This window comes from Mustela lutreola, chromosome 12 (genome assembly GCF_030435805.1).
Source record: "Mustela lutreola isolate mMusLut2 chromosome 12, mMusLut2.pri, whole genome shotgun sequence".
Taxonomy (NCBI): domain Eukaryota; kingdom Metazoa; phylum Chordata; class Mammalia; order Carnivora; family Mustelidae; genus Mustela; species Mustela lutreola.
Genome location: NC_081301.1, coordinates 1,747,985 through 1,867,334, shown reverse-complemented (window position 1 = coordinate 1,867,334; position 119,350 = coordinate 1,747,985). Strand labels below are relative to the sequence as shown.

General features: G+C 65.2%; 3 protein-coding genes and 1 long non-coding RNA gene across 11 annotated transcripts; 3 read left to right on the top strand and 1 right to left on the bottom strand.

Moving 5' to 3' along the window:
• The first annotated feature begins 6,679 nt into the window (after positions 1-6,679).
• Positions 6,680-13,495, top strand: LOC131812970 (uncharacterized). The gene is made up of 6 exons (XM_059143021.1): positions 6,680-6,790; positions 7,426-7,559; positions 8,361-8,434; positions 8,609-8,722; positions 9,452-9,547; positions 13,371-13,495. The coding sequence occupies exons 1-6, from the start codon at positions 6,680-6,682 to the stop codon at positions 13,493-13,495; spliced, it is 654 nt and encodes a 217-aa protein (XP_058999004.1).
• A 5,969-nt stretch (positions 13,496-19,464) lies between these two features.
• LOC131812896 (uncharacterized) lies at positions 19,465-21,573 on the top strand. Its single transcript, XR_009346538.1, has 3 exons — positions 19,465-19,692; positions 20,135-20,365; positions 21,501-21,573. It is a non-coding gene; the product is annotated as an uncharacterized LOC131812896 (long non-coding RNA).
• Positions 21,574-50,202: 28,629 nt separating this feature from the next.
• SOHLH1 (spermatogenesis and oogenesis specific basic helix-loop-helix 1) lies at positions 50,203-54,687 on the bottom strand. Its single transcript, XM_059142614.1, has 8 exons — positions 54,607-54,687; positions 54,190-54,330; positions 53,583-53,730; positions 53,083-53,204; positions 52,901-52,998; positions 51,639-51,825; positions 51,099-51,169; positions 50,203-50,552 (listed from the first exon to the last, which is right to left on the bottom strand). Exons 1-8 carry the CDS (start codon positions 54,645-54,647, stop codon positions 50,329-50,331), a joined length of 1,032 nt encoding a protein of 343 aa, XP_058998597.1. The 5' UTR covers positions 54,648-54,687; the 3' UTR covers positions 50,203-50,328.
• Positions 54,688-55,917: 1,230 nt separating this feature from the next.
• KCNT1 (potassium sodium-activated channel subfamily T member 1) lies at positions 55,918-117,965 on the top strand. 8 transcript variants are annotated; one of them, XM_059142253.1, is made up of 32 exons: positions 80,717-80,897; positions 85,808-85,849; positions 91,982-92,061; positions 92,676-92,775; positions 94,851-94,907; positions 95,570-95,618; positions 95,687-95,746; positions 95,879-95,953; positions 96,020-96,103; positions 96,743-96,837; positions 97,743-97,923; positions 99,569-99,733; positions 99,834-99,970; positions 101,200-101,263; positions 101,373-101,481; positions 101,842-101,950; positions 102,102-102,251; positions 102,566-102,801; positions 103,016-103,247; positions 104,092-104,197; positions 106,156-106,328; positions 106,703-106,774; positions 106,975-107,109; positions 107,368-107,479; positions 110,596-110,697; positions 110,979-111,062; positions 111,147-111,275; positions 111,605-111,625; positions 112,231-112,552; positions 113,788-113,850; positions 116,744-116,828; positions 116,921-117,965. In XM_059142253.1, exons 1-32 carry the CDS (start codon positions 80,743-80,745, stop codon positions 117,039-117,041), a joined length of 3,705 nt encoding a protein of 1,234 aa, XP_058998236.1. In that variant the 5' UTR covers positions 80,717-80,742; the 3' UTR covers positions 117,042-117,965. The 8 variants fall into 8 exon arrangements, with proteins under 8 accessions (XP_058998243.1, XP_058998241.1, XP_058998240.1 ...); XM_059142252.1 differs by having other exon boundaries at positions 103,010-103,247; positions 116,921-117,964; XM_059142260.1 differs by lacking the exons at positions 80,717-80,897; positions 85,808-85,849; positions 113,788-113,850 and adding exons at positions 55,918-56,054; positions 66,967-67,110 and having other exon boundaries at positions 103,010-103,247.
• Positions 117,966-119,350: the final 1,385 nt, after the last annotated feature.

Below are 119,350 nucleotides of genomic sequence, written 5' to 3'. Positions count from 1 at the left end.
TAACCCGCTGAGCCACCCAGGCACCCCCATATAAGCAGCTTTAACTTAGTTTTTAGAATATGTTCCAAAAGCGTCATATCCCTTTCATGAGGCAAACTTTGCACATACCGAAGGTGTCGTCCAACATCAGCTGGTTGATGCTGCGTCACCAAACAGCCTTAAGATCTCAGGGTCTTAAAACGTCCGATTTATGTCGTGATTCGTGATTATTGCGACTTCCTCCACAGATTACAGGGCACACTGGACCTCACGGTCATGCAGGAATCCAGATGATCGAACAGGCACCCCAGGAGGTCCCCGGTCACCATACCAGAGGGAAAACCTAGACACCGAGAGGGCGCAGGCCGTCCGCTCCGGGCTCCGTCCTGAGAGGCGCGCCAACACCGTTCCCCGCTTCTGGGCCGACGCCGTCACTCAGCTAGAAGGAAGCGGAATGAAATACAGTCCTACCTAGGCCTGGAAAGGAGCTCCCTTAAACCGATCATTAAAAACAAAAACAAAACAACAACCAAAACACACAACCAGCGAACGTCATTCTTAGTCGTAAGAAACTGCTTGCTTTCCCCGGGAGACTGACGGCCCAGCGTAGTCCTGCTGAGCCTCGGGCCGACGTTCTCGGCGCAGAGAGATCAGGAGAAGAAAGGAAAGGCGTGGGCACTGGGAAGGGGACGCCCAGCGTGACGGAGCCGGCACGAGACAGAAGACACCGATTATTAACTCGGGAACGGAAGTGGGATCTCGCCACGGCCCCTGCCGGCGTCAAAGGACAAGAAGCGAAGGTCACGACCGCCTCTACACACCCGTGCGACGCTTTAGATGAAACGGGCCAACTCCTCGGAAACTACAGGCTGCCACAACTAATCCCGCAGGAACCAGACGATCTGAATAGCCCTCCACTTGCCAGAAAATCGAATTCCTGATTTTAAAACTCCACACAAAGACTTTTTCCGGCCCAGATGACTTCACAGGAGAATCGCAGCACATCTTCGAAGAATCGGTCTGAATGCCGCACAGCCTCCTGCAGAACATGAAAGAGAAAAGAGCATTTCCTTATTTGCTTTATGAAGCTAATACTGCGCGGGTGCCAAAACCACATGAAGAGCTTTTTTTTTAAAAAGGAGAAAATTGTAGGCTAATGTTTCTCATCAATACGGATGCAACAATCCTTAACAAAATATTAACAAATAGAATTCGGCAACATATGAAAATAATTATACACCGGGGATGCCTGGGTGGCTCAGTGGGTTAAAGCCTCTGCCTTCGGCTCAGGTCATGATCCCAGGGTCCTGGGATCGAGTCCCACATCGGGCTCCTTGCTCAACCGGAGCCTGCTTCTCGGTCTGCCTCTGCCTGCCACTCTGTCTGCCTGTGCTCACTCTGACAAATAAATAAATAAAATCTTTTTTAAAATTTTTTAAAAAATAATTACACGCCGTGACAAGGTGGGATGTACACCAGGGATGCGGGGGCCATTCAGCACTTGAAAACCAGTTAGTGTAACACGTCGTGTTACTAGGATCCCAAAGAATCACATGAGCATCGCAGTCAATGTAGAAAAAGCCCTTGACAAAATTCAGCATCTACTTGTGATTTTTTCAAAAATCCTCAGACAATGGGAATAGAGGGGCTCCCTCAACTTGATAAAGGCATCTGCAAACACCGTAGGATTGACACCGCACTCGGGGCGCCCGGATGGCTCCGTCGGGTGAGCACCCAACGCTTGGTTTCCGCTCGGGCTGCGCTCTCGGGGTCGTGGGATCGAGCCCCAAGTGTCCGGCTCTGCCCTCAACGGGAAGCCTGCCGAGATCCTCTCTCCCTGTCCCTCTGCCCCTCCCACTCGTATGCTCTCTCTCTCTCTCTCTCAAATAAATGATTATGTCTTAAAGAAAACAAGAGAATTAACGCTGTCCCTCGTGGGGCACGAGGAATGCCGTCATCCACGATGGACGGACGGTGAGCGACGGAGAAGGCGGTGAGGACGCCCGTCCCCCCGACCCACTGATCACGGTGCAGGAGCTGCCAACCAGGGCAACAGGGCACGCAAAGGTAATAAAAGGCACACAAACCCGAAAGGAAGAAAGAAAAGTACCCGTGTTTGCAGAGGACACGATGATCCAGGTGGGACGTCCTCGGGAATCTAGAGAAACAAACAGAAGGAAACTCCTGGAAGTGCCGAGCTCATCGAGGTTTCAGATCAGATAAACCCAGAAAACCGATGACGTTTCTGCATCCTAGCGAGGATGTGTGGACACTGACATTCAAGATGCCAGTGTTAGTCACCCCCAAGATGGTGGAAGACTGGGGTGCAAAGCTCGTGAAACACGCGCAGGTCCGCACGCCGGGGGAATGCGCCGTTGCTGAGGGAAATCAAGGCTCTTCTCAATAAACAGGCCAACGGCGCTCGCGAGCGGAGGCTCGGCGGAGAGAAAGACGTCCGTCCTCAGGCTGGCGCGCAGCGTTCGCGCGGTTCCTACCGAAACCCCAGCAGGGCTTTTTGTAGACATACGTGAGATTTTTCTAAGTTTATATGGAAGCACGAAGGTATTAGAATAGCGAACGTAATTCTGAAAAAAATAATTGAATCGGAGGAATCGGCCTATTAAATTTCACATCTTACTATACAGCCCGAGGAATCAGGACTGCGGTGTTTGTAGGGGCAAAGACACACCAGTCAGTGGGACGGGGTGAAGAGCCCAGAAACGGACCCACACACACCCGACTGGCATGCAGTTCCCGGGAGTGGGGTGTCCCCCAAACCGTGCCCAACCCTCCCTAATGTGCGTACAAGCCCGGACAAGGCTCCCGGCACACAGCAGCCTCTGCTTCCCTCGTCCTCCACGGGTCCTTCCTAGGAAGGAGCCTCGTTTCTCCAAACCACAGCCCGGCCCTGCTCGGCTCACTGGCCCCTGGCTCCCGTCCACTTCCCACCTAATTACCAAAACTTCTCCGAAGAAATCCCGCGGCTGAGCCGCCTGGTCTGGGTTGGGTGGGGAGCCCGGACGGCAGAGCCCCACTCCGCTCCAGGACACTGGTCCCCACGCCCTGACATGGGGCTTTCCGTGGCTCGTGCCTATCTCTAGAAGGTAGAAGTCTGTTCCGTGCCTTGGGCGCTACACATTCTGAACAGCCTGGGCCAGGGGCGGCCTCGGAGCCGGGCGCAGCCTTGGTGGTCACAAGCGAGCAAGAAGCTCTCCTGTCCTCACCTGGAACCCTAACTGTGGAGCCACGGCAGGACAAGAAGCAGTTGGCGGGTCCCGCCCAGCGTGGAGCGCTGCAATCCCCAGGGAGGCCGCTGGGTGGCACCCGAGCCCCCCCGAAAAACACCGGCCCAACCGGCAACGCAGAAATGCGGGGGGACATTTGCCCCAGAGGCTCACAGTCCCGCTCCTGCCCGTCTCCCTCTTCACTCAGGCCAGGCCCAGCCCCTCCTGGAGAGCCATTTCGGACGTCCACAAGTGGGTCTTGCTAGAGTGCTTTGGTGACGTCCATGGCATGGGCTGGACCTCGGGTCTGCAAGGACGTGTGAGCCAGAGCCTTCTGAGCTCCCCTCTGACGTGGCCGTGACTGTCCCAGGCCCCCCGAGGCCAGGCGTGAAGTGACCAGCGTGTGCGAGCTGCCAGGTGGAGCCCGGGCCCATGTCCCTGGCATCCTGCCCAGCGCACCGGCCCTCTCCCCCAGGCCCGCCCCAAGTCAGACGCTAGACCCCTCCCGGGGCAGAGGGAGGCCCGGAAGAGCCGTGGGCTGTCATCTGAAGTCCCACCCTGGATGCCCGCGGAGACACCTCCTTGGTGAAGGTGCTGGTGACCTCTCGGAGGCCTGGAGCTGCTCTCACTGTGTCTGGGGTGATGGGGGACCCCGGAAAGGCCGGGCGGGACAGCACCCCAGCCCCAGGCGCGGGTGGGCATGATGACGGTAAGAGCAGCTCGCCTATCCATGGGGGCAGCTCTCAGTCCCGGGGCTCCCGGCGCAGGAGGGGGGCGCAGGACAGAGCTCGGTCAGGGCAGGGTCCAGGACCCAGAGCGCACAGCAGACACTCTGGTGCTGACCTCTGATGTCCATGGCTTGTACACCGGGGCAGAGGGGCCAGGGGAGATGGCAGGAGGGAGGGGAAAGATTCGGGAGCACCAGGACGAAAACCCCTACCCCGGGCTCCGCTCCAGCCCCCAAACACACCGCGCCCCCACCCTGCCATGCCGCTCCCGCTGCCCAGCAGAAGTCTTTTCATTTCCAGCGTGTGTACATTTTTTAACATTTGTGGTAAAGGATCTGAGGTGTGGGAGCCGCTGTCCGGGACATTCCCGACACCCCCCGCCCCCACCCCCGCACCGCCCGGAGCAGTTTCCACAACTCCACATCCGGGCACTGCCGGCCCCGGCTCTCTCTGGCCTCGGCCCTCCTGGCTGACTGGCTGCCCCGCGGCTGGGGGGCTGGTCTCCCGCATGGCCTCCAGGCCCCCTCCCCGCCAGCCCCGCCTCCGCGAGGAGGTGTGACCCTGATGGCCTCGCGGCTCAGGAATCTTGCCAGAACATCACTACCAGCTGCCGTCCCACTGATGAAATCCACACTCTACACGTGACCCAGGAGCTCCCGTGCCCTGGCCTTGGTGACCTCCGGGAGCGCCCTCACCTCCCCCACACCCCCATGTTCCCACGGCCCTCAGACCTGGGCTCCCTCCGTTGGCCGTCCCCCAGGTCCCCCACGTGCCTCAGGGCTCTCACACATGCCCTTCCACCCTCTAGAGCACTGTTCCCTCCTCCCCTCGCCCAGCCTCACCCCAGCACACAGCTTAGCGGTCACCCCTTCCACGAGGTGGGCACCGGGTGACCCTGTCAGTCATGCGTCCACGCGTGGAGCACCCAGGCAGCCTACACGTTCCAGAAGGCTCTGTCGACCTGTCACCACCTCCCGGTGCCCGCAGGTGCCTGGCAGGAGGCGGGGTCCGCTCTGGGACAGAGCATGGTCTGCCGCCGTGCCATGCTCCTCCCGTCAGGGCTTCTGGACCGTACCCCGTACCTCCTTCCGAGGGACACAGTCCCCGCTCTGCAGACCCCCCGCCTCTGGTGTCTGGGTTCAGGGGTAAAGTCTGCCTTCAGCCCCACCGTGGCTCCGTTGGCCCAGCTCTGGTCTCCGGGCCCCGGGGTCCGGCTCTGCCTGGGGCCGGGCCCACTGTGGACCTCACAGAGTCGCCCCAGCCCCCCCCCCGCAGCACAGGAACAGCGGTCCACAGCTCTCCCGTGTGACTGTGAGGTCCTCTCCACCCTGCGAGCCCCAAAGCAAGTCAGCGCCACCTGGACATGGGGACCAGGAGCCAGGTCCAAGGACGGAAGCAGGACGCTCCCACCCAAACGTCCTGTCTGACCTCAAAGCCCTGGAACACTGCAGCCTGAGCCTCCTGTCCCCTCCCCCAGGTGGGGGCAGCGGCCACCTGCTCAGCCCAGCCATGTCCTCAGAGACGCCAGGGCTGACCAGCCCCCCAGCTTTCCTGCCGCTCCTGGGTGTTCCTCGCAGCCCCCAGGGGATTTGGGGCGCCCGTCTGGGCGGCTGCAGCGGACAGGATAGGATCCCGCAGCCCCGCCTGGGTGAACCCAGCGTGACCGGTTCTCACTCCTGGTGTGACCCAGATAGCTGGGCTCCAGTGGACACGGCTCATGGGAAAGTGGAAAGTCAGAGAATTCGACACCGTAGCCTAGACTCAAGGGGGCCCCCAGACCCCCTCCGGGAACCGCGCAGGAGGGCGGCCAAGGAGCCGAGTCCGGAGCCCGGTGACCCCGCGGCTTCACGGACGCTCGGAGCACCGGCCCGGATCCAGGGTGCTCGGCCACCTCAGCAGGCCACGGGTATGGGGGCTGGGGGGACCAGCGGGAGGACGCAGGGAAGGGGCGGGCTCCCAGGAGAGGGGACAGACAGAGGAGATCACCTGAAGACCCCTGACATGGGAGCCAAGTGTCCCGGTCACATGGAAGGGAGGGTTCCCTCTGGGCTGGTTCCTCAGACCCTCCAAGGTGCAATCCCAGGGACATTGTCTTGTCCCCCCATGTCCACCTCTGGAGTGTCCTGACCTCCCTGTCCCCCTCCCCCATGGCCGTCCTGCCCTCTGTGCCCCTTCCCAAGCTGTAAAGCTGCAAATAGGCTCTGCCTCTGCTCCAGGCTCTCGTCTGCACGCTGGCCATGCAGCTCGGAGGGCCCCGGGAGAGGGTGGTGGGCCAGCGGCTGCTGGAGTCCGGTTTGAGTGGTTGTGAGGGGAGAGGCTGTGGGCAATATGAACCAGCCCCACGGGGCCCGGGGTTCAAGCCAGCGAGCTGGGCGCCATCCCGAGTCTGCGCGCCTCCCCCCTTCCCTCCCCGCTCGCCTCCCAGGACCGCGGAAGGAGCACGGATGCCCCCAGAGGAGCGCCTGTCGGGAGGAGGAGCTGAGCTCCCGCGGGTGAGGGGACGCCCAGGACAGCCAGCAATGTGGCCAGACTGCCCCGACGGCACCCGCCGCCCAGGTCCAATGACCTGGGCCCCGCCCCCTCCCTCAGAGCCCAGGTGGGTGTCGGGGAGGCCGCATCCTCCCGTGGGAATAATTCTGAGTGTTCAGGGAGCCTGGCAGGGACGGTCTTCTGACAAGTGGCCTCTGGAGGACGCCCAAGAAGAAAGGACCCGGCTGCCGGGCCTCCTCTCCCTCGGGCCCCGCAGTCATGGCCCCGCAGAGGGGGCCACTGCTGCTGCTGGCCCTCAGCCTGGGCCTGGCCGGTGCCCAGAAGACCCTAGATGACGTGCCGGTACAGCCCGGGTTGAATGCCCACGAGGTAACAGAGCCGGGTCAGGGCCCAGGCACAGTCCTCGGACGAGGAGGCAGGTGCCCCTGGGGGCTTGGCACGGCAGCGCGGCAGCCTCCGGGAGCGGGACCCGGGGAGAGAGGCCGGCCGAGAGGCGAGGGGCGGCCTGGGCCCAGGCACAGGCTCGCAGAGGGACAGCTGCTTCTCGCGGAGTCTGCCCAGCCCAGACAGGAATGGAGGGTCCTCGCACTCCCGCTCGGCCCTGGGGGCCAAGAGGGGCCCAGGGTCCCCCTGCCTGCCTGTCCCATCTGCCCAACACCTAGCACTGTGGCGAGCGTGGCTGGAGCCAGGCCAGCACTCGGTGTGGTTCCGGGGCGTCTCTCTCACCTCCCCAGACCCGGCCAGGGCATCTGGAGCCCAGCAGGGGACAGCGCTACGACCAGACACGGGAGGAGCTGAGGGAAGCAGGGCAGGGAGAGGCAAGAAGGGGACAGAGAGCAGCCTCCCAGAGGAGGCCATTTCCAAAGGACCAGCTGTCCTCCCCCCCCAGCACACCCTGCTGGCCCTTGAGCTCCCCGGGCAGCGCTCAGCTCTGGGGTGCTGGGGCCTGAGAGTGGGGACTCGGGCCAGGGAGTGTCCAGCCCCCCGCACCTTGCACCCCGCAGGTGGAGGGACGCTGGCTGACTGTCCAGCTGGCTGCCAGCCGGGCCCACCTGGTCTCCCCAGACGACCCCCTGAGGCTCGGCCTCCATTCCATTTGGACACGGGGCGAGGATGTGGAGTTCGTCTTGTTCTGGACGTAAGCATGGCCTCTGCAGCCCCTCGAAGAGTGAGCCCGCCCGGAGGCCTCCCAAGGGACGGTGACCAGTGGGGAGGACCAGAGGGACATAAGGCACTAAGTTGCAGGCTTGAGACCCCCCCCCCAAGAGGTGTAAATCTAACTTCAGAAGCCCCAGAGCCTTACGATGAGGGGCCAGGGACAGACCCGTACACGCCTGGTCCTTCCCGCCGTGGAAACCACAGAAGCCGGGGCAGCGCTGGGTTTCACACTGGTCAGGTGATGGGGAGCATCCACGGTGATGACACGCTGTGCTGCTGTCAGCCATACCTAGACATGTCCTGCGCCCAGGGCCTTGAGAACCCCAAGTCAGAGCCACAGCCTTGCTGGTGCTCGGCCACAGACACCACCCCAAGGGCCATGCGCTCCCAGGGTCCGCGGGCACCCGCCCACACCCCAACCACCCCAGCGGAGACACTGAAGACCCCGGGGCGGGAGGCCAAAGAGGAGGGGCCTATGTGTGGAGCCCAGTGACTAGGGACAGCCCGGACCTGGTCCCCACCCATGGACCTGGAGCTCCAAGCCAAGGACAGACTGGGTCCCATCCCTTCCAGGAGCTTTGGCTCCATCCCAGCAACAAGGAACTCGCTGGTTCCTCCCTCCTGCCCCCTAGCCCTGTGCCCCAGCTGGATGACCTCTGGAGCCCAGGGAGCCGAGAGACTCCGGCAGACACCTGGGACCTCAGCCAGGGCACCTCTGATGTCCCCAGGGGCTGGGAGACAGGAAGAGATCTTGACCACCATATGCCCCTCTTTTCCCCAGGGGAGAGGGGGTGTGCCAAGGAGTGAACATCACCGTCCACCCAACCGGGCTCCAAGGCCAGTACCAAGGCTCCTGTGAGTAGCCCGCCCTCTGGCCTGGGTGCCGTGCTGGACAGGGACGCTCGATGTCCCGAACCAGGGTGGGGGCTGGAGGGAGACAGACTCCCAGGGTCCTGCGCTGTCCGGGGTCCTGTCGGGGGGGGGTAGAGGAGAGAGGCTTCACCTGCCGCCGGTGGGGGTCGCCCACAGTGGTAGGAGGCACCAGCATGCACGTCTGCGTCGTGAGCGCGGACTACAGTAGTCTCATTCTTTACATCCGCCTCGAGGACGCCGGCGAGGTCACCAGCCTGTGGGCTCTTCTGGGTAGGTGGCGGCTCTCTGGATGCCGGCCGGGGCCTCTGCCCAACACCTGGGCTTAGGGGGATGGGGGCTCCGGGGGTGCTGCCTCCACCAGGGACCCTGTGGGTGCTTCCCCCGGGGGGCCTGTCCCTCAGGTGGGGCAGCCCTGCACCTGCCCGCTCGCTCCCTCTGGAGTTCACTCAGATCCGCCCGCGGTGCGCACGTGTGGGAGTGTACGTACATGTGTGTCTGCGTGTGCATGTGCGTGCACGCGCACATGTGTGTCCCGGGAGCGGGGACACTGTTAGAACAGAAAGCGCCCCCGGTCTTGACCAGGGAGCTAGTCAAGGATCCTAAAGGCCCTGAGTCCCGTGAGGCCCAGAAAGTGGAAGAGGCACGTGGGGCAGACCGGGGTAGGGGGCGTCCCCCGGGAGGTGTGGATGGGCTGGTGGGTGGGGGCGCCTGAGGACTAGATGGAGGCGGCCGGGGGTGTCCCGGGCTGGCCGAGTGGTGCAGGCAGCAGGCTGCCGTGTGAAGGGGCCCCCCACAGGGGCTGGGGCCTGACATGCCCCGGGAAGGAGCGCTGTCCCTACTCCGCCAAGGGCGGACCTGCTCCCGGGGCAGACGAGGACGGAGGGGACCAGGGCTGAGGCCGCAGCCACCAGCCAGTCAGCAGCAGGGCTCGGGCCGGCAAGGGGAGGGGCACTCGGAGAAAAGCCACGGCCTCCGGACTCTGGGCCCCTCTGACTTCAGCCAGAAGAACGCGCGGGGACCCCACGTGGCGGCAGAAGTTCCTCGAGTACGCGGACAGATTTCACCTGCAGAAAGCCCCCGTCTTCAACCTCGACGGTAAGCACGGCGCTCCGGACACCCCCCCCCCCAAACAAAACCAGGCCACCATGCTGGGGCCCCACCCGCCGGGCCCGGAACCCCTCGGAGCAGTGACAGGCACAAGACCAGAGCAAGCAGAAATATGGGCGGCCTCTCCCGGGCCGCGGCCGGTCAGCCCGGTGCCGGGCGCCTTGCCTGCCAGATGGCACGAAGCCCCTAGAACACAGCGACCTGGGCACAATGTGGATTTAGGGCTCTGGGGTCCGAGGGGCTTAGAAACAAGGCCAAGGCCGCCCAGCAGAGCCCCTCACCCCCACACCCCTTCCCCCTGTGCCGTTCAGTCCATCAACACACGCGTGCCAGGCTGTCGGGGGCGGCAGTGGGGGAAGCATGGAGAACAAGGCAGACACACCCTCCAGCCCTCTCCCGGCTTCCCCGGGGTCACTGCAGGCCCGTCCCTGATCTGTCAGGGACAAGGGAGCCCGGAGCAGGGCAGCATGGCCGCACCGCAGGGTCAACAATGCCTGGAGGCAAGGGGGGGACGACCCGAGGGGCAGTGGGGGGTGGAGTCTGGGTGACCGTGGCAGGACATGGTGGCCCGTGGGTGCTGCGCTGCAGAAGGCAAGCTGCTCCCCAGCGAGGGCTGCCGGCTGCATGCCGGGTTGGTTGGTTTCAAAGGGACAAAACCTTGGGATCCCCATCCTGACCTCTCCCCTCCACAGCCCGGTGCCCTGCAGCTGAAGCCTAGGTCAGGGCCGCCGGAGATGTTCTGCCTGGCCCTCCTGACCCCTGCCCTGGCCTCCCTCCCCTCCCCCTGCCTTGCTTGCCCTGGGGCCTCCCGAACCCCTGGGCTGCCTGAGGCAGCCCCTCCAGCCTGAGCCTGAGCCCAGCCTCCAGCCATCCCCTTCCTGGCCTCCCCCAGCCGGGCCCAAGGGCATGAGAATGCTGTGAGTGGCCGGGAGGGGCCCCGCAGCCCCCAGGGCTCTGGGCCACCACAAACACAGCACTGCAGTGACACAGGGGACAACCCCGCTCGGGTCTGGGCTGGGGCTCCTCTGACCTGCTTCCACCTGGGTCCTGCTCTGGGTCAACTCTGGAGAGGTGCGCGGGGCCAGGGAGCCAAGCCTCACACCCGCCCAGGTCAGAGAGCTCCGAGGACGCCCAGTACCCACCCACGCGCTCCCAGAGAAGAGCCAGGGAGACAGGCCCGGGCACCCGCACGACAGGGGAGCCGAGCCAGCCAGCACCCTTTCCTGAAGGTCAAGGGGGCCACCAGGACAGTGGCTGGACCCAAGCCGTCCCTTCTTCCCGGGTGAGCAGAAGACAACCCAGGGAAGGGCAGGCGCTGGGGAAACTGGATCAGCGGCCTCCAACACGGGCCGTCTGGAAATGTCAGAGACAGGTATGACCAGATCCTGCCCCAGAACCGCTCCTGCCAAGACAAGACCACGCCCCTCCGAAGGCCACGCCCCTCCGAAGGCCACGCCTCCGCAAGGCAGCATCCCCCACGCCCAACCAAGCGCTTGGGGTCAGCACCAGCGCCCCGGAGCCACCCGACCCCCAGCAGACCTCCACCTGCCACGCTCAGACGCTCCGCGAGACCAGCGGGTGCTCAAAGCACGATGCTTGCCTGCGAACCAGAAAACCCAAATTCCAGACCCAGAATGGCCGCGGTACAATGAGAAAGTAATGCTCATTTAGCCAGAAATCTGCAGACTTTATACAGAGAAAAAATGTTCAAGTCCTTCCTCGGGGACAGTGAGAAAGTGACTTAAGTAAATGGACATGGGGTTTCCTGCATAGTCTTCAATATCATAAATATGTAATAATCCTCAGGGTAACCTGTGCCTCCAAGAAATTCAATCAATATTCCAGCTGGACGGGGCGAGGGCCCCTGGGGGCTCCGGCAGTGAAGCGTCTGCCTTCCGCTCGGGTCACGATCTCGAGGTCCTGGGATCAAGCCCCGCATCCGGCTCCCTGCTCAGCGGGGAACCTGCCTCTCCCTCCGCCTCTGCCTGCCTCTCCCCCGTTGTGTGCCCGATCTCTCTCTCTCTCTCAAATAAGTAAATAAATAAAATCTTTAAAAATATATTCCAGTGGGATCTTTACCCAGAACCAAAAACCCAAATCTAGAACCCACACGAAAGAACGGAAGTTTTGACATGTTTAGAGAGGAGCCCCACAGGTACCGTTCCGTTAGTGCGAGCAGGACCCAACAGCAATCACAACTGTACAGACTCAGTTCGGGGACAGAAGAACGACCAGGGAGTAGAGTCAAGAAATGAACACTAGCAAGCATAGGCACAGTGCGGTGTACAAATGGCCCATCTTTAAAGACATTGTTTATTCAATAAATAGTGCTGGGAGAAATGGCCAAGAGATTTGGAGGGAAAAAAAATTCAGTTTAGCTGCCTCACTCTGCATTATCTTAAAATTAATTCCCGGTGACTCTGGCCAAACATAAAACCTTGAAAGTCTGTCTCTAGCTCAGGGATGGGTCCCCACCCGACAGATACAAATATCAGGGGAAAAGATGGTAATTATGCTTTCGATGTCTCAGAAACATCCTCACCAAAATTAAAATCCAAACCGGAAATTAATATTGTCAAGAAGCTTGACAGAGGGCCCACACGACCTCTCGGAAGCTATCCGTCAGAGCTCGCGGAGAGGACCCCAGCGCGCGAGAAGCGAGCAGAGCACAGACACCGACCGTTTGTCCCGTCACGTGTCAGACAGCCGGTCATTATAGCGTAAGGGGAGGTTTGACCTCACAAGGATTCCTAGAAAAAGAGATGCTATTTTACTTATCAGGTTGGCTAAATTAAGTGTTTTTTTATAGCTCACTTAGCGCCCGCGGTGTGGGGAAGTGCACTGTTGCTCGGAGCGATGGAAATGGGGGGCTGTTCTGGGGGACCCGGCTTCATGTCCTCTGGACAGACCTGTCCTTGGACCTGGGAATTCTAGACAAGAACACGCGGACCCATCCTCACCCCAAAGAAGCCAGGGAACTCACGGTGCTTTCGGTCTGATCCCATGGTTTTGTTAAAGGTAGAACATTAGAGACCCTTCCAGGATGTCCCCCGGGCCTGCCCAGCAGGTGTCGAGGGGGAAATCTGTGTGTCTGTCTGAGTGAGGCCCTCCTGGCTGTCTCCGGGCCCCACGTGAGGTAGCTCGCACCAAGCCTGTGCCGGCGGGGCTGTGGGTCGTGGAATATCCCTTCTGCTTTTCGAGACGTTCACGGATTCTGTTTTCGAGAGCTGCTCTGTGACACGCAAGGATGGAGGACCCTGAACGTGGCATCAGCAGCCCCAGCCCCGTGGGATCTGCTCATGCCAGATCCTTCACACGTCCTTCAGGAGCCCCGTCGGGACGGACGGTGAGGGACGAGCCCCAACACGATGGGGGGCCCCGGCTCTGCCGCGGGGCAAGTCCTGCCCCGCCTTCCTCTCCAGGACGCAACAGCCAGTGTCCCCTGTGGTTTTCCTGTTCTATTTGCCGGCCAGGAGTGCTGTGCCCTTGGGTGGCGGCAACACAGCCCCCCAGAGGGGCGGCTTGAACATCAGAAGGGTGTTCCCTCACCTCCGGGAGGCTGGGGTCCAAGGGGCTGGTGTGGCCGGGCTGCTGGTCACTGCGTGTGTACGCACGTATGCACGCGTCCTGACCTCCCATCCAGCAAGGTCACCAGTCCGCTCGGATCAGGACGCACCCCGGGACCTCACCTGCTGTAATCGCGTCTGCAAAGACCCCATGTCCAGGTAGCCACGTGTGGGGGTGCCAGGGTCAAGGCTTCCACCTCTGACCACACGTGTCACACTGGCCAGCACTGGTTCCTGTCCCACAGAGGATACCTTCAGCCCCTCCAGCCCTCATGGGGACTCTCGAAGCCCTCCCTGCCCGAAACAGACGGCCACTGTGCTCTCCTCTGCGGCAGCCTGTCGCCTCGCATGGAGAAGGTTCCCCTCCTGAGCCACCGAGCTGTCCCCGCCCCCCACGCCCCCCTCCTCCTCGCTTTTAGCACTTTGGACTTCCAAAAGCAATGCGGTGAGCGGTCTCCTGTGCCGTGCGGGGCCACGGGCTGCTGCGGGACACAATCCTGATCTCAACAACCACTTCCTTCCCTCACTGCACCCGAGACAGCCTCTGCCGCAGGGCTCAGGGCATACCTTCTTCATGCCAGGATCAAAGAAGGGTCTGCGTTCGGTAGGAACGCCCCAGGCCACCCGGGTCCGTCACATACCGCACAGACGATTCGTGGGGATTCAACACGGCAACGCACGCCCGGGACTGACGCACATGGCGCATTCTGCCCGTGAGCTGAGGGACATTTATTTTTTCCCTCTTTTCTGTGCCCTTTTGTGTGTATCTTTTTCCTGGGCTACAATCTTTCTCCATTACGCCTCCTGCCCCGCCGGCTGCCTACAACATGCAGATTCTGACATCGCTGTGATCAAACGCACATCATCATTTTTATGCTTTATCCCGCGTGGACCAAACTGGACGGTTCACAGCTACAAGGAGAAACATCTCCCGCAGTGGCCTCCGTGTGCACAGCCCGGAAACCAGGAGCACTTTAGGACGCCCTCTGTGCTCGGGAATCCGTGTCCATGCGGTCGGTCAGTGGGGGGAGGAGCTGGCAAGTCAGAGGGCCCTCGGGGAGCACCACACAGCCTGGACCAGCCAAACCTGCATGGGGGCCACAGCGCGTGTCCCGGCGGACTCCGGGGACGGCAGCTTGGCCAGCTGGTGATGACAAAGTACTTGCCCGGGGTCTCCCATAGGTGCTGCTCGGGCCTTTGTCCTTGTCACAACTGACGTCCTCCAGGTACTCTTTGAGACATTTAAAATCTCCACGGCCGTGCCACCAGAGACAAGGCCACCGTAGTAGTAGTCGCCCTGTCCCGACGGGACACACACCCGGACGCAGCCTCCTCTCATGAGGGAGGTCCCCCGTGTCTCTGATGTGCAACCAGACGTGGAGCGGGGCCACGGACGTGCCCAGGGTCTCCACGCCGCAGGCATCCGGGAAGAGCTCTCGGGCCCTCTCGGCCATCACGCTGGAGACAAAGTCCACTGCGACCTGGATACACCGTCCTGTGTGTGCGGCTAAGTTTGTGCGCACGAAGTCCAAGCCGTCTCGCCGTGGCCCCCGACGTCGAGGACCTGGAGCATCTGCTGTGGCCCCAGCATACAGAGATCACAAGCAGGCAGAGAGGCAGGCGGGGCGGGGGGGTGGAGCAGGCTCCCCACTGAGCAGAGAGTCCGATGCAGGGCTCGATCCTAGGACCCTGGGATCATGACCTGAGCAGAAGGCAGAGGCTCAACCCACTGAGCACCCCATCCTATAGTCTTCACACATCATGGGGTGTGAACTGGATTTGCATTTCCCTGATAACTAATGAGGCTCTTTTCATGAGCTGAATAGCCATGTATTTCAAATGGCTCATTTAAGTCTTTGGGCAACAAAAGCAAAAAGAAACCACTGAGACCACATCAAAGTAAAAGCTGTGACACAACAAAGAAAACCTTCAGCAAGATGAGGAGGTGATCTACCGCGGGAGAAGATATTTACAAACGATGTCAAGATATTTACAAGATATTTAAGATATTTACAAACGATGATATTTACAAACCTGTTACGGGGTTAATATCCAATAAACATACAAAACCTCAACACCAAAGGACAATGCAATTAGAACGTGGACCGATACCCAGAACAGACAATTTCCCAGACATCCAACCAGCCAGCACACGCGTGGAAAGATCCTCAACACCCCCACGGCCCTCATCAGGGAAATGCAGATCAAGACCACGAGATGTCACCTCACACCTGTTCAAGGCGAGTGTCCGCAACAGGAGACAGCAAGTGTCGGCGAGCACGTGGAGAAGCAAGAACACTCGTGCCCTGTGGCGGGAAGGCAAACCGGGGCGGCCGCCGTGGAAGGCAGCATGGACGCTCCTCAACATTTGAAAATGGAAATTTGAGGGCGCCTGGGTGGCTCAGTGGTTAAGCCGCTGCCTTCGGCTCGGGTCATGATCTCGGGGTCCTGGGATCCAGCCCCGCATCGGGCTCTCTGCTCAGCAGGGAGCCTGCTTCTCCCTCTCTCTCTGCCTGCCTCTCTGCCTGCTTGTGATTTCTCTCTGTCAAATAAATAAATAAAATCTTTAAAAAAAAAAAAAGAAAGAAAATGGAAATTTGAAAATGGAAGTAATTCCACTTCTGGGTATTTACCTGAAGAACATGAAAACATAAATTCCAAAAGATACATGCCCTGTCATATTTATTGCAGCATTGTGTACAACAGCCAAGACACGGAAACGAGCCAAGTGTACTGATGGACGGACAGATAAGAGGAGGTGTAGACACACGATGGATTATCACTCAGCCATACAAGAGAATGAGACCTTGCCAGTCACGACAACCCACATGACCCTACAGGGTATTATACTAAGTGAAACAAGTCAGTCAGAGAAAGACAAATACCATAGGATTTCACTTATTTGTGGAATCGAAGAAAACAATTAAACAAACAAACAAAAAAACACTCATAGATACAGAGAACAAACTGGTGGGTGCTGGGTGGCGGGGGTGTAAACTAGGTGAAGGGGTGAAGAGACACAAACCTTCCGTTATAAAATCAGTAAGTCCCAGCATGAGAAGTAAGGTCCAGGGATTATAGTCAATAATATTACATTGTACACTGACAGGTGGTGACCACATTCATCATAGTTAGCATTTTGTAAGGCGTAGGAATACTGATTCTCTGTGCTGCATACCGGAAACAAATACAACATAATATCATGCCAACTGTGCTTCAGTTAAAGAGTTTTTGTCCCACGCCCATCTTCCCCGGGGCAGTCTATTGACTGACTGCTTTTCTCCACTCCTCTCCCGGGCAGAGGCCAAACTGCCCTATTTCTTCCCATGTTTGAATGTGAAGGGTTGAAAAATGGGTCATTTCAATAAAGGAGAAACTCTATAAAGCAGATCCTTTCTGAGCGGAGATTTCCGTGACCATAAAGGACAAAGAATACAGACTCTATCAAAATAGTTCGGAAGCAATTAAACCAAAGAACATGATGTCAAACAGCAGAAACACAGCCTGGGGAGGAGCGCGGAAGGGAGGGAGGAGGAGGACCCGGCTCAAGGCCGCGGCCGAGCTGGACCGAGGCACCCAGCCCAGGGCAGGGGAACATCCCAGGAGCTCACTTCCCTTGATCTTGAGCAATTGCCCCCGAGAGTGGTCCAAGCCTTTGGTTAGTTTCCAGAGTTCTGACAAAGTCAACTGTAACAATTTGGGTCAGTTTCCTCATTGGTTTTAGGATGGATAAACCTGGGGGAGTTAGTATTTCACCACTTTGGGTGACATAACTCTGCTCTTGTGCTCATTCTGCTGGAGAATCAACCATCATAAAGCACGAACTTTGGGAACTGACATCAGGTACCAGCTTTGGAAAACCTCTAGCACCATCCCCTGGGCTGCACAGTCCAGCGTCCCGCCCTCCCCAGGGCCTCCACCTCCACCCTCATGAGGCTCCCGCACACACATGCTGGGTGACATGTGTAGGAATGGTTCCAGCAAAGCACAGAAATGATCCAAGTGCCCACCAGCAAGAAGGCTGACGGATAAGCTCACCTATTTCCATGCTGGACTGTTACAGCTGTCCAAAATGGACGGTGATGTGCAAAATTGGGGGAATCTTTCAGCGTCAAGAGAAAACGTAAGTCCCAAGAGTGCGTACGTGTGATATCCTCTTTGTACAAATTACAGGGGTCACAGGTTAACGGATGGGAAAGGACAAGAAGCCAGACGCACATCACGGTTGTTGCCGCTTTAAAATCAGCAAGTAAGCAAACCCATAAGTAATACCAGTAGGTTTTGCATGAACAAATGAGGCTAGTGTTGTGAACCGTGGGTATGAGTCATCTCAGAAGCTGAGGTCTACTCAGAATGCATGCCCACGTGAGGAGAACATTTGCAGAAGATCAGATACAAATGAATGATAAAATGTGCTCCAACACGGGAATAATTACAGACTTGCAAGCTGACTTGGGGTATTTTAAACTAGCAGTTGGGCCTAGAATAGATGATTTTCTGATGCCTCCCTTTATCCACTGAACCTAACTACAACGGTACCGTCATGGAAGAGAAGTTTGCCGACCCACGTCCAAATGATAACCGCCTGCCTTCTTGACCCAATGACCGCATCTGGGGGCTGGTCTCCCAGGTCCACTCACTCGATAGCGGGAAAAGAGCTCCAGGCAGGGCTAGTCATGGAAGCCTCACTTGCAAAAGCCCCGAACGGCAGACGACCCAAGACCAGCAGGGACCCGGCTGAGCCGATGATGGTGCACAACTCTAATGGCGGCGACCACGTGGCCATGGCAGACAGGATGCGCCAGACGCCTCCGAGGGCCGCTGTCACTGATTGGACACACTGCCGGCTGCAAACCCAGCGCCGTTCTCTGTGTGGGTGTCCAGTGACAGCGGCCAGCCCCAAAAGGCGACACTTCCAGACTGTGTTGGCACAGAAACAGAACCACTCTGTGGCTTCCAGGGCTTCAGGGTGGGGAGGGGGGGGTGGCCTGAACGGTCCCGGCGAATCTGGACTCTGCCGGAGGGTGTGGGAGCCTGCTGGCCCCAGGAAAGTCACGGCGCCGCAGACGCACACTCGCACTCACCCGCAGGGCACAGCAACAGGCTGCATGGGGTGGGGGTGAGGGTGACACCAGGGCCCGTGTCGGGGGCAGGGGGCGGCGGGTAGGACAGGGGCATCGGGAGGACAGGTGACGGGCACCGGGGGTCTCCTGACGCTGTTCTCACAGCTGCGTGGGAGTCCACAGTAATCTCAGAATAAAAGGTTAAAAAGAGAAAATGTATGTCCTTCCTTCTAAGTCAACCCCCAAAATGCTAGCAGGTTCCCCCGCCCATCGTCTCCCCCTCCCCAGACCCCGCCCAGGCCCCACCACCATCGCTGCCCACTCGCGTCCCGCTCGGGGTTCCACCTCCCTCACAGCCACTAGGAACAGGGACCAAACTCTGCACACAGGCTCTGTAAGCGCTGCTCTGGCTGGCGGGCAGGGCGAGGAGGGTGCTGTCCTGGCCCCTGGCCACCCCCAATCTGATGAGCCGCTGGCCCTGGCCGCCCTCCACAGGGGAGCACAGCCGGAGATCTCCCCACAGCTCATTATTCCAGAAACCTCCAGAATGGATTATGGGCTGGACGGCCCTGGCTGGGGTCAGCAGCCCAGATTCAAAGCCACAAATCTCTGTTGGGGGTGGGGGGTCCCAGGGTGCTGCGGGGAACAGTGTCTGCTCAGAAGCAGAGTTGGGCTGCTGTAGGACCAGGGGTCCAGGCGCTCTGGGCCATGGAGAGGTTCAGATAGAGCGTGTCCGTCAGGACGGGCAGGGAGCTGGGCCGCACCCCGCACCCCTGCACCCCCGTGGCCCACCGACCTCCAGCTCCTGCACCTCAGTCCAGTCAGCGGGGCCATGGCAAGGGGCAGGTGGGAAGCTGCCCCCGGGCAGGGCCCACGGGTACGGGGAGTTGGCATTTGGGGACAGAACGGGGGCTTCCCAGCAGAGAGCAGAGCTTGGAGGGACCCCAGTTCCTGCTGACTGAGCCAGGCTCTGGGGCTCAGCACGCCCCTGCGGGCCACCCAACCCCAGAGACCCTCCAGGTAGACAAGGGGGCAGAGGCAGGGTCAGGGAAGCCGGGCCACGGTTTTGGGGTCACTGGGCAAAGCAGGACTCGTGGGGCGCGAGGGAACCGCCAAGAGACGTTGTCACTGGCCTTGTGGCCGCCAAGGTCCGCCCCCCCGCGAGAGCAGGACCTCAGCCGTGAGTCTGGCAGGGTCGAAGTCCAACAAGCTGCAGGACAGTGAGTGGAAAGTCACCCAATCGGCCTCCCCAGAAGCCAGTATGATCCGGTGGGAGAGTGCTTTTCGGTGTTGGTTACGACCGGAAAGCTCCTATTCCAGTGGGAGACCAGCACCCGCCGCACTGGGCCCGTGTCCATCCCTAGGGGACCGGCTGCCGTGCCCTCAGTCCAGGGGGAAGGGAGCAGGCATGGGGGGTGGGGCGGCGCGCCAGTGCCCCAGGACAGGCGCCCCCCCCGACCCCACGGCGACACGAATCCCCGAGGGACACGACTGCCAGCCCCGTGTGAGCCTGGGAAGCCCCAGGGCAGGGCCATCTCTGGGGTCCTTCTCCCTCAGAACAGAGGGGTCCAAGTGTATGGCCCTGGTGGGCGGGGGGAGGCGGAGGAAGGGCTATTGCGCCCTCCCCGCTCGCGGATGGGGCCGGGCGGACAGGGTCCCGGGCGGACAGGGTCCCGGCCACGGCACCGTCTTCTCTCACCTCGTCGCCCTCCCCTCCCGTGGCTTTCCGGAGGACGGCAGCCTTCTCTCCTGCCCGTAGATGAGAGAAGCAAGGGCCAAGGTCCGGGTCACTGGCGCGTATAAGGACGATTCCTACGTCCCCAGAGGCCAGGAAGGGACGGAGCCCCTGGCAGAGGGACCCTGCTCCCCACTTGGCCGGGTCGGAGCACAGAGGAGACCCCAAGCCGGGCCGGCTGCCCAGCAAGCCTCAGTCCTTGCCTTTCCAGGCACCGAGCCCGGGGGGAGGGGGCCGTGGCGCCACGGAGTGGGACCGCGGAAGGAGGCCGGCCGCACCGACGTCTGCCGTCCACTCCCCGCAGCGCTGCTGTGTCTGAACGTGAGGCCCTCCCCTGCTGCCTACTAGAAGGAGGACCAAGGAGGAAGGGCCTGGCCTCAGACGTCACACGTCACGTGTGTCCGGGAGAAAGATTTTAGAACAAGTGACACCAAGGCAAGAGGTATGGTGAGGCCCCTGACCCCGTGTGCTGGGTAGCGCAGCAGTCAGTTCTGTCCACCGATTCAGGCCTGTGGCACTGGGTGATCGTGTGGGAGACAGGAGGGGTGGGCAGGGACAGCCCCCCCCAAACAGAGGTCCCCATCCTGTACGTACCAGTGTCTCATCACCTCGGGCCTGACACCACCCCTGCACTGCGCAGGCAGACCCTGCCCTGCCTGTAGGGCCCGGACAGCTCAAGGGCATGTCCAAGACCCCGTGGGCACCTGCAGCTCAGGCCAGGCCTCCCCCAGCCGCCCCACAACGGGAACACCAGATGGCACCTTTGCCTTGTGCATACCTGTGTGCCGTGTGCCTGCCTCGTGGGCCTCGTAAAGCCTACCGGATCCTGGAATTTTCAGTTATCCCCAAGGAAGGAGCCTGGGATCCCCTTCTCCATCTAGCCAGGGGCACGACATGCGGCAGTCCAGGAGGAACGGGGTACAGCTGAGCACAGTGGGCGGGACAGAGCAAACTCTGGGCCCTGCAGACCTCGGCCAGGACACCACGGGCCCTGCAGACCTCGGCCGGGACGCCACGGGCCCTGCAGACCTCGGCCGGGACGCCACGGGCCCTGCAGACCTCGGCCGGGACGCCACCCACGCGGGCCATTGCCTCACCCTCCCTCTCCCTTGGCCCTTGGAAGATGACTCCGCCACCTCACCCAGGACAATGGGGCTCACAGGGGCTTTGGGGGTCCCCCACCTACAGGGCGTGGCCTGGAAGGGTCCAGGGTAGGAGCCCTGCCCCCTTAAATCTCTGCCGCAGGAACAGGAGTCTGTTCCTCGGTGCGCACGCCGGCTGGAGGAAGGAAGAGACAGACCAGACAGAGCGGGGCGGGCAGCCGGGAAAGGTCAGGTGAGGGTGGTACAGAGCTCCCGAAGACGGAGCGGACCCGAGAGGGTTGCTGTTCTCCCATTCAGGGGTTCTGAGAAGCTCTTTCCAGGAATGTCTTAAGCCGTCTGAGAGTGCCCCCCGTGGACTGGCCGCTGAGGTGCGCCCGTCGGGGCTCTGACCATACCCGTCCACCAGAGGGTTTTGTTCCACTGCCTCGGCATGTGACGGGGACCAGGGCTTTCCGGTTCACTGTTCTGTTTCAGGACATTCTGCAAAAGTCACTCCCGCAAAGGCTGCTGGACAGGACGTGCCGTGACCTGGTCTCGGCTGTCCCGGCTTCCTGTTGTCTTGTTGGGGACCCTGGCCCTGACTCCCTCAGCGTCCCATGGACTGCGAGCACCGCACCCCGTCCTGCCCCTCTACCCGGGGAGGCCACGGACCCGAGTCGGACTCCAGCTGAAGCATCGCGGACAGCCCTCCCAGGCAGTACTCACGGGGGGCCCCACCGTGGCTGGACTCCCCGTCCAGAGCCAACGGAGCCTTCTGGTGGGGAGTGAGGCCAAGGAGAGGCGCAAGGGAGGGGAGGGTCCCAGCAGGGTCAGGAAGGTGGAGAGGGACCGGAGGCGGGAGGTCGCAGCGCGTGCGACCGGGCCATCTGGGGCAGCTGGCAGACGGGCCCATCTCGGGTGCTGGCCAGCGCTGGGTGCGGCCAGGGTCATCCCAGGGATGCGGGCTTCTTCGTGCTCATCCGTGTCTTTGGAGGCCAAGGCTGAGGCCTTGCTGAGGAAAAGCTCAGAGGAGCGGCTGGAGTCTGACCCCCGCACTCACAGCCCAGCCAGTCGCGCCTGCCTCGACGACATCCGAAAGTGAGAACAGGACAGATGTCCTGGGGGACGCGGCACGGTCACGCGGGCCAGATCCCTCATCTGGGGGAGAATGCCGTACCCTGCTCCCCCGAGGCTCTCCGAGGCAGTTCCGTGACTCTGGCCCCGCAGCAGCGCCCCACCCCGCATTGTGGGGAGCTCTGTGTCGCTTTTCTTCCCTGTCTTGGTGTTTGATCAGGACGTCTCTCCGACAGACAGGCCATCTCCAACCCGCACCCCCCGCGGCCTGCAGGGGCTCAAGCAGACCCTGGCCTCCGCCTCCTGTTACTTCTGTCACATTTTGTCACACTGCTGCATCACAACCATCGTCCATTCATAACTGGATCCTGTCCCCTGCCCCTGGGCGCCTTTCTCCCTGGCAAGCCCCCGAGGAGGTGTCCGCGCCGGCCGGGGCTCTGCCTCGCTCCGGCTGTGGGGCCATCCTCGCGGGCGCGCGCGGCTCTCCCTCTGTCGCTCGGCAGAAGTCCCCGTTTCAGCCTTAACTCCCCACCCGGGGGGTGCCTGGGGGGCTCTGTCGCTTGAGCCACCGACTCTTGGGCTCAGGTCGTGCTCTCAAGGTCGTTGGGCCCGTCTCGGGCTCCACGCTCTGCCCGGGGTCGGCTTGTCTCCCTCTGCCCCTCCCCCCGCACACACTGTCTCTCTAATACATAAACGACTCCTTTTAAAACCTACGCCACACTCGCTGCCTCTGCTCTCCGGGGGCCAAGGGTCTGGGGCGCCCTGCTCCGCCTGGGTAAACACTCCGGGGCCGGGCCCAAGGGTGCGTACAGCCCCCACGCCCCTGCAAGGACTCCAAGCAGCTCCGGCCCCCACGCCCTGTCACGGCCCGCTCCGTCCTCGGGGGTCACCCGGCCCCGTCTCCCGGGTGAGAGACGAGAGCCGGCCGGCCGCCTCCGCCCGGACTCCCAGCAGGTGGGGGGTGCGTCTGTGCGCTCACTGCCTCCGGGGGCTCCCCGTTCAGATTCGTCGCCCCCTTTCTGCTTGCGGGTTTTCTCCTTGTTGATTCTTAATTCTCTACTTTGGATATGGATCAATTTTGCGCCCTGGGCTGCAGACCCCCGCCCCCGTCTGTGACCTGCCTCTTACCGTGCGGATTCCATCACGTCCTTCCAAAACCCACACACCCCTCGTCTGTCTGGCTGTCCTGGTCCACGAACCTGGTGCGCTCGGGCCTGTCTCTGTCCTCCCGTCCCTCCCGGCTCTGACGGCAGGCGGCCTGGCTCCCCACGCGGTCGGACGCTGGCCCGGACTCTGCCACCGCTCTGCAACCTTGGGCACGGCTCTTGACCTCCCCGTGCCTGTCCGCTTGCTGGGGACAAGGACCCTGCACCATCAGGTCACTATGACAAGGATCACAGGGGCAGCCCTGGACCAAGCACCTCCCCCACCCCCGGGCAGACGGCATTGGCACAGGGGAGCCGTGTCTCCTGGCCGTCACCGCAGTCTCAGCCCCTGCCAGGAGGCTGGCACACAGGCCCCCAATTAAACGATCGATTGTGGAGTCTGTGCTCTGAGCCAGGAGCGGATCCGCGGGCTCACCCTCCCTCAAGGTCAGGGACGTGGGGGGGGCGGGAGGCTCTGGATCCGGGAGAGGCTGCTCCGTGTTGTTTTTAAAGGCTGACCTTTCAAAACCAGCATCCCCTCAGTGCCAGAAGCACCTAACAGAGCTGGGTTTGGACCCAAAGGATGACCTTGGCCATGCCTACAAAGAAAGGCAGCCTCTGGGAGGCAGGGAAAGCCACGGGGTCAGACGGCTTGCAGGACCCTCGGCCCCCAAGACCCAGTGACCCCCGCGGCCGCTCCGTCACTTGCTCCCCGAGCCTACCTGCAGGCACTGACCTCAGTTGTGTAGAGAGAGTGGAGCTTGGTGTTCCAGAATGAACGAGGCATGCGGGCAGCCCAGTGCTGGGGGCTCCAGGCTGAAGAGAAGCGTCTTGGGGTAGTGACCCTGCGTGGCAGGGTCAGGGGTCAAGACCGTGACACAGAGTAAAGTGTGGGCAGAGGCATCCACGCTGGCCATCTACCACCCCCAAACCAAAGCCCCAGAGGCACAAGCACAGCCTCCTCGCCCTCCGCTTCTCTAGCCCCAAGTGCATCACAGGCCCCAGAAGGTAACGGAGAGGTCTGCTGGGGGGGGGGGGGCTGGTCTCACAAGTGGCATCGCACCCCCACCCCCTGGCGTGGTTTCCAGGCTGACGCTCGGCTGACAGGAGCAGCCAGAGCTGGGCCCAGGACGGAAAGACAAGTGACGGACACGGAACACCATGCGGGATGGTCCCTCGGGATCGGGACCATCGCTGGCCTGCGGGGCTGAAGGACAGGAAGGAAGCCAGAGCTCAGCCCCCGGGATAGGATCGCCGGAGCTCAGCCCCGGGGACAGGATCGCCAGACATCGCACAGCACAGGGCGCCCCCGTGCGGGAATGCGGTTTGTGGTGCGTCCGAAGCTGTGGTCTAACTGGGTTTCTGCACGGCCTCGGGCAGGGGTGAACCCAGCGAGGCGCCCAGGGAAGGGGTGGGTCGGCCGGGCCCTCCCGCACCCACCCCGTCCACAGCCCCCGTCTGCTGCTGCCCTCGGCCCACTCGCCTCCAGCCCAGGGGCGGGACACAGAGCTCGGGCTCCCGTGAGCGGCCCCATGACGGGCTGCCAGGCATAGGGATTCTGTCGTCTCGGGGGGCTTCCGCCCCGGGCGGCCCCACAACACTCAGGCATCTTCCAAAGTCCGTGTGGCCACAGGCTCTTTCCTGCCAGCACCACTGAGGCCATGATGGGCGGCAGGGTATTGCCGGGAAACCCTGGAGGGAAGGGGGTTCTCAGAGGACCCGTTTCCAGCTGTACCGCTCAGACCCCCTCGGCCTGACATGAGGCTGTCCCTCATGGCTCTCCCAGGTGGACTGAATCTGGGGACATCCACCTCCTGGCAGGAGGACGGGGTGGGGCAGGCTCAGGGTTCACGGGCCTGCAAGAGGTTCCTGCCACCACAGCCCCCCATCCCAGGAGGCTGAGGGTCAGGGCCCCCTGCCGCCCGAGCTGTGCGGGGGAAGGGTCTGGCTCTCCCCTGTGCTGTCCTGGACATTATTCTGTTCATTCTTGCTCCAGAAGCCCCAGGAGACAGACATGGCACTCCAGTCTCTTCCCGGGGTTGCCCTGAAACTCAGAGCCCCATAGGCGGCTTGCCCAGGGCTCCCCGCTGGGCAGTGGCCACACTAGAGGTCCGTCTCTCATGGGACATGATGCTGGGAGCCTGGGCCAGGCCAACAGACCCAGCAGTGCCGAGCACCTGCCAGTTCCACACGCACACCGATGTTGACAGGTCCCTTCCGTTCGGGGCACCTGCAGCAGAACACATGCTTCCCCAACTCCAGCTGTCCAGGTGTCAGGACGGCAGCTCTGTACCATCCTTGGGCCTCCGCTCCCACACCCCTGGCCGATCCCCCAGCAGGAATCCAACTCCTCAAAACAGAACCCTTGCCCCCGCCTGCTCCGGGGCTCCCCTGTGCCAGCCAGACCCTCCTGCCACTGAGATTCTCCTAGGGCCCCCTGGCTGGTCACGCATGTCCTCTCTGCCCACCGGCTACGCTGTCCCAGTTAAGATGGGAGTCTGTGTCCTGCTTCCGGTAACACGGGGTGGCGGCCATGGGACCAGCCCCACGGCACGCACAGAGGTGACTGGTCTGGGTAGGACACCGACAACCCCCTAAATGCGTGGGACCACGTCAGAAGCAGACAGCACCGAAGAGATGCGGGTACTCGTCCCTCTTTTCTTCCCTTTCTCTCTTTAACAGCTCTCTGCGCGAGCACAGGCCCCACTCGGCTGCGGCGGGGCGGCCAACCCGCGGACAGAAACCCCCGATCTTCCTGGCTTCAAGAACCCGAGAACCAAGCTGGAGGCAGCCCGGGCCCCAAGCAGGGAGGGGCGCCCTGGGCAGGGGGGCGCGCTCCGAACCCGCCCGTGCGCCCCCGTCACCGCTCTGCGGGCCCGGGACAGACTGTGCAGCCAGCGGGCCTGGGAGGAAGGGAGGGACATCCGTCCCAGCACACACCGTGTTCCGGGTCTGGATCCAGCCAAGGACAGGACCGCTGAAAACTCCGGAGAGGACTCAGGACGCAGGCTCTCAGTCACGCCATTCAGGGTGTCCTGGACACACTCCCAGACCAGCAAACACGCGAAGGGCGAGCCCGTGCTGGGAGGGCAGGAGCCGGAGTCGCCAGACTGGACACGTGAGCAGCTGCGGCGAAGATTTGTGGTCGAGGACGTAACGGAGAAACGTGCTCATAAGGAACAGAAACAAGGGACAGCTCGGGGACGTGACCGCTCTGAGAGTTGAAACAGACAGGAATCCCGGGGCTCACCGTACACACATCAGATTAAACACTCCCTGGACGGTCCGGGGGCCACGTGGAGACAGAGAAGTCGGTGGTCTTGAGGACAGATCGGGAGAAACTGTCCAATCTCAAAACCAAAGAAAAGAACTGGGCGGGGGGTGGCGCGTGAGCAGCACATCCGCGATCGTGTGACGACAGCAAGGGCCTAGTACTCCACTGCAGCTGCGAGACCGAGAAGGGAGGGACGCAGGGGACACGTTTAAAGGAATAACGGGTGGAACAAACCCCAGATTTGGCAGAAAATGTGAATTGGTAGATTCTAGAACTCTAGAACCTTCCGACCAAAACAACACAAAGGAAAGCGCCCCCAGGTCACCCGCTAATGAGCACCTGTCCCGCCTGGCCCTTTAGGACCCGGAACCACTGGGGAGCAGGGACTCCCCATCAGAAACAACGCAGGACACGGAACACGGACCTGCGTCCGCGAAGGTGGGAGAGAAGCCAAATGCGAACCAGGACTCCAATCTGGTCCTTCATGCACGGAGGCAGAGCGAGTGCTCGCTGGGCCGTGTGCCCTCTGCTCCCACCTCACCGTGCGGGCAGGGGGACCTTGATCCTCTTTCCGGCCACCCCGTCCTGGCCCCTGGGAGCTCACTGCACCCGCCCTGCCCTCCCCCTGCCCTCGACCCTCCCCGCGCTGCCCCCCACTCTGTTTACAGATCCCGTTCTCAGGGGGACTGTCCCTTTCAACACGGACACAGAAGGGCTCCCCAACTTCCCGTGTCTTCCGCGTATTGTCTCCGCCATAGAACGCAGGGTCTGTGACCCTCCCCCCCACGTGTCGCATCCTGACGTGTCCAACCCCGAGCGGTGGGGATTCCCATGGGCACACACAGGCGCTTCACAAATCTGGCCCAAACACAGGAACAAGCATCTAGGGTTTGAGGAATTCACGAGGATTAAGGAAACCTGTAGTCCCTCCAACACGTGTCTGTAAGGTTTTCGCTGCGGACGTGAACCAAGGGCCCCCCTTGAGTGCACGGCGGGCACCCATCGCCCGACTGGCTCTTGGGAGCCCTCAGCTCCGTGGGCAGAGCCGGCCCGGCCACCGCCGCCCATGCAGGTCGACCCCTTCACACCGGTTTCTCTCCGACTGCCGAGGGGTCAGTCGTGCCGTAGCTGAGGCTCTGCCCGTTCCCGCTTCCCCCTCCTCCTCACGCCCCGGGCTGCCCCCAACACGTTCCCGCGGACCAGGCAGCTTAGAAGCCCCCATCAAGGCCAGGAATCATGGGGGCTCCTTCAGCGGCTCAGGGGAAGCCCCACCCCCGGCGTCTCGCAGCCCCTGCAGACACCGGCTGTCCTGGGCGGGTAACACCTCCCTCCCCGCCTGCCTCCCGCCACAGCCCATGTCCCGGTGTCCCTGTCCCTGCACAGACACCGGCCACCTTGCCCTGAGGGCCACGCAACCCCTGCACGACCTCATCTTCATTGCGTGGGCGAAGACTGTGTTCCCAGACCACGGCACGTCCTGAGCTCCCAGGGGTTGGGACTAACACGAATCTTTTGGGGGTACGCAGTTTGACCCCCAGCAACCCCCCAGACCGCTTGCATTCCTGACTCCATCACCTCCCAGAGAGCCCAGCTGCCATCACTAGGGATAAACACGCAGCTCATGGCAACGTTGGAGAACAGCGGGTGGCGGCCATGGGGGACGAGCCAAGCTCGGGGGCCAGCGGTCCCCGTGGAATCCTCATCCCGAGAGAGGCAGGCCGCCAGCACACGGCTTCTCATTGTGGGACCTCCTCAGGGTGCTGGGGACGGGGGTGTCCTGAGCGCTGGAGCAGGACCCAGGCCCTGGGACTTCCTGCAACCCAGCCACGAAGGCTAGGCGGGGGCTCCCTAGGGAAAATGCCGCACAGCCCCGCCCAGTCCTCAGGTCTGGGCAGAGGAGACGGGTTGGCGGCTGCAGGGCTGTGGCCTCTGGGAGCAGCGGGGAGCACCCGTCAGGTGCTGAGTCTGCGGGGGGGGGGGGGCAGGAACAAAGTGACACACACGGGTTTAAACAGAACAGATCTCCCCTCTGCCAGCTGGGAGGCTAGAAGCCTGGGATGGGGGAGTGGCCTGGCTGATCCCACTGAGCGTCCGTCCCTGGCCTGTCCCCGCTCCTGGGGGTCCTGCCGCCGTGGCAGTGAATCCCTAGTCCCCACTCAGCATCTCCTCGTGCGAATCTTGTGCCCCAAACCCCTGTTCCTGAGGACAGCAGCCATCCTGGCTCAGGGTCCTGTTCCAGCACGATGTCATCTCCACTCACATCTGTCACGACGCTGGTTTCTAATAAGGTCCCATTCTGAGGTCCTGGGGGTCCGGACTCCCACATACGTAGCTGGAGAGTCCGATTCAGCCCCTGACAGGCTTCAGTCACTGTCCCCGGCCTGCGGGGTCCTGCGGGGACCTGCAGGGGCCTGCGGGGACCTGCGGGGGCCTGGGTTCTCAACCCCGGGGGCTCCCTGCTCCCGGCCCCCGTTCACCAGCCATGTTCCGGCAACATGACAGGCACGGAGGCCAAGGTGACCCCAGCACCCGTTGGGCCCCATTCGCCGACGCCCACGCAGAGAGCAGCGACGGTCTCTGTGGGCAAATGACACTTTCATTCCAAACGCGGGAAGGGGCAGGCAGGCAGAGGACACACACCGGCCTCTCTCTGCAGGCAGGAAGGCCGGTGTGAGAAAGTCTCCCTCACTGCGTTTAAGACCGACACCGACAACAAATTCGACCTGGAGTGTAAGTGTGTGCGGACCACGGGCCCCCTGCGGGCACGGCCCGCTCGGAGGTTTGGCCCTGTGGCAAGGGCCCGGCAGCTCCATACCTGAGGAATGGGCTGGCATCAGGACTCGGGCCCCCAGCCCAGCTCACTGGGCACAGAGCCTGTCCCCCACCCAGGTCCCTGGGGCTGGGCAGGATGCGGGGCCAGACCCCAGGCACAGGAAGCAGAGAGACTTTCCCCCACCCAGATGAGCCTGCGGTCCCCCCACCAGGCAGCCCCCCATCTCCAGCCAGCCTCAACCCCCATGTTCTCCGCAGTCTGGGGACACAATGACCTCTACCTGGACAAAGTACAGCCCAAGGGCTACCTAATTCTCCACATGATCAGCCAGCACAAAGACGTGACCAGCCTGGTGGTCCACCTGATGGGTACGCAAGGTCCCCTCCAGGCAACAGGGCACCCAGGGCCTCCTTCACAGGCAGGACTCCGCTCCAGCCAGCCTATGGGGAGGTGGCCCGCTGCCCCCCAGCAGCAGGACTAAACAGGTTTGGGGGTGCCAGGGACCAGACCCCAGTGGAAGGTTCTGGTCCCATCTGTGTTCCTGCTTGGCCTCAGCCACTGTGGCCCTGGGGATCCCCTCACAACCCCACACACTTGTCCACGCGGCCCTCTCGCCAGGACCCTCCCACAGCCGGGGCTCCACCTCCACGCCCTCGGCAAGGAGAAGAAGGGACAGTCCCCTCCTCCGAGGTCATCCCAAGGGAAAGAGGGGTCTCTCCCGTCTCCCCACACCAGCCCCCATCTCCCACCAAGACACGGACTCCCCTCTCGGTCCAGAGCACTGTCCCCTGGACCACCCCCAACGGCCTCTGATGCCCCCGGGCCTCTGCCCCCCACCCCCCACGGCACCCGGCAGACCCCCCCATGTCCCCTGTAGTCTGGGACCCCAGCACGCAGCAGGACGTCCTGCAGACATTCCAGTCCGTCTGTGACGACCTCGGCCTGCATGAGGACCAGACTGCGGTTCTGAACACGGACGGTGAGCCCCGCCACTCTCCTGCACCCTTGGGCCCCCGTGGGTTGGTGGCCACACGGCGGGCAGGGGCTCACTCCAGCTCACTGTGCCCCTCGGATCGCTGCCAGAGTTTCAGGTCCTAGGGCCGTCGGCCCCGCGCACGTGAGTGGTGCCGCTCTGGAGCTGTGCCCGCGGGCTTCCCCACAGCCCTCCAGGCTACACAAAAGGGCCCAGGAGGCAGACAGAGCCCCACCTGGCCCTGGAGCTGCCTCTCAGAGACCAGACCTGCCGCACCTCCTATGCTGTCCCTTCCCCAATCCCCGCCCCTGTGTGCAGAGCCAAGAAGCAGGGTCTCGCCTACACGGGAACTCAAACCGCAGGTCCGGACGCCATGCTCAGCTCCCCCTTCCACCCCTCCCCGCCGCAAACCCTCCAGGGACTCCACCAAGGACACCCGCCTGCGCTCCCGTGTGCGGCCCTGGCCGGCCCCATTCTGCTCCGTGCTCTCCATCTGCGCCGGCCACACGCTCCACCCAGCCCCATGATGGGGCCCCCCTCCCCTTGCACAATAAAGGACGTTCCTTTCAAAAGATGACTGCCGGGTTGGTCAAAATTGTCCGGGGGTCATTCCTTCTGGGGCTGCAGAAACGAACAAAGGAAAAGACGAACCATCTCCCCCAATCCGAACGCGTGGGCAGAAGCAGCCAGAGCCCTCCCCAAACCTGAGTGCCCACAGAACTCAGGCACAGACTGTTGCCAAGTGACGAGGAACGCGTTCATTTACAGTCTCACCCTCCCAAGTGTGTGAACGTGCATCCGTTAGGACTCTTGGCTTCAAATGACAGAAAAACCTTACACGCACACTTTGGCGGTACATGGACTGTCTTGGCTCTTACACATGAAAGGTGCTGAGGCAGAGCTGCCCGCAGGCATGGCTGTATCCAGGAGCAGAAGAGCCATCTCTCTCTGTCTCTTGCCTCTTTTCTTTCTTTCCTTGTTGGCTCCATTCTCCGGCTGCCCATATGGCTGCCAGCAGCCACAGACGACCTCCCACTCCCTCGAGATAACAGCGTAATGTACTCATACTTCTCTCCATAGTCCCTGCAGAGGCCTCCGCATGGTGGCCCGCGGGCCCGCCCAGGTCCTCGCCTGGCCTGTGCTCATCTGCAAATGGAGAGAGGCGATGCCCTCGTGGCCAGGCCTGAGTCAGGGGTCCTCCCAAGAGCCAGGGCGGTGGCGGCTTCACCCAAAGCCCAGGGTCTGAGAGAGAGGGTGGGCCTCATGAGGACGTGCCTGGTGGGTGGGGGATGGAGGCACGGGTCCCACTTGGGTCCACAACCCAGGCTGCAACCTCCAGCCCGTGCCTCCTCCCAGTGACGTGGGTGCACCTCGATCACCCTAACACCCTGACCCCCCGCCGGGCCCTGGTCACAGTGCCTGCTCCAGGTCTGACGGGTGGGAGATGGGAGTCCCCCTCATCATTGGGGGAGGGTAGAGACCCAGAGGACGCCCCCGTGAGTGAGAACGAGGACAAGCTCCCATGTCTGCCCCCTTGGTGGGTGTGGGGCCACCTGGGTTACTGCCGGAAGGTGCCCAAAGGAGGGCTCCAGCCCGGCAAGAGGCGAGGGCGCCCCACCCGCTGGGACACCGGGTCGATACCCCGGGGAGCACATGGCAAAAGCTTGCTGGTTGCCCTTCCCACGGGGCGCCCAGGGCCCAGGCCGCCAGGATGTGCGGTCCCAGTGCTCCCTCTGCCCTGAAGCCCTGACAAAGTCCTCCCGGCGGCTCTGCCTCGGGTCCACACCGCAGGCCCCTCCCACAGCCAGCAACGCACACAGACTACAAGGACGCGCTTCACAAAGAAAAAATTCAAACACCCGACAAAATCCCGCGCACGCGCTTCCGCTCGCTCGCAGAGAAATGCTAACGACAGCAAGAAGGCTCCTCGTGTCCCCGCGGCTCGGCGAACATCGGGGACGCCCGGCGGCTGTCTGCAGCCCCCGGAACGGGCGGCCACTACGGGGCTGGACACAGACGACGCGTTTTTCGAGCCAGAAGCCCCCTCGAAAGGAGAAACAGTCCTACAGAACGGCCTCCACTTACAGAAGCCAAAGCGAGTCCAACGCGCTCCCCATCACTTGAGAAGCTCCGGCGAACGAAGATCCGGCCAGGAGGGAGAGGACGGTCCACAGCGAGCCGAGGCCGGGACGTCTCGGAGACGGGCCGAGACCGAAAGACAGCCCCGCGCGGCCGGTCCGGAGGGCGAGCGGCCCAGGGTTGCTCAGGGAGGAGCGCGGCCCCGCGGGGCCGGAGGAGGGTCCCAGCGGGCAGCAAACACAGGGACAGTGAGGACGCAGACGCTCTCACAAGACACACGTGCAACGAAATCAAAGATGAGACGGGGCCACGCACTCAGCATCGGTGATGTTTTCTATTGTTTGTCACGTACGAGACGCCACGAGCTGTGACCAGAGCACCTGAAAGAGGACACACAAGGCTGAGGCCTCTCCCCAACCCAGGCGGAGGCCAAGGCCTGAGAGGACAGGTGGACCCGCACGCCGGGTCCAGGAACCTCAGCAAACAAGCATCGGGGACGGTGGGCGGACGTCCAGCCCAGGGTGTCCACTCTCTCTCCTCCCTTGAGGACCCACAGCACACACACCCATCCGTACGGGGCCAAGGCCACCCACACGCCCCCACAGGATGCCAGGCCAGGCACAGACTGGACCACAGGGAGGGGGAGGGGGAGGGGAGGCCGCACACAGCCCTAAATGATGCCAGCGGTCCCGAGCGGGGGCCCTGGGGGGTGGGGCTCATTCCTAAGGACACGGCCAAGGAGAATGAAAGGCGCTGTGCCCGGGGAGCTGGAATCTGGGAAGGGCTGGGGTGACCCATGGTAGTCACAGAGCCCCTGGGGACTGCGGGTGACTCACTGACCCACAGCTTGGGGTAAAGCACCCCGGCTGTGGGTCCAGGGACAGCATCCTTGGCGGGAAAGGGTGAACCGGGTGGGCAGCTGCCCGGGTCCTGGAGAAGACTCCGGAACGTGAAGGGGGTTGATTCACGGTCTGAGCTGGGACAAGCGCCTGGCCGGCCCACCACCGATGACGCCTCACCCTGCTGCCCTGCTTGTGGTCCCGAGTCCCCTTCCATGGCTCACGGCCTCTCCCACACCAGGAGCCGGCTTGGAAGGGCCCCTGCCTCTGTTTCCCTACACATCCCACAGCTGCCTGTCTGCAGTCAGCCCAGCTGCCCGTAGCACCTGCTGGCTTCCAGGGCAGGAATACAACTCGCTGGGCATGGGACAGGACAAAGACAGCTGGTGTCCCCAGCAGGGCTCTGCCCAGCAGGGACAGGGCATCCACTATTGTTATTCAAGGTGAAGACGTCAACACGCTCCCCAGTGGTGCTGAGCAGCTCAGCGTGGACGCTGACTCCCTTGGGGAGCTCCCGGCATAGCACACAACCTCTGGACCGATCTCGCATGCCTGGCTGTCCCGACAGCCAGGTCCCAGGGGTCCACACAGGCCTCAGGGCACCCCCGGGACCAGGGGCAACAGGAGCATTTACAACCGAGCGCACCTTTCAGTGAGAAGGCCATTTGCTCTTTGCCCACAAAGGGCTCCGTGACCCGGAACAGAAAGATTATTTCCTGAAATGAGGTGTGCCCCTAAGTGCCACCTGCCAGCTGGCCTGGGCCTTGTGGTCAAGTTTCCGGTGGAGGTGGGGACTGGGGCCAGTAGGCAAGGAGGGGGTGGGGACCAGGAGCTCCAGAGAGGGGCTATGGGGCACACGGGCTGGGCCTGGGCAGGTGCTCCCACCCCTGCGTGGGGGAGGCTGGGTGGTGGAGGCCACGGGCTCTGCGTTCACCAGGCAAATGCCGCCGCCCTGCCTCGTAGCTCCTCTGCCCAGCTCTGGACGTCGGAAGTCGGAGATCAGTCTCACTGGACTGAAAGCCAGCGGCCAGCAGAGCCTCGCTCCCTCCAGGGGCCCTCGGGGAGGATCCGGGTTCTCACCTGCTTCCAGAGTGTCATTCCTGTTCCTGGCACCTTCTCTTGCTTCAAAGCCAGAAGCAGAGTCTCTTCAAACCCCTCCACCAGGCAAATTCTTCCTTTTGGGTCAAATATCCCTCTGCTTCTCCCCTCTAAAGACCCTTGCCGGTACGTTTACAGCCCAGTGGGTGATTCAGGAAAACCCCAACCAAGGATGCCTAACGTACTCACATCCGCAAAGACAGCTGTTCCTCGAGAGGCCACGTCCACGCGCGGACCTGCCCTCTCCGCGGTCCTCCCACAGTCAGTGCCAGGCCAACGAGGCAGAGCCAGCACAGGTGCAGATGTGAGGAGACACGACCGGTGCATAGCCACGGGACGCCACGCTCAGCGCGGCACACAGAACACCCGTCCCTTGGGGCACGGGGCACGCACGCCCACACCACAGCTTGCACCACGACCCACAAGCCTCAGCACAGGTCGGAGAACAGAAATCACGTGAGACGGTCCCTTTTCTCTCCTGCAGCTTAATTCATTCCGCGATTAGTCACACCACAATTAGCGGAGAAAAAAGTCAAGTCACACACATCCGACAGACCGCACGGGTAGCATCACTAAGGAACTCCAACAAATCCACAGCAAAAGGAAAACCACCCAATTTTTAAGAAAAAAAAAAAAAAAACAGGCAGCGAAGGGGAACAGGCACGTCACCAGAGACGGCGTGTGGGCGCGTGACCGAGAGGTCCGCGGATAGGTGCCTGGCGCCACCAGCCGTCAGAGACGCTAAGCCAAACCAAGGTGTCCTGCCACTTCCCACCCACGAAATGGCTAAATTAAGAGCTGACTCATCCGCGGCGGCGCCAGCGTGAAGAAGTCATCTCCGGCGTGGCCCGTGGGGCTGCCACGGGGCACAGCTCCCTCCGGGAGTCTGGGGGGTCTGTACTGACACGGGAAGCACCACAGCTCGTACCCCGGCCACTCTGCTCCGAGACGTTTCAGTAGACACCGGGGTTCCACGTGGCGCTTAGCACGGAATGTCTGTTCAGCATCCAGTATGAGTTTGTGCTCAGTAAGCGGCATGACGCGTCACCGAGGGACTGCACAGCCACGAGCCCGGGGCCAGAAGGAACCCAAACGTCCACGGACAGGGGCATGGACAGCCTGCAGGACGGCCCCACACAGGATGCTCGTGGGGGGAGAACCCAGCACAAACCCACGGGTCTCGCGGGCCACAGCCGTGAGCAAGGACCCCGCACGCCTGCAGTGTTTATGACATCACACACACCCACGGACACACACAGACAGTCACACGGGGACACAAGGACACACACACTGATGCACACTCACAGGGACACACACATTCACTCATAAGCACTCACGCTTACACACTCACACAGACTCAAACACTTAGACACTCACATGGACCGACACACACTCACACAGACTCACACACACTCAGACACACACATTCCCGCCGTGGCGAGAACACAAAATGCTGCGGCATCTGTGGCAAACAGCGGCAGTTTCCCGACAGATGAGACCCAGAACCACGACGTGGTCCAGCAAGTCCCCTTCTGGGCGGAGCCCCACACGCGCTGGAAGCCGGGACGCCGCTCTGTGCACACTCGCGTGTGAGCCGCCGCAGAGATGACCTGATGCCCACGGACAGGGCGCAGGTGACCCGCACATGGCATGGACCATCCGCCGTAAGAAGAACATTCTGACGCGTGCCACAACCCACGACCCACGTGAGCTTCAGGCACGTTCTGCTGCTCGGTGAGGTAAGGCCGCCCACGAAAGGCCCGAGCCCGGAGGACTGCGTGTCTGTGCGGGCCCTAGCGGGGTCGTCATCGCGGAGAACCGCAGGGTGGGGGCGGGGGGGGCAGAGCTCCCGTCGGGGAGGAGGTGGGAGGAGGGAGAGCTCTGGAGCCGGAGGGTGGGGCCGGCCACACACCCCGGCACGTGCGCTCGCCACGCTTACGACGGCAGATCTTCTGTGACACAGACGCGACCATGACAAAAATAAACCCATTCGCTTAGAAGGTCACACGGGTGATTCCTGGAATGTAGCATTTCACCAAAAAGCCTGGGTATGGGCATGTGCGCTCCGTGCGACACCATTCCCATCAATCCCAAAAAGAGACAAAATGAAAACAAGGGCCAGGGACGCACTGTGGCGCGGGGGGGGGGGGGGGGGGGACGTGCTCGCGGGGATCCGGGGTAGGGTCCCCCTGCAGGGGCGCCCCATGGCGGGGCGGCCACGGGAAGACCCGTGCCACCCGAGAGCTGCTTCAGCCCCCGGGCCGGCGGCAGTAAGCGTTCACCACGGAAAATTAACGTCCGGCCTCTCTGCGGGATCCGCCCGCCGCACCCGGGACATTGGCCCCCTGTGGGGATGAACGTGCTTCAAGGACCGAGCAGCGTCAGAGGTCACCCTGGGAGGATGGCCAGCAAGCACAGGGCACATACCCCCGACCCCAAGATGCCCCACTAGATGGGGGACACCCTCCTGCAGACGTGAGCCTGAGCTCCCAGTGGGCGAGCGGGGGACACCTGGCAGCCTGGCCTCCAGCACCGCGGGGCGGGACGAGTGAGGGGCATCGGAGGGCTCTGGTTCTGCTCACCCAAAAGACGGGGTGCTGGGACAGCCCCAGAAGCCGAAAGCACAGGGCCACTGTGGGGACCACCTGTGGGAGAGCCACAGCCAGCCCCTGGCTGAGCCCCTGCCCCAGGCGTCAGACCCTGGCTGCCGCAGAGCTGGGCCGTGGCCCTCCGCTGCCTGCAGCTGCCCCGCATTCTCGGTCCTGCCTGGGCACCCGTGACCTCCACGCAGCCTGGGAGGCAAATGACGCAGAGTGGACACACGGACACAAAGGGTGCGGCCAGCGCCCACGGCTGGCTGAGGTCCCCCCGGCCCCTGGACAAGGATGAAAGCGCCAACCCCATGCCTGCCACAGTGACCGAGAACACAAGCACGACACCTGTGGGCCCCAGGCCGGAGGCCTCCCTACCAGTCTGTCCGGGAAGAGGCCACCAGGACGCCAGCTTTTGTTTTTAGAAAATTAGCCTCTCGGGAACCTTTGTTGATGTGCCGACCGCCACTGCCGCCCTGGGCCCCAGGGGACAGTACCTGCGGCTGGGAGCCAGGCCAGCAAGGACCCTTCAGGGAGGGGCCCTCACCGTCGGATCCCCGGCGAGGATGCCAGGCAGAGAGCGGGCGCCTGGGGCGAGGGCTCCACGTCTGGGCTGCCCCTGCGGCTGGTCGGAGACAGGGCGAGGTGCCCGTGACCTCCTCGAGGGGCCGCGGACACCAGCGTGGCTGGGAGCCGGCTTCCAGAGCACACTAGCTGACCGGGAAGCCTCCCGGGACGGACAAGAACGGGGACAGCCAGCGGAGCCCCGGAGCAGGCCAGGGACAGTGGCGGGGCCTGCCTTGTCACTGCCACCCAGGGCGTGTCCTCGAGTGACCTGCCCCTCATCTCCATAGCTATTAAAACAAAAGAGGACTCGGTGGGCCGACGCGCAGGGCCCATGCGGCCTGACCCGGCACAGGGTAACAAGGTGGGTGGGCCTCCAGGGGGCCACTGTCGCGCGCACACACCCGGGCTGATGCAGCTGAACTGTGTTCCCCCTCCCCCCCATCCGGGGCCAGAGAGCTAAGCCCCGGGTGGCCACAGCCCTGAGCCCCGCCGAGGCTCTGAGGGCGAGACTGCCCCTTGCCTCTCCCTGGCTCGGTGGGGCCCGTGTCCCCGGCCTGTAGCTGCCACCCTGCACCCCCCATCCGTCCCTGCTGGGTTCATCACTCCGCGTCACACGTGAGCCTCGTCTCCACACCCGTCCCCGGTTCAGGGCCCACGGGGATCCAGGACGGTTCCGGGTCAAGCCTCCCCTTAATTCCATCTGCAAAGACTCTTACTCCAGGTAAGGTCCCGTTCTGAGGCCAGGACGGATCAGAATTTTGGGGAGACCCTATCCAGCCCCATTCAGGAACAGCAGCACACGCCCCATGACTTTGCCGGGGGGGGCAGTGCTCACCTGAATGGGGGCACAGGTGAGGGCCCCCAGCACCCGCCGGTCCGAACACGGCCAATCCTGAGCAGGGAGGACCCCAGGAGTCACGGGCAGCACCTCGGCTCGGCCCGGGCCCCCCCTTTGTTCTTGGAGCTTCAGGTGTCTTGAAGCCCAGCGGGCGCCAAGTGGGCCTACCCATCCCCACCAGGATCTCGGGGGGCTGGGAGGAGCTGGGCGACCCCGGGCCACAGAGGGACACCTGGGCAGCCACTCCGAAGTTGGGAGTAAAGACCCCAAAATCCCAGGGGTCCTAAAGGCAGCAGCCAGTATTGTGCCAGAACGGGTTCCCCCAGAATGCTTTCCAAACTGAAACCCAGAACCCAAGCCCCGGCCGGCCTTCCAGACTCTCAGTTCAGCCAGTGTCTTGAACGCCCGACCCCACGCCCATGGCCCTGCTCACCCCCACACCGCCCAGGAGGCAGGGGGCCTCCCCCTGAAGGAGTAGAACGCGACCATGTCCCTTTCTTGCAATTACCCTCCAAGCAAGGCGACACCACTCTGCTTCCACCACAAGCCCCTCTGCGAGGCACGGAGGGTCCCCCCGGCCCCCTACCCAGTCTCCAGTTCCCCCAGTTCTGGGCATCCCCAAGCTCACTCACCCCAAGTGACTCACACAGACTGCTGGCCACACACGTCCTCTCCCCCAGCCACAGCCAACAAGGTCCCAGGTGGCCGGGTGTCAGGACTGAGATCACCCCCGAAGAGGCCCCTGCCAGGCCCCACCCCCAGGCAAGCAGTGTGACCACAAACACGCTGCAGGGTTAAACCCTGGGACGCAGGCTGGCCACCACCGCGGCTCCCCTCCCTGGGGCTTGCAGGGGCGGAACCAGCACGTGCCGCCCATGGCTGATCGCCACCGAAGTGCCCGGTGCCCCTGCTGAGGGCCGTCGCCGACCAGCCACTTCCCACCTTGCTCACTTGGACTCACGAAGCCTCCTGAAGCTCCCGCACACGACCTCCCTGAGCCTGCACGCCCGCGGGGGCTGCCCCTGCACGTCTTCGTTCAGAACAAAGGGAAGACGGCGCCCACCACAGGAGGGGCTCCGACGACACCCCGTGTTCTCACAGGCATGGTTTGGGGCCCCTCTCGTGGCAGCACAGCAGGGGAGGCACCTGGAGCTCCCGGTGGGGCAGGGGGCCTCTGGCAAGTGGTGGCTGCTCTGGGGGGCGCGGGTTGCCGTGCCAGCTGTGAAACGTGAGCGCCAGATGCTCCCCAGCCTCCCGAGGACAGCCAGCACCGCGCTCCCACCCCTGGCCTTCAGAGTAGAGAATGCTGGGGACCCGGGGGGCTTGTGGGCTCACATCTCTGTGGGGACATGCCTAGCAGAGCAGTGGTCACGTACAGGGGCTCTGGCTGGCTGTGCAACTGGCCTTCTGAGGGCTTTGGACCCTCTGACCTCCCTGCCCCACAGCATCCGAGATCCTGCGAGTTCCCATCCTCACGACCACTGGTGTGGTCATTTTATTTCTAACATTCTGGGGTGCTCGGAGTAGGGGGTGTTGAGAATCTCAGTATAATTTCCACTTCTCTGGTTACCAGTGAGGTCGCACACCCTTCCGTGCTTCGGGCTGTCGGATGGCCTCTTGGTCAAGTTCAACTCAAGTCTTGTGACAATTCTCCATCGGTGCGTTCTTATTGCTTTGGTGTACGCTCTTTACATATTCAGGAGAAGAGCCCTTGGCTGGTAACAGAGACAGGTCATCTTTGCCAGCGCGGCTGCATTTCCACCTGCTTGTCTTCAATGAACGGGGCTCTTCCTCCCGCACAGTCCAGCTGAGTGGGCTTTTCGCCAAAGGCCCTGCCCTTTCGGTCCCGTGTCTGCTGGCTCTTTCTCCCCGAGCCCGTGGGGTGTGCTCTGCAGTCCTCCTCCGGTTCGGAGGCTTGGCTGTTCTTGCTTCTCACGTCCCAGTGGACCGTCCACCTGTGCGGGACACCCCGCCTCTTCCTACAGACCCTCTCTCCTCTCTCCACCCACGACCACGTCCCTAAAGCTGCAGCGACAGGCAGCTTCCCACGGGACCCAGGGAAGGGAGGCCCCGTGGGAGACGGGAACCGGAGTCCAGGGTCACCAGCAGCCCACCCTGCTGCGTCCCTCCTGGGGCCCGGCCCTCCCCTGGCTGGCCTCTCCCTGCCCTCCCACACTCTAGCCTCAGTCCCTTCCTGAACTCCGCAGATGCCCCTCTGAGGGGGCCGGCTGTGCCTGCAGGGACTTGTCTCCCGTCCTGCCGTAGGGGCGTCCTGCAGTAACAAGGAATCACAGACGGGGCAGACACAGCCAATTCTGAGGTCGAAAGGCCCCCTCCACGTGACAGGGCTGTACCCTCCTCCAGAGACTCCACGGGGAGACTGGTGCTTCCAGCCCCTTCCGGCTCTGAGGCTGCCGGCATGCCCTGGCTTGTGGCCACATCCCCCCACCTCTGCTCCGTGGGCCCCCCTAGTACTGGATTAAACCCACAGAGACTCAATCTCAAAGAAGATCACATTCTGAGGTCCCAAGGACAGAAGGGCCACCCAGCTCTGAGGAGGGACACCACACAGTGCCCTGCTGGGGTTCAACTTTGTGCGGGTGTCACGCAGGTTCGCACTCATCCCCGTCCCAAAGGGCATCCAGTCCCGTCTTAAAAATGCCGTCTCGTACCCCATTTCTCTGCAGGGCCCGTACGAGGGAGGGCCCGTGCTTCCTTCTGACTTTGCCGAAGTCAAATGACGGGGCCTCATCACGAAACCTCTGCGGTGAGAACACAAGTCTGCCGGAGCGAGTCTCACCAAACTGAGCAGCCGGGAGCCGCGGCCCGTGCAGACCCACGCCTCCCGCAGGGCATCTGGCGAGGATGCAGCTGGTCCCGGGGAGAGCGCACACGGCCGCTGACACTTCCGACCCGGGACCTGGTCTGTGATGGACTCCGTTCATCTCGACGTCTCAGGACTAGCTGGTAGTCTTCCGGCCAGAAGGTTCGCCGGATTCTCTGTTGGATTTATTGCTGATTACTTGATTTTTTTCCTGAATTGCAAGTAAAGTCTCTCCGGCCTCCCACCCACAGGACCGCGCACACTCAGAGATGCTGCCTCTCGTGTACAGACCCTCGGACAACTCGCCTCCTGGAATCCGCCAGCGCGACGAGCCTACCGGCGGGCCATCTTCCCACAACCTCGCTAACGCTCCTTGTCGACCTTCCCCGTGCTCCCTTCGTCCCTTACCGGAGGGAGTCAGTGCCGTGTCCGACGGCGGGGGGGGACGGCGTCCACGGTCCTGCGAGGTCAGCTTTCCTTGCTCCGTGCTGACACAGGACTGTTTTATAGGAATCTGGCCACCCCGCTCCCAACAGACCCATTCCCTTCTGTGCCGACTGCGGCTTTGGGCAGGCGTCCTGCGGATTCTCCTCGGGGGCCTTGCCTGCTGCTAACGTGATGCCCACACGATCTTCTCCGCGTCTCTGCGCATGAAACACGGTGACTGTCCGTGACCAACCTTGCGTTTCTGGATCAAACCGCACAGGCTCTAACACATCAGCCTGGCCACACATGGCTGGGCCCACTTTCTGTCAGCGAGACTCGTAACATTTCCTTCTTTGTAATGGTCCCGGTCCGGTTCTGATAACCATGCGCCACCACCGTCGTGAGCACAGACCACGGCGGGCAGAAATGAGCACGGGGACACAGCAGAGTGACCCAGCCTTGGTGGGGGTGCAGGGGTGGGGTGATGGAGACCTCCCGTGAGCACCTCCCAGGAATCTGCCACCAAGTGGGCAGGAGGGCGGACGGGCAGGCAGAGTCGTCATAGCCCACATAGTCCACAATGAGGACACTGGAGCTCAGGACCTGAGGCCCCTGGCCCACGGGGGACACTGTAACCTGCATTTGCACTGGTTCCTGTTCCCTTGGCCCTGGGGTCTCTGAGCAGCTGAATTCGGCCCGGCTCAGGTCACCCTACAGTGGGGAGGCTCTGGAAACAGGCCAAAGTGGAAATGGGGTGCACCCCCTGACCAGCCCGCAGCCCCCAGCCCGTTCCCATCCTCCTGGGCCCAAGGCCTCGCCTTGCTCTACAAAGATGGGCAGTTCCAGGAGATGCACTGGGCAGCAAGGCCACCTCACAGAGCAGCCACAGTCCCCAGAGCCCTGGCACAGCAGCACAGGGCATGGGCACTCCAGTCTCCTCACATGTCTTGCACAGTCCCTGGACACCGTGACCAAGCCCTCAACCACCAGGCGGCCGTTAAAAGGAGACGTCACAGCCACCCAAGTTGCTGGCTGCATCAGAAGCAGCTCTGTGACTCCATGAGCAGAGCTCGGTGCCCACTGGGGACACAAGGATCCTGGAGGCAGCCCAGACACACAGTTGGGGTTCTGGGAAATGGCACAACCACCAGCATGGGTCGGGCAGGGGCTTTGTGGACAAATGGCCCAGTGGCCATTGTTGGCAGTACTGTCAACAAATAGAGGTCACTGTAGTGAGCAGGAGGGAACCTGTGACAGCCAGCCACGTGGCAGAAGCCCTCTTCCAGCAGGGCACAAAAGGGCCAGTGCCACAGGCCCTGGATGCCCGGGATGCCACCAGTCATTCCTGGGCCACGCCTATGTCACCAGGAACACCCCACTGCTGACGCTGGTGCTGGCTTTGCTGAGGGGGTCCTACGCCCCGCACATAGGCCCCCAGGACCCCAACATCGATGAGAATCTGGTAGCCACAGTGGGCATCTGGAGTGGGGAGAGGTGGCAGCTGGGGGCAGAGAGAAGGGGACAGGGCCAGGCGCCAGCCAGTCCCCCTGCTCCCTCCCCGGGACCAGCATACCCACCTCTACTTGGCAGGTCAGCGGCAACTGGTTCTCAGTAGCCCAGGCTTCCAAAGAACCAAAACTCCTCTGGAAGGACTCAGACATGATGTTCTTCATTCACAAACTCCGCATGAGCCCCAGGACCATGGAGTTTCATCTCTACCGAAGGTAAGTCCGGGAAGAGGTTTCCAGACGGGTCCAAGGTCCAGGGAAGCCCTGTGCCCTATCCCCAGTCAGCTCAAGGCCATTTAACCAAGACACTGGAGAAAGGGTGACACAGTGACACAGGGCAGGGCTGGGGCTCGCTGTGCTGGGATACACGCGTCCAACATCCAGCACAGCCAAGCCCCACCAAGTCCCACCGAGGGGTGCTGTGGGCACATCTTCTGGCTCCGGGGTCCTAAGGAATCTTGCCCCAGAATACAGGACACGTGGGTCCCAATTATAATGACGGCAGAGGAAACAAAACAGAACTTTCAGTACACGCTGAGATGAAGTATGAACGGTCAGCATCACCCAGGCTGTGAGTGGGGAGCCCCGGGAGTCCCAGCAGCGTGTGGCCAGCAGCTCACCTGCCGGGACGCCCCCTTGCAGGAGTGTCCCCAGCCGGCTTCAGCACTCCCTAGGGCCCCTCCACCAGCAGTGGGTGTCTGGGAAGGGCGGGGAGCCTGCACGCAGTCCTGTTCCTTCGTGGGCCCCAAGTGCTCACAAGCACGGAGCTGTCCAAGGCTGTGGGAAGAGGGTGGGGGACAGCAGGGCTCCCAGGGCCCGGTTCTGGCCCCAGGGAGAACCCCGTACTCCCACCGCCCGCCCTGCTGCCCGAGTCGCAGATGCTGGCCACAACACCATCTTCCTGGAGGAGGTGGACCCCACTCGCTTTCCCATCTTCTGGTTCCACAACAGCCGGCACAGGAAGGAGACAGCAGTGGTGAACCTCCTCGGTAAGGGCCCGCCACCGCCGGCCAGCGGGACCCGGGTTCTGGGGGAGTGGGAAGGCACTAGGCCAGCAGGGGAGCCCTGACACGCAGCAGCTCGGGTGGGCCTCCGTTAGTTTCATGGACGGTAAATCTGGAAGAAACCCAAGGTCGCGCCCCTCCCACCCTAGCGGAGCCCCGCCGTCTTGCCGGCAGCCCCCAGGCTGTCGGAACCTCTGCTCTTCCCCGAGGCCATTAGGGCCACGGAAACCCACAGACAAGAAGCACAGGTAAGAGACGGGGCTCTGTGGGTTCACTGGGACATCTCAGCGGGGACCACGGCATCCGAGGTGTGACGTGGCAGCATCCAGACGCGGCTGGGGAAATGCTCGTGTTTAGGAAACAGGCTGGCGACCTCACTCGGGCCCAGAGGTAAGGGCTGTTGGTTGGGCTTCACCACTCAGAGCTCTCCCGGGCGAGCGATGGCAAGGGGCCCGACTCCCTCCAGCCGCTCCAAGCGGCAGCTCCTCCTGCCCCTTCCAGCCCCGGGGGCCTCAGCCGTGTCCCTGAGCTCTGCCTCCGTCCCCAGGGGGCTTCTCCTGTTCTCAAACCTCCCTCCTCTTTCCCACTAGAGAACACCGGTCCCTGGTTTTCCTGCCCAGTCTGAACCTAGCCGTTACCTCCTCACCCTAAGATGCTCGCCACACCTGCAAATCTCCTGCTTCCAGACTCTGCCCCATTTCCAAGTTCTGGGACCCAGGACGCATCCCCACCTTTCAGGGGACCATTCCAGCCATGCAAGGAGCATGAAGACGTCTGATTTGTGCGTGGCCCCGTGTTGGGCCCCCAGACCCGCAGGGCCGGTGGGGTGAGGTCCAAACGTCCAGGAGCCACTGGCCACGCCCAGGCCAAGAGGCGCGCAGGGGGCGCAGACTGCGGACCCCGGGGCAGAGCGATGCTCGGGAAAGACAAGGAGAGGCTGACCGTTGGACGGGCAGGACTACCGCTGCCCCCAGCTGCTTGCTTCTGCTTTGTGGGCGACGGGTGTGGGACTGGGGTCGCAGGGCACGCGATGGTGAACGTTCACCTGTGTCCCCCTGGTGCTTCCCAGACACTGCTGGCCTTTAAACAACCCCAACAACCAGACACCCACAGATGTTCTCAGGCCCAGGCCCCTACCCTGACGTGCGGCTGACAAAGCAATCACTGGCTGGGAACAACAAGGCCCAGGGCCCAGAGGACGGGCCGGACCCCAGCCGAGGGCCAGCTGGAGCTCTGTGGGGCCCCTGCCTCCTCTCCAGCCTGGCATGGGGCCCTCCGGGCACACCCTTCCCACTCTGGCCACGGCAGCTCATCCCCACAACCCTGCCTGCACCCAGAAAACCCAGGGCCGTCTCCCAGCTCCCAGAACCCCACAGCCCATCGTCTCAAAGGACCTGCCGGAGGGACGGCCCCTGCCGCTCTGTCTGCAGGCCGGAGCCCTACCGTGAGCTGGGACATCATGCGGATGTTCAAGAGTTACTGGAAACACCACAGGATCAGCCCGGCCAACGCCATCTACCTGACCCAAATGGGTGAGTGGCCACCCTCGCCCCAGCCCTGGAGGCCGGAAGGGCGCAGCTCGGACCCCGGCTCAGGAACCCGTGCCCCTCTTCACGGATCGCCGCCCGCATGCCCGACAGTAAGTAGGCCACTGGGTCCAGGTGAGTGACCTCTGACCCTGCAGGGCTGTGGCTCAGGGCCCCTCGAGCGGGGCAGTGAGGGGGCAACTGCTGCCCCCCACACACGGAGCACCGGCCACACCAGCCGTGGGAACCGTGCAGCCGCAGGCGGACGGCACGGAGCTTTCAACCGCTGGTTCTGCTGGCCAGAACCCAAGGTGGGGATGCCCACGGGGTCCCCCGGAGTACTGACAGGAGCAGAGCCAGCCTGGCCTGGGGGACCTGCCGAGAGGCTCAGGGCAGGTCTGCAGAAGGAAGAGTATGGCAGAGCAGATGGGGGGAGGTCTGCTCATGGAAGATCCCCCCCCCGCCCAGGGGCAGAGCCCAAGGCACTGCGGGATCCGCCCCACCTGTCCCCACTCCTGAACCCACCCTGCCTGCCTCTCCCTCACAGGAGCTGCAAAGGACTGACAGTTCACAGTAAACCAAGAGCCTTCAACCGCTCCCATCACCCCAGGAAGACCCCATCCCCGAAGACCTTTCCTGGTGTGTCCAATAAATGACTCCTGCCCCGAGACCGAGTGTGCTCTGTGGGGGTGATCCAGCCAGTGAGCACACAGGGCCAGAGCCGCAGCGGTCAGAGAGGTGAGGACCGCCCCCCTGAGTAAACCCAGCTCACTGCGGGCTCATGTCCACACGGTGGAGGAAGCTGCTAGGGGTTCCCAGGGCACCGTTCAGAAGTGACAGCCATGCATGACGCAGGCAGTCAGCGAGGCCAGAACCCAGGGCCACCCGGCGCCCAGTCCCAGGGCTTCCACCCAGCTGGGCCAGAAGCAGATGTCGTGGGGACAAAGATGTCAGCATCCTTGTCAGGCCGGCTAGGTCGGGCCCGGCTCAGGAGCCCCTCTGGCCACACACGTGTGTCTCTGTTAAATGGGGGCTGAGGCCCTGGGGGCAAGGACAGCCACTGGGCAGCCGGCAGGGGACGCCACCGCTGCCCCTTCCCCTCCAACCGTGCAGGCCCCGCAGGTGCGTGCCCACAGCCCCCACTGAGACACACTGAAGGCTCCAGTCTCCCCTCCACGGGTGCCCGGCTGCATGGAAGCTCTGTCCTCCCCCGGGGTCACCACATCTGACCCATCCCTCAAGCCCACCCCCGCCCCAGACTGGGGGCTCTTGCCAGCAGTCAAGGGTTCCTCGAAGGAGTCTCTCAGGGCAGGCCGTGCCGTCCAGCACCAAGGCCTGTGTCAGCCTGGGACGAAGGGAAGCTGGCTGTGGTGTCCCCCAGTCAGGAGAGGGGGTCTGGTCTGAGGCTCCCAGGCCCCTTGGACCCACCCCCAAGACACCCCCAGCACCAAGGGGCCCTCCCTGCCCGACGCCCTCTGTGGTCCCCACCCCTCGGGCCCCCACCCCGGCCTCCTGCATCAGAAGCCGCTGTACCCACAGTACCCACCAAGGGCGCTTCCAGCAAGACCCAACACTGGAAGCACGTCCAGCCGGGTGGGGTGGCCGCCCGTCCCAGCAGCCCCAGGCCTCGTTGCTCAGCAGGTCAACAACCCCAGCCTCTCCTGCTTCCCCCATCCGGGGGCAACAGCAGTTCCCTCTCCTCGGCTCCCGGGAGCCCGGGCTCCCCCTGCGTCCCACCCCCGCATCCTTCCCCCCCACCCTCACCCCGGGGCAGCACCGACCCTGGCCCATGGTGACGTCTGTCTGGGTCCCGGTCTCGGGGCGCCCAGTGTCCTCGCTCCTCTCCGTGCCAGCACAGCTGCTCTCACCCCAGAGCACCTGTCCCCCATAACCCACCACCCTCCAGGACAGGCCCAGCCCATCCTGGCCCACAACCTGAATGCCCTGTCTAGGCACAGGGAGGCGGACAGGCAGGGTGAAGGGACCCGTCTACCATCGTCTGAGCAGCGGGAATGGGACCTCCAAACTAGAGCACGGGCTGTGAGCAGGCCTGGGGGCTGCGGGGCCCAGGTGACGGGCTGAGGGACAGTGAGGTCTACTGGGGGACAAGGTGTCCTGGCCATTGGCGAACGAGGGCGGGGCTAGAGACGCACCCGCGGATGTGTGGCTCCCTCGGGTCTGAATGCCGGGGTCGGGGGGGGCGGACAGCGAGGCCTGACCAGTCCGGCGAGGGTCTCCTCTCTCTCACGGGCCAGCTGAGACGGGCGAGGGAGCTTATGCCTGTCCTGCCAAGAGTCAACCAGAGCCTGGGGGCAAATGAGGGGCCCTGGACGGCACCTCCTCCCAGCAGTGGCACACCCGGCCCCCCAGGGCAGGACCCGTGTGGCCAGAGAGCTGGATGAGGTCCCTGAGCAGAAACGAACACCTCGACCCAGACCCCAGCTCACGGTGAGCACAGTGGCCCCGAGGCCCAGGGAGCGCGAGGAGCAGCAGAGGGACGCGAGGACAGCGGACTCAGTGGACTGAGAGGGTGTGGCCTGAGGGTGTCTGGGGTCCTGCCCGGGCCGCGTCCGTTCTGTGTGTCCTACTTCCAGTCACTCCTCATGGTGGGGGTAGTGGGGAGAGAAGCAGGTCACGTGAGAGCTGACTGGAGACTTGCTGAAGCCCCCCAGGCACCCCCAAGGCCCCAGAACAAGCCCGAAGTCACCAGCAGCCCAGCTTGAAGCGCAGTGAGGACCACTGCGCCCGGGGCCGGAATTCGGGTACACAAAGCTCTGGAAAGCAGGACGGCGGGCAGGATGGCAGGAGGCGGGCAGCTCCCTGGACTCCACAGCTCCTTCCAGCTCTGGCCAAGCCCCCAGCAGCCCCTGCGGCAGCCCCTCTCTCCTCCAGCTCCCCTGGGGGGTCCTGCCATCAAGCCCCGCCTGCCTCTGCCCTGCATGTCACCGTCCATGGGGGGAGGCCAGGCCCCAGCCAGCTCAGGGATGGGGTTTTGCGTCCACACTCCTACTCTCCTGGGGGCCGGAGGGAGGGGCAGACGTTGTTGATCAACCACAGCTCTCACTCCACAGGCCCAGACTGGGCCCCGGGGTTATCTGCGACACTGGCTCCAGGTGCCCCTCCCTGGGCTCAAGGTGCAGCAAGCCTGCCATCCGAGACAGGGCCGTGTCCCTCCCCGGCCAAGGGAGAGCCGGGGGCTGGGTCTCCTCCTTGTTCTCCAGGGCCTGGGCTGCAGATCTCTATCTCCCTCAGTAGGTGCTGACCTGAGGTCGAAGGTGCGGGAGGCCCCAGGGCTCGGAGTCTGCCTGCTCTAGGTCAGCCTGACCAAAATCAGCTGCGATTTCCAGGGAGCCCTGGGGCGAACCCCAGCAGAGACAGACCAGCTCCCGGGGATCAGGGCTCAACAATACTTCCCCAGGTCCCCCATGGGCTCAGGGAGCCGGAAACTTAGGGGGGCAGGGCCTGCACCTGCCTCAGCCCCGACACGGCAGCCTGGCACAGCAGGGTCCTCCACAGCTGGGTTCAGGGTGCTGGCCTGATGCTGGGACACCTGCAGCGTCGTGCTCCCCCCCAAAGAGAGGCACAGGTGTGCACTCGAGGAACACACGTGAACACGCATGTGCACACCAGCAGCAACGCCCACGAGCACACACAAGAGCACGGGGCTCCTGAGGACTGGGGTCTGGGGGCGACAGCAGCCCCCCACGGGCACCTGGCCTCCCGCACCAGCGCCCCCCACCCCCGCGCCACTGCCTGGCTCTCCTCCAGCCCCACCGCGGGCCCGCTCTGCCGGAGCTTCCATCCCACGCCAGCCGCTCCGCACGGTGACTCACAGAATGAATGGAACTTTCCGGCTGCAGGACAGGAAACGCACGCAGGTGCGGGGCAGGCAGCCCAGGCCGGGGGCGCAGGACTCACAGTCGGAGAACCTACTCTCCTGGAGAACAGGGAGCCCTCTGGCCCCCGGAGCACTCGCTGGGCTGGAGGGTCACGGGGGGCTGGGGCATCTCCAGAAAGGTGCGAGCAGGAGCAGAACAGTGAGGCCCTGGCCAGCCTGGGTCAGGGACACACACCCGCCTCTGCTGGACGGAAAGGGGTGAGAGGCAGGGCAGGGTCCACCGCACCTGACCGCAGGGGCTGGGGATGCTCCTCCCAGTAACCCAGGCCTTCCCCAGCCCCCAGTGGTCCAGAGCCGCTGCGGCTGGAGCTGTGCCCGCCAGGAGAAGGGTCCAGATGCTGACACCAGGTGGCCTCTGTCCCAGGCACACCCACACCTTGAGAGAAGGGTGCAGAGGACCCCCCCCCAACCTCAAACACAGGGAGACCAGTCCTTCCCTCGGGGCTCTGGCTGTGGACAAGAGCACCAGGGCCTCCCCCAACAGACCCCTGGGCCGTGAGGGCCACTCGGACCAATCCCAGGGCATGAGAGGTGGGGTCGCATGCCTGCCGCTCCAGGGAGCCGGCCGGGAACACAGAAGTCAGCCCCGGAGCCCTCCCCAGGCTGCAGGGCTATTCATGGATTCTGCAGGGCCATGAACGGCGCCGAAACAAAGCCCCGGGCAGGAGCCTGAGCTCCCCGCGGAAGCCGAGCCATCTGCCCAGTGAACGAATGAATGGCGCTGATTACACAGATGCTCCCAAGTCCCGCTTTCCACAGGATCGCCGCCTTTAATCCTCAGCCTCCCCCGGCCGTGGCCCGCCAGCCTGGCCACAGCTCAGCACAGCTGCCTCCCGAGCCCAAAATAAGCCACAAGGCACCCGACATGGACACGTGCGACACGGGCCTAGCAGGGGAAGAAGTCGGGGAAGATACTGTCCACCTCCTCCCGCAGGGCCAGGGCCAGGCTGGGGCAGCCCACCTCCGAGCCCCATGGCTCCAGGGGGCCATCCGGGAGCTCGTGGAGGCCGGGCTCGGGGTCCGCTGGAAAGCCCGGCTCGGCCCCGTCCAGCAGGCTGCTCCGGACCGCGCTCCAAGAAGGGGCACGGGCACCTCTGCCCTCAACGGACCCTGGAAGCAGAGCGGACGTATCAGTCTGGGTACCGCGGCCGACACGGCGAGACCAAGGTGCAGAAGAGACCACCCTCTCTGTCCTGCCCGGCTTGGAAGCCCTCGACTCCCGAGTGCCGCGACAGGTAGACGAATCCACTCCTGCTGGCCGTGCTCGAGACCTACAAGGACCCGTGAGAGCACAGCCATGCTCTCACGGGAAACCATGTCCCACATGGCATCTCACAGATGTCCTGCTCTCCCGTCCTGATGCCCTCGCAAGGATGCTTAGGGGGAGGGAACACACAGACCCCGAGCGGCGGGAGACCCACCGCTGGCCCCATACGCCACGCTCACACAGGCGCTCCACGTGCATGCGCCACCTCGTGCTCCCCACCCCTGGGACCTCGACGACCAGCAGCACAGAGAAAACAGGCCCAGACACAGACAGCAGAACCTCGGTAGCACACAGCAAGGTGAGCCCACTCATACCTCCCGGTGCATCCCAGCCACCGGCCCCGCCCCTCACCCAGACTGGCTGAGACCCTGAGGCACACCCTCACTCACCCAGCCACCAGTCGGGACCAGTGTTCAGCAAGCAGGACACCCCGTCTTCCGCGTCACATCCCAACACGGGCCTGCGTGGGATCAGAAGACACCATCGTGAGTGATCCCAGCTGAGCCCAACTCCTTAAAGCTCAAGACCAAAGTGCAGGAGCTCAAAGGTGGCTTCAGGCTCAGGTTGAACAGGGTGCCCCTCCCTCCCCACCAGACCAAACTGAGGACAGACGGCCCCTCCCGCCACCCGCTTCTGCTGGTTTCCCTCCAGCCTCTGCCGCACTCCCTTCCCACGCTCCAGCTGGTGCACGCTCGCAAAACACAAACTCGTTTACTATCAGCCAAAACACAGACCGGCTAGAAACACGACAACGTTTTTGGACACGCGTCAGAAAGCCACACTGCGGCGTCTGGCTTAAATGGGCCCGGGTAAGCCAGCTGCGGCCCAGGCACAGAGAGCAAGGGGGGCGGGGGGGGGGGGGGACAGACGTCCCCGGGGCGGGGGCGGGCAGAGTACCGGCTGCTGTGAAGACCCACCGGGGCACCCACCTGGTGTCCAGCGTCCCGACAGGGTCGGCCCCGTCCGCCGGGTGCCCCGCCCGGCCCAGGGAGCTCTGAGCCTCTGCACTCACCAGCGGGGAAGGCGGCTGCCACGCGCCGGGAGGCCAGAGCGGGGGCGGCCTCAGGGCCTCGGGAGCACTTGGGCCTGGGGGCTGGGACAGCAGGCTGTAGGGCTCTACGACAGAAGGGAGGTATAGGGTGGCCTCCCCGCAAGCCCTCAGCCTGCGTCCACAGTCCCCGGCACAGTGACAGGAGAGCTCAGAAGCAGGAGGCAGACAAATGACCCAGAGATAGACACCTGAGGCCGCGGTGCTGGGCAACTGGGGTCAGGGAAGCTGCTCAGAGGAGACGCCGGCTTGGCCTCAGCTCAGCCTTAGAGCTCAGATCCGGAACCCTGCCCCAGCTGCCCACAGTCCCTACCCCAGCCTCCACCCTCGGGTCTTGCTCCCTGCCGCGTGACCTCTGCACCCTCACGCCTGCCCTCGGCTCCCAGAGTTCCCCCGAGGCCCCAGCTCGGCCGCCAGCCCCTGTGACAGGCGGTCCCCTCCCCCACTCCATGGGCACATTCCAGCAATCAGAAAGCACAGCCTTGGCTCCCAAGGCAGTCAAGTGCATGGGGCCTAAACCCCCCGCGGTCTTTCACACCCAAGGAGTGACAGACGGCCGGGCTGCGGGGTCCAGCACAAGCCAGACGCAGTCATCGGAAATGCCCTGCGTGCGCGGTTGCACAGTAACAGAGGACAGATGCCCTCCCCGTGCAGCCTGTGACTCACACGGCTCCAGAACACAGGATCATGAGGGCGCCAAGAAGCCCAGGCTGTGTGGGGGCTGCTCGAGAGAGCCGGGCACAGCAGTGGCCAGTAGCAGGCACGAGGACGGGACCCAGGGGCCCCCAGAGGCTCGAGGAGCGGGGGCCTGTCCTCAGGGAGCAAGAGCGTGGACGCTGTTCCCCAAAAAAAGAGAACAACAGGGTGGATGAAGGAAAGCCCGCAGCCGAGAAGCTGGGCACCTCGGCCGCACCCCGGCTCTCGGTGGCGTCCGTGAACCTGTTTGTCGCAGCTGCGAGCAGCGTGGGGTCCCCGAGGTTCACCCTGACACGTGGGTGTGCCATGATGAAACCACGGTAGGTGCCCAACTTCGTTGAGAAAAGGACCCCGTCATGCCCGGGGCTCAGAAGCCATCCTGCAGCCCAGGCCTGTCCCCTGGCGAGGACACCAAACCCATCCACACTGCGACCCACTCTCGCTTACCAGGGAGGACTGGCGGCCGCTCCACCACCTCGGCCGCCCCCGGCGGGGCTTCGTCCTCACCTGTGCCTGCGGTCCCACAGCTCACAGGAGCTGATGGCCTAGGTGACAGAAGACAGAGGGAGATCCTGAACGGTCTGCATCTGCTGCCCCCATGGGCCCCCCAGCCCCCAGAGGACACTAACACAGTCAGGCCGGAGGCTCCTGCGCCACGGTCTGGGGACCCTGCTGCGCCCGCACGCAACAGGGCCTGCGGCAGAACGTCCGTCTGCCACTCGCTCCACGCCTCCCTGGACGGACCCAGAACCTACAATGGAAACAAGACTTGTAAATGACAACAGCCAAGCAACACACACACACACACACACACACACACACGCAGGAAACACAGGCCATGGGTCGTCACAGGCTGCCCTGCGGGGATCTGAGAGGCTCAGCCTGAGCGCAGACCATGGCCCGGAAGAGCAGAACGGTGGACGAGGAGACGTCAGGGACTGAAGCGGGGACAAGCTTGTTCCCGGGGGCTCCCACCTCGCCGGGGGAGACGGTGCACGGACAGCTGGCACCGGCACAAACAGAGAACACCGCCCCACCGTCATCACAGCCACCCTGGCTGCCCCCCGGGGGCGAGATGTCCTCCGGCAGCTCCTCTGCGCAGTGTGGCCCCGGGCCGAACGCCACTCACAGTGTGCGGCTCCTGGCTGGGAAGCAGGGTGCCAGCGAGCCGAAGGAACTGCACGGACATCTCCAGCACCGAGGCCATGTCCTCCCGCCGGCCGTCAAAACGGGGCAGCAGGGCCCGCAGGCGCTCGCAGCTCACCGAGATCCTCTTCCTGCTTCCAGACAAGCCATATGTCCAGCAGCCCACCCGGCCTTGGCCAGCAGCCCACCCGGCCTTGACCACGGCCACGGGCTCTCCCCTCAGAGGGACCCCGGGCTCACCCCTGGGTGGCTCTCGGAACAAGGTGACCCCTCAAGGTAACCCCTCAAGGTTGTGGGCCACAGGCTACCCAGATCTTTGTACCAGCTCTGGCCAGCCCGTGCCTGGACCACCCCTACTAGAGACCCCAGAGGCACACCCTTGAGCTGCCCAGGACTGGGGTCAGAGAGGGGGCTGCCCGGGTGGGCCCTGGGAAGCCCCTCCCTTGGGTTTCCTTGCCGCATGCTAACTGCCCGCTGACTGCACGGCCCCCACATCCCTGGTCCACTGCCCACACCCACGTCACCAGTCTGATGTCCACGGCCGCCCCCACCCCAAGGCCCCCGCAAGCCCAGGACCGTCCTCCACCCACCTGCGCTCCCTCTCGCTGAGCACGTTCCTCGGGAGGCCAAGGCTGGAGCCGGAGCCGGGGCGCTCGCGGGGCGCCCTGACCAGGCAGGCGGCCTGACCGCAGTCCTCGCTGCAGCCCGGGACGCTGGATGGGGACGAGCCACTGCCCAGGACAGGCAAGAGCGTGGAGCTCCGTGAACCCCAGAAAAGCCTACCGGGACCCAGGGGCCTTCACGGTCTTCTCTGGGGGCCGCCGGGCGCGGTGGGGGCTGCTGCTGGGCAGGGACCCCCTTGGCCCGCCACCCCCCCACGAGGCCTGCACAGGGTGCCCTGCCCCGGGCCGTCCCGCCGGATGGGGACCTGCAGCTCGGGTCCCCAGCCCCGCACCCCTGAGCAGAGGCCTTCCGCCTGACCCCTCCAGCGCCCCCCCCTTCCTCACCTGCACCCCCCAAGCGCAGCCTCCGGGCCGCAGGACGCCATGAGCGCAGCCGCACGGACGCAAGCACGCGCCAGGGACGCCGCGCCCGCACCACGCATGCGTCAGACCGGCTCCGCCCACTCACGTGGCTCCTGCCTCACGTGCGGCCCCGCCCCACCCGCCCCGGCCCTCCCGCAGAAGCTGCGTGGCAGGGGTGAGCGCGCGTGGTCTGCGGCTGGAGTCCACCGGCCTGGGTGCTCCTCTGCCCTCTCCCGGGGGGTCGGGGGTCGGGCCGCTCCCACCCCCGCTCAGCTGGGCTCAGCCACCTGCGAGGCCGGGCCTGCCCGCAGGGAGCCTGGCTAGGGAGGCGGACGCAGGCGAAGGCTACCCCTGCCCGGGGAAGGAGGGCAGGAGGGTAGAGTGGCCTTCTGGACGGGGCGAGCCCCTGCATGTAGGTGGCAGGGAGCACGCCCCCCACGGAGCCGTCGATGTTGCCTGAGGCTGGGCAGCCACAGGTGTGGGGAGAGGAGGAGGAGCTGAGAGTTTCTGGAAGGTTCTGCAGCCAGGAAACCCGCTGGGGGGGTCCCAGAGGAGAGCGGACAGCTGGTCTGAGAACTGCCGTCGGAGATCCGTGCGATCGGGTCGGCCGGGGAGGGCTGGAGGACACCCACCGGCCCCGGAGGCCGGCAAGTCTGCAGTGCGCCTGTGCCTGTCCCCCGAAACATGTCCCCTTCCCAGGCGCTCTTCCTCGGTGAAGTGGGGCGGGGGGGGGGGGGGGGGGCAGGGGTCTCGCCGACCGTGCCCAGCCGCAGCTCTGGACGGCATCTTCCCTCCCTCGGTCGCCCCAGTGCCCAGGGCTGGCCGGCCTGCCTCCCCACCCTGCCTCTGGCCGCACCGGTGCCCTCAGCCTGCCCAGCGCCACCCCCTCAGCTCACTGCCCCGGGGATCGCTGCTCAGAGCCCAAGCCCCGCAGGTGCCTGGGCGTCCTGTGCCCGAGCGCCAGGCTCTGTCCGCTCCTCTTGCTGCGCCTCCAGGGACGCTTGCGGCGTCACTGGGAGGACAGAGCCCCCTCCCCCCAGGAGCGAGGAGCCCCGTGCGTCCTTGGGGGTTTACAGCGTTAAAGCGCGGCGAGGGTTCCGAGCCCATCGGTAGAGGGGGCGGGTCCCCGGGTGTGGATGCGCCCGCGCGACCGGTCGTAGCGCCGCCGGCAGGGGACACGCCCCGCCTGGCGCCCGACCTCCACCCCGGAACAGGCTTTCTTCTGCTCGGAGGGAGAAAAGTGCGGTGCTCCGGCCAAGGCGAAGCAGCTTTTCCCTCCGCTCCGGATCCCAGCCGCTGCCGCCGCGCATGCCTCTCCCCGACGGGTCGCGCGTCCCGGGGGGCTCGTCCAGCGGGGCGCGGCGGGGAGCGCGCGGCACGGGCCACACCAACCGGCCCTTCGTGTTCGACGACGGCAGATGCGCCCGCAGGTACCGCTGACGCGCCTGTCCCCTGGTGGAGGGACCCCAGTCCCCGCCTGCGCCCCCTCCCAGGACCCTTACACCCGAAACCCTCCCCACACCCGTCCCAGAGCCCCACATCCCAGGTGCATCTCCAGGCCCGCGCCCGCGAGCGCCCTCCCCCGCCTACCGGGGTGGGGGGACAGGAGCACTCAAGCAGGAACCGGCCACGGCAAAGGGGCACTCACCCCAACAACCCGCAGGTGCCGCGGATGGCGTCTATGTGTCTGCGCTCTCCGAGCGCAGGTGGTCCTGGCACAGCCATCTTTAGTTGTGGGGCTTCAGCATCTCCCAGGCGCAGGGAGGTGCGGCCCTCGCAGGCTGGGGAGCTGGAGCCACGCTGGTCTCCCAGCCTCCCTCCACCCAACCTGGAAGAAGGGCCCTTGGGGTACAGGCCTGCAGCGGCACCTGCGGGGTGGGGGGGGTGGGAGACGTGGCTTTGCGGCCCCCAAGTGGGCCATGGCAGAAGCGTACTCCGCAAGGAAGTGGGGGGCCAAGGGCCGTCCTTCCAGGAAGGACCCAGACTGGGGTGCGGGAGGGAGGTGCGCTCTTACATCAAAGGCAGGAATCCTGGCTTTTGATTGTTTGATGTTTCGGCTTGTCCTTTCTCTTCTGGGTCTCAATTTGCTCAGCAATGTGAGAGTAGTTCCTGATATAGCTTTTAGGTGGCTTGGGAGCCAGTGACCGTCGGCCCTCCTTCCGCACGCAGTGTCCCAGGATGCCACGTGTCCTGTGCTACCAGGTGACTGGCCCAGAGGGCACAGCGCTTCAGGGAGCCCCGGGGAAGGCAGAGCCCCAGCAGACCTGCTGGGGTTTTTGTCCCCAGCCAGGGAAGGTCGTGCCGGGTGGAAGGTCAGGCTGAATGGGATAAGGGAGACGGTGAGGACCCCCAGGAGAAGGTCAGGCTAGATGGAGAGGCCACAGGAGAAGTTGGCCTGGGTAAGGACCACCCCCCACCCCCACCCAACGAAGGTGAGGCCGGACTGGAGTGGGAGCAGCAAGGACAGGGCTGCGGGGTTGGGGACGCGGGCTTTAGCTGGGAGGAGGAAGACCTTTCTTGGGTGCATTGGGGGCCTGGGTTGGGGAGGTTCCTGCCCCAGGCTTCACAGCAGGGTCAGCTCTGAAGTCCAGGGGCCTGGCTTGGCGCGCTCTCCAGACCTTGGGTGAGGCTCTGTCTTGAGAGGGGCTGCATGGTACCGGTAATGGCGCTATGGTTCTGGGCCGGGGGGGAGGTTGCGGGTACCCCTGCCTGCTGCTGCTGGGGGCCGGCCTCTAGGCTCTGAGGTCAAGCACGAGAGGTCCTGGGGAGGGCTCTCAGCTCGCTGGGCTGCAGGAATCTTTACCTTGGTGCCTGGACCCTGGGTCTAGCCCTGGGAGGTGGGGTCCCAGGCTCCCAGGCTCGAGCCGCCCATCAGATCAACGGGCACTGCCCTTTTTATTCTCTTCCTCCCCCGAGGACAGAGGTCATTGTCCTGCAGGTGACGCTTGTTATGGAAGGGACAGAGGCCTGGGGAGGCCAGTCCTGCTCCGGAGCTGGCCAGTGCTAGCCTTCTGGTCCGAGCCCTGTGGCCTTTCCCAGAACTGCCAATTCCCCTCAGCCCTACCCCTCCCCACTGGGGCTGCCGTGTCCTCCTGTGGGCCATGATGGCAGAGGGCGCAGAGATCCAGGGCTGGCGTCCTGCCAGGGACGTGCCTGGCCAGAGGTCTCGGCCGGCCCTCCAGGCCCATATTAGGGAGCAGTCCCTCCAGGGCAGCAGGAAGTGGTCTAGGCCTGAGGGGAAGGTTCCCAGGACCTGAGGTCCAGTCCAGCTCGGGCCACGCGAGGGTGGCCTCCTTGCCTAGGGGGCTGGAGGGGACTTGGGTCTGCCTTAGCCAGGGAAGTCTGCAGCAGCAGCTCGGAAAGACAGCGGTGAGTGAGGAGACTGAGGTGGGGGTGGCCGCTGGGGGCTGTGCTTCTGTCAGAGGGCGTGACCTGTGTCCTCACGCGCAGCTGTCCCGCGGCCACTAAGTGTGCCAGTCCATGCGCCCGCCAGCTGGTCCGCCTGTCTGCGTCTGAGTAACCCGCAGCGTGGCCGAGGTCGGCTCTGTGACTGTGACTTCCTCTCCCCACGGACGGTTAGCGACTCAGTGTGAATCCTTCTCCGAGGGTTCTGCTCGGGCTGCCGGAGGAAGCGGGGGTTTGCAGGCTCTTCGGAGGGCTGCCTGCCTTCTCTCCAGACAAGCCCCGGAGTTGTGCCCCGGGCATGTCTCCCTGAGTGTGTACGGAGCCTTATGCGTGAAGGGGCCTAATGGGCGGGTGTGTGCGTGCCTGGGCGTGTGTGCGCGTGTCACACACGTGCACTGCAGTAGGAGAGTGGGGCCCCTGGAATGTGGCGCGGGGCCCTGCCTGCTGCTGCAGGGGGGGTGGGGGAGTCTGGGGACACCTCGAGATGGGTGTTGGCTCAGGAGCTGCCCCGGACGCCGCAGGCGGTCAAGTCGGCTCATGAGCTCTTCGGGCCGTGCCTGTGGTGGGTCCTGCTCCGCACCTTCCCCGAGGTCTTCCCCCGCGGAGCCAGGGGCCTTGCCCAGGAGGTGAGGCTCACAGTAGACGCTGGTGAGCTTAAAATGTTTGTGGGGGATGGAGGCGGGGCCGGGCCGGCTGCCTGGACTGAGTCCCTTGAGAGCCGCTCCAGAGAAGTCTGTGACGCCGTCCAGACCTTCCTTGGGGGGCGTAGTGGACAGTCCGCCATGTTGTTGCTCTGGGCTGTCCCATGGGGGGCAGGGAGGTCTGGAGGCCTCCGGACACGCCAGCCACCCTAGGCAATGGCTCTTGCTGGCTCGTGATATTGCCTGACACACTGACAGCGACCGAGCCAGAGGCTGTTTGCTGGGGACCTCAGCTGGTGCTGGTTTCCTGAAAAGAAGGCCATGTCCTTGCTAGCGGAGGGGACCCAGAACCTTAGGACTCAGCTCTGGGTTGCTGGGCAGCTGCAGGAAGGGGCCATGCTGGGTCCCAAGCAGCATGGAGGCCGTGGTGTCCGCTGCCCACACTGTGGCTCAGGCATAGGGGCGAGCATCCTTGTCAGCTCTGCCCCTGCCAAGCCGCTAGGGACACTGCATGGGGACAGAGCACAAGCTCCTGTTTCTCACAAGTGGTCAGGGCGGGAAGCGGGCAGGAGAGCAGGTGGAGCTCAGCCTCTTCGGGGGCGCCCCTGACCGCTGCGCTGGGCGGTGCGGGGAGACGGGCTCCTGTGGTCTTGGGGCCAGCACTTGAGGACCTGGGGGACCGGGAGGCCCCAAAAGGTCCTCCCTGACCCTGTGGGACACGGGTGTGGTGTGACAAGGCTTGGGGAAGTTGACCAACCTGTCTATCCCCCAGCCAAGTGACAGCCACCTCTCCGACTGCCCCCGTGGGGACCGTGACCAGAGCTCGGGGTTTGTACCTGCAGTAACCATGACAGCGCCAGGCCGGCAGGGGTCTGGGGCCCAGGAGAGGCTGACAGCCTGGTGTGGAGTCCTTGTGGGAACCCTGAGGGTTTTGGTGGGAACGTGACTCTGGAGGCGCTGGCAGGTGTCAGAGGACAGGGGAGCCACCCAGCACTGGGTTCTCTTGGACGCCAAGTGCACGAGACTCAAAGAGCCGAGGACCTGCCAGGAGTGAGGTGTCATGCGTGGACAGAGTGACAGCCCCACTGGGCTTCTGTTTCGTGAGGACACCTCTGCAGGACAGGGCAGCCTTCGGGGGCACGCCCCGTGGCCAGCTCTGTGGGCTGAGCAAGGGCCTGGCGGGGACAGATGGGGTAGCCATGCTCTGGGGGAGCCCCCATGCCCGGCCATGACAGAGGCGAGTTCACATTCCCACCTCGGGCTGGCTGTCCCGATGGGTTCCTAAGGGCCCCCATCAGGGGGACTGGAGGGACAGGTCCTCGGGCACCTTTGGCCAGCGGATGGGACGTGGCTCTCGGGCAGGACCAGCTAAGGGTCGTGGGCACCCAGTGGGGGAGTGCTGGGCCTGGCTATCTGGACATGGACCCACCACCCGTCCCTGAGGGACCACGGACAAGGACATGACATGTCCTTGTTGGCGTGTGCAACGGGGGGCTTTCTTAAGAGGTGGGCCCGAGCCCAGCTGGGTGAGCGGGCTGGAGACTGCAGATCCCCGTGGCTTCTGGGTGGATGTCGGGCTCAGTATCCCCAGCACACCAGGTCCTTCCTGCCTGCCCTCCGGATTAGCTCTGTGCATGGAGAAAGCTACTGGGAAGGGTCCGTTTGAGTGACTCCAGTTTGAATTCAGCTCAATGACATGTTCCAAGCTCTCCCTTTGGAACTCGACACTGGGGGGAGGCAGTGGGGAGCCAGCCGTTCAAGGCAAGGAGTCAGAGCCCCGTCCCCTGTGGAGAGAGGGCAGATGCTCCCCAGAGACGCCTGCCGGCCTGCTGCTGAGGAGCTTGAAAGGCTCTGGCTTTTTAATTATCAGCAGAGGAAGCACTTAGCCCTCCGTGGCTGTCCGCTTCCCCGGGCACCGTGCCCGGCTCTCCGCTGCCCCCCGCCCCAACAACGCTGCAGTGACTTCAGGGCTCTCCTGGATGCCAAGCAGGGGCGCGTGGGGTCGCGCTCACACACGTACCCATGCACACGGGCGTCGTCACCCACGTGTGCTTACATGCATCTGTGCACACGTCCGCGTGCACACGTTCCCCATCCCAAGTGCCTCTGATGGGCGTGGCTCTCCAGACTCCTTGGGAATGTTGAACTGAGTTTGAACCACAGAGGAACACGTCATAGGAGAGGCACTGTGTCCCTTAGAGAAACTGCCACTCACTGTGGGCCCTGGGACAGTCCATTATTAGCACGGTCAGCAATCCGGACCCCTACAACGGCCCTGGGGGGGGGGGGGGAGTGTTTTCCCAGGATGCCCCACGCCCGCCATGAGGAGCAGGGCACTTCTCCCCAGAGGCCTGCCCAGAGGCGGGCCCAGGACAAGGGCCAGGGGACGGGTGCTCCAGCCTGGGGACACCGGGGGCAGGGCCGGTCCTGGCCTCCTGGCCTCCAGCAACAAGCTCATGAGACACGGGCTCCTCGTGTGGCATTGTGGGTGGGACGTGGTCTTTCCACCTGCTGCTGCCCCTAAACCAAGGTCACCGCACAGTGGGGACAGTCTGTGCCCACAAGCTGGGTGCCCAGAGGAAACGCCCTCCTGTGGAGGTTCTTTGGGACTGGAGTTGGCTGTCTTCAGTGTGAGTCCCTGTGAGGGCCACGTCTGCAGGCGGGACAGCCCCGCTGTTCCCTCATAGCCGGGGCGTGGCTCCCAGCGGCTCCACTCGCGTCCCCATGGCAGGCATGGGCACGGGAGCCCGCCCCACGCCCTCCCCGTGCTGGACGTTCTTGGACCACACGCGGCCACCAGCATGTGCCCGTGCTGGGCTCTGTGTCCCCGAACGCCAGAGGGGCGGAAAGCTTCTCCAGTGAACGCTGACCACTTTGGGTGTGTTCGTTGACCTGCCACGCACCCGTCCTTCGCCGTCTGTGCCGTGTGCCTTTCCTCTGCGACCTGCAGGCGGTCCCGCAGGGGACCCGGTGGGATTGCTGCTGCCGGCGGCGGCTGTCCCTGGAGATCTGCCCTCTGCTCCGTTTCTCGACGTTCTGTGGTCGTCACATGTTAGAGGCCTCCTCCACGCCAGATAGCTTTCCCCGGCATCCTGTTCCAGTCTCCTCCGTGGGCGGCCGCAAGGTGGGGTCTCGTGTTCGCCCCAGCCCGTGTACCTGCGTTCCAGCGCCTACCCCGCCAAGCCCACGTCCCCATGTCCCGTCACCGCGGTTGGTGGGGGGGGAGGGCCACCACGCCCACCACCCCCGCATGACCCTGGCTCCCTGCCACGTGTCCTTGTGCCAAACCCCAGAGCTCCCGTGGCTGCTGCTTGTGCCAGCAGCCGTGAGGCTGGTCTTGGCCTGGGTTGCACGTTTATAGTTTATATTTCAGTCTGAATTTCGGAAACAGTTTGTTACATTTTGAGAGATTGACCACATGTGTTGATGGGAGCGAGTGGCTGCTTTGTCCGGGGAACGCGCTGTGGACCTGTCGGGAGCATGACCTCCTCGTCCTGCTAGCGACGGCTTCCAGCCGGCGTCCGCGTGCCGGGGGGGTCTCCCCTGGGGTCCCCTCGGACCCGGGGGTCCGTGCGGCCGCCACAAGCGGGGTCTGCCCGAGATGCTCGCCGCCGTGTTCTTGCTCCTGCTCCCGGCTTGTGGGATGTGCTCAGGTGGGGCCCGGCGACGAGATGCTCCCGTTTGTACGAATAGCTCCTGAGTTGATTCTCTCGGGGGTTCTGGGTGTGCTGGCCACACGCCAGAAGACGCGTGCGTTTCTTTTCAGCGTTTGTTCTTCTTGCTCTTGTCTTTATCTCCTGGGCCGGCCGGGTCTCCGGTCATACCAGGCCGACTGGCATCCCAGGCCACAGGCACCACGTCGGCCTCAATCGCTGGAAGGTTCCTTTTATTGTTATTAAGTTGGGGGTGTGTCTTCCTCTGTGGAACGTATCAGTGGGTTTTGGATCTTAACACATTTTTTTGGTACCTGCCAATGTGACCCAGATGGACTGCGTCCTTGAATTTCTCGGCATAACAAAGTACGTTGCACGTTTTTTTTTTTAGGTAAACTGCATTTGGTTTTGGTCATTAATGACTCCTGGATCCCATCGTGAACAGTCGATTCAGGCTGTTTGTACAGTGAGTCTTAAGGGAGATGGGCTGATGCCAACGTCGGTTCTGTGCGAGTGTGACTTTAGCGACAGGTTGGGGCCAGCCCCGATGGAGGAGCAGAGAAGGTTCCATTGCCTTCTGGGCTATGGGGCCGTCTGACTGAGGGGGCAGAAACAGAGCGTAAGACCGTTAGGTCCTGGTGCCTTTGGTGGGAGGAACAGGTCTTTGACCATTTATCTTCCTTCCTGAGGTCCTGCTGACTGACTCCTTGCGCACCAAAGGGGCCGATGCAAGCAGGACAGAGAAGCAGGACTTCCTGGCTCTCGGGGCTTCCCCTCACCACCCAAAGGCAGCAAGCACATCTGCTGGTAGCAGGAGGCTCCAGCATCAGGCCAGCCTGGCTTCTCTCCCCCGTGGCCTGTTCTTGTGTTTCAGGTCCTTGGGATCCATGAGCCCATGGGTCCTCACCTCAGAGGAGAGGTGCTGTGAGTCCTAGCTCTGTGCTCTTTGTTTCCGGGACTCCTAGCCACTACCCCGCCGGGCCTCCAAGGCTCTCCTCCCGCAGGGTTGCGGGTTTGGGGAGCAGGAAAGCGCACGCATGGAACTCGCTGTGTGTCAGGATGTACATGTCCTTTCCCGTCCCCGGCCTCTCTGCCTGGGGTCAGCGTCACAAATCCCAGCTTCCCAGAGAGGCCTCCAGCTGACCTGGAAATGGCAGGATGGGGTGTTGGCCACCCCAGGAACCTGACGCTTGGGGTCGGAACCTTTATCCATGGGAACTTGGCCAGACGCTGCCCAGTCAGCCTGGAATTAGACACTGATGCAGACGAAGCCGTCCTGTGCCAGGGTTACGCCGTATGTGTCACACTCACCTCCCTGTTACCCCTTCACAACCAGCCTGGGAGGATGGAGGCACACTCACTTATAGATGAGGAAGCTGCGGCTCAGAGAGGGGTGGTGACTCCACTGGGGCTGCCCAGCATGAACTGAATGGACAAGCCTGAGCCTCGCTCGAGCCCTCCGACCCCTCTGCTGCTGCCTGGGCCTCATGCTTGGTGCCCACGGGCCCTGAGAGTCTCCAGGAGGAGCAGGGACGCCCCCCACTCTGCCCTGGCTCCAGGGTTGGCAGGTCCCACAGAGGGGGCCCCCAGGCTTGTCCTGAGGGCATGTGAGGGGTGGGGAGATGGGAGCCTTCCTTGGGCCGCCAGAGCACACGGTGCTCGTAGAAATCAGTGGTCCTTCGGTACGGCCACGTCACAGGAGATGTAAAGACAACGGGCACGGTTGCGGACTTCCCAGGCTTCTCCCCCCCAGGCTCCTCAGGTCAGGCGGGGACAAGGGAGCAGGAAGGGGGCAGTGGACAATGTGTCTGGGCAGCCAAGCCAGGGTCCTGTCCCTGCCTCACCCAGACCACCTCAGCCACGGCATGGATGCAACAGCATGCCTCCCGGGTGCCCACAAGCTCTCGGGGACACGTGCCTTGGGGCTTGGGGAGGGGTCTCTACCGGACTCCAGTGCCTCAGGGAGCGTGGCTCAGCCATGGGCCACTTTCCAGGAGACCCCGGGGGCCCCAGCCCTCCGCTAGCACAACAAACAGTCCTGGGCTTTCAGCTCTGCTGGGGGAATAAGGCAGGGTGCCAGGAGGCCTGTGGGGTGCCCATGTACTAACTCCAGTGTCCTGTGTCCCAGCTGCACCATCGGGGATGAAGGCAACACACCCTTACCCACCCCAGGAGTGGGAAGCCAGGCCTGCCGGCTCCTGGTGCGCTTCCTGCCCCCACCTCCACCCCCACGCAGCGGAGTCCCCCCTCTGAACTCTTCCACGGACCCTGCAGGTCTGGACCTTGAGGTTAGGAGAGGTGGAGGGCCCAAAGCAGCTCAACTCTGGGAAGGAATCCGGGGCAGCCCTGCCCGGGGACCTGGCAGTCTCTCGGGGTTCTGCCACTGAAGGAGGCTTTCAGCAAGAGAGGGGCCAAACAGAAATTACAGCCCCCAGGCTCTGCCCTCCTGCCTGCCCGCACCTCCCCACAGCCCAGCCAGCGTGTGACTAAGGAAAAACACACAGCCACACTGATGCAATTAGGAAAATGTTGTTTTTCAAACGTTGCCAGATCCTCGGGGCTGACCTTGTAACATGGGAAAACCGCGCGGGCGTGTCAGGCCCGCGCCTGCCACTTGCAGCTTTGGCCTGGGAGTGCTCCGAGGCGAGCAGCTCTGAGACCTGTGGGGTGGGGGTGTCGAGACGCCCCTGTTGCGTGTTCAGGGCACAGGGAGCGTGGGACGAGCCCTTGCTGGGGGCTCAGGGAGTGGGCCTGGCCTTCTGGGTTTGAGGAAGGAGAGGAGGGCTTCTAGGCGGCCGCCCGCCTGCCTGAGAGGATCTCTTGCTCCAGGTGAGTGCCCCCCAACCCCGCAGCCGCTCCCAGCCTCTGGGCACAGCCTGCCCTCAATTTTCCAGCTCAGGGAACAGAGTGTGGTCAGCAGACTCCTGTGCCCTCCTGGAGGCCAAGTCCAGCTCCTGCGTCCTCCCGCTGCCCTCCTGCCAGCCCTGCTTTATACTCGGGAACAGGGTTGCTAAAGTGAGGGTACCGTCCCCAGCTCCTTCTGCTCTCCCTGGAGCAGATTAGAAGGGGCCCAGGAGGCCCAGCCCAGGGCCCCCCGACTCTAAAGAACCACAGCTGTAGTGTGGCCCTCCTCGGGATTTGGCTCTTACAGGAGCCTGGGGAGGTGAGCCCCGCAGGTAGAGGCTGCAAGGGAAGGAGTCCTGCTTTCTCCCAAACATCCCACCATGGGCCGTCTGGGAAGCAACACCAAGGGGTGACCTGGGGCTGGACTGCCCTGGAAGGTCCACTGATGCCAGAGGACCGGGAGTCCAGGGTACTGGTTGAGGTTGGGAGCCTGGGTCCCTGTTTGCACTTCTGTGCCACAGAGGCATCCCGTTAAGAGATGTGCAGCTGTCCTGCTGGGTCAGGAGCCACCAAGCTGTTCTGAGGTTATGGGCTCAAGGGGTGGCTAGTAACCCTCTCGCCTGGTGAGCAGAGAGGGCGCATGAGCCTTGGGAGCTGCTGCCCCAGAAGGCCAGGAGCATGGGGGTGGCTGCGCTGGTATCTGTCCACACTTCTTTTACGGGTAACTAGCCAAAACTCACTCTGATGTGGTGATGGGGGCGGATGGGAAAGGGTCAGGAGCCCCGAAAGATGCTTGCAACTCCAGGGACCCCCTTGGCTTACCTAGTCTGGCCCCAAACCCCCTGTGCCAGCATGGTCAGGTCTCTTCCACTCAGGTGATGGGGGCAGGGGGCTCTGTGGTCTCTGAATCCTGTGGACACCACCAAGGGCAGTTCAGCCCTCCCCAAGTGACACCCCACTCCTAGGCTCTGATCTGAGACAAGCCCCTTGGCCCCAGGGAGGCCGAGAACAAGGTCCTCTCTTAAGTCTTCTGGTCAGGCACTCCCCCTCCCCAGGAGCCTGAGGGTTTGGGAGGAGGACTCCGGGTCAAAGACGGGTGTTCTGGACCTGGAGGAAAACGGAGCAGACAGCCTTAGCAGCAAGGATTGTGGAGGGGGCTGCTGGGCGGGCTTCGTGGCCCTGAACTGGACTTGACAAACCTCTCCCTGTGTGCTTTGGAGTGAGCCCCTGGCAGGTGCTGTGCATTCCAGTGGCCACAGGCCTGGTGGGTAGGGTGGAGTTGTGGGGTGGGGGGAAGCTGGCCGGTGTGGGTGACGGGCCTGCAGAAGGCAGGGCTGGGGAGGGAGGGGGACTGGGGGTGCAGGTGGGGTGAGAGCTGCTGTGGGCTGACCAGGCAGGGGTCTTTGGAAGGGGAGGGGGACGCACAGGGGAAGGGGATGCAGAGGGGAGGGGTGGTGGGTCCAGGGAGGGGGGGGAGTTGTGCATGACTGACCCAGCAGGCAGGGGCCTGCAGGGGGCCGGGGGTGGGGTCAGGTGGGCAGGTTGGGGCTGCGTGAAGCTGACCCGGCTCCGAGTGGAGGGGGTACTTGGGGGGATGTGGGCAGGGGCCGCTCTCCTGCTGACCCCACGGGGGGACGTGTGTGGGAGATGGGGGTGGGGTGGGGGTACAGACCGCGGATGGCGCTGATGACCCCGCGGGCGGGCGGGGGTCTGCGGGAGGCGGAGCCCGGGGGGGGGGGCGGGGGGGGCGCGGGCGCGGCACGGGCGCGGGCTGAGGGGGCGCTGGCGTGTGCCCGCAGGCAGCCGGGCGGCGGGGACGGCGAGCGCCCGGACACCGGCAGCTTCAAGATGAGCGACCTGGACACGGAGGTGCTGCCCTTGCCGCCGCGGTACCGCTTCCGGGACCTGCTGCTGGGAGACCCGTCCTTCCAGAACGACGACAGGTAGGGCGGGGGTCGCCGCGCGCTCGGAGCTGTCCGCGGTGCTGAAGGCCGGCGCGCCGCCCGCTGCCCTGCAACTTTCCCGGGTTTCCCGGGCTTCCGCGGGGGAAGTTTCCGAGGGGGGCTGGGCGAGGGGGCGCGCACCTTCCTGCAGGGGGCCCGGGGGATGGGACGGGGAGCTCTGTGCGGGGAGTCCTCCCAAAGACCGCCCCCGGCCTGGCCTCCCCAAGGCGGGTGCCTGCCCCCTGCCCCACTCCACGACCGGCTGACTTGGGGGACAAGGCCAGAAGCAAGCCGCGGTGGAGCCCGGGAGTCTGGCTGAAGGCGATGTCCTCCAGACTCTGGCTGCGGCCGGCCGTTTATTCTTGTCTGAGGGAGCTTCTTTCAGGCTCCTGCCGTGGTCCCTTAGGGAGGGTGACCACGGCCCCTCACCTCCAATTCTCCTGGCTGGAGAAAACCAACATGAGTCTTTCGGTAAGAGACCCGCAGAACCAGCTCTCGGGAATAATTCATACACCAGGAGAGCTGGCAGGAAGCGGGAAGAAATGTTGCTTTTCTCTGCCTTTTCCCCAAATAGCTGTCTTGGGTAAACACCCGGCACTTAAGCTCCGTCAGCCTCAAGGGAGGCGCCTTTCCACCCGCCTTCACTGCAAGCACAGGGACTCAGCGGAGGAGCCTGCAGGGCTGGGGAAGGAGCTGGCTCTCCTTGCTGTGTGTACCCAAGCCGCCCTCCATGGCCCCGGGGCACCTGCAGGTCCCTCCCTGCCCAGCTCGGGAGCAGCTGGGTGAGGCCCAGTGTCCCCCTGCGGTGCAGCGGTTGACGTCAGCACCTAGCACACGCATTGAAAGGGTCGGACGCGGACTGAGTCCCTGGGATGATCGTTGGCTGAAGCTGACCTGGGAAAAGTCAGATTTGTGAACAAGGTCAGTGTGTAAGGACAGTGAGGAGCTGCCAAAGCGTGTGGAAAGGGATTTTAAGACCGCTGTGCCCACCGCCGGAAGCAGAACGTCCCACCAGACCCCAGCACGTCTGCTTGCGTTCCCATCGGGAGGAGAGCCGAGCAGACCCCACCTGCCCACTCACCGTCAAGGTCGAGAGTTCAGTAGCCAGGCTCCCCGCTCCCTGGTTCCCCTTGTGGGACTGCATATCGTAATGACAAGCCCACCCAGAGCACCCACAGGAAAGTTTCCCATCCCTCTCTGGGGAGACAGAGGGGTCAGGAGAACTCTGCCTGTGGCCAGGGCGCCCCTGCCCCCCTGGAACACAGAGCTGGACCTGCATTCTGAGCATCTTCCTAGGGCAGCGCCAGCCCCTCGGTACCTGCTTCCCTGGACTCCGTTAAGTCTTGAGAACAGCAGCCCCAGAGATTTTTCCAACGTGGGCAGGAATGGCGTCTGTCACCCGGAGAAGGCCGGGGGCCTCTGGCTGCGTCGGTAAATGCCAGTGTCTGCGGCTGGCATAATTGAAGCCACACATCCCTCTGCTTTCAGGAGAGGATGGCAGAGGTCTTCTCCCTGCATGCCCCAGAGAGGAGGCACAGGGCCTTGGTGGGTGTGGCTGGCCCTTGGAGGGTCCACGGGGCTCCTGGGTGGGGAGGGGGCCACTGGTTTGCACCTCTCCTGCCGGGTTCCAGGTGATGCTACCCCTGCTTGCTTGGGGACTGGAGGAGAGCCGGGGAGGTGCGGTGTTGGCTGCCCAGGGTTCCAGGAGCAGACAGCTGGGGTGGGGGGCACTGAGGAATGGGCACGGTGGGGACCTGGAGGGACCTTTCTGCTGCCCCCTGCCAGCCACTGTGCCAGGAGCACAGCGAGAAGAGCTTTTTTTTTTTCAAGCTTTTTGGTTCAGCTGTGGCCTTGTCCCTCTCGTGAACCCCTCATGCTGACAGGCTGTGCTCCTAGGTCTTATTGGGGCCAGGGTTGTGTTTGGAGGTGGGGGTGGCTGAGATCAGCTGAGACCCCTGTCCATCGGGACTCACAAGCAGGGAGGCCCAGCCTGGGTCAGAGCTGACAGTCCTAGCTCAGGGAGGAGGAGCCGGGGAAGCCGGGCTGCTGGAGGCCACTTCCTGGATGCCTGTGACATGGGCCCCTAGAGTTGCTACTTCTGTCCGTTTCTCATCCTCCGTGCCTATGTCCCCTCCCCCATCACCGATTCCCAAGGTGGAGGATGGAGGCAGGCTTCCGCCCGGCCCGGCAGGTCCCCTTCTGCATGTATGGAAACCTGGTCAGGGTGTTTCCGGGGACAGGGGCCTGGCCTGGGGTTCTGGGGCTGCAGGCTGTCCCCCAGCACCATGAGGCTGGGGGCTCTGGCAGACCCCACCCAGCATTATCCTGGAGCCCCTTCCGTCCCCCCAGCCCTCCACCTGCAGCCCCCAGGCCCCAGGGCAGACTCTGTGGGGTGAGCTGTGATTTGCTGCCCTGACTCTTGGCAGGCTGCGAGTGGGCAGGAAGGGCTGTGGGCTTCCTGCTCTCCGGAGAAATAAAGCCACCAGCAGTGAGTCACTGCAGCCTCACACGCTGTGGCCTTGGAGGGAGGGAGGGACTCAGCCCACGTGGGTCAAGGAGGCTGCTTCGGCCTCTCCTGGGGGGATGGGGAAGAGCCGGGAGGGGGAGGGGGGCAGAGCCAGAACTCACAAAACTTCCAGGGAGCAGCTGAGGTCTCGGGGTAACCTTCACCACTGCCTGCAGGGCCAGGTCTTGAGGTCCAGGAGAGCAGGACTCTGCAGAAGTGCCCCTGGGCCAGGCAAGGCCTGGGGCTCGGGACTCCCCGCTCCACCTCCTGCTCCCTACCCGCCCCCAACAGGTCTGCAGCTGACCCTCCCGTGCACTTGGACACCTGAGCACGTGGCACTAGCGTCCTGGGGGATAGACCTAGGGATCTGAGTGCTTCACAGCTGGGGGCCACAGGAAGGGGTGATGACAGCCCCAGTCACCCCGCAAACAGCACTGTGATGAGACAGCGACATGGAGGGGGAGTTTTGTCATCATAAGTGTTTCTCTGCCTCCTGTCCTGGAACACAGATGGGAGGCTTTCCGCCCTGCCCACCCCCAGGCTCAGGGAGATGCAGCTGGGCTCTGTCCCCTGAGGTACAGGGGGACGCGGGGACACGACTGCCTTGTCCCCCACGAGAAGAACTATGGGAAGGGCTGGGGTGGGGAGAGCCACAGGTGAAGGCAACGGGCCTGGCATGTGGCCACCTCCTGGCCTGCGTGTCCCTGACCAACTGCTTTCCACGGCTGCCTGCCGGGCCAGAACTCAGCCTGCGGGGTGGGGGGGCGCAGCTGGAGGCCGGGTCAGCATCGGCGCCCTCCCCTCTCCCCCAGGCATCTGAGTGGAGGGCCGAGGGAACCTGAGAAGCATCCAGGGATCAGTGCCCTCGGGGGCCCTGGGGATTGGGGGGGGCACCAGGCTGCTGCAGGAAGGACGAAGAGGCCAGAACCCCAGGGGACCCCACTGGGCTGTTGGTCTCTGCTCCTCTGAAAACAGAGGAGGGAGCCGGGCTTGCTTCTCTGGAGTCGAGCAGTGCCAAATATTATTTCACACAACAAACTGGGAAGTGGGAAGACAGTCCTGCGCTGCTGGAGCCTGGGGTGGGGTGCGGGGGCTCGAGCACAGACCCCTGCCCGCCCTGCCGCAGGGTGATTGACAGTCGGGGCTCCCGGGGCAAGGACTCCCCAGCTCTCGGTCCACTGGGGACCCTCAAACCCAGGTTTTGGGTGCGGAGAGGAGCAGGCAGGGCTGGGGTCCCTGCGGGAGGCGCGCCCCTTCCCCTGCGCTGAGCAGAAGAGGCTCAGGCCCCCGCAGCAGGGGGATCGGGAACAGCTGCCCTCAGAGCCACTCAGCTGTAACTGTTAGTAAGTGGACATCGCTGGGCCCCACGGGAGAGGCCGCCAGCGCAGGCGGATCTCAGTGTGGCCGGGTCAGAACCGCCCCAGGGCCCTTCCCTTCTTTCTCTTCCCCCCTCTGTTTCTCTCCCCGGGGCTCCAGCAGATGCACAGGCTTCAGAGCGGGACACTGTCCCTGCTCACCGGCACAGGACCCAGGGCCCTCCCCAGAGCCCCGGAGGGCAAGCACCACCGGGGATCCCTACTCTGGAGGGGGTCCGGGGAAGATTGGGGGCCGTGAGGGAGACCGTGGGGACAGCAGGCTAGCCCGAGTTTTGCACGTGGGGGTTCCCTGCCGATGACGAACACAGAGCGCCCTGTCACAGTAGAGGGGGACCAGGGACCATGGACGTGCCCCGGCCCATGCCGGCCAGGCTGAAGAGGCAGCTGGCTTGGTGCCAGAGGAGCTCACTGCTTCGCGCCGGGTCCTTCCTGTGTGGGGCTGCCGGGCTCAGACCTCCTGGGGCCTGCCGCCTCTTCCGTGTCGTGACTCATGGGCAGGGCTGGGTTCGTGGCTCCATAATGAGGGCAGGACAAGGTGGGAACCCCGCTCTGCCCCAGCACCTGCTCCCTGCCCTGCCCCAGCTGGCGGCCTGGGTTCATTGCAAACACATAGACTTGGAGGACACACAGGCCGGGGAAACGGCCAGGGCCCCGGCTGGTGGGACCCAGGCAGGGCTGGAGGATTCTTGCCACCTTCGGGACCTGCGCAGTAGGACTGGGTGGGCCCGGGGCAGAAAAAACATGGGGCTAAAGCCAAACCCCTCAGCTCCCCCCAGACACTCTGTTCAACCAGCGCAGCCACCCCTGCAGAGCCCGTCACCCCCGGGAGCGGCTGTTCCTGCCCCCGGGCTCCTGCCTGCTGCCCACCGGCCTCTCTGACGGACTCCCAGTCTTCCTCCCCCGCTCCCCGGCTCTGACCCAAAATCCCTGTGCCCCCAGCTGCCGCCGCACCTCTATCCCACCTGAGCCCCAAGGCCCGCTGCCTCACGCACAGTCTGGGCAGCGTCTGGCTTCGCGCTGTCGCGGCATGGCCCGGGCGCTGGCGTGTGGCCCCGGGAGCTGATGCTGGATGCCGTGAGGCTGCTCCAGGGACGCGTCCGTCTGGGGCTCACTGCGGCACGGCTGCGCGATCCAACCAAGGAAGAGCTAGTGTTGGGGAGTAAAATTGCTGATTTTTTCCACTCACCTTCCCGGTCCAAGGCTCATGGCTGTGCCTTCCCCACGGCACTGTGAGTGGGCCGGGGCTGTCTGATTCCATTCCCCGTGTCACCTGGGGTCCCCCACAGGGAACAAGGGCCTGAGTGGTGGGGAGGGGGAGGAAAAAGGTAGAGAGAAGGCGGTGACCCCTGTGGAGTCCAGGCTCCTGGGGGCAGGTCGTGCCTTTCTCCAGGTGGGGGTTGTGGGGACTGGGGTCCCCCAGCCTGAGAAAGTGAGCAGCAGGCAGACAGAGAGTAAAGGGATACCAGGGAAGGACAGGACGGGGAAGGGCACAGGCCCACGTGTGCCGAGACGGGTCAGCCGGGCTCTGGGCCCTGTGTGTGTGTTTGTGGACTGGGCACGCCGCTGTCTTCTGGGCGCTGGGGGAGTAGTGGGCCTCAATCCGTGTGCCGGCTGTCCTGGCCCCCCTGCTCATGCCCTGGAGTTATCTCGGAGTCCCCAAGATGGGGACTTGGGTGTCCCCCGGGAGCCGTGCTCCCCCTCCTGGCGCTGGGCTGTGCCAGCTCTAAGCCCACATTGGGAGACACATGTGCGTGACTCAGAGTTCGCTTCCTCCCAAATTAGTGTGAAGCGCGGCATGGACCCCCTATGAGGGGCACCAGCATCCTCCAGGGGCTCCAGAACCATGATTGGTTTTGGTTTCAAACTGTAGCTCCCGGTAGCACCTATTGGGGTCCCCGTGATGGCCGTTTACCACTGCGGCCATGTCGTGGGGGGACCGTCGCACCGTGCAAGCGTCCGGAACAGAGCAGGGAGGCGGCAGGGCTCGGGCCGTGCTGCAGTCAGCTCTGGCTGCGCGACAAAACGGCCTCGACCAGACAGCTGAAGCAAGAGATGCTGACGTCTCAGAGCTCTGGCAACGGGAGGTCCAAGGGCACGGAGCCCGCACGGTGGGTCGGGCTGACGGCCTCTTCCCGGTTTACAGCCACCTTCTCGTGTCTTCACGTGGTGGAGAGACGGAGGGAGCGCCCCTGCCCCTTAGCGAACCCTAATCACCCCCAGGGACGCCTCCCAACACCATCCCACTGGGGGCTGGGCCTTCAGCATACGAAGTTGCAGGCTTGGCGGAGGAGTTAATGCTACGAGAGAAACGGCAGGTGGCAAGTGGCCCTTCCCTTCGTAGGGTTAAGCTCTGCTTTGACTTCACAGCCTCTTGTGTCCCCTCCAGGCTGGGCGTGCGCGCAGCGAGGGGCCCTGTCCAGGGTTCCAAGGCTGATTAGGGGAGCTTTGGGAGGGGTGGGCTGCATAGAGTACCCCAGACCCAGACCCCTAACAGTGCTTGCAGCGAGGCTCCCCGCCCTGGCCCCAGAACGCATGCTTACGCAGAGCCTGTGCACACGATCTTTTTTGGAAATAGGGCCTTTGCAGCTATGATCAAGGTAAAACTCTCAAGGTGAGATGATTCTAGGTTAGGGTGGGTGCCGAGCCCCGTGGCCAATGTCCCTAGAGAAGAGGGGACAAGGGCAGAGGTTGCGGGGACATGGCCTCAAGCCAGGAGCAGGGCCCCGGGAGCCGGGAGAGGCAAGAAGGACCCTAACCTGGAGCTTCCAGAAGAACCGCTGGCCTCGGGACGGGCAGAAGATGAGTCCCTGTTGTCTTAGGGCCCCAGGTTGCCGCACCCCAGGACGCTGACACGGCTATCACAGGGTAAAGGCGGGAGGTGCTCCGAAGCCAGGGACCCGGCACCTGCCCCCTTGTCTGGGTACTAAGGGAGCTTGTGGCGTGGGGCTGTGGAGGGCACCCTGGGCCTGCAGGGTGGTTCCTGCCCTTGTCCGGTGGGACCCTTGGCCCACGGAAGTTGGATGGAGTCGGAATAACGTGGCGCGTCCTTTTGCTGGGGTGTTTTCTGGAGCGGGTCCTACACTGACGTGGAAAATCGGTTTCTCAGCGGAGAAAGAGAGGCTCCCTCCCACTGGGCCTCCCCCGGCCTGTGGGAACAACGGCTCCCGGCTCCCAGGGCTCGGGCTGGGGGGGGCCTGCGTCCTTTGTGACCTTGAGCCTCGCTGGAGCCCAGGAAGGAGGCCACCTGCAGGCAGGGAACGCGGCTCCCCTGGGGCAGCAAGGGGCGGGGAGGAGGTGTCTGTGCTGGGCAGGGCTGGGCCTGGGGCAGGTGCGCAGGGGAGTACGCGACGACAGAGGCCGAGGTGCCCACCTCTCCTCTCCACAGCTGGGTGCCGGGCAGGAGACCCACACCCCCAAGCCTGGCAAGGCCCCGGCCAACCCCCACTGCGCCTTTGTCTTTTCTAGAGGTGGGAGTCCCTTCTGGGAGGTGAGCCGGCTGCCTCCTCCCCTGCAGCTAACCAGCAGCTGACTGTCTCCCTCTGTCTCTGTGTCTCCATGTCTGCTCCATCTTGCTCTGCCTCTCCAGCCGGTTTGTCCTTCGTTCTAGGCCCTTCCAGAGCAATTAACTAGGGCCTGGGAGCAGGGAGAAGGCCCCCAGCCCTGTGTCTCCTTCTGGAGGGGACTGCGGCCAAGAACTCCAGCTGAGCCTGGCAGGGGTTCTAATGCCCGTGAGGGGAGATGTGGCCCCATGGCCAGGCAGTGCCCCGACCGCAGCGGCAGCCCCCACAAGCCAGCCCCGCCACATTCCTCTGGACCTGCTGGGCGGGAACGGGGCACACGGGTGGGCTGTGGGAGCTGCCCCAGGAAGACAGCCAGCCAGGACCACCCCCCGCCAGGTCGGCTGAATGATAGTCCTCCAAGGATGCCCCTGTCCTAATTCGTGTGAATGTGGCCTCAGATGGCAGAGACTTTGAGAGTGGGACCAAAGGAAGGATTTTAGGATGAGGAGAGGCTTCTCCCTAAGCGCTGTCCCAAGTGTCCTCATTAGAAGGAGGCAAAAAATGTTAAAACGGTCAATTTTGTTGTGTGTGTTTTACCCCAATTTGAAAAGAGAGAGGCAGAGGGCAGTTTTACACAGACAAGCTCGTATGAGGACAGAGGCAAGGATCAGGGGGACACGGTCCAAGCCAAGGGACACGGCAGCTTCCAGGGGTCACAGCCCTGCGGTACTGACCACGGACTTTGGGGCTCAGAACTGGGAGGGAACGGTCCCTGCTAGGACAGCCGTGGGCACTGGAATGCACAGAATTATCGGGGGAGAGTGGCCATGGGAGAAACCACCCCGTTTCCATCTGGGGTGTGCCCCGGCCCGCGGGCCAGCCCCACTCTGGGAAGCCACTGTCTCCCCGCAACACGCTCCCGGCGGCATGTACAAGGGACTCCCCGAGACTCACGCCATGTGCTGGGGAGCCTCTGGTGGTGCCCGGGGATTGGTGGAGGGCGTGGAGGGGAGTGGGGGCTGGGGGTCCCAGGGGGGAGCTCACCCCTCGCGACTGGTTTGCTCAGACCAGGAGTCCTGTGTCCTGTCTGGTTATTGGGATCCTTGGACTCCTCGTGATTCCGAGCAGCTCCCACCCGGGGCGGCCCCCCCAAGGTCTCCACGGCTGCCGGGACTGTGAATGGGGTAGGAGGCCACACCCGGCCTCACGGTACCCGACACGGTGTCAGCGGCTGAACTTCTAAAGTCACAGGTTGGGGTTCAACCCGCCCGGGGCCTCAGAAGAGTCCTTGTGTGAAAGTAGGGTCACGAGGTACCCACGAGGTCGTCGAGGGGGCCCTGCGCCTACATGATGGGCCCTTTTACAGAAGGCAGTTTGGAGGCAGGCCGAGGAGGAAACCCCAGGGGCAAGGCGGGGAGGGAGCCGCAGAGGGGCTGGCCCTGCCAGCCCCGGGGTCGGGACACCCACTTTCCCTTGTCCGAGCCGCTGGCTCAGCGCTGCTTCCCTGCGCCGGGAGGAACTCCACTGTATAATTAAGAAGACTCAGCGTGACCTTGAGCTGATCAGGACATTCTCTGGGGGGCCCAGTCCCGTCGCATGAGCGCCCTGAAAGCAGGACGTCTTCTCTGGCGGGATATGGAAGAGCGGGCGGTTTGAGGCACGGGGCCTCTGGCACCCAGTGCCTGGCGCTCCAGATGGGGGGCCGCAAGCCAAAGATGGAGGCAGCCCTGGGGAAGGGAGCAGGTGGCAGCCAGCGAGACCAGGGGCCCAGCCGCCCGCCGGGGTCTGGAGGAGTTGGAGGAGCTGCCGGCGAGAGAGCCCAGCCCCGTGGATGGGGCCGAAGCCTGGCGATCCCCCAGGACAGACGGAGCCAGGCTGTGCCCGGACTCACCCTGCAGCACTGGCAGGGGTGAGGCATTGCCTGCAGTCCGGCTGCGTCCAGCTGCCCCTTCCAGGGGCTTCAGCCTGTCTCTCTGCCTCCAGTTTCCTCACACGCTGGCTCTTGGGCCCGAAGGCCTCGTGGACCAAACAGGAAGGACTTTTTAGGTGATGCTGTGGCCGCCAAGTCGCCCCGTATCCTGCTGGGTTGGGGCTGGCTGCTCATCCCTGCTCTGGGCGGGCACAGCCCCCCACTGCCCTGCACGGACCCCATGTGCGTCCAAGGACCGCAGCTCCAGGAGCATCCCCGCGGGGCCCTGCCACCTGCCTCCTCCAAGTCTCGCCCCCAAGTGTCAACCAGCTGCTGTTGCTTCTTCGTCCAGGGGAGCTGGGTGTGTACCCTGACCCAGAACTCCTGCTGGAAAGGCAGAAAAACACACACAATTCTTTCTCTCTCGTCACCGGTTTCCCGAGCAAGGCGGCGTGTCCTGGCAGCCCCGGCCGTGACCCCGCAGGGCCGCTTCTCTGACCCTCCTTGTGGGCACGAGTTCACCCGCGGGGCCACAGAGGCTCAGCGGAACCCCCAGCACGCCCACACCCCAGTTCCCGGCACCTGGCGCGTGTCGCCACCACGGGCCGGAGGGCCTTCGCGGACGTGGTGAGATGGAGGCTTTTGATGTGGGGGATCTTTGCTGTGCCCCCGTGGTGTCATAGAGTCCTCAGAGAAGGGAGGCGGAGGCACCGAAGCAGAGGTCAGCGGCATGAGGCTGGGCCCCGAGAAGTTGCAGAGACGGGGAACATCCCTCTCCAGAGCCTGCAGAAGGAACCAGCCCTGCCCAGCGTGGAGCTGGGGTCCCAGGACTATGAGATGATAAACTCGTGTTCTCAGCCACTCAGTTTGGGGTGAGTTGTCCCGGCAGCGGCAGGAAACCCCTCCACCGCGATTTAATCCTTGCCCGTCCCGGTGCTCACCTGTCCCTGCTGGCCCAGCGGGAGCCCCTCCGGCCGGGCTCCCTGCCTTCCCTGCCAGCTTCTCCTCCCGGCGAACCGCACGCCTAACAGAAAACTTATCCTAATCGTGTGTAGGGACATAGCTCAGGGCACACGCATGTTGGGCAGCCTTCCCCAGAACGTGTCATCTTCCTAAACTGTCCCAGTGAAACACTGTCCCCTCCCTCAGCCGCGGGCCCACGCCGCACCCCGCACCCCTCGTCTGTGGGTCCGGCTCCCCCGCGGCGTTTCCGCTCACACAGAACTGGTCCCGCGGTGCGGGGCTGACCTCTGCCGGCACCAGACCTCCAGCTCCGCGGCGCTGCAGCCGGCGCTGGGGCTCCCTCCTCTCGGAGGCCGAATGCTGCTCCGTGGTGCGGACAGACCGCGTCTCGCCCTCCTTCTGTCTTTGGGCTCCTGAGCCGCTTCCACGTTCAGCTCCCGTGTGTGATGCCGGACACGGTGTGCGACTGCCTCCCGGAGACCCTGCTTCCTGCCGGCGAAGCTGCCGGCTCACGGGGAAACCGAGATCAGCTCTTTGAGGAAGCCCCAGGCCCTCCCACCGCCGCCGCCGCCTCTTGTGATCCCAGCGGCGCGCGCGGTGCCCAGTTCTCCACGTCCAGTACGTTTTCTTTCTGCGGGTCGATCACCGCCGTCCCGGCGAGTGCGCGGTGGCGTCTCGTTTGAGTCACGCTGCCCTCGTGACTGGCGGTGTTGAGCACCTTTCCGAGGACTCCCTGGCCCCCAGGAGCCGCCCAGGCACCGCCCCGGCCCGGCGACGGTGCCTGTCATCAGGACACCCCCCCCCCGGGTCGCCTCTCCCGACATGGGGCTGTGGGTGAGGATGCCGAGGACCCCGCAGGCACACCCCAGCTTGGCTTCAGAGGGTGGAGGCCGGCACCCGCCTGGGGGTCCCCGGCCCACGCTCTGCCTGCTGCTCCTGTTCTCCCGAGCCCCATCTCGAGAAGCTTCTGCCTCTCCCTGGGCTCGAGGCTCTGGGGCCAGCCCTCTTCCCTGCCTGCACACCTGTAACGTCCCACCTGCAGGCCTCACCTGCTCCAGGTCCCTCTCCAGCCCCGCCGCCCACAGCGTGCCAGGCGTGGGCGCCCAGTCCCCCACGAGACAGTGTGGGGCAGGCACGTGAAGGGTGCCCAGAGTGGATCTGGCAACGCACCCCATCTGCTCCTCTGGTCCTCCCTGTCTCGGGGCATCACCGCCCACCCACTCCCTCAGCCCAGGTGGATTCCCCCACCATCCAGTCCTCCCGAAGCCTGGCAACCTCCACCTGTGCTCCCCGCCTCTGCCAGGCCCAGCCCCTCTGGGCACAGAAGATGCAGAGCGACCCCTGCTCCGCGGGGCTGCTCCAGCAATAGAAGGAAAGCCGTGTTCATAGTGCTTGGGGAAAGGGAGACGGCTCTCGGCCTCCGCTCCCCTGCCGCAGCCACGGGGCTCGAGCTTGTCCAAGCCCAGCAGGAGTGGGCAGTTTGGGACACTGCTCACGGTGTGCCGTGGCCAGGGAACTTGGTGCCCCATGCCCGGGGTCTCTCCTCCACGTACAGGAAACAGGGACTGTACAGTAAACTGGATGACCATCTTCCAAATAAATCAGAGCTTATGTAAGCGCTGCAGCAGGCCAGCTGGAAGGGCCTCCGCCACCCACTCCAGACAGCGCGGTGCTGACGGTCGCCTGGTGGTCCGTCCCTGCGCATCAGCGGAGGGTTTCTGTTAGGCCCCGTCATATGTAACACTGGGAAAACCCTCCTAGGTCTCCCTTACCATGGACCTCGGAAGCCATCGCTGCATGTGGACCAAGTGCCCTCAAAACCCAGGAACAGGAGAACACAGGGTAGCCGTGGCAGACGCGGCCGTCCGGCCAGATGTGCAGGCTGTCCTGCGGTGGACGGGCGCGCTGGCCGTCGGCGCGCATACAGGCGGGCGCCGCGCCATCGTGGCCACACGACCACGAGCTTGCGTCCTGTCTGTGGGTGAAAATGACTCCCAAGGAGCCCCGCGGCTTCCTCCTCCCCCCCCCCCCGGGTGGCCCGCTACCCGTCCTGCTCCTTACTGAGCAAAGGAGCCACAGCATTGCCCAGAACCCCGCACTCACTGAGGGCAGCCGCTCCATGTCGTCCCGCGGGAAGGGGGACAAGTGTCCGCCAGCTCCTCGCACCACCCCCCAGGAGCAGGCGTGGGGCTTTCCACATCAACACCTTGTTCCTTTGAGGCAGATTCCTGATGGGGGCACAGCCCGGGGGGGGGGGGTGCTGGGGGTCTGCCGAGACCCCAAATGGCTCTGTGCCAGACCGTCCTGCCTCTCCATGTCGGGGCAGGGGCCAGCAGGGGCTGCGGGTTCTGAGGCCTACCGTCCTTCCACAGACCTTCCAGAAGCCAGGCAAGCTGGAGCCCCCGGTCTGGGCGTCCAGGTTCAGGCAAGTCAGGAAAGCCTGGAGCACTGGCCGCTGAGTTCAGCCGTGCTTCTCAGCACCTCCTGCCCCCAGCGGGCTCCAGCCAGAGCCTCGGCCCCCCCCACCCCCCTCCCGCACCCACACCTGCTGGCAGCTCCCTGGCCAAGGGCCTCACCTGCCTCACCTGCTGGCTCCTCCGACTGTTTCTCCCCGCCTCCATCTCCTGGGGAAGCCACCTCCGACCTCCGTGCCGCATCTCCCCACTTAACAAAACTGAAGCTTGCACTGTCTCCCGGGTTGTTCCCGGTCGCCGGGGTGACCCGAGCCATCCCCAGCGGGGCATCAGGCGCAGACGGGGCTCCACGAAGCAGCTGCTTTGTCCAAAGCAGGGCCCTTGTACCTGGCACAGAGCTGAGCCTAGCATACGGGCCCTGCTTAGCGAGTGCCCCTGCGAACACCGATGGAGGGAGGGTGGGCAGACAGATGGGGCATGTCCCACCTGGCGGGGGTGGGATCACCCAACCTGAGCCAGCGTGGGTTTGGGGGCCTGGCAGGTGGGCACAGCTCCCGCAGGCCATCCAGAGCCCCACCTGAGTCCCCAGGACTCGAAAGCTGCCTGGGACTTGGGCACACAGCTGAGCACCGCTCGTGGGCTCCAGCCGCTCTTGCCTGCGGAGGTGAGTGGCCAAGAGCCACCAGCTGTCACCGCGCCACTACTGCTCCCCTCCCCCAGCGCCGTGACTGTCGTGATTCTTACTACTACTTCCGTTACAAGGCGGCGCTGGCCCCTGGGCGCTGAGACCCCTCCCGCCGGGACTCCCCCGCGCGTCCGGCCGCCCCCCCACCCCACGGCCTCTTGGCGCCCCCCGCCCGCCCGGCCGGGCCGATCCACTGCGGCGGCGGCGCGGGGAGCGCGGGGCGGGGCGCGGAGATGGGAGCGCCGCCCCCGCCGCCTCCCGCCCGTGCGCTCCCGCAGGATGGCGCGGGCCAAGCTGCCGCGCTCGCCGTCCGAGGGCAAGGCGGGCCCGGGGAGCGCCCCGGCCGGCGCCTCGGCGCCAGAGGAGCCTCACGGCCTCAGCCCTTTGCTGCCGGCCCGCGGCGGGGGCTCCGTGGGCAGCGACGTGGGCCAGAGGTAGGGGCGCGTGCCTGGGGACCCCGCGAGCCACCGGGAGGGGCTTTGCTTCTGCCGCTCGCATCTCACACGGGCTCCGCTGGGCTGCACCTGCCGCGTTGCCTGCAGCCCCGGGGAGGGGGGCGATGACTGGGTTCCCCACTGGGAACCCTCACCCAGGCGCGTGCGGAGCCTGTGGTTCCCCCCTCCCCCCGCAACTCCCTTCTGCTCTCAGTAACTGGTACGGTGGGCCTGCAGGTAAGACTGCAGGGGAGAGGAAAGAGAGGAGCCGACACAGTGCCAGGTGGCTCGAGGACCCTGCCCTGCCCTGGCTCACTGAGCCCACACTCCTGTTGGTTCTAGTGGCTGCGTGTCCGGAGGCAGGGCCAGCGTCCTGGTCCCCACAGAGGCGGGCAGCATGAGGCCCAGGGAGGTAGGGGGCCTGGCCAAAGGCTGCATAGCAGATTGGAGCTGGGACATAGTCAGGTCTCAGGTTCCCTGGGGACGAGTGCCCCAAGCTAGTGGCCCCCAGGGTGCAGGAGGTCTGTTTCCTGGGGAGGGGGCTCTCCTGAGGAGGGGGCATCACAGGTCCTTCTCCGGTTCCTCTGAGGACAGGGGGGCACGCAGCGTGGCACGCAGCACCCCCATCTCACGGATGAGGACACTGAGGCTTGGACTGCTAGCACTAGTACTTAGCCAGCACCTTCTGTGTGCAGGAAGCCCTTCTAGATGCTGCGGGAGGAACAGAGATGAATCAGACCCGCCCTGGTGTAGGCACACATCGTGGGCACGGAATCCTGTGTCTGGCAGAGAGGAGCAGGCTGGGCCAGGGTGAGGAGAGCGGGGGCTCCCCGGGCTGCTGGTCTTCGGGGAGGGAGTCCAGGAGGTCAGCAGGGGCCCTCCAGGCTGAGCCAGCAGCCAGGGCCGAAGCCCAGGGGCAGGGGCGCCAGGCCTCATTAAGGTCAGGGCGGAGGTTGGCAGGGAGTTGGCCTGGCAGATGGCAGAATCGGGGGTGCCTAGGGAGTCTCTCCCGTGCCCCTCCCACCGGGCTGCAGGCTGTCCAGGCCCCTCCCTGCCTTCACACCCCATTTCCGGCTCCTTGGAGCTGCCCAGTGGTTACTCCCAGTCCCTGGAGCAGACTGTCAAGAATGGAGGCGAAGCGTGTCTAAGAGGCTCGGGGCAGCTAATGGGCAGCCTGGTTGGGCAGGAAGCGAATGCTGGCCAAAGCCCTGAGGACGGCTCTCTCCCCTCCATGGCTTCTTGGACACTGTGGGAGGCAGTGATTCTTGAGGCTCTGGTTACAGCCAGCCCAGCCCTTGGAAGAGATCGGTTCCCCTTGCTGTCCCTGTTCCTGCAGGGACGCGGAGATGGCAGGTCCTGCCCAGGCTGCGTCTGAGCCTGCAGTGCCCAACGGGAGCTGGGATGGCCAGGCCACCTCCTCCAAGAAGCCCTCTCCCATGCCCGCACTCTCCTGCCCCCAGTTCCGTGCTGGTGCTTACGTGAGAGGCTCATTCTGTCCCCGGCAGCCCCTGAAGTGTGGGACCCATATCAGCCTCCTCGCGCAGAGCAAAGGGCACTTTCCAAGGCTGCGTAGTATCAGGGCCGGGAGCCCGGCTGCCTGTTGCCCCCAGACTTTAGACCCATGCTACGAGGTTCATTCTGGACGGGAGCAGAGAGCACCCACAACAGGTTCCTGAGCAGAGCAGGCCTTGCAGGCCTCCGTAGGCAGTCAGATGTGACCGAGCACCCGGCACCCAGGGTCCGGGTGCTGGAGACGGTTATCACAGGGAGCGAGGGGCTGCGGCTCCTGAGCCGGTCTCACCTGCATGCCTGGCTGCCCGCTGGGGCCAGCCAGGGCCAGAGCTCTTCGGGCCACTTGGCGGCATGAGCCTTCCGCAGGGTGGCCCAGAGCCTTCTGGATGCCTCACCAGTGCTGGGGAGGCAGCGGGGCCCAGGGAAGTCCTGCTCCCAGTCCCATGCCCAAGCCCCTCACCCACCCACTCCCAACACAGTGCTCCCTGGTCACAGGGATGCTGTGGGCCCGCATGGGCTCCTCCCCAACACACCCCCAGCCTAGGCTCCCTGGGCTCAGAGCTCATGGGCCTACTCCTTTCTCCTCTGTCCCTTGCTTCCTCAATGCCTTGGGAGGCCAGGTGTGGGAGGGGGACATGGTTAGAGATTGGGATCTGGAGGTTGGAGTGATGCAGCCCGTCATTCGAGAGCTTCTGAGCAGGGGGCCCAGTGGGCCCTCCACAGGCGTCATCGCTGCTCTGGGGCCCCCCCGTGGCCCCAGCAACCCCAGGACCGGGTGGCCTTGTTCTCTGGGGCCCCCTTGTGCCCCCAGCGACCCCGGACCGGGTGGCCTTGTTCTTCCCAGGTGCTATGGCAGGTCAGGGAGGCTGACCTGGAAAGGCAGACAGGGCGGGAGAGGATAGGTCTGATTACTGGGAACGCCCTCCACCGGGGTTTGGGTTCTGCACCCAAGGAGGGGTCCCTGGTGTATCCTCGGAGGGGACGCCTGGCTGGGCAGCCCGGAAGGCGTGAAGGCAGCACCAGTGAGCAGGGAAGGGCTGCAGATCTAGGAAAGAGTCGGGGGCTGTGGGAGTTGTGGGGAGTGGGCGGGTGTGAGGGGCGCCCCGTGGGCAGCTGAGTCTGGGGCATCTGGAAGCACAGCCAGGAGAACTCCAGGGGCAGGACCCTCTTGTGGGTCTGGGTGCTCAGAGGGGAGGGGAGGAGCAGGTCAGAGGCCAGAATGGAAATCAGGCCCGGTGTGAGGCGGCAGGTGGAGGCCAGGGTGTCCGCAGGGCAGAAAGAGAGGAAGAGGGGTCCCCAAGGAGGAAGGGGAGCAGGAGGGCCTGGGCGGAGGAGTCGTGCACTTGGCCGTGCCCCTGTCTGTGCCCCCGCCATTGGTAGTTCAGGGAGGGGACATCTCTGAGCTCGGCTGACAGGCAGGGTTTAGGGAGTAGAGGGGAACTCCAGCTGCCCGCCAGGGGCTCCGCGCCAAGGCCCTCGGGGGGGCGGGGCCTGCGGTGTGGGGGCGGGGCCCGGAGGTGGGCCTGGTGGGCGGGGATTGACGGGGGCGGGGCCGGAACAGGTGGCTGCGGGCGCCGGGCCTGGGTTAGCATCCCTGTGAGCCCGGGTGGGGGCGGCATTGAGCGGCCCCTGGGCGCAGTCTGTCCCTCCCCGCTGCGTCTCTGACCACTGAGGAGGGGCCTGGGGGGGCAGGGCCCATCCCCGCACGCAGGACCCCAGGAGCATCTGTGAACTGGGGCTGAGGAGGGAAGGGGCGCCAGGACTGCAGGAAACACCTTTCACTCCGCGCTCCCGCGCAGGCGCGCAGTGGGCGTGCAGTGTGCCAAGCCCCGAGCGTCGAGGTTGCATCTGGGGGTCCTCGGGGTGCCAGTGTGGTCCTGCTTTCCTGCTGTTCTTCCCAGGACCCCACGTGTTTGCCCTGACCCCAAGCCTGCCTGTCTCAGTCCAAGGGTGGCAGGCAGAGTTCCCTCCCCCCAGGCGCACTCGCCCTCCTCCCCTTCCTGTGGCCCCCATGCTCCTCCAGGAACCTCAGCCCTCCACACCACCACCCCCAGGGCCCCACACCCACTCTCCCTGAATTCCTGGCTCCACCACCACGGCCGTGGCCCTGCCAGACTCCTGGGACAGCTGTCACCCCAACTTGGGGCTTGGGGCAGTGCCGGGGTCTATGAAAGGGAATCTGAGCAAACTTGTAGCCTCTGCCGGAAGCACCCGGTGACTCCAGGCTGAGGCCTGGTGCAGCCCTGGCTCCCACTGCTCCATGGGGGGCGCCGCTCCGCACACCCCGTCCAGACCTCGTTCCCAGAGCGTCCTGTGGCCCCACCTTGCCCACCCCAGCACAGGGAGCTGCGGGCTGGGCGCTGGGAGGGGAGCCTGCCCACCCACAGGGAACGGGTGGGCGAGTGCCTGTGGCCCAGCCCATGGCAAGGGACTGCCCCAGCCCTACAGGCCGGCTCCTTCCTCCTGCCTGTGGCCTTGGCAAAGAAGTGGTCTTGTCTGAACCCATGCTTCCTCTTCTGGAACGTGGCTGCTTTGAGGATTAAGAGCACGTCATCAAAGAAGAGTAGAATTTCGGCACACACAGACCCCCGCCAGCCCCCCAGGGGCCAGTTCCCAGAGCCCCATAGCTCCCACCCGCCTCCTTTCCAGCCCAGGCCCAGCCGTCTTGGGGTCAGTTGTGTGTGGCCAGGTTGGCAGAACCCTTCCGCAGGCGGCCCAAAGGGCAGCCACCGTGTGGTGGTTGGTCAGTGGAGGGGGTGCACATGGGTACCTCCTAAGAAGCATCAGCACCCAGCCTCGGCCTGTCCTTTCTCTGGGAGGTCAGGGTGCAGGGCTCATGGGCTCTGTGGCCCATAGAGAGCAGGGGAGCAGAGGGCAGGTGGGTGGACTTGAGACAAGGGAGCCCTGACTGTCGCGCCTTATGTGGGAACTGGCTCTCGCCAAGTCGGCTTCCCTGGTGGGAAGTGGGGTAACAGTGCCTTTCCCTGGAGCCAGGGTTGTGGTGCCAGGGGCAGGCGTGGCAGGAGCAGGGACAGCTGAATGGGCTGATCATTTCCTAATCCCTGGGCTGAAGGCGGGTGGCCTTGGCCTTGGCCTTGGGTGGGGTATGGCCTGGGCAGGGGACGCATGTGCCGGCTGCTGCCTGCGCTGTGCTGCTTTCCAGGGCACTGAGGTCTCCAGGCACAGTCACTGCCCCGCTGTAGGCTGTGTCCCGTGGGCCCCTCTGCCGCCTGAGGGCTCTATGGGTCGGGGAGGGGTGCGTGCCCATGGGTTCGCTCCGCTTCCCTCGGGCCCTGCCCAGCGCCTCCTTGAATGTCCGTGACCCGCCTGGTCCAGGAGTCCAGGCCCCCCGTCCATCCGTCTTCCGTGTTGACGTGAGCGCCTGTGTCTGTCCCCAGGCTTCACGTGGAAGACTTCAGCCTGGAGTCCTCTTTGTCTCAGTAAGTGCTTGCAGGGACGCCCGCGGGAACGGGCAGGGGTCCTGGCACCCACGGCACCCTAGGGAGGCAGGGGCTCGGGCCCTGCCCACTCTGGCGGGGGGGAAGCTCCAGGCAGGAGCAGGCCCAAGGCAGCACCGGCCTCCCCCTCCCCGCACCAACAGGAGATGTGGGCCTGAGGGCTGGAGCGTGGGCTGAGTCCCCCGGGCGGTGCCGTACCGTGGGAAACAGGGCTGTCCGGAGGCGGGGACCCCCAGCCTCTGCCTGGATGGGGACAGGCAGACGACTGCTGGGACCCTCCTGCCTCACCCAGCCTGGGCCATGTGCGCCGGTCCAGGCCCCAGGCACAAGGCTGTTCCTGGGCTCAGCTCCAATCTAGGTCAGGTGGAGGGTGGCTTTGAGGCCGGGGAGACCTACGTCGTCCTCAGAGTGGTCACATCCTGCCCAGGCCCTCGGCGTTCGGTGTGGCCACCGAGTGCAGCCTGACTTCATCCATTCACACGGTCGCCCTCCCTCGGGGCATCCGGCCGCCCACGCTCTCCCTGTGGCCTGAGGCTTGGGGCTGGGATTCTCCAGTCTGGAGCGCGGCAGCCAGGAGGCCGGGCCGGCCTAGGCCCCCGTGGTGCAGTGGGTAATGGGGGGTCCACTGCCCGCAGGGCTCTCTAGGGCACCCCAGGCTGCCTGGGGGATGTGGACCGGGTGCAGCCCCCCGAGGGGCCGAGGCTACAAGTCCTACCCACCCCCCAGAGTCGTCACCGGTAGAGCAGACGCCCTGGGCCACAGAGGCCCACAGAGGCTCTCCCAGGCACCTGCCCACACCGGGCCCTCCCCAACAGGCACGCAGCAGGCCTCAGGCGGGACCACCCTACCCGGAAGGCCCAGGCTGGGCTCCTCTGCTGTTTTGAGAAGCCACTGTCCACCCCCCTCTTCCCCTTCCCCCGGCTGCTGTGCTCCTCCAGGGTGCCCACCCAGGGGCGTCCCTGGCAGTCGGTCCCTGGCCGCGGGCAGGCGCTAGAGGAGAGCTTTCAGCTCCGGTGAGGGTCGGGGCACGGGAAGGATGTGGCCACCCGCCCTCCACAGGCGGGTCTGCAGGCTGGGGGCTGGGGGCTGGGGGTAGTGGGCACAAAAGCAGCCTTCATGCCCACGCCACCCCACCCCCGGTGCCCCGCCGCCCTGCAGACACCCCAGCCAGTGCTCTGTGCCTCCACGCCCGGCTCTGCGCCCACAGGCCTCAGGAAGAGCTGGGGCGCGGGGGAGCCGCCAGCCTCACATCTGTCCTGCGCTGGGCCCCTGGGCTGCTCACCCGCCCTGCCCTTGCTCAGAGTAGCTGGCCTCGGGCTTGGCAGGTAGGCCTGGGCCCCGGCCTGTCTCTTGACTGTCTGTCCGTGGGTTTCGGTGTGGAGGGAGCTCCCGGGCACCTGCCAGTGGAGCCGGCAGCACATGGCAGCGAGCCAAGGGAAGTGGGCAGTGGGATCTCAGCCCCACGGGAGGGCACGGCTCTGTGGCCACGGGTTTAGTGTCCGGCCACCCTCCCCTCTGGCTGACGGCAGGGCCTGCCTCTGGAGCTTCCCGGCACAGGCCATCCATGCCGGAGCTGCCTGCCAGGGCTCCCCAGGGCCTGCCTGTCGGTTCACCTGGCAGCCCACCGGGAAGCGGGGAGAGGGACGGCCCCCCGCCTCCCCTCGACCGGCCTCGCCACTGGACAGCTACCCTTGCTTGGTGGGTCCTGTCCTGGCATGAGGTGAGGGAAGTTTGAGCTATTTTGCCGGCACAAGGGGGGCTGCACGGGTCCACTCCAGCGTGGGCGAGACCGTGGGGCCCAGGAGGGGCCAGAGCAGGCTGGGGACTGACTCTCCACCCCAAACATTCATGAGGCCCTGGTCTCATGGGGATCCCGGAGACCCCCAACGCCTGTGACTACTGGGTGGTTCTGGCCAGTCTCGGGCCTTGTGAGACCTTCCTCTCCGTGCATGGAGGGATGAGTGTGGTTGGGAGTCTCTGAGGCCCCCACAGCGGGACTCAGCGAGATGGCCCTTCTGTCTGCTCGGCCTGGACCTGTCCTTCCCAGCCTGAGAGCCACTCACCTCTGAGGACTGAGGACTGTCCCAGGGACAGGGCCCACATTTAGCCCGTCCGGTCCTCGGGGCTGGTGGCCTGACCCCAGCTGTCTGAGCCTCGGGCTCCCCGCAGCCTCTGGGCCCCAGACCAGGCCCACCCGCAGCAAGCCGAGGGACACCCCTGCCTCCGACCTTCTTCCTGGGCCCCTGGCAGCGGGAAGCAGGGGCCTTGGGCATGCGCAGTCCTCCCCCAGGCCTCCTGCCGAAAACGATGTGTAGAAAGGTCGACCTCTTTGCTCGTCCCGGCCTGTGGTGTCCAGGCGGAGTTTGCTGGCCACTGGGGGCTGATAACCCGCCCCAAGACCACGCACCGTGTGTGGGTTCCCAGGGACCCTCTCCTGGCTCTCCCGTGGGCGGCTTCCTGGGAGATCGGTCCCCAGCCCCGTCCCAGGGCCTTGAGCCACAGCGGGACCAGCCATTAGGGGAGGGGGTGGCCCCAGCCAGGGTCACAGCCCTGCCCACGGAGGGCATCAGCCACGCCCCATCTGCAGCCACACATGCGGACTTACGGCCCAGGGCCCATCTCTCTGGGGCAGTGTGAGATCCAGAGCGGGCCACTGTGGGCGCCCCGACTCAGTCCGAGCCGGGGGGTGGGGGGTGCCAAGCCCCAGGCCATGCACAGGGGCCATCAGTCACTTAATCCTCCATCCGGAATGAACGCTTTGCCAGATTTCCCAGGAAGCAGCCTGAGACCCAAGAGGGCAGGTAACAGCCCACGCCTGGCTCCCTCGAGACGATGTGGCAGACGGTCCCGTCACTGTTCCTTCCCCAGGTGAGGAGGCCCAGGCTCAGGCAGGTGCGGGGGCTGTGGAGCAGCCGGACAGCAAAGCGGCCTCAGGAGGGCCAGACTGCCTGTGGCCCCGGGGACCCTCGCGTCTTCCCGCCAGCTCGCCGAGCCCAGAGCGTGTCCTTCAGCCGGGCCCAGCCTGCGGGGGCACTGGGGGCTCGGGGCCGGGCGGCTGGGAAGGCGTTTCCTCCTGCGTCCGCCCGCGCCCCCTGGGCCTCGTCACGCTCATCAGCACCTGTACCTCGGGGTACGGACAGCTCGGAGCCCACTCTCGTGGCCGGGCTAGAAGTGGGCAGCCGCAGCTCATGAAAAATTAAAAGCTCAGGCGGCTTCCTGTGCTCCCCGGCCCTGCAGGCTCGGGCCACGAGGCCACGTCCGCCAGCCTTTCTCACCTCCATCCACAGGCTGCTGGCTGCTGGCCACCGACCGCCTTGGGGGCTGTCCTGATGGGTGTCTGCAGCTGCCCCACAAGGGGACAAGGGCCGGCCAAGGAGTGACTAGGGTTCCACTTCTCAGGAGCAGGGGAGGGCAGCGACGGTGTCCGGGGCCCAACAAGCCCCAGGTCGGCGGTCCTGACCCCGTGGGCCCGGGCGGTGGGGGACCATCGGGAAAAGCTCCGGCGCAGTGAGCGGCTGGTGGGAAGCAGGGGCTGGGGGCCGGGTGGGGTTAGGGTCGGGGTGCCAGGGAAGGAGCTGGGGGCCCTCTGGTTTTCCCGACAGAGAGCGGGAAGGACCTAGGGACTCTAGCCCCCTGCCCTTTGTCTCACTGGCTGGTGTCCAGCCTTCCAGAAGGAACAGGCAGGGGAGGCAGAAGTGCTGGGACCCCTGGAAGGGAGAAAACAGGCGCCACTCGGCCACATAGAGGGTGGCCCCGGGAGGAGGTGGCTCTGAGGTCCTACGTGGGGGAGGAAGCCGCTTCTGGCCTGGGGAGGGGCTGGTCCTGCTGGTTTAGGGAGCAACACCCCAAGGGGCGATGCTGGAGGGCAGCGGGGGGGTCGTAGGAGAGCGGGGGTTTCGAAGTCACCTTGCACAAGCCGGTCAGCTGGGCATCGAGAGGCACCGGCGACCAGCCCTGGGGCATCGCACATTCAGAGCTGGGATGTGGGATGGCCAAGGAGCCCGGGGCCGACGGAGGGGACCAGAGCGGGTGGGGGTGGGGGGCAGCACGGTCGGTGCCCTGGGAAGCTGAGGAGGAAGATGCCCAACGGCTACCAGTGCCCGAGGGCAGGCGGGGCCTTGCTGGCCAGGGACAAGCCAGAGTGGACGGCACAGGTGGTGTGGGGAGACCCATGTCGAGGCTTCGCTGGGACCAGGGCCAGAGTGACGGGGCCAGAGTGGTGTGTTCCCGAGCTGGGTGCTCTGGGGCCCTGGGGAGACCCTCGGACTTACTGAGTCGCATCTGTTCTCCTGACATGACCAGACCGGGCGCAGGCCCCACCGGGCTTGTCTGACCAACTCCCCAGAGAGACTTTCGGGGGCCCCCAACCTGGCACCAGGTGACAGCTACAGGGGAAGATGGGGTTCAGGGGCCCTGAAGGAAGCCCAGAGAGCAGGGGCAGCGCTCCAAGGGGAGAGAGGAAACGAGCCTGTGCTGGGGTCCAGTGGGGTACGAGCCTGTGCTGGGGTCCAGTGGGGTACGAGCCTGTGCTGGGGTCCAGTGGGGTACGAGGCATGTGCTGGGGTCCAATGGGGTACGAGGCATGTGCTGGGGTCCAGTGCGGTACGAGCCTGTGCTGGGGTACAGAGGGTATACTGGGGTACCGTGGGCGTGTGCTGGGGAACAGAGGACGTGTCGGGGTTTAGGGCTTGTGCTGGGGTGCCATGGGCGTACGTCAGGGTTCAGGGCATGTGCTGGGGTACTAGGAAGTGCACTGGTCACTGGCTCTGAGGTCAGAGCGCCCTGGTCTATGGAAGCTTCTTCCTGCTGCTCGGCTCCAGGAGTCCAGGTTGTGGCTGGGGGACCCTCTGCACCAGACGCAAGAGAGGAGAGGGGCCCACAGCACCCCTGTCTCCTTTGGGACCCTTCTTGAGCCCTGTGGGCGGCAGAGGCCACAGTAGCCGGGGCCGAGGCCCCCAGAGCAGAGCAGGGCAGGGAGGTGCGGGTGCCCAGTCCGAGGCCCCTGCCGAGGGCCCAGGACCAGGGCCGGCGCGGGCGGCCTCCGCGTCTAGGCCGCGTGTACTCTGCCCAGAGCAGCGTTTGAGGAATGAGGACGGCACAGGCCCTTCCTGGAGACGCGGCAGCCGCCCAGGCCCAACAGCCCCGCCCCGACGGGGTGAGAGCAGGGCTGACGCCTGCCCCAGCGGCGGGGGGATGCCCGGGGCCGCGGTTCACAACCCACCCGCCACGTGGGCAGTGGCCAGGAGGCCAGCAGGAGGACAGGCTGCCTGCCATGGGATCCCTGGTCCCAGGACCACGCCCGCCTGTCCTGCCGGCTGTCGTCACTGGAGTTTCTATGCCGGGGGATCCTGAAACCCCCACCAGGCCAGCGCGCGGGGCAGAGCAGCTCCAGGGGGGCCCCTGTGTGAGGCCAGAGCTGTGGCGGCCAGAGGCCCATTGCCCCAGGCCCTGTGTCACTGCGGGGGACCAAATGGCCCTTCCCCACAGCGACTCCCTCACTGATGTGCTGGCTCTGCTCTGTCCATCCCAGGACGCTGGGAGCCTGAGCAGGAGTGGGGGCCTGTGGACATCGGTGAGCCCAAGGAAGCGAGGGCAGCTGGGGCTGGAGGGGCCTGTGCTGGCTGCAGGGGAGGTCACGTCTCCCGGCCCCTCTGTGTGACCATCCTGGAGGCTGCAGCGAGTCTCAGGCCACAGCCACCAGGGGCCATCAAAAAGAGCAACTGTCAGCTTCCAGAACATTCTACATAGATGAGCTGGCATGTTTTGAGCCCGTGCTGAGGGCCACACAGGGTGCATTTAACCCGGGTGAACGGCTGCCTGGGACAGCAAGCCTGGGGACCGTGCGTGTTCACACTCAGGGCCTGAAGGGCCCTGGTGGGAAGCAGGTGGCTGCTGACCAGCCCCCGCTCTGCCCACTGGCTTTGCAAGGGTGGGGTGGGCAGGTCTGCCAGGACCACACAGGTGCATGGATCACTGGCGGGGGGAACCCTCCTTGTCCTGCTACACCCTCTGTCCGTCTGTCTGCCCAGCTCCTGAAGTGCAGGGGTAGCTGGTCCGGCCCCTTGGGGAGCCCCCGCTGGCCAGAGCCCCCCATGGCCCTCTCCCCGCCCCCAGGGTCCAGGTGGAGTTCTACGTCAATGAGAACACCTTCAAGGAGCGCCTCAAGCTGTTCTTCATCAAAAACCAGAGATCCAGTGAGCAGGGGCGAGGGCAGGGCCCGCGGGGGCAGCAGTGTTGGGCGGGCAGGAGGGGGATGTCACTGAGCCAGGGGGCCTGTGCGGGGCAGGGGCGTGGGGCAGAGGAGGGGCTATGCCAGTTAGTGGTGGACGCAGGGCAGGGTGGGAAGGCCCCTGGTCTCAGCATTAGGCCCTGGAAACTGTGGGGACCCTGCCCCCTGCTGGACTTGGGGCCCTCCTACCTGCCCCCTGCAAGCTTCCCTGCTCCCCTCCGTGCAACCCCACCCTTCCTCTATAGGTTCCCTCCACCTGCTTCCCCAGGAGGAGCTTGGCCTCCTCAGACTCTTCCTGGCGCACAGGATGGTGGCGGTCCCCCTGGGGCCTCACCCGTCCCTGTGACCCCGAGACTCCCACCCTCCCGTCCCGAGGAGTGGGTGGCCTGGGGAGCTGTCTGCACCCCCATCTGTAGGGCAGGACAGTAGCAGCCCCGGGCCATGCAGAGCGGTCCCTCAGTCCCTGGGGCAGCCCAGCCCAGGGGGGCCCAGGGGCCCGGGGGGCGGGGGAGCTGTCAGCAGTGACCGTCACCGTGGGACTCCGGTGGTGCCGGAGCCCTGACGGCCCCTCCCCCGCAGGCCTGAGGATCCGGCTGTTCAACTTCTCGCTGAAGCTGCTCACCTGCTTGCTGTACATTGTCCGCGTGCTCCTTGATGACCCGGCCCTGGGGATCGGATGGTGGGTGATGCGGGGGCCGCCACTGTCCGGGGCCAAGGCCGTGGGGGTCTGCGTGGGGTGTGCGCCGGCGTCCAGCCCAGCCCGGCCCCTCGGGGACTCCTGCCTTCCCTGTGTCCTCACTCAGGGTCCTGCTGACCAACGGGCTCAGCCCGGGGACAAGGGCACCCCGGCCGTGGACAGTGGCCGGCTGTGCCTCCAGCGGAGCACAGGAGGGGCTCGGCCAGCAGCTCGGTGCCGGCTTCGGCCAGGGAGGGGGCAGGACACATGCCAGCCCAGGGCTGCACATGGTGCCATGACTCCTCCTGGGCCCCTGTCCCTGGCAGGGGGCACCCGCCGCCGCCCCAGGTCTGGGCTGTCACACAGGCTCACGGATGCCCCGCGTGGCCTTGCTGCTTCGGGTTCTGCTGGTCAGCCTTGGGGGACGCCTGGTTTTCTCACCGGCCAGCTGGCGGAATCATGTCTCTGTGCCTGGCAGTCTCAGGGACACCTTGGGTGGCCCCTTCTCTCCCGCGCCGGACCGGGGGACAGGGCCCTGGAAGAGGACACCCTTCCCTTCCTCTGCCGTCCCCGGGCTTCCGACGCCCGGGCGTGCGGCTCTGGACGATCCCGTGTCCCCCGCGTCTCCTCCGGGGCCACTTTCTGAGCTTCGTCTTCAGCCCGGCCCGTCTTCCTGCATTGGGCCCCGATTCCCGGAGCTCCCCTTGCCTTGGGCAGGCGCAGCCTTCCCGCTTCTCCCGAGGCGGCATCTGGAACCGGGCTCTTGCTTGTGGTTTTCTCTTTGGCTCGGTCTCTGCTTCTTCCGAGCTCGCGCTGAGTGGGTGTCCACAGCCCCACGCGAGGGCCGCAGAGCCGGGTCGGGCGGGCTCAGCACTGTCTCCGGTGGACGGGCTCCCTCCGCAGAGCCGGTCTTCCTGCCTCTAACCTGAGGGTAGGGGCAGCCACCGGGCTCCCAGGCCGAGCCAGGGAGGAAGCTGGGGCCCAAGGACAGGGCAAGCCGCCCTTCACCCCTGTCTGCCCCAGGCCTAGTGTCCCCAAGCCACACACTCAGCTCCCTTGGAACCCCTCCTGCCTTCAGCGCGGGGGGCTGCACAGATCCGGCTGTGGGGGGTTGAGGAGAAAACTGAGGGCTCGGACTCTCAAACCGCTTTCCTGAGTCACCTTCTCCCCCGGCGCACCCTGAGGCATCTGGTTCCACAACCCTACAGGGCCCGGGTCTATTATATTCATTGTCCAGTGCCCTGCACGTGGCTGGGCAGGGGGGAGGGACGGAGGAGGGGCCGGTGGAGGGGTGCGGGGGCAGGTGGGTAGGGGCGGATGGATGGGTTATGGACGAGTGTGTGGCGGCTGGATGGACGGACGGATGGACAGGTGAATTACAGAGAGCAGACGGAGCGGTGGTGGTTACATGGACGGTGGACGGTGGATGGGCGGGGGTGGGGGCGCACCGGTAGGAGGACAGCCCCCCACATCTACGGGCGCTGAGTCTGCAACATTAGCCCCAGTAAGGCTCAGGGAAAGAGGGTCACTTGGAAGAAGAGGAAGAGGGAGCTGCCTCTTGTGACACTTGTCACCACGGGGCTCTGTGAGAGCGAGGTCCCCTCGGCCAGGGCCCCTGGCATTGGTTACATCCTGGGGCAGAATGAGCAGGCCTGCCCCGCCCCTCCCCCCTCCCCAGGGGCCGGGCATCCAGCGGCCGCGGAGAGCTTTGTCTCTGGGCATGACCCAGAGACGTGCGTCTTGGAGTCGGCCGTCAGGGTCAGGGAGGGAGCTCGCTGTCCGTGCCCGGCTCTCTCACATCGTCCTGCCATGTGTGTGGCAACTCTGGACTCCGGGAGCCTCCCCGCTCCATCTCCAACCCTCCAGACCCTCCTGTCAGACCAGGCCGAAGCCCCAGCTCTTCCCTGGGCTCTGCCGTCCATGTCCCAGCGTGGGGTGCTTTCCCACCCGCCGGCCTGGGGGTCCGCGGGCCCTGAGCAGGGTGCGGAGGGCGGTCCTGTGGCGTGCTCCCGCGCCCGTGGCAGCCTTGGGAAGCGTGTCTTCGGGGCCTCGGCTGGGCCACCTCTCTCTCTCCACAGCTGGGGCTGCCCAAAGCAGAATTACACCTTCAACAGCTCATCCTCTGAGATCAACTGGTGAGTCCCCTGGCCCAGCCCCTCGGCTGGGGCGTGGCCTTGGCCCGTGTGCGCGCGTGCGCGGCACCGGGGTGCCCCTTGAGAGCCCCTGACGCCTCGGGGGCAGCGTTAGACTTCGAGGCACCACCAAGTGACTTGACTCAGCAGCCCCCCACTCCAGCTCGGCCCGCAGACGGCGGTGGGGTGGGGGGCAGCAGCAGGGAGGGGCCTGAGTGAGGGGGGGCTGCTCCCGTGTGTGCCAGCTTCACCCAAGGAGAGCTGCGGCCCCAGAGCGCCCCTGATGCCTGGTTCAGAGTTAGGATGCGTCCCCCAGGGCGCGGCCACCCCCTGGGTAGAAGGGCTTCTGGCTTCCCGCTCGCTCGGTTCGTCCCCTCCCCCGCTGGCCTGCACCCCCCAAAGCAGGGGAGGAAGGGAGCCCCGGGCTTGGGGAGCCCCAGTGAGCCTGTCCAGGGTGAAGGGCCCCCCTGAGCCTGCAGCCCTGCCCCTCGTCCCCAGCTTCGGGCCGGGCCTCCTCTCCTGGGAGCCTCCCCTTCCCCTCCTGTCCTTGTCGCCTCCGGGGGCAAGGCTGGTGCCCTCCATCCTCCCAAGGAGCAGCTCGGGTCACCAGAGGCCCCGGGGGGCTGGGGGACAACAGCCCAAGGCTCACCTCCCTCCCTCCCCAGGGCGCCCATCCTTTGGGTGGAAAGAAAGATGACTCTGTGGGCGATTCAGGTGAGTGGGGGCGTGGCTCCGGGGGGGCCCTGCTGCCCCTCGCCCCACTCAGGCTCCGCCCCTCCTAGGTCATCGTGGCCATAATAAGCTTCCTGGAGACCATGCTCCTCATTTACCTCAGCTACAAAGTGAGTACCCCCACCTCGCCTGACCCTCCCCTCTGACCCCTCCACCCCACTCCTGGCCGGCTTGTCCTGACCAACCCCGTTTCCTGACCTCCTGGCTGGTTTGTGCCTCTCTTCTGCCACCACGGCGCCCAGGGGAACATCTGGGAGCAGATCTTCCGCGTCTCTTTTGTCCTGGAGATGATCAACACGCTGCCCTTCATCGTGACGGTGGGTGAGCCCCGGCGGAACGGGGGGGGCCCCCAGCACCAGCCCCCTGATCCGTCTCCTCCACAGATATTCTGGGCGCCCCTGAGGAACCTGTTCATCCCCGTGTTTCTGAACTGCTGGCTGGCCAAGCACGCCCTGGAAAACATGATCGTAAGCCTCGGGCCACGCAGCGGCCTGCCTCCCCGGGTGTGAGGCCCCCAGGACGCCCCCGGCCTGGCAGGGAGCTGGCCACCGTCCCTCCGTGCCCAGGAGGCTGGGCTGAGGCTCGGCAGCGCGCCACCTCTGTCACAGCAGAAAGACCCGAGTCTCGGCCCTCCTGTCTCTGTCCCGACCGGGACCCATGGCGGCCTCGTGCTGCAGCCGAGGTCCAGCCCCGAGCTTTGCCTGCAGCTGCAGGAGGAGGGGCGGGAGCCAACAGGCCACGCGGACGGGGCCCACGTGACCCAGACCCACGGACAGACAGTCTGTCGAGTATCTGGCCAAAACCCCTTTCCCGAGCGGTCAGCCAGCAGCGGGACACAGGCTACCCCCGGGGCAGCCGTCCCCCCCAGGGCTCACCCCCATCCTCACGGAAGCCAGGCCCTTCCGGTCTGTGCCCCCGGCAGCCCCCCACTGCGGGTGACCTGAGGGGCCGCCGAGAGCAGAGGGCCGAGGGCAGGTGTCCCACAGGGGAGCCCGGGCCGCAGACACACCCCCTCGCTCGCTCCCGGGCCCTGGGACGCCCCGCAGGAAGGGCCCCAGCTCCAGGGCGGGCCCAGGCTGTGGCCCTGACCGGCTGGCATCCCGCAGAACGACTTCCACCGCGCCATCCTGCGCACGCAGTCAGCCATGTTCAACCAAGTGCTCATCCTGTTCTGCACCCTGCTGTGCCTGGTGTTCACGGGGTGAGTGCGCCCTGCAGGGGGTCCGCCACCCTCGCCTGCTGCGTATCCAGGAGGTCAGGGAGGCCTCAAGGGGGCGGTTGGCAGTCCGGCCCAGGGCTGGGAGGTGGCTCAGAGCCCACTCTTGCAGCCAGCGGGGTCCTGAGTCCAGCTCCTCTAGGAGGAGGTTGGGGATGTGCCCTGCCCGGGGCTAGTGAAGCTGGTCACTACCTCCTGTGCCTCGGGCAAGGATGCAGGACAGGCACCAAGGTCTGGGAAAGAGAGAAGGAAGGCCACAGGCTTCTTGGCTGCCCCCGCCCTGCCCTCCCAACACACACACAGTCCAGCAGAGCTGGGGGCTCAACCTGATCTCTCCCTGTGCCTGCCCCCTGGGGGACGGTCTCTGAGCCCCTCTCTTTGCTGAGCACCCCATGGTGGGTGCTATGGGCCCCCCAGGCCCTGCCAGCAGCACCTTCCATCTGGAGACTGGGCCTTGGGGTCCCAGGCACAGGAAGCAGGGCTGTCCAGCCGGGCCCAGGAGGGGCTGGACAATCCCTGCACCCCATCTGACCTCCTGGGTGAGGAGGCTGGCCGGTGGGGTGGCATGTGGGGGCTCACAGCCAGGACACGCCCACCTCCACGGGCCCCCAGCCCCACATTCAGCCAGTGCACGAACTTCGGGGTGCATTTTCCAGGGGCCTCAAAAAAGCCATGGGAAGGAAAGGGGATGTCAGGGGGAATCCGACGGGCGGTTGTGCCGGCTCTGGCAGACCGTTGGCGGAGGAGGGAGCACCCAGAGCCCACAGGGACTGAGCCAGACTCAGGACTACATGTGGGGTGGGGGATCCCCCGGCCAGTGATGGGGCACCCAGGGAGCTGTGAGGTGGCCACGGCCCTGCTCACGGCCCTCTGACCGCCCGGCTCCCCAGGACCTGTGGCATCCAGCACCTGGAGCGAGCAGGTGAGAACCTGTCCCTGCTCACGGCCTTCTACTTCTGCATCGTCACCTTCTCCACCGTGGGCTACGGCGACGTGACGCCCAAGATCTGGCCGTCTCAGCTGCTCGTGGTCATCATGATCTGCGTGGCGCTGGTGGTGCTGCCGCTGCAGGTGCGTGTCCAGTCCGCGCCCCCCACCCCCCCTCACGCCCCCCACCCACCCCCCACGCCCAGCTCAGGAAGGAGGAGTGCCAGAGACCCGCGTGGGACAGGAGGGGGCGAGCCCGTCACCTCCGGCCCTGTGGGAGCCGTGGTGGGTCTGGGGCTGGTGAGGCCACCGCCTCCAGGGGGTCGAGGAGCCAGGGGCGGCATTCTCAGTGGGGGACCGCGGTCAGCTGGAGCAGACGGTCTGTTGGAGGAGGCGGGGCTGGGGCCTCAGGAGCAAGGTTGCGGCTGAGCGCGGCGCTAGAGCGGCTGCCCGCCCCCTCGTGGAAGGTGGAAAGGAGTGGTTCCCATTTTCTCCCCGTGTCCTTCTGCTCAAGTCTGCTGCCCGGTTAGCTCCCGTGGACAAGAGCAAAGCCAGCTGACCGCGTGGCGCACGCAGGCTTCACACGGCAGAGACATCCTGACCCCGCATCTGAGTGCAGGGTGACCGCATGGCGAGAGCCTGCTGGACACCCCGAGGGAGGCTCCCTTTCACACCCTTCCTGCTTCTGGGGCCACGGGGATCCCTGGGCTCCCCCAGCCCGTGGCCCCATCCCTCCCACCCCTGCTCCCGGCCTCACGTGCCTCCTCCTTACGAATCTCCGTGCCCACTGCCCTCCTTTTAGGGGCCCCAGACATTGGAGGAGGCCCACCCCAATCCTGTCTGACCTCACCTTAACTAATCTCACCTGCAAAGACCCTGTTTCCACGGGAGATCCCACGGGGAGGTTCGGAGTGGGTGTGAATCTGAGGGGACATGGTCGAACCTAACACAGGTCACTTAGCTGCCTCTCGGCCCCGGGAGGTAGACATGATCGCGCCATCTTACAGAGGGGGAGGCTGAGGCCCAGCGTCCATGCACGCGGCCCTTACCCTACACAGGTGACCCCTCCAGCCGCGGAGCCAGTCCTGTGCTTCAGGGCCATGGGGTCTTGTCCCCGGAACTTAGCAGGTGCGCCATAAACTCAGTGAAATGATCCCATCTTGGCGGGATACTAGTGGGCCTCCCAGCAGGGGTGAGCACACCAGAGGGCAGCTGCCGAAGGCAGGGGTGTTGAATCTCAGGGCCCAGAGATAGCGGGGAAACTGCCGGGGAAGGAGGCCGCCCACACCCCCGCGGGTCCGTGGAGCCCTGCTCTGCTCCCTGAGCCGCTGGTACCCCTCCCTCTCCTTCCTAATTCAGAAGGACTCACAAGGGGTGTGTGTGAGGCTGGCGTCCCTGAGGCGTGGGCAGAGTGGGCGAGTCCCCACCGGACAGAACAGTCTCTTCCTCGCCAGGAGTCTGGATTTCGGTCTCTGTGCCCGAGAGTTTCCTGCCACCCCCAGGCTTCTCCAAAGGGATCTTAGGGGTCCATGGCGACCCCAAGTTCTCATATCGCCCCCATGTCAGGAGCGTGGACTTGGGCACCGCGTCACTGTCGCCAGGGTTCCGGGGGCCAGGAAGCAGGGCTCCGTTCCCCCTCGCGCCCCCCCCCCCCGTTCTCTGCCGCCCCCCCAGGTGGCCTGTGCTGTCGGGGAAGGGGGCTCTGCGTGCAGCTCCCATGAGGGAGGGCCCCTTCCCTGCACTGCCCCCGAGTCGGGCCCCCTGGGACGCAGCGGCTCTCCCCCCGCAGTTTGAGGAGCTGGTCTACCTGTGGATGGAGCGCCAGAAGTCCGGCGGGAACTACAGCCGCCACAGGGCGCAGACGGAGAAGCATGTGGTGCTGTGTGTCAGCTCCCTCAAGGTCGACCTGCTCATGGACTTCCTCAACGAGTTCTACGCGCACCCCCGGCTGCAGGTGAGAGCTGCGGCCCCCGATCCCCGCTGTCTGCACTGGCCGCCCCGCGGATGGGCCCGCTACACCCGAGCCGGGGCGGGACTGACCCCGCCTCCCGCAGGACTATTACGTGGTTATCCTGTGCCCCACCGAGATGGACATCCAGGTCCGCAGGGTCCTGCAAATACCCCTGTGGTCCCAGCGGGTCATCTACCTCCAGGGCTCCGCGCTCAAAGACCAGGACCTCATGCGAGCCAAGTGAGTGCCGGCCGGGGTGAGGGAGGAGCCGATTGGGGAGGGTCATCGGGGCAGCCAGCGGCTCCCACTCAGGCTCTGGGCCTGCTGCCCGCCCAGGCCAGCCAAGCCCCACATGGACCCCACCTCGGAGCACCAGGGCTTGCCCAGCCCACCTGTCCTCCCGTGCCCAAGGGTCGGCCTGCCGGGGCTCCCACTCGCCCCTGCTCCGGGATGGGAGATGCAGTCAGGTTCCGGGAACAGCTCCAGGTGGGGTCAGGGTGGGAAGACAGGGGCCATGGGTAAGGTTTCTTTTAAAGACAAGCTGCGGGGTGCCTGGGCGGCTCAGTCCGTTAAGCATCTGCCTTTGGCTTGGGTGGTGATCCCAGGGTCCTGGGATCCAGCCCCATATCGGGCTCCCTGCTCACGAGGAGCCTGCTTCTCCCTCTGCCTGCCACTCCCCCTGCTTGTGTTCTTGAGCACTCTCTGACAAATAAAATCTAAAAAAAAAAGACAAGCTGCCAGAGTGACTTGAGGAAAGAAGACGAAGCTGTCAGATGGGACTTCCCAAATGTGCCACTGCGCGTTGCAGGACAGCCCGGGAGTCCCCCTCGGCATATCTTCATTCCAGGGACCTCTTCTCATCCTGCGATGGAGTGTGGGGTGCTCGGCCAAGGGGAAGCAGTAGACTGGATAGCCAGGGCGCCCCCCTTCCCATCTGTAACGTTTTAGAAAGGACTCCAGCATGGAGGTGGCCGTGGCCAGGGGACCCAGCCTCTCCTGTGACCCAGCTCCAGGCCAAGGGGCAGGGAGAGGCAGAGGCCTGGCAGGGGCCAGTGATGAGCCAGGGTGGGTGGGGTGCAGGGCAGCATATTGGGGAGGGAGCGGCCTCCCTGCCCTGGGCTGTGAGCACTTCCCCGGTGCCCCTGCTGCAGCCGGCGGGGGCTCTCAGGGGTGGGAGAGGAGAGCCGAACAGGCCATCCAAGTCCCTTGGGAGACACAGGCCAGCAAGTGGACAAGGGTCCGGCCTCTTAATTACCACATGCTCTCCCCCATTCTGCGCCCCAACCTGGCCCTGGCTTAATCGGGTCATAGAGGATGGGCCCCCCCGCGAGCTGGTCTGAGTCCTGACGCCAGCCCATCAGCCCAGAGCGAGGTGGGGTCCGACGGGGCTCAACCCTTCCGGCCTCTGAGCCCGGGACATCTGAGGAGCGTGGACGGTGCAGGCAGCGCTCAGACCTGGTGCTTTGCAGGATGGACAACGGGGAGGCCTGCTTTATCCTCAGCAGCCGCAACGAAGTGGATCGTACAGCAGCGGTGAGTGCACTGGCCCCCAGCCCAGCCCGAGCAGGGGGACGCCTGAGGGCAGAGACCCTCCCCTGGGCCGCTGCACCCCTCAGCACTGACCCCGCCTCCCCTCCCCCAGGACCACCAGACCATCCTGCGAGCCTGGGCCGTGAAGGACTTTGCACCCAACTGCCCCCTCTACGTCCAGATTCTCAAGCCGGAGAACAAATTCCACGTCAAGTTCGCAGGTGCGTGGGGCGGGTGTGCGCCCACGTGGGGTGTGGGTAGGGCTGGAGCACCCGCGAGCTCACAGAGCCTCTCGGGGGGCTGTGGGGCGCGGTGAAGCCCACGCAGGCGTCCTGTGGGAGGTGACCGTCCGGCACGCGGACCCAAGTGTCCGTGGGGCCTCCGAGAGGCATCTCTGTGGTCGCGCTCCAGCTGGGCTCCCGGTGGGAGGGGGCGAGCAGACCCCCGCCCTGGAGCGGTCCTCAGGCTGGGAGTCCGGCTCCGATGCTGCGAGGGCAAGCGGCGCGGGGGGAGGGCGCGGGCCGGGGCGCCCGCTGTGGGACGGCGAGGCCCCGGCGGCCACCTGCCCCGTCCCGCCGCAGACCACGTGGTGTGTGAGGAGGAGTGCAAGTACGCCATGCTGGCCCTCAACTGCATCTGTCCCGCCACGTCCACGCTCATCACGCTGCTGGTGCACACGTCCCGCGGCCAGTGAGTGCGCGGCCGGGGCAGGCGGGGCGGGGGCGGGGCCGTCGGGGAGGGGGGGGCCTGCTGGGCTCCGCCCTCAGGGCAGGGCGGCCGTGGGGTGTGGGGGGCGGTGTGGGCCGCCCCCGGGGGCCGCTGACGGGCGGCCGCCCCGCAGGGAAGGCCAGGAGTCCCCGGAGCAGTGGCAGCGCATGTACGGGCGCTGCTCGGGCAACGAGGTGTACCACGTGCGCATGGGGGACAGCAAGTTCTTCCGCGAGTACGAGGGCAAGAGCTTCACCTACGCCGCCTTCCACGCGCACAAGAAGTACGCGCCCGCGGGCGGGGCGGGGCCGCGGACGGGGGCGGGGCCAAGAAAGGAGACCGGAGGCGGGGCCGCGGGAGGAGGCGGGGCGCCGGGGGGCGGGGCCAAGAAAGGGGACCAGAGGCGGGGCCGCGGACGGGGACCGCGGGCTAGGGCGGGGGGCGGGGCGGGGGTGGTCGGGGGCGGGGCGCCTATGGGCGGGGCCGGCGGGGAGGGGCGGGGCGCCGCGGGGAGGGGCGGGGCCGGGGGCCCGGGGGCGGTGGCCGCGGGGTAGCCAGCAGCTGCCGCAGGACGCCTACAAGGTGCGCCCCGCGCAGGTACGGCGTGTGCCTCATCGGGCTGAAGCGCGAGGACAAGAGCATCCTGCTGAACCCCGGGCCGCGGCACACGCTGGCGGCGTCCGACACCTGCTTCTACATCAACATCACCAAGGAGGAGAACTCCGCCTTCATCTTCAAGCAGGAGGAGAAGCAGAAGAAGAAGGGCTTCCCGGCGCAGGGGCTGTACGACGGCTCCTCCCGCTTGCCCATGCACAGCATCGTGGCCTCCATGGGTGAGCCCCCGCCCCGCGCCTCGTGTTCCCGTCGGTACACCCCCCCGCCCCGCAGGGCCGTCGCGGGCGCTGGCGTCCCAGTGTCCGCCCTGGGACCGGGCGGGGGGAGGCTGCCCTGCACCGGCGGTCCCACTCCGATCCGCGAACCAGCCGCCCCCAGCAGAGCCCAGGGAGGGACGGCCAGCCAAGGTCAGCCGCTCTGCTCCAGGGACAGTGGCCATGGACCTCCAGAACACAGAGTGCCGGCCCGCACAGAGCGGTGGGGGCGGCGGGGGCGGCAAGCTCGCGCTGCCCACAGAGAACGGCTCGGGCAGCCGGCGGCCCAGCATCGCGCCCGTCCTGGAGCGCCCGACAGACAGCTCGGCTCTGCTGCCCTGCGACCTGCTGAGTGACCCGTCGGAGGACGAGATGACTCCATCAGACGACGAGGGGCTGTCGGTGGTGGAGTGAGTGCCCCTGCGCCCAGACAGAAGCTTCCGATGGGGGCGGGGGTGGGGGCAGACACGGGCCTGGGGGCTGCGGCCAGCAGGGAGGGAGGGTGGAGTCCCCGTGGGCTGAGTCAGGGCTTCATGGGAGACCTCGTTTGGCAAATGTAATGAAAGCTGGGCTGTGCCTCCTGTCCCGTCTCCCCTCCACCTCTACCGCGGGCTGCCACACCTGCGGGCCAGGCCTGCTCAGAGGGGGAGGCTGTCCTCTGAGCATCATCTATCGAGGTCATGGTAGGGGAGCCCTTGGGGAGGCGCCATCCAGCCCCAGAGGCAGGTGGCGTGGCTGACCACCAAGGCCGTGTCCCTGAAGCCAGCTGGAGACAGAGCCGAAGGCCGTCCCCTCCCCCACGCTGCTCAAGGCCCGGCTGTGGCCACCCCCGTGTGGGGTGCACTGGGTGCTGCTGGGGAGACCAGCCCAGCCCCGGGCAGCTGGCAGAGAGGGGCCGAGGGCCAGCGTCGGCCCCCGGACTGGGGTGCTGGCAGCTTCAGGGAGGGCAGGAGCCTCGGGTTATGCCGGTGATCGCAGGCTCTGTGTAAGCGTGTGTGTGTCCATGAGTTGTGTGTTCGTGTGCGTGCTGCGTGGCTCCTCACCTGGGACCCGGTGGTCCGGGCCCAGCTCTCCTCGCCCCACACGCAGTCCCACAGCGGGGTGGGTCCATGGGGTCTGGCGCCTCCGTGTGGCCGCTTGGGGGCACAGCCCTGCTGCACTGGGGCAGTGCGGGCAGGGGCTGGGGTGGGGCTGCGGGGGCGGAGCCGGAGCCCCCAGGCCCAACGGCCAGGCGACTGCTGTCTCCCACGCCAGGTACGTGAAGGGCTACCCCCCCAACTCGCCCTACATCGGCAGCTCCCCCACCTTGTGCCACCTTCTGCCCGTGAAGGCCCCGTTCTGCTGTCTGCGGCTGGACAAGGTGGGTGCCCCCCCCCCCCCCGCCCCGCGCTCCACGGGACTTGACCTTGCGAGGTAACCATGAACTTTCAGAAAAAGCTTCGAGACGAGAAGGAGATCCTGGGCCTTTGCCCAGACTCACGGCGTTTGCTCTCGGCCTCCAAAGACATGCGGGTTTTACCCGCACCCCCTGGGAGCAGGTGGAGCCCCTTCCCCCTGCCCCCCGCCTGTGTGCTTTCTGAGAGCCAGGACGTCCCTCAGCGCCCCTGTCGGGTCCACCGGCCGCCTCGGGTGCCCCCTCGTCCTGCAGCCCTCGCTGCCCTTCACGTGGCAGGTTTGCCTCCGGGGCCTGTCCACACCTCACGGGGCACACACCTGTCCTGACCCTTCTCACGTGGCTCTCAGCCCTGCGTCTGGAGGCGTGGACAGTGGTTTGGTGGCACCTGCCTTGGATGGAGGGGATGGGTCTGAGAGCTTTCTCGTGAGACGACTCTGCCTGTGCACCTGGGGCCCAATCTCCGAAGGTGACAGTGTGCTCGGAGGCACAAGACGTTCGTGCGCTGCATTCCTGGGGGTGTTGGTGTGGATCACATGGCTCACCCAGGTTCCTCTGCTTCTGCCTTTGTGGCTAGTGAGTCATTTGTGGGGAGACGGGGAAGGTGTGTCCTCGCCCAGGGGTCTCAGCCCGGATCCCTCGTACCTGCTTCTAAGCGTTCAGCCGCGAGGAGGCGTGTCCGCTTCTGCGCTTCGCACAGTGCGGCCTCTGACTCCTCTTTGGTTCAGGACTGTCACCACGCTTACTCCTGTGGTGCTGCGGTTTGTGGCCAATCGTTACTGATTTCGGGGCTCAGACTTTCCTGTTTTGCGGGGGGAAGCCATTTGGGCACATTGGGGCGAGACTGTGTCCCTGTTGTCCCCAGAACATTTCCACAGCATCCCCGCCCTGTCGTGCACCTGCCCTGCCCTGCTCCTGTCCTGGAGCCACTCCCCCAGGGAGCCCCGCGTCTCTCCGTGCAAAACGGGGATGACACCAAGTTCTGGGTACAGGCGTGCTCGCAGCTCCTACAGTATCACTGCATCTGGGCCTCAGATGGAGCTGGAACATGTGCATACACGGGTGTACACACGTTACACATGTGCACATGCACGTGGCATACACACACCACACGCATGATATGTGATACATGTGCACAAGTACACGCACAACACATGCACGCTGTGCACATACATGATGTGCACATGTGATGCATGGCGTGTGCACACATGCATGTGCACGCGTGTGCGTACGTGTTGCTCACGTGCGTGTCACACATGTGCACGCGTGACACACATGTGCACACGCACACGCACAACACAGATTTCCTTTCTGCATCTGCTGAGATGCAGGTTCGTACAGTGCTTCCCTCCCCTCCTGGACTTAGGGGTCCCACGGCACCATCCCCTCTCCCCGCAGCTCTGCCCCAGGGCGGTCATACACGGAGCCGCCGCAGGCTGGGTGAGCAGGTCTGCTGGGGCGTGTGGCTCCCATGGGGCTGCTGCAGGCCACAAAAGGGCCAGGGCCAGCAGCTGGCCACCAGGTGCCTGTGGGTGCCCTTTGGCAAGGGGTCCCTGAGAAGCCTGGCATCACCACGGTGGCTGATGCCGTGTGAAAGTCAGTGAGGGGAAGCCCCACAGAGACAGGAGGTGGGCAGAGGGAGCTCCTCACGGCCACTGTCCAGGGCAGAGCCACAGGGAGGAGACGGGCTAGCCACGGGGCAGCCAGTGAGAGGCCACCACACCCGCCCCCGGTGGACTTTCAGTTCTGAAGAGCCCCTGCCCACTCACCCCTTCTCCGAAGCCCAGCAGGCCTGCTCTTCTCAGAACTGGCCCATGGCTTGTTCCGGATGGAATCTCACTTCTTCCTGGTGAACCCGGGCTTTGCTGGTACAGTAACCGGCGGTCTCGGTCCCAAGGCTGAGGTCGGCCCCGGGCTCTCGGCAGGGCTGCAAACACAACAGCTACGAGGACGCCAAGGCTTACGGCTTCAAGAACAAGCTGATCATCGTGTCGGCGGAGACGGCGGGCAACGGGCTGTACAACTTCATCGTGCCGCTGCGGGCCTACTACAGATCCCGCCGGGAGCTCAACCCCATCGTGCTGCTGCTGGACAACAAGTGAGACCCGCCGCGCACCCCCACGCCCACTTGCAGAGGCCCCTGTGTCCCTGGGCCCCCCGGTGCTCAGGAGCACCCTTCTTCCTCCTGCACGGTTTGTCCTGTCCCCTCACTATGAATCTCCAGGGGGCTCAACCCCCCGAGCCTGAGGTCTGACCTGAGCCAGTCCCCCTCCCCCACCGGGGCCGTGGTTCTCCCTCAGGCAAAACAAAGAACAGCCGCGTGGTTCTGTAAAGGCCCCCACGTCTGATGCGCTGTGGTCTTGGGGGACCCCTGCTCCATCCAGCCTTGCTCACTCGGGGCAGGGCCAAGCTGGGCACAGGGGGCGAGCGGCAGAGCAGGGCGGGCACCCACGGGAACTACTGTCCCCACAGGCCTGACCACCACTTCCTGGAGGCCATCTGCTGCTTCCCCATGGTCTACTACATGGAGGGCTCAGTGGACAAGTAAGGGACATCCGCCTCGCCGGCTCCCCACGGAGCCCCTCCCTGCCCCGCCCCTCCCCCCCCACCCCGCCCCTCCTCCCCAGCTGTGGGGAGCCCAGGAGGTGCAGGGGAGGGGGTAAGTTGCACCCAGAGGGAGCTCCCGGGTCGCCCGACCTGGCCCTGGGGGCCCCCAGCCACGTGGCGTGTCCCCCCGACCCCAGCCTGGACAGCCTGCTGCAGTGCGGTATCATCTACGCGGACAACCTGGTGGTGGTGGACAAGGAGAGCACCATGAGCGCCGAGGAAGACTACATGGCGGACGCCAAGACCATCGTCAATGTGCAGACCATGTTCCGGTGAGAGGCCGGGGCTCGCTCCCAGGGCGGCCGCAGCAGGGCCAGGCTGGGTCCAGAACCAGTGCCCCGGCCATCCAGGAGCCCGGCCCTCTGCAGCCGCTGGGACCACGGGACCCCACCCCGAGTCCCCGCTGCCTTATCCGCGACCGGGGGACCCGCCCTGACCCCGCTGCCCCGTCCGTGACCGGAGGACCCGTCCTGAGCCCCCGCTGCCCCGTCCGCCATCGCAGACCCCGCCCTGACCCCGCTGCCCCGCAGGCTGTTCCCCAGCTTGAGCATCACCACGGAGCTCACCCACCCTTCCAACATGCGCTTCATGCAGTTCCGTGCTAAGGACAGCTACTCTCTGGCTCTTTCCAAGCTGGAAAAGGTGAGCAGCCGCACTGGACCTCCCCTGCCCCACATGCTGAGCTGTCAGGTTCCTGAGCCTGGAGGGAGTGGGCCAGGGGGTTCTTGGGGTTCAGGGGCCACGGAAGGCCGAGGCACCTGCTCTCCTCTGGCCAAAGGGGGCCCGAGACGGGGACTCAGCTCCCGTGAGGCTCCTATGTCGCCCAGAGCCTTTAGGGACCCTGGTCCCCCTGACGGCCAGGTCCAGGCCTGGCCGTGCCTGGGGCTGAGGCTGCCCGCCATGTCCGTAAATACCAGCACGGGATGGGGACACCGACTAATTCCCCGTGCCCCACGTATTGGGCCCAGATCGGAAACGTGACGAGTCTCCGCCAGCGGGCAGGGGGCAGAGAGGGGAGGAAGTTGCCGGACCGCACAGTGGCGGGGAGGCGGGGCGGGAATCCACTGGGGGCTTCACAGGGCTCCAGGAGGGATATCCACAGGCTGGCGTTGGTGTGGTGCTCTGGGGCACAGGGGTGGGCGACGGGGACACAGGACCGGGTGATACCGTCCCTGACAAGGCCGCTGGGAGGCACCTCTCTGCAGCAAGGGGCAGGGCCTGTGCTGGGGTGAGGGCAGGAGCAGGGAGCCTCGGCAGCCGTCCACCCAAGCGAGGCCAGGCCATCCACCCCAGATAGAAGGGACAGGCGCTAGAGCGTCACCCTGACGCAGGCAGACGGTGGAAGGAGCCCAGGGGCAGGTCACGAGGCCCAGGAGGACCTAGCGCCACGCGTGCCAGAGGGACGCCGGGCAGGGGGCCTCCAGCCCCTCGGAGGACACACAGGGGCTCCTGCTCGGCGCCCGTCCCGGCCAGGCCCTCTCTGGAGTGCGCTCTGCCAGGCGCCTGGGGCCGGTCCTCCCGGCCACACTGAGACCCTCGCAGCAGCCTAGGGGCTGAGCGTCCGCACCTGGAACGGCGGGAACCTGCCGGACTCCGTCCAGATGTTGCTCGGGATCGAGCCAGAGTCTTGCGATCTAGGAATTCTGGTCTGACCCGAGCAGGGATGGGGGTGACGGGCACAGGGTCGGGCTCCAGCCGCTGGTCCCTCGCTGCCCGCTCCCCAGAGCACAGGCGGTCCCTCAGGCCTCCCACACAGACTGTTGTAGGAGGTGGGCTTCGAGGGAGCCTGCACTCCCGCTCCCCTTCCTTTTGCGCTGACGGCCCCTGCCGGCCCCCGCGCAGCCTCACTTCCCGTGGCTGGTACACCCCCTGCCCAGCTCAGGACGACGAACCCCATCATGGGGCTGCGCAGTCTGGGCCCGGACAGAAGGGAGGACATCGGCACGCGTGACCCCAGGACACTGCCTCGAGAAACAGCCCGGGCTCCTCCAGGCTGACGTGGGCTGGGGGTCCCGCGCTGGGGGTTCTGGGCTGCGGAGACGGGGGGCGCCGCCAGAGCTGCGGGTTGTCACCATCACTCAGAGGGTCGGAGCCGACATCCCCCCCACGACCACCGTGAGCCCCGGGCCTGGAGGCCACGGAGGCCTTGTCTTCTGACACGCCGGCTAGACTTGGCCTGGGGTCCCCCACGGGCTCTGCCCCCAGGCACGCCCCAGCTCCGAGGGCTCAGCAGATGGCCGGGCAGCGACATCCCCCCCGGAAGCGGCTGGGCTCGTCTTTTGAAGAATTAACGGCAGTTTGTTTGTATAAAAGTGTGCACATCTTCTGCTTCAAGCAACACTGAGATGATGAAGGAGACGTTTTTTGGAAACGGCGACCCACGTTGCCGTTGGTGTGTGCCGGCCACAGAGCCGTGTGAAGAGAGGACCTGACAGGAGGACGGCTGGGGAAGCCGGGACGAAGCGGTGGGGATCCCCCACCCCATTCAGGCCGCTTGGCTGCCGAGGGGCTGCTGATCCCGACCAGCCTCCCGCCCCGCTCTGCCTGCAGGAGGAGTCCCTGAGGCGCCAGCCCCAGAATCGGCAGGGTCTCCTGCAGCCTGAGGTCATGGGACCCCGTGTTCAAGCACTGGGGACGTCGTGTTAAAGACGCCGCAGCTGCCCCTCCGAAGGCCCCGTGGACCCAGTTCCTCCTCAGTTCCCCGGTGCCACTTGAACAGGAAGGCAGCCAGGTTCTGCCGCACACCCGTGGGACGTAGATGCTCCTGGGGGACTTGGGCCTACAGACCCGCGCCCAAACGGGGTGCACTTGACCAGGCAAATGCCGCCACCAGAACCCACCCCGCGACTTCATGCACTGATGCCACACGCTGCTGCCCTCCAGGCGGCCCCTGGGTCTTCCATGTCCCCTGCCTGCCTCCCGACTTTGAAGCAAGTCTGGTCCCATGAGAAAGGAGGCCTCTCGGCTGTCAGTTTTTGCAGATGAATCTTGGGTGCTGGGGGGAAACGGCCCCGAAGACGTCCACGACTGGCTCGCTAGGGCCTAGATGCAGTGTGGTGTGCAGTCAAGGGACCCTGTAGACAGGAGAGGGCCCCCTGGGGGCCCACTGTCCTCCCTGGGGACGTGCCAGGCTGGAGGCGGAGGGCCAGTGGTCAGCAGGTGCACTGCTGGCTGTGGGGCAGGAGTGAGCCACGAGCTGGGCAACTTGGTCAGCTTCTAGAAACGAAGCAGGAGGAAAAGACTGTCCCCAGAGCTGCGGGAAGGAGCGCCGCCCGCTGGCACCTTCATTCCACCCCATGAAATCCACGCTGGGCTCCCGACGTCCGGAGCTGGGTGAGGGTGGCTCTGTGTTCCTGCTGCGAGGCTGTGGCGCCGTGTCCCGCAGCCACGGGAGCCTCCACGGCGGGTTCCTGGAACTCAGCGCTCGCCATGGGGAACAGGAGACAGAACGGTGCACGCGTTCCCGTGGTTTCATGTCCACAGTCCCACCGACTTCACTTACCCAGGCTCGAGGATAAAGTGACGGAGATTATTTCGAATGTTGGGATGGCGAGAGCCACGCGTGAAAGCATGCGTGGGCGGTCCTGTGGGACCGGCCAGGTCCCCCCTCCTGAGCTCTGGCCCCGAGTGCGTCTGGGGTTGGGGGGCGCTAGCTGGGTGCTGGGGCCAAGCTCCGCCGTCTGCCGGTGCGCGCACTCCCTGCACCCCCCACGCGGCCGCGGCCTGAGCGCCCACCTGAGCCCCCCCCTTTCCCGCAGAGGGAGCGGGAGAACGGCTCCAACCTGGCCTTCATGTTCCGCCTGCCGTTCGCCGCGGGCCGCGTCTTCAGCATCAGCATGCTGGACACCCTGCTCTACCAGGTCAGCGGGGGCAGGGAACGCCGCAGCCCAACCTCCTCCCCACCTCCGGCCGACGCAGCCTTGTTGGGAGCGTCCCTCCCCGGGTCCCCCTGGGGTCTCCGTCCTCGTTCTCCCAGAAAGACACCGCTCTGGGCTCTGCTCCCGGCAGCCTCTGGGTCTCCGACCCCCGAGGCTGAGTCAGGCTTCCCAGCAGGGGACGGCGGGCGCCCCAGCGGGCACGGGAAGGGACCCGGCCTGTCCCCGGGGCGCCCGCGCCTCACTGCGGCCTCCTCTCCGGCCAGTCCTTCGTGAAGGACTACATGATCTCCATCACCAGGCTGCTGCTGGGCCTCGACACCACGCCGGGCTCCGGCTACCTCTGCGCCGTGAGTCACGGGGCCAGCCGGGCGGGCTGGCTGTTGTGGGGGTGCACGCGGCCGGCCCCCACTCAGGGCCGCCGCTCGCTCTAGATGCGGGTCACGGAGGAGGACCTGTGGATCCGCACCTACGGCCGGCTCTTCCAGAAGCTGTGCTCCTCCAGCGCCGAGATCCCCATCGGCATCTACCGCACCGAGTGCCACGTCTTCTCGAACTCCGAGGTTCGGGCGAAGGGCTCCGGAGGGTGGGCTCGCGCACCGGCGGCCCACAGGCTTCCTGTGAATTTCGTGTTGCCGCCGTGTTTCAGTTCCAGGATCCAGGCCTTGGCTTGCCAGGCCCTCCTGGGGTCAGGCTCATGTGCCCCCACGTGGGGTTGGGCGGCTGGGACTCCCGCGTGGGGCCGGGGAGCTTGAGAATGAGGGAGCCAGCTGGAGCCACAGTGGGCAGCCTGCCACGCAGGTCCCGGGCCCATGAGGGGCTCAGACAGTGTCTGGGGCCGTGGGCAGAGGCACCCCCCCGGCACCCAGGTTGTCTCTGGTTTCGTTTGCAGCCCCACGACCTCAGAGCCCAGGTGAGTGGCCCCATGAGCATCCCGTGAAGGTATGCCCCCGACCCCAAGCCTGGGGGACATAGAGTGACGGCAGGGCCGGGGACGCGTCCCCAGCATGGGTCAGCCTTGGCAGAGCTCCAAGAGGGCCCCTGAGGAACCAAGCTCCTCCGGCCCCATGTGCACTGTGCATGTCCCACTGTGGCGCCCGTCATAGCGAGTAGCCCCCTCCTTGCTGTTCTGACCGGACCTCCATGCCCCCAGCCTCGCAGGGCCGCTGCCAGGCAGGAGTCTCCCCACGCCCCCTGGGTTCCCACACACCCGCTGAGCCGCTGTCACTCTCCCATCGGCCACGCCCCCCGCCCCTGCTCTCCTGCTCTCCACTCTCCTAGAGGGGGAGACTGGGGCTCACGCAGGGGTGGGCCTTCCGCGGCAAAGTCAGGCCTGGCCGGGTCCAGGGGGGAGGGCCCCAAGAGGTGGTAGGAGCCACCCTCGCTCCCCCGGCAAACGTGGACAGACCTGGAGGCTGGCGGCTTGGGCTGGAGGAGGAAGGCCCTTGTGCCCCTGGGGCCTGGGGTCCCCCAGCAGAAGGCTGGGCTCCCCTCCCCTCACCCTCCCACCTCGGCCAGTCCCAGATCTCAGTGAGCGTGGAGGACTGCCAGGACACGCAGGAAGCCAGGGGGCCCTGGGGCATGCAGGCGGGCGGCGGCAGCACCCACGGCCGGCACCCGGTCGGTGGGGACCCAGCCGAGCACCCGCTGCTGCGGCGCAAGAGCCTGCCGTGGGCCCGGAAGCTGAGCCGCAGGGGCTCCAAGCCGGCGGGGAAGGCGGCGGCCGCCGAGTGGGCCGGCCAGCAGAGGCTCAGCCTGTACGGCCGCTCCGAGCGCCAGGAGCTCTCCGAGCTGGTCAAGAACCGCATGAAGCACCTGGGGCTGCCCACCACCGGCTACGGTAAGAGCCCGGGCGCCACCGCCCGCCACGGGGCTGGGACAGACACGGCGCTTGACCCGGGTGCCCAGGGGCCACCTCTGCCCAGGGCCTCTGCGCTGCCCGCCACACCCATGCGGCCCCTTAGAGACCCTCTGGTGCCAGGACACAGGATCCTCCCAGAACTGGCCCTGAGCCCCACAGGGAGGGCTCCCCCTCACCGCTCTGGGGCCTCAGTCTCCCCATCTGTAAAACGGGACTAGATCAAGCTGACTGAGCCCAGCGTGTGGAACTCATGGGAGCCGTGGCCGGGGTGCGGGCCAGGCCAGGCCGGGCTCAGTGAGGCGCCTCTGGGGTCAGAAACGCAGGGTGTACTGTGTTCCCATGGAGAACGGGAATATGGCAGGGAGACCCCGCAGCCCCCAGCCACCCCTTCCCCGGACTTCCCAGCAGCCAGAGCGTCTGGGGCTCGGCAGCGGGCAGCTGGAGCTGTGGCCACCATGGACGTGGGGCCCCACAGCTGCTCCTGAGACACGGGCCCTGCTTCCGCTGCTTGTGGCTGCTCCCCAGACCCTGGCAGCCCCCTTTTCTGTGGAGCTTATTTTGGAGGAAAGTTCATGACCTTGGCTAAAAGCAGACCCAGAGGAGAGATGCTCTATCCCACGCCCGCTCTGGAGGTGCTGCCTGTTCCTGCTGCTGCCCGTCGGCACCCACACCCTGCACTGGGTCGAGCCTCTGGCGGGGTGGGGTTCCCTCTCGGGGACTCTGCCTGGGGCTCAGGCTTGGCTGTCCCCCTGCGGGCACGGGCTCTCGGCAGCCTGCGTCCTGCGTGTGCCTGGCTCAGGGGCCCTAGTGCCCTCTCCAGGTGGGACCAGAGGCTAGAGTCTGGGGCCGGCCCTGCCCCCACCACGCAGAAGCTGCACGCTCCACCTCTGTTCCCCTCCCTGTCCCTGCCCCTCAGGACGGTGCTCACCGGGCCCCAGGGCCAGGGTCAGCAGAGACTCCGGCCCACCGACCCCGGGACTGGCACCTGACCCTCATTCCCTTAACCTCCGCACCCCCCTGCCCTCCCCAGAGCTTGGCAGAGAAGGAAGCCACATGGTGGTGGCGGACCTGCTTCCCCAGCGGCTGGCGCTGGCCGTCCCCGCGTGCACGGCCTCCCGCGTGCAGCTGGCTGCCCCCGCCGCGCCGGCCACCGCACTGCTCGCTGACCTCTCTCTCTCTCTGTTTCTGCCCGCCCCCCGCTGTGTGCTCCGTAGAGGATGTAGCAAATTTAACGGCCAGTGATGTCATGAACCGGGTAAACCTGGGATATTTGCAAGGTAATTCCGCTCGGCCGGGTCCGGCCGCCCCACGAGGGGCCTCCGGCCGTGCCGGCGGGCCGCCCCAGCCAGGCAGGCGGACAGGAGAGTCGGCAGGAGAGGGCTCTGCAGGCAGGGCCCCTGTGCTTCCCAGGCCGCCCCTGTGCAGGGCCCGGGCGGTCACCGCGCCGCCGTCGGGTTGCGCCACAGTCTTGCTCCCGTGTGCTCTCAGCCCGCCCGCCTCCAGGGAAGCTGTCCAGGCAGATGGTTCCGGGCCTGGGTCCCGTGGGTGCACACACACGGGGGAGCGCGGCGAGGCCCAGGCCGGCAACAGGGACCCTGGGGCCTGCTCCGCCCTGGGCTTTCATGGGCTACCTGTGTCGGCAGAACTGGCAGGAGCTCCAAGAGGGCAAGAGGGGCCTCCGCTTCCGGCCAAGACAGAGCTGGTCCTCCCTTCTCTCACCTGGGGTCAGGCTTCTTCCAAGAAGACACCCAGCAGCCTCCCAGATCAGCTCTGAGACCCCCAACAGGAGGCAGAGCAGCATCAGGCCGCAAGCCCTGCTGCCAGGCCCCCTTCCTTCCCGGGCAGTTCTTTGCAGCCCTAGAGAAAGGTCCAAGTGCACGTGCCCAGGCCCCTTGGGGCAGCACCTCCATCCAGAGTTGGGCCAGGAGCCGTCTGGGCCAGACCCAGGCCCTGGAATGGAAACCTCAGTGGGGGACTGGCCCGTTAAGGCCCGTGCTGAGAAGGCCTTGGCCTCTCCTGGGTTCTTGTGTTTTTCCTTGCAAGCGGGGATGGTGTTCATGGAAGACCCACGGGCCAGCACGGATCCAAGTCCGGCAGCTTCCATGAGCAGGGTGGCCGCGTGGCCCCTCCCAGTGTCCGGCCACCCCTGCTTCCCACCGAGGCTGAGCGCCTCCCAATGTGGGTGTTGGGAAGTGCCTGAGGCTCGGGGCAGAGGAGAGGGAAGCTCCTTAGCCAGGCCCCCAGGGGAGGGCATCCTCCCCAGGCAGCCCTCTGGAGGGTGCGGCTGCAGGCTCTCATCCCTGCTGGCTGCCACCCATGAGGCAGGTGGCTGAGACTTGATTAGGTGCGGGGCTGGGGGGCAGAGAGCGCAAACCCTGGTGTGGGGCGGGGAGGGCCAGTGGCATGGCAGCACCAGGTCTGCAGGGTTGCTGGAAGGCCTGGGGCAGTAGGAGTGCGGGGGTGGGGCGCAGAGTAAGGGGACAGCTCCTTTGGCCGTTTGCCAGGAGGGCCGTCATCAGCCCCCTGCCCCCACCTGAGCACGGTGGCCACAGTGCAGCTCACCTGTCCCGGGAAAACTGGGGTCAGTGGCTCGTGACCAAGCAGCCCCCACCCCCTGGCGCTTCGGCTGGGCCCCCACAGCCTACCCGCCCACCTACCCGCCCCACGGCCCAGCACCCCCAGATGCACAAAGGTGGGCCTGGCTCGGTCCAGTCCTAAGCTGTTGGTTTCAGGAACACCTTGGTCATCCGGGGGAGACGTGGGGGCCCAGGCTGGGTGGGGAGGGCCCCATGAGGCAGGAGCCAGCGTGTGAGATGGCTGCCCAGCCACGGAGGGGTGGCCCGTGTGCCCTGGGGGAACCAGCTGGTGGCTCTGACCCCAGAACCACCCCCCACTTTCTGTGTGCTGACCCAGCGTCCGTCTCCACGTGGCCGCTCCGCTGGTGCCTTTGGTTGGGGGTCAGTAAGACCCATCTCCCTCTCCTCCTGCGGCACCCCTGCACGTGCCACGAGGCCCACCCCGGAGACACTCGGGGGGCCTAGGGCTGGGAGGTGTGCTGTCCCACATGGCCACCGATTGAGCCCCCCTGCTCAAAGGCCGGCAGCTTCCACCAAAGGGCCCCAACACGAGCCGTGGAAAGAGCAGAGAGCTGCGGTCACCAGGCAGCTGTTCCCGGAGTGGACGCAGAGGCTGGCGCCAGGGGACGGCCCAAAAGTTTGAGCATGTTCACTGACCCCCAGGGCCCAGCCCGTGCCCCCGCCTGCCTCCAAGGAAGCTGCCGTGCCCGGCCTGTGGCTGCCGTGTGGAGTCGGCTGGCACAGCTTGACCCCCAGCCCAGCCGGCCCACGGGCCGCTTCTCCAGCTTTGCAGAGAATCCCTTCCTCGGGGGCCCGGCCGGTGCGGTCCTGCCGACGGGGTGGTGCAAGAAGGAAATCGCAGGAGCTGGGGGTACCGGCCACCGGAGCTGGACCCCTCTGCAGTGCCGTCCCCTGGATGGCCGCCCTGGGTCAGGAGATGCCTTCTGACATTGCCGATGAGTAAACTGAGGTCACGAGCCGTTCGTTTCCCTGCCAGTGAGCACAGGGCCTCTGGCAGTCCTGTGTGTGGCCAGGGGGACATCTGTGGCGGGACTGCTGCTTCTCCAGACCCCGTTCTCCCCCCCACGGGCTGCGTCCCCACAGCCACCCATGCCCCAGAGACCAGGTCATCCCTATGGGCTCTGAAGGGGCTGGGGGAGGGGCCTGTGGGCCGGCGCCGTGGAGCAGGCGTTGGGAAACAGGACGCATGTCCAAAGCAGAGAAGGGTGGTCAGCCTGGTAGGGAGGGGCCGGCAGGAGGGCCGGGCCAGGGTGCGTGTGCGCATGTGTGTGGGCACGTGGGCGCACGCAGGTGTGTGCAAGCGGCAGGTGTGCCCGTGGCTGCCACGTCGGAGCTGCCGGCTGCCCGGGGCTGTGGGTGTCAGCCCGTGCCCACGCCCTCGTGGCAGACCCCGGCCCGTGCCGGGCCCGCAGCAGGTACCCATCCGGCAGGGCCAGCCCCACGGGGTGCAGGCAAGACGCCCGGGAAGGCAAGGAAGATCCTGGGGCCAGGCCAGAGCCCCCGGCTCTTGGGGCATGGCAGAGTGGAGGGGCACAGCAGACCGGTGACCAGCACGGGCCCGTGTCCTTTGCAGACGAGATGAATGACCACCAGAACACGCTCTCCTATGTCCTCATCAACCCCCCGCCCGACACGAGGCTGGAGCCCAACGACATCGTGTGAGTCCCGTGTTCCCCCCACGGGCGGACCCCACGCCCCCCCCACCCCGGCCCGGGCGGAGGACAGCATCCAGGGCTCTCCCACCCCGCAGGTACCTCATCCGCTCCGACCCCCTGGCGCACATGGCCAGCAGCCCGCAGAGCCAGAAGAGCAGCGGCAGCCACAGGCTGGCTTCCTGCAACCCCGAGACCCGCGACGAGACGCAGCTCTGAGCCGGCCCCGCGAGGAGCCCCACCCCACGACGGCATGCCTCACGCTGCATGGAGCGCCGGGGCCCCACCGTGCCCCCACAGCGCCCCGGCGTCAGTCTGGCCCACCCCGGACAGGAGCCCTCCCCGGGGAGAAGGGGGCGCATGCCCCGGGCCCCAGGAGAAGCGGGCGGGGAGGCCTTTTTTAACCTGTTTTTACAAACCTGTACAGTCCGCGTCCCCTCGCAACGCACTGCAACTCGTGACGGGGTCCGGCTGCGGCGGACGAGGAGGCGGGCAGGGGTGCATGCGGACGGGAGGGAGCCAAGCCCCCGACGACTGTGCTCACTCACACAGCTCATGCGGAAGCCGTGTTCCCGCGGCCACGTACCGATGGCCCACTCACGGGGCCGGATCTGGCCACGTGACAGTGAGGGTCTGGCCCAGGGTCGGGCCGAGGGGCTCCCCTGCCGGCGAGCGCTCCAGCACAGTGCGGCCGGCAGGAGAGGGGAGCCGTGAACCCCGGGAAGTCAGCAGCTTGGCCTGGAGCCCCCAACCCTGAGGCCGGGCCTGCTCAGAGCACATGGAGGGGAGCGGGCTGCCTCGAGACCCCCGAGGGGTCCGCTGCCATACGAAGGTTCCTGCGACCCAGGACTTTGTGGCCAAGAACAAGAAGTCGTCCTTCCCGTCCGTGTTGACGTGAACGGCCGCGGCCCCGCGTCCATGGGCGTCAGGCAGGGCTGGTGCGTTTCCACTGGCTGCTGGACGCTTGTTAGCACCGACCCAAAGCACAACTCACCCTGGGCTGCTGGCCCAGGTTCTCTCTGCAAGGGAAGGATGTGGAGGTCGTGGGTGCCACGCCGCCGGGCTTCCCTTGTCACTGTGTGTGACAGGTGTTGTGCAGTTAGTGCTGGGACCTTCTATTAAATGGATGCTTTCTGCAAACATCAGGGTCGGTTATAAGGCTTTCCCGCCGTGGCCTCGTGGTCTAGGCCCAGTCCCACTCCCTAGCCGCCCCCCCAGCCCAATTCCAAGGGTGAGACACGCGTGCTGTGGCCCCTGCCCCACCCAGACCCCACAGGGAAGGCCCCGTCCCAAAGAAATGCTGCCGGCCTGGGCCTTCATGGCCGCCGGGCATCTGGGTGCTGGCAGCTGGGAAGCATGGCTGGGGCGGGGGCTCCCTGGGATGGTACGGGGACCCCAGGCTCTGCCGGAGCCCCCTAGCAGGTGTTGGACACGGCATCCAGATGGTGGCAGGCAGCAGAGGGGCCCGCTCCCCCAGCCCGGGCCACACGAGTCCAGCTCACCCCCACCCCCCAGGGCCTCCTGCCCTCAGTGAGCTCACAAGGACTTCGTGCGGCCATACTGGGGCCGGGGCTGCTGAGCGGGTGGCGGCCTCCGGGGAGGGCCGGCGGGGACAGCGGCCCGCACTGATGCGTGAAGACAACGGGGCCAATGGCACCAACGCCAGGAGGGGCCCCCGCGGGATGGGCGAGCAGCTTCTCCGCGTTTCCTGGCAGGAGTCTTCAGACACAAGGAGGAACTTCTGGTGCCTCCTCTGACAGGACACTGCTCGGACAGGAGTCCCCACGAGGGGCTAGGCGGGCCCAGCCGACGGGAGGGCGAGGGGAAGGGGCCGTCGTGGGGATGCGGCAGGGGGACGCCCCTACAAAAGGGCAAGCTGTGCCCACAAGTGGCGGCAGAGGCAGCAAACGCCAGGACAACCCCAAACCGTCTCCGAAGGTCCAAGCGATGAGCCGGGAGATGAAGGGACGCGGCGCCCGGGAAGGTGCCGTGAAACCCACCGCAGGCAGGACGCAGGTCCCCAAACCAAGGACAGAACCAAGGACAGGCCGTGAGAACACCAAGGAGCAGGGAGGTTACCCCACCTACACGCACGGCAGGAGGAGCCCCCAGATTAGCAAAAGCCACGCGCTGTGTGTCGGCAGGAGCAGCCTGCGACCCCGTCCAGGACCCCCTTGCGGGGCTCAGGCTGGACCCCGCATTCCAGAGCTGCAGAGGCAGGGGTCTTACCACAGGTGGGCTGGGCTGCGGGTCTGCGGAGAAGGTGGGTGCACCGCAAGTGGGACCCGACCACAGGGCAGGGCGGATGCACTCGGAGGTCTGTGGTCCAGGGCAGCGTCTGGGCCACTCCAAGTCCAGGACCTCAGCCGCCCGCCTGCGGCTGGGGCTGCGGGGAGCGCCTCTGGCACTCCAGGCCCCCAGGGGCAGCCGGCTGGCCGGAACCACCTTCACCCCTAGTGAGGTCAGCAGGAGCCTGGGGATGTGTCCACCCACGGAGCTGGGTCGTGGGCCCTGCCCCGGGCCTGCCA

What these genes read in the sequence shown, in the direction of transcription:
- KCNT1 (XM_059142260.1), top strand. Translation starts at nt 55,933, where the DNA reads ATGCCTCTCCCCGACGGGTCGCGCGTCCCGGGGGGCTCGTCCAGCGGG. An exon ending in TCATTTACCTCAGCTACAAA is followed by an intron (nt 95,747 to 95,878) that starts GTGAGTACCCCC and finishes CACGGCGCCCAG; the next exon opens with GGGAACATCTGGGAGCAGAT. An exon ending in CTCTTTCCAAGCTGGAAAAG is followed by an intron (nt 107,480 to 110,595) that starts GTGAGCAGCCGC and finishes CCTTTCCCGCAG; the next exon opens with AGGGAGCGGGAGAACGGCTC.
- SOHLH1 (XM_059142614.1), bottom strand. Translation starts at nt 54,647, where the DNA reads ATGGCGTCCTGCGGCCCGGAGGCTGCGCTTGGGGGGTGCAG. An exon ending in CCAGCCAGGAGCCGCACACT is followed by an intron (nt 53,205 to 53,582) that starts GTGAGTGGCGTT and finishes TTTCCATTGTAG; the next exon opens with GTTCTGGGTCCGTCCAGGGA. An exon ending in GCGGCCGCCAGTCCTCCCTG is followed by an intron (nt 51,826 to 52,900) that starts GTAAGCGAGAGT and finishes CTTCTGTCGTAG; the next exon opens with AGCCCTACAGCCTGCTGTCC.
- LOC131812970 (XM_059143021.1), top strand. Translation starts at nt 6,680, where the DNA reads ATGGCCCCGCAGAGGGGGCCACTGCTGCTGCTGGCCCTCAGCCTGGGC. An exon ending in CCGGGTTGAATGCCCACGAG is followed by an intron (nt 6,791 to 7,425) that starts GTAACAGAGCCG and finishes TGCACCCCGCAG; the next exon opens with GTGGAGGGACGCTGGCTGAC. An exon ending in CAGCCTGTGGGCTCTTCTGG is followed by an intron (nt 8,723 to 9,451) that starts GTAGGTGGCGGC and finishes CTCTGACTTCAG; the next exon opens with CCAGAAGAACGCGCGGGGAC.